Source organism: Pungitius pungitius, chromosome 18 (assembly GCF_949316345.1).
Source record: "Pungitius pungitius chromosome 18, fPunPun2.1, whole genome shotgun sequence".
In the NCBI taxonomy this organism is placed as follows: domain Eukaryota; kingdom Metazoa; phylum Chordata; class Actinopteri; order Perciformes; family Gasterosteidae; genus Pungitius; species Pungitius pungitius.
In genome coordinates this window covers 1,467,592-1,588,691 of record NC_084917.1, presented here as the reverse complement: position 1 = coordinate 1,588,691, position 121,100 = coordinate 1,467,592, and the positions used below count along the sequence as shown (strand labels likewise).

At 47.1% G+C, this 121,100-nt stretch overlaps 12 protein-coding genes across 27 annotated transcripts; 6 read left to right on the top strand and 6 right to left on the bottom strand.

The window, feature by feature from the left end:
• Window positions 1-2,374: 2,374 nt before the first annotated feature.
• On the bottom strand, window positions 2,375-42,192 carry adamts6 (ADAM metallopeptidase with thrombospondin type 1 motif, 6). Of its 2 annotated transcripts, XM_037485510.2 has the most exons (25): window positions 41,745-42,192; window positions 40,433-40,836; window positions 39,948-40,321; window positions 37,773-37,947; window positions 36,959-37,173; window positions 36,738-36,821; window positions 35,922-36,067; window positions 33,134-33,177; window positions 31,056-31,161; window positions 29,138-29,284; window positions 25,199-25,340; window positions 22,664-22,771; window positions 21,042-21,187; window positions 20,008-20,071; window positions 18,657-18,759; window positions 17,686-17,819; window positions 15,589-15,712; window positions 14,954-15,034; window positions 12,759-12,922; window positions 11,535-11,673; window positions 10,009-10,138; window positions 7,797-8,001; window positions 7,544-7,720; window positions 5,610-5,766; window positions 2,375-4,628 (listed from the first exon to the last, which is right to left on the bottom strand). In XM_037485510.2, exons 2-25 carry the CDS (start codon window positions 40,521-40,523, stop codon window positions 4,519-4,521), a joined length of 3,366 nt encoding a protein of 1,121 aa, XP_037341407.2. In that variant the 5' UTR covers window positions 40,524-40,836; window positions 41,745-42,192; the 3' UTR covers window positions 2,375-4,518. The 2 variants fall into 2 exon arrangements, with proteins under 2 accessions (XP_037341407.2, XP_062414886.1); XM_062558902.1 differs by lacking the exon at window positions 41,745-42,192 and having other exon boundaries at window positions 40,433-41,113.
• A 2,967-nt stretch (window positions 42,193-45,159) lies between these two features.
• LOC119226931 (placenta-specific gene 8 protein-like) lies at window positions 45,160-46,743 on the top strand. Of its 2 annotated transcripts, none has more exons than XM_037485324.2 (4): window positions 45,160-45,285; window positions 45,375-45,499; window positions 46,314-46,422; window positions 46,570-46,743. In XM_037485324.2, the coding sequence occupies exons 1-3, from the start codon at window positions 45,201-45,203 to the stop codon at window positions 46,416-46,418; spliced, it is 315 nt and encodes a 104-aa protein (XP_037341221.2). In that variant the 5' UTR covers window positions 45,160-45,200; the 3' UTR covers window positions 46,419-46,422; window positions 46,570-46,743. The 2 variants fall into 2 exon arrangements, with proteins under 2 accessions (XP_037341221.2, XP_037341220.2); XM_037485323.2 differs by having other exon boundaries at window positions 46,566-46,743.
• A 742-nt stretch (window positions 46,744-47,485) lies between these two features.
• Window positions 47,486-51,410, bottom strand: cops4 (COP9 constitutive photomorphogenic homolog subunit 4 (Arabidopsis)). 2 transcript variants are annotated; one of them, XM_037485320.2, is made up of 10 exons: window positions 51,261-51,410; window positions 50,739-50,818; window positions 50,472-50,623; window positions 50,264-50,367; window positions 50,024-50,177; window positions 49,767-49,917; window positions 49,502-49,672; window positions 48,514-48,650; window positions 48,205-48,289; window positions 47,486-47,913 (listed from the first exon to the last, which is right to left on the bottom strand). In XM_037485320.2, the coding sequence occupies exons 1-10, from the start codon at window positions 51,332-51,334 to the stop codon at window positions 47,780-47,782; spliced, it is 1,242 nt and encodes a 413-aa protein (XP_037341217.1). In that variant the 5' UTR covers window positions 51,335-51,410; the 3' UTR covers window positions 47,486-47,779. The 2 variants fall into 2 exon arrangements, with proteins under 2 accessions (XP_037341217.1, XP_037341218.1); XM_037485321.2 differs by having other exon boundaries at window positions 48,514-48,629.
• A 732-nt stretch (window positions 51,411-52,142) lies between these two features.
• lin54 (lin-54 DREAM MuvB core complex component) lies at window positions 52,143-60,085 on the top strand. The gene is made up of 14 exons (XM_037485343.2): window positions 52,143-52,270; window positions 53,888-54,663; window positions 55,474-55,585; window positions 55,677-55,807; window positions 55,882-56,031; window positions 56,143-56,344; window positions 56,440-56,513; window positions 56,645-56,839; window positions 57,169-57,260; window positions 57,346-57,417; window positions 57,506-57,608; window positions 57,711-57,848; window positions 57,930-58,132; window positions 58,423-60,085. The coding sequence occupies exons 2-14, from the start codon at window positions 53,908-53,910 to the stop codon at window positions 58,622-58,624; spliced, it is 2,430 nt and encodes an 809-aa protein (XP_037341240.2). The 5' UTR covers window positions 52,143-52,270; window positions 53,888-53,907; the 3' UTR covers window positions 58,625-60,085.
• Window positions 60,086-62,160: 2,075 nt separating this feature from the next.
• sec31a (SEC31 homolog A, COPII coat complex component) lies at window positions 62,161-73,256 on the top strand. 4 transcript variants are annotated; one of them, XM_037484749.2, is made up of 27 exons: window positions 62,161-62,392; window positions 63,265-63,344; window positions 63,697-64,019; window positions 64,131-64,226; window positions 64,717-64,857; window positions 64,976-65,118; window positions 65,208-65,307; window positions 65,398-65,559; window positions 65,662-65,814; window positions 65,906-66,127; window positions 66,212-66,286; window positions 66,394-66,456; window positions 66,818-67,069; window positions 67,359-67,479; window positions 67,650-67,828; window positions 67,906-68,032; window positions 68,126-68,271; window positions 68,362-68,535; window positions 68,708-68,893; window positions 69,424-69,528; window positions 69,891-69,996; window positions 70,264-70,593; window positions 70,773-70,828; window positions 70,936-71,202; window positions 71,533-71,652; window positions 71,753-71,824; window positions 71,919-73,256. In XM_037484749.2, exons 2-27 carry the CDS (start codon window positions 63,266-63,268, stop codon window positions 72,096-72,098), a joined length of 3,978 nt encoding a protein of 1,325 aa, XP_037340646.2. In that variant the 5' UTR covers window positions 62,161-62,392; window position 63,265; the 3' UTR covers window positions 72,099-73,256. The 4 variants fall into 4 exon arrangements, with proteins under 4 accessions (XP_037340646.2, XP_037340647.2, XP_062414754.1 ...); XM_037484750.2 differs by having other exon boundaries at window positions 62,162-62,392; window positions 66,394-66,435; XM_062558770.1 differs by lacking the exon at window positions 69,424-69,528 and having other exon boundaries at window positions 62,162-62,392.
• Window positions 73,257-73,509: 253 nt separating this feature from the next.
• Window positions 73,510-76,104, top strand: tmem150c (transmembrane protein 150C). Of its 2 annotated transcripts, none has more exons than XM_037484751.2 (8): window positions 73,510-73,682; window positions 74,025-74,100; window positions 74,546-74,599; window positions 74,682-74,717; window positions 74,801-74,868; window positions 74,942-75,069; window positions 75,373-75,550; window positions 75,694-76,104. In XM_037484751.2, the coding sequence occupies exons 1-8, from the start codon at window positions 73,571-73,573 to the stop codon at window positions 75,870-75,872; spliced, it is 831 nt and encodes a 276-aa protein (XP_037340648.2). In that variant the 5' UTR covers window positions 73,510-73,570; the 3' UTR covers window positions 75,873-76,104. The 2 variants fall into 2 exon arrangements, with proteins under 2 accessions (XP_037340648.2, XP_037340649.2); XM_037484752.2 differs by having other exon boundaries at window positions 73,546-73,770; window positions 75,694-76,100.
• Window positions 76,105-76,722: 618 nt separating this feature from the next.
• Window positions 76,723-80,204, bottom strand: enoph1 (enolase-phosphatase 1). The gene is made up of 6 exons (XM_037484362.2): window positions 79,774-80,204; window positions 78,874-78,975; window positions 78,390-78,592; window positions 77,891-78,023; window positions 77,598-77,721; window positions 76,723-77,509 (listed from the first exon to the last, which is right to left on the bottom strand). Exons 1-6 carry the CDS (start codon window positions 79,855-79,857, stop codon window positions 77,370-77,372), a joined length of 786 nt encoding a protein of 261 aa, XP_037340259.1. The 5' UTR covers window positions 79,858-80,204; the 3' UTR covers window positions 76,723-77,369.
• Window positions 80,205-80,498: 294 nt separating this feature from the next.
• Window positions 80,499-84,848, top strand: hnrnpd (heterogeneous nuclear ribonucleoprotein D). Of its 5 annotated transcripts, none has more exons than XR_009942715.1 (8): window positions 80,499-80,665; window positions 81,130-81,298; window positions 81,637-81,798; window positions 81,920-82,051; window positions 82,151-82,253; window positions 82,589-82,762; window positions 82,819-82,930; window positions 84,168-84,848. XR_009942715.1 is itself a non-coding variant. In XM_037484351.2 (8 exons), the coding sequence occupies exons 1-7, from the start codon at window positions 80,499-80,501 to the stop codon at window positions 82,904-82,906; spliced, it is 975 nt and encodes a 324-aa protein (XP_037340248.1). In that variant the 3' UTR covers window positions 82,907-82,930; window positions 84,168-84,848. The 5 variants fall into 5 exon arrangements, 4 of the variants coding, with proteins under 4 accessions (XP_037340248.1, XP_037340245.1, XP_037340246.1 ...); XM_037484351.2 differs by having other exon boundaries at window positions 82,839-82,930; XM_037484348.2 differs by having other exon boundaries at window positions 82,839-82,934.
• On the bottom strand, window positions 84,831-86,612 carry si:ch73-234b20.5 (uncharacterized protein LOC449923 homolog). Of its 2 annotated transcripts, none has more exons than XM_037484385.2 (3): window positions 86,462-86,612; window positions 85,735-85,905; window positions 84,831-85,067 (listed from the first exon to the last, which is right to left on the bottom strand). In XM_037484385.2, the coding sequence occupies exons 1-3, from the start codon at window positions 86,462-86,464 to the stop codon at window positions 84,930-84,932; spliced, it is 312 nt and encodes a 103-aa protein (XP_037340282.1). In that variant the 5' UTR covers window positions 86,465-86,612; the 3' UTR covers window positions 84,831-84,929. The 2 variants fall into 2 exon arrangements, with proteins under 2 accessions (XP_037340282.1, XP_037340281.1); XM_037484384.2 differs by lacking the exon at window positions 86,462-86,612 and adding an exon at window positions 86,165-86,352.
• A 905-nt stretch (window positions 86,613-87,517) lies between these two features.
• On the top strand, window positions 87,518-91,506 carry mat2al (methionine adenosyltransferase II, alpha-like). The gene is made up of 9 exons (XM_037484342.2): window positions 87,518-88,067; window positions 89,021-89,098; window positions 89,322-89,444; window positions 89,521-89,633; window positions 89,848-89,991; window positions 90,069-90,287; window positions 90,376-90,558; window positions 90,791-90,924; window positions 91,002-91,506. Exons 1-9 carry the CDS (start codon window positions 87,992-87,994, stop codon window positions 91,102-91,104), a joined length of 1,173 nt encoding a protein of 390 aa, XP_037340239.1. The 5' UTR covers window positions 87,518-87,991; the 3' UTR covers window positions 91,105-91,506.
• A 134-nt stretch (window positions 91,507-91,640) lies between these two features.
• LOC134107223 (NACHT, LRR and PYD domains-containing protein 3-like) lies at window positions 91,641-112,134 on the bottom strand. Of its 4 annotated transcripts, none has more exons than XM_062558927.1 (8): window positions 111,661-112,134; window positions 110,301-110,582; window positions 110,017-110,052; window positions 95,421-97,218; window positions 95,152-95,325; window positions 94,696-94,869; window positions 93,019-93,065; window positions 91,641-92,899 (listed from the first exon to the last, which is right to left on the bottom strand). In XM_062558927.1, the coding sequence occupies exons 2-8, from the start codon at window positions 110,575-110,577 to the stop codon at window positions 92,352-92,354; spliced, it is 3,054 nt and encodes a 1,017-aa protein (XP_062414911.1). In that variant the 5' UTR covers window positions 110,578-110,582; window positions 111,661-112,134; the 3' UTR covers window positions 91,641-92,351. The 4 variants fall into 4 exon arrangements, with proteins under 4 accessions (XP_062414911.1, XP_062414910.1, XP_062414909.1 ...); XM_062558926.1 differs by having other exon boundaries at window positions 111,665-112,134; XM_062558925.1 differs by having other exon boundaries at window positions 110,301-112,134.
• Window positions 105,508-107,704, bottom strand: LOC119226361 (neoverrucotoxin subunit alpha-like). The gene is made up of 4 exons (XM_062558958.1): window positions 107,277-107,704; window positions 106,746-106,919; window positions 106,415-106,461; window positions 105,508-106,281 (listed from the first exon to the last, which is right to left on the bottom strand). The coding sequence occupies exons 1-4, from the start codon at window positions 107,435-107,437 to the stop codon at window positions 105,689-105,691; spliced, it is 975 nt and encodes a 324-aa protein (XP_062414942.1). The 5' UTR covers window positions 107,438-107,704; the 3' UTR covers window positions 105,508-105,688.
• Window positions 112,135-121,100: the final 8,966 nt, after the last annotated feature.

Below are 121,100 nucleotides of genomic sequence, written 5' to 3'. Positions count from 1 at the left end.
ACCTGGACTCCTTCCAGTTAAAGTTGTTCTGTGGTTCAGATGCAACCTGTTTGCAACCATTTCTTCATTAGGCAGGAAGACAATCCTTTGATTACCCAAACGAGGCCGCCATCACGGCGCAGCTGCACGCACTATAAACAGAATGAATCATTCCCCAATAAAGAACATCGTTACGCTAAAAGAGCCGATCTCGCAGAGGGGCGTCAAGGTGAAACGGCCCGTGTGCCTCGGCCGGACGCCTAGTGCAAAGATTCACTGTCAGCCTGCAGAGTGAAGGACGCGAAGGGCCGTGAAAACGGTCCGAGAGCCTCGCCGCGTCCGGCCCCATCGCCATTCGTCCTCATTAGCTCGCCGCCATCTCGTGCGGCAGAGGAGCCTGAATCAGGACATCACTCATTCCTGATGGATCTCATAATGTCCCACAGTGAGAGCGGCTCCTTAAGTGTGCTCCATCTCCCCAAATGGGGACACACACACACAGCTGAAGCCCTTGGCTTTGCTCCATTGGCCTAAGTGATTGGCTATTGATTTTGGTCATTCACTTAGTCCATTTGTCTGCTGACGGAGGACAGTGGAGGAAGCTAAAGGTGACCCAGTGTTTCTGGAGGAAGGTCTTCCTGCTGGCACAGCTGAAGGCCTGCTCTTCACATCTTTCAAGGTGTGAAGGTAAAAAAGCCCCCGCTTCATGTGACGAGGCGTCTGCTGCCCTCCGGGGGCTTTGATATGGCCCACGGGGGGGGGCGGGGGGGACGGGGAGTTCAATCGGGGCCTCAGCTGTGGGAAAGAGCAGAGAGCTTAACGGGTCGGAGCCCAGTAGATAGCAGGTGCTGGAGCCGTGACCTCCCCATCTCCAGGCCAGCATTCCTGCCTGTCAGAACCCCCCACCTCCCCCCCACCATCTGGTGTTCAGACAGGAGAGGGTCCTACCAGGCGGCTTTGATGAAGGACAGTAAGCCGTTCTCGGTGGAGTATTTGCCGGCCGATAAGCGACGGCTTCGCTGCCCGTCACAAGTTTCCATTTGAGGAGCCGAATGCTGCAGAAGAGGAGAAATCTGTTGGCTGTCTTCTCCACCTCTTATCACTTCAGATGAAGCTCCACAGCCTCTGTCCCTCAGCCTCTGTCTCTCAGCCTCTGTCCCTCAGCCTCTGTCCCACAGCCTCTGTCCCTCAGCCTCTGTCTCTCAGCCTCTGTCCCTCAGCCTCTGTCTCTCAGCCTCTGTCCCACAGCCCACGCTCCCATCAGCCTCTGTCCCTCAGCCTCTGTCTCTCAGCCTCTGTCCCACAGCCTCTGTCCCTCAGCCTCTGTCTCTCAGCCTCTGTCCCACAGCCCACGCTCCCATCAGCCTCTGTCCCTCAGCCTCTGTCCCTCAGCCCACGCTCCCATCAGCCTCTGTCCCTCAGCCTCTGTCCCACAGCCTCTGTCCCACAGCCTCTGTCCCTCAGCCTCTGTCCCTCAGCCTCTGTGCAGATCCTTCGCTTTAAGGTCAATTCTTTTTAAATCACCAATTGGAATAACGTCACGGAACAAGTCACGGAACAAGTCCCGTTACAACGGGTTCCACGAGACTCAAGTCCTCATGAACCACATGCCGCTTTCCAAGTAACGAGCGCAGCGGCCATCTTGGATTACGAGGTCAGGGAATGCGGCTCTTCTGACCTTTCGCCCTCAGCTGGCCAGCAGCGCGTTGGAGCGTCCAAATATATGAGAAACACGCACCGTCACATCACCGCTTTCTTTATTACACACCAGACCGGTCACATGAGCCCAAACGGGCCTCTGGAAGCTTACTGTTTATTTGGAATTAATTACCGAGGAGAGTGGAAACCTCGCCTTCCCAAAGAGGGAATCCAGACACTTAAGGGGCCCCAATGAGAGGAGGGAACGGGAAAGGGGGGGGGGGGGGGGGGGGGACAAACGCTATGGCAACAGAGCGGGGACCGTCCAGAGCAGCGATGATGAGGATGGCAATGATGAAGTGTCGGGAGTTAAGTAGAGGAGGACACAAAAGCTTCCCCCCCCTCCCCCCCCCCCTTCTGAATGGATGTGGTGGTGGGCGTCCTTGGTGTGATGCCATCAGCTGTTCTCACGCCGTGGGTGCGTTCCAAGAGTTGAGAGCGTTTATCTCCTGAGGCCTGTGAGAACAGAGCACCCTGCCTGCCCCCCCCCAACCCACCCCACAGCACGGCATGCAGGGGGGAGAATATAGAATCCACTAACACGGAGTCTCTTTAAAAGCTGCTCTTTTTATTGTATCTACTTTCTTTAAAAAGGGGGGGGGGTGAGGGGGGGTGAAGGGCTGCATCACTGCTTTTTTTTCACTATGCTAAAGTTCAGTTTGCATGCAGTGAAATAAATGTACAAGTGAGACCAACGCAATAAATTAGCATATAATTTACATTTGGAAAAAAGAAGAGTAACAGTGTACCAACATTAATACTGAATATAAAATATACGCAACTGATCACATGATGCTTTTCATTATTCTTGCACAATGTGACATTCAAACATCCAAGTTCACAGCAACGAGTACCGGTTTGAGTGATTTTATGTCTCTGGAGGCGCCGCGTCGGTCCTCAGCACCGCCGTCCTCACTCAGCCGATGAAAGGGTCACATGGTCAAACTCAAGGTGGCTACAAAAAACAATATGAAAGTAGCAGCAGCAAAAAATCAGAAATGAGTTTGTTAACGGCTTGGATGAGATTCTCGCGCACTCCTCAGCGTCTCTCGGGGTTTCTCGGGGACTCCTCCCGCGGCTCCCCCCCCCCCCCCCCCCCGGTGACCCCTGCAGGGAGGGGGGGTCGCCTGGCGGGCCGGCGGCCGTCCACTTTGTTTGCGGCGCCGACGGCGGAAAAACGCGGTTAACAATGAAAAGTTGCCAGTGTGAGGTATAAACCGATATCAAAAACAACAGCATGACCAGCATTCACCAACACAGATAGTAACAAGGGTATTATTTCATATTGTTTGGATCCAGGCTCACTTCTAAGCCCACTGGGGGGGGTTGAATGGAAGCACCCACTTGATAGCACCAGAAACCCTCGGAGCGGGAGGAAGAGGAGGAAGAGGAGAGGTAAACACAGTCCTCCGTGGAAATAACAGGAGGAAAAGCACCGCTGAGGGGAAGGGGGGGTGGGGGGGGGGGGTCTTTAGCCAACGTATTTATATTGTGTGTGTGTATATTTAGCACTTTACTTAAAGGAACAGTTAAGGCATTTTAGAAAATATGAGTATTCATTTTCCCGCTGAGGATTAGAACGATGCTGCTCGTGTTTGTCGTCCAAATGAAAGACTACGCTCAGCATGGTTAGCTTAGCTTAGCTTAGCTTAAACACGTAGCTACTCTGAAAAATGAAAAGTGAATGATGTTTTTCATGCTTGAACACAGCCGTGCTAGCTGTTTCCACCTGTTGCCAGTCTTTATGCTAAGCTAAGCCTGCTGGCTAAAGCTTCGTATTTACAGTTCAGAGGTTTATTCTCGTCAAACTCTCGGACAAGAAAGCAAATGCAGACTATTTACTATTACTTTTAACCCCCATCATCAGCTTTATGAATGCAGGAACTATGAAAACCTCGGACAATATAACCGTGCAGCCTAAAAGACAAAGAAAAAGCGACTGCACTGAGGTTCCAAAGAACACACTGCTGGGTAGAATATGCTCCTTCAAAATAGAATCCTTCAATAGAGTGTTTGGTCGAGTGTCTCATGCTTTTGATTTCAGCGACAGGAGCGAAGGCCCCCGAAGCACCCTCCTGTGACCATCTGCTGGTCCTGGATCTGCATCATATAGAGTATACAAGGGTTCGGCCTATGTTTGTCTATGTAATATTTCATTCCAGCGCAGAGGGGTTGGACATGAATTCACTCACATTATATTGCCCTCCATGACAGCGGGCCACTATCTGACTATACCCCCCTCTGCCTGGAGTTGTACAATAAATATACAGTACAGCGATGGGGTTTCTCTGTCCGACCAGAGCGATAAATTGGCAGTTAAGTAAAGTATTTACACGGGAAAAGTGCACCGAGCCAAAGGTCTGTCTGCCCCAAAGACTGGAGACCCCCCCCCCCCTACACACACACACACACACACACACACACACACGCACACACACGCACACACACTCGTCTTCTAGCGAGGAGTCCTCCCCTCCGTCTCCGGGGGCAACGTCCTGTGCGACGTGTCCAGCACTTTGGATTCATTAAAAACAACAAACACGGAGGAAGACTAACAATGATATTGATAATTATTATTATAATAAAAATAACACCACCGGGGGGAAAATCTTCCAAGTTCCACTTCACAGAAGTGACGAGATAAAATCAGTTTGTCTGTCAGCGTCGGGGGGGGGGGTGATAGACAGGAAGACCAGAGGGTTTTCTTCTTCTTCATCTTCTTCTCTCCTCCTCCTACTCCTCCTCCGCAGCGCTGCGTCAGCTTCCCTCCGTCTGTGTGGGCGGGGCCTGTGCTGGGCGGGGCCTGTGCTGGGCGGGGCCTGTGCTGGGCTCTCGCAGGCGTCAGTGTCCCTGGCAGGTCCTGCAGCACATCTGCCTGAAGTACGCACGGCTGCAGAACTTGAACTTGAGCACCAGCGGGCAGTAGGCCACTTTGTTCACATCTTTGCACTCTGCAGGGGAGAAAGGAGAGAGGTTTTTTTTTTGGGGGGGAAGAGTGAAGAGTTGTGCTGAATTTTAGAGTAGCTGTGTGTTATGAGGCGAGCTGCTTCCACTCGCAGAACGTTCCACATTCTGGTGATATTTAAAAATCCCAGAACATCGCTTAGAACACTTCTGAGCAACAAAAAAAAAACGGTATAAAAACAGTTCCTAAAATTTCAAAGCTGACTCACTCTGGACAGCAGGAAATGACAGAAATGTTATTAAATACCAAATTATTATTCTTATTATTGCAGGGGTTTAACCTTTTATGACCCTTTTGATACCACGTACACTGCCATTTAACAGCAGAGTCGGAGAGTCGGGAACAGCGAGGCACTGCCGTGCCGTTTGTCGTGTTGTCATCGTAAAGCACAACGAGTCTCATAATGACTTTAAATTACCCTTGAATCTCTGCAACTATACTTGGCCGCAGAGGCTGAAGCTGATCCTGGGCTCGTTCGCTAACCGGGCTTCCTGCCATCCCTCCCGTGCACACACACACACACACACACTGAATGCCTTATCACGATCACAGTGTCTTCCCTTATTAGGCTTTGGCCCCCGGCCGCCGCGGAGCCAAATGAGACGAGACGTTGCCTCACTGCTGTCCGTAAAGGAACAATTAGCCTGCCGCTAATCCCATTAGCCGGGCCTGTAAACGCTGCTCACGTTTTCCATCCCGGGCTAATCGAAGGGCCCGTCTCCACGCGGCCCGGCGCCCATCCATCATGTGTGAGCGTGCACGGAGGGGCTGAGCTTCTGACCAGCGGCCAACCTCCCCTGGAAAGATTAACGAGGCTGGCAGAGAGCGCGGAGGAGCGTGTCATCCGAGCGAGGAGGCGCGCGGCTCACAACCTGCCTTTCGCGAGACGCCGCAGGGCGCCCGAGGCAGGTTGAGATGAAACCCCCCCCCAAAAAAAGAGGCCAAACCAAGTCTGGCGTCGTCTTACCGTCGCCGTTGGAGACCGGGGTGGCGTCGCACTTGCTCTCGCACTGCTGCATGGTGGCGGGTCGGAGGGACTCGGCGCAGTCGGCGGAGGGCTGCCCGGTGTAGGACAGGCACGCCACCGTCCTCATCTGCTGGCCGAGGCCGCACTGGGCCGAGCACTGTGGACAGAGAGCGTCACGTCATGTTTGTGTGTTTGGACCAGCTCGGTGGACTCGGCTCAAACAGAACCGAGGCAGAAAGCGTTTGTTGACACATGGAATCCTTTTCTTGAACTGAACCCAGACTGTGCACCTGACTTCCATAAAGCGAGCTGTAATAAAAACGCTTCTATGGGTGGCCGTTAAACTCCTCTAGCAGTAAAAAAATAAAATAAAACAACTACGAAAACAAATGCAGCAGATGCCGACACACCTTTGGCCTCAGATGCATCGTCATGGTTACTGTTCAGCAGAAACAACGCACCTGTCCGACCCCCTTGCTGAGCCGAGCGGCTTCCTGACACCTCCCAAGGTCCTGCGTGGCGGCCTCGGATCAGTGAGCCCTCATGTCATCCCTTGCCAATTAGAGAGTCTTTATTAGGCCCCCGCTGCCGGCCACGACAGATGGCGTACGTCACTGGTGTGACTTAAGTGGGATTTGAACCTTTGGGCCTTGGGAGGACCGGGAGCTCGCTAGCTGGCAGCGATCTCCCCCTTTCTGACGCTTTAAAGGAACCGGAGCGGCGAGGGCTAAGCTCGTAATAACAGCCCCAAAGAATACAGGAGGCGCAGGTTGGACAAACAGCACACACACACACACACACACACACACACACGGCGGCGATGGAGGAGAAAGTGGCGTGGAGGAGCCGACCCCAGCTGCTGCTCTACGAGGCTGTAAGCTGCTCGGCCCTTCGAGGTCATCCTCTCTGCTGTGTGCTCCGCTCCTATTGGCTCTGGTGGGGTCGTTAAAGTGTGTCATTGATGTCCGCCAACGCACAAGTGCCCCTTGCGAGGAGGAGACGACCGGACCCCTAACCTCTGACCTCCGACCTGAGCAGCGCCGGGCCTCGAACCATGACGTCAGCAGAGAGGGACCATCTCCTAAACACCGGAGTCTGTTTAAAATCTTCACTTTGTACCGAGCATCAGCAGGTCCTGGGAAAATAACACACGCAGCTCTTCTGTGACGCACGTTGCTTTGCCCCCCCCCACCCCTCCCACCCCCCCGGGGCGTGAGTCAGCGGAGTGTTATAGAGTGTTGAAGAGCCGCGCCGGGCGCACTAAGTCATGTCAGGTTGAGCCCAAGAATGCTCCTCCTCGGCCTCCCTCTGGAAGCGATGGTCCCGGGCAGATAAACTTCAAACGGCCCACGAGGATATTGGAGCGCTGATCACTGACTCCGGGCCAGCTGGAGCCCTCACACTCACACACACACACACACACACACGTCACAGGCCTGCTGAACGTCTCGTCCAGGTGTAAATTACCAACACATGGAATCCATGGGAGCACCTTTTGTCTTTTAAACATCCAGGCTTTCCTTCTGGAGGATAAACCAGCGCACTGCGCTGTGGGAAACTCACTGAGGTCATGCTTAAAGGAACAGTTTGACCCAAATCAATTCGTCTTCTTACCTGTCGTAACGTTTATCGGCCTAGATTGTTTTTTGATGGGTTGGAGATGGAAAAACTCTTTCCTCACTTTCCATAAATCCCGATCCGGTTATTCAAGAAAATATGAGCAGTTTCACGTAGGAACTATTTCTTTTGTCCAGAACTACTTCCAAAGGCCATATCACCTCCTGGACGAAAGGACCATACGCCATCAAGCAGGGTACGCTGTGGGGCGGGGCTACCCTGTGATTGACAGGTTGCTGTATAAGGCGTCTCCAGGTCCCGATGCATCGGAGGGAAGGCAGATAAGCGGGGTGAAGAGGTTCTGGGGCGCGTCTTACCTGTCCCCATTCACCGGGGATCCAGCGAGGAGGCGGGCAGCGGCCCAGGCTGCAGCGGATCCGGACAGGCGGTTTGTTGTGGCTCGGGCAGTGGGCGGGCGGGAAGGTCTTGGCGAGGTCGCTGCTCTTGCACAGGGCGATGCGGTGCTTGAAGCCGGGGCCGCACTTCGGCGTGCACTACGCGGGCGCAGGAGAAGGTGTCAGGGAGGGGACTCGCCACCAGCCAAAAGGCGCTCTCAGAATGACATCATACCTCGGACCAGTCCAGGGTGACCCACTTGGGGGGGCAGGACTGGTTGTTGCAGGCCTCGCGCTCGATGGGCCGGTGGGTCAGACAGTGGGTGTCCTCCAACGTCTCCTCCTCGGCGGGACCCATCTTCCTGATGCACAGGACCGTCCTCGTCCTCATGCCGCCGTCGCACGTCTTCCCGCACTCCGACCAGTCGCCGATGAACCACCTGGAGGAGGGAGAGGGACGGGGTTGAAGCTTGGAGAAGTGGACCCCCCGTGGTTCACTCATTACAGGCAGGCTTTGATGAGTGTAAAATCGCCTTAAGGTTCTGTACAGCGGGACTTTATTAAAATGGGATTACCCAAACAAACTCAAGCTTGTGGGGACCAACTGAAATACATCCCGTCTCAAAAGGGGTCGAATGAATAATGTTTACTCGGAGCAGACACATCGTGGACTTTGTGTTTAAACATTTATGCATCTGGAGAGGCTTCCACCTAACAAACAGTAGAGTGAGACGCCGCGTGGAACATGTGACTCTGCGAGCCAATCCGATTCCAATTCCCTTCCGATCTGAAGAATCAACAGCGTGTTTACTTGAAATGGCCACATCTGCAAAAGACGCCTTATCCGTGAAATAAGTTTACGTTATTCATTATTTGTGAAGGGGGGGGTGGGGGGGGGGGACTGCTAGCCTTGATCCATCTGAAGTTAAAAAATTCACAAACATATTGCATCGCATTAGTTTAATCTGTACACAAAGAGTTCGGGAAAACATTTGACATCCAATGAAACGTGACGATGGCAATAAACCGAAAGCTCACCGACACGCTGAGTTTAAGTCTTATTCAACCCAGAGTCAACCGACCCCAGAATTAATACCATAAAACTGGCCAGACAACACATCCAGCCGGGGAGATATTACGTCATCTGGAGGAATGTATACAGAATTAACGACGTGTTCAAACATCTGCGCTAGCTTTCATCACCGCGGCCCATAAAACCTCGGCTATTCTAAAACAATCGTGTTTACGCCGTCTCCTTCAGGCCGAGGGGGGGGGGGGGGGGGGGTCACGTGTGCACCGTAACCCAATACACACACACACACTGCACAGCCTTTAAGTACTAATCAAAATAAATTAGCTTGAGAACTCTAAGCTGTGACTATAACTAGGACTGTAGTCTAAATGTACGGATGCAAATGAGCACTTATACAGTAGATTTAAGATTCAGTTTTTCTCTCAGACAGTCTGAAACTAATCACCCTGATGCATTTAATCCCTCTTTTTCCAGTCTGGCTTCATGCTTCATGCTTCCCGCTACAGTTTGGGCTTTACAGACGTTTGGCTATCAAACACCAGTTCATATTCCACCTGTGTACGTGCACGTCACCCCTCGAGGACGGCACCGCGGCCAAAACAATCAAACACAGGTGGTCATTTTTTAGTGCTCTAATTGTTGGCGCGAGGCAAACGCTTAAGATAGTTAACACATGAAGTTATGAATCCCGGCTATTTTCTTTTTATTATTCTGGACAAAACACATTTTTACAAAGTGGGGCTCGAGAAGGGTAATTAATACACACAGCAAGTCTCTTTTCAAGGAGGGGTTTTCTTGTTAAAACATGAAAATAAAGCAATATTTTAATATGTGTAATGCTCAAGGTTTAGCAAACCTACCAGGAACCATCACCTGACATTTCTGCTCAGCTTTACGTAGCATTTTAGCATCTTTAGGCAAATCATTTTGCCAAATAGGAGAGGACGTTAGAGACCAGCCGGTGAACATCGCGGAGCATTTAGCAGCAAAAAGACACAAATGTTGGCCTCTGCAGGTGGTGGAGACCAAAGGCCGGGCTAAAAGACACAAATGTATGTCTTTGGAGGTGGTGGAGACCAAAGGCCGGGCTAAAAGACACAAATGCTGGCCTCTGGAGGTGGTGGAGACCAAAGGCCGGGCTAAAAGACACAAATGTATGTCTTTGGAGGTGGTGGAGACCAAAGGCCGGGCTAAAAGACACAAATGCTGGCCTCTGGAGGTGGTGGAGACCAAAGGCTGAGCAAAAAGAGAGAATGTTTGGCTTACAGTCATTAGCTGGTGATGGTTCTGGCACTTTGAGCTACTCACATGTGACCATTTGCTCCTTCTCTGTATTGTGTGTTGTTTTCAAGTGAACACATTCAGGTGTTACAATGGAATCCGCTGATAATGAGGTAATGAGGACTTTACGTACTCTGGAGGACACGGCTCAGTGTTGCAGTCTCTCTGGTTCTCTGGAGGTTTGCTGTCTGGGTCACAGTAGTTGTTCTGGACCACCGAGTTGTCGTCCAGCCTTTTACACACCACCTCCTGCTTCTGGGAGCCTATCGGTGGGGGTGGGGGACAAAAGACGGATCAATAAGGCAGCACTGAGCTCAGCTGACTTTAAAGAAAACCCATTCAGAAACATGGAAGCCGGCCGCGGTGTCGCTTTCAGTCCGTAGTAAATCCAGACATGTAAATTCCTGATTCTTTGCAGGATATCTTGGCAAATCACTTTTACAGAGCAGAGAGCTCTTTACTTTGGCTTCTAACGGAGAGAGCGAGGGCTACCGTATCGGTGTCACACCTCCCACTGTGTGTGTGTGTGAAAGCGTGCATGGGTTCTCTGCGTGTGTGTGTGTGTGTGTGTGTGTGTGCGCTATACCAACTCAGAAAAAAAGGTTCTGTTTGGGCCCTCGTGGGACATAACCCACAGCAGACTTGTCTGGCAGATGTAATGAGATATGGATGTGTGTGCATGTGTGTGCATGTGTGTTAGAAAATCTACCCATCTGTGCATGAAGTGAAATACCGTTTAGAGGAGCACGGGGGGGAAAAGGGTTTTGGTTGTAAGGTTGTCAAAAGATGTTTTTCATAGATTTTATTACGGTAGTGATATATTAAGCAACTTAGCACGATTAGCTGAGCGAGCTGTATCGAATGGGTGCGTTTGATTTAATGACCTCACTGGTTCAAATGAGACCAACAATGCAAAGAGGCATGTTTACTCCACCGGGAGGAACATGTGTGCTCCCCCCCCCTGAGGAGTAGACCTGGAGATCCCTCCTCAGAAAAAACCCACATGCTTATTCAGTCATGCTTTTACTAAATATTACAAACCCGTCCAGGCCACACTTGACATTCGGAGAAGAAACACACTATTTATTGTTACATGAAACCCATTGCTTTTGGGCTAAAAGGTTTGGTTTAGTCATTCTTGAGGCCGCGGGCAACGTCTCGCTGCGGCCTCAGACTTTGAATGTTTGACTTTGAGGAACCGGCGCGGTGGACGAGCGGCCGTATCTGTCCGCGGCGTTGGTAAACCAGAAGCTATGCAGCGCAGCTCATTCACAGAAATTACAGCATATTCATTACTCTGGCCAAAATATGGAAAATACATATTGAATTTATTAAAGGGCGGAATCTCATGCTATAAAGTCATGATTTTGGAAAGCTATCGCAAATTATGATACTGGGTTTCCACACACTGCTCCTCGGCATTTGTGTAATTACTGGTTGGGGAACATTTGCAGAAGGACACACACACAAAAACGGGATATGAAGTAATAAATATTTGAGAAGGTTAGAAATATGCAAAAGGAATTTAGTCACCCAGAGCGTGTTGTAAAATGCTAAGAGGCTTTTTGCACAAGACAACTGGGCACCAGAGCGGAGCAGAAGGTCGACGCCGAGTTCTTCTCTCATGGAAAAATAACACGGTGGAGAGGATGGACTTACCTCCAGCGCAGGTAGCGGAGCATTCAGACCAGGGCTGGTAGTGCCAGGAGAAGCCCACCTCGTTGTCACCACTTCCTGTGCGCTGGATGGGCACGTTGAACTTGTAGCGTATTCCCAGGTTCTGCTCCTGAAGGAGGACCTGCAGAGGGAGCAGCAAAAGAAGACACGCTCAGGATCAGAAGGTACTCAAAAGTTATGCAACTGCGTACGAGACAACCTGAAGAGCATCCGGTGATGATCATGTGAGGGTTAGTTAGTTATCTACCAGCCCCGCCCCCTTTCTCGTCACACACGGATCGCTGCAACCGATGCAAAAACACTGACTGGTATTTTCTCAGCCCGCCTCGGCGAGGCTCTGGTGGACTTGTATTACTCTGGATGGATGCAGAAGGAGACCGAGGGAGTCGCGCTCTGCGGTCCGGCGGCCCGGTGCTGGTCGGTCCCAGCGGTGCTGTGTGGTCGGGTATTTTCTACCGCCATGTTGAGGCAGAAACCACCGGGCGTTGCGACAGAACATCTGTTGGCTGGCGGTAACGCACGGACAGGCAGAGAAGCCTGTCGTGGAACCGCTTTAATCAAAGCTGTATTTGATATGCACGAGCAAATCGTGGAGCACAGATGCTCTACGAATAAAGAAGAAACTTTAATATCCACATACAAATAGCTTTTTAACCCCGAAACCACAAGCTGACGGTCACCTAAGGTTAGCAGCCAGATGTTTAAGTGGACTTAAAATGAACCAGCTATATATACTAGAAGATATTTTCAGAGTCCAAGTTACCAGGAAATGAAAGTCCCACTCATCTTCTGCATGCCATGGCTAAACTGACCACGGTTTAGATAGTTCAACCCACATTAAATCTTGTTATAATGCAGATGTGAAAACAAGGTGAACGGTGCCTGTTGTACGGATGAGACAAATATTTCCCCCAGGAGGCGGAGGAGGCCAAAAACAGAGCAAAAAGAGAGAGAAATACCACACTTACATTCATCAGCTGGACACAAACAAGAATCCAATTAAATGATGCATGTGTCATGAACACGTCCGTCATATCAACCTGAAAGGTGATCCATCACCATGGTGCAGCCACAGAAACATGAGGCCTTGATGATTCAAATCGTCCAGAGTGCTTCTGAGTCTGAGGACCAGCTGCTGCTCCCCCTCTGACACGCAATGGGTTTTTTTTTTTTTTTTTTTGTGCTTGATCAAATATATTTCGTTACCATGACAACCAGGACTTCAGTGGTAGCGCCCAGCGCCTCCAAAGACTCGGGCTCATCGGAGGGTCTCTTGTAGTGGAAGGCCGTCCCTGCGATGTCGAACTTCCTGGGCCAGTCGATGGTCCACGCTCCGTTGATGTAGTAATCATCCACTTCGGATTTCAGCGCTACGCAGGCACACAGAACCAGACAGACTGTTCAGCGAGAGACGGAGCAGACGGGCAACGGTAGCCCAGGCAACAGGTGACAACCATCAGCTGTGACGTCATCGCCAACGTTCACCACCATCATCGTTTTCGGCCTCTCTGATGTCAGCTTTCCGAGATCAGACGTGCACCGACATGCACATACGTCTAATTTAGGAACACGCTTCAGGTGGGAGCCCAGACCGATCTCATGAATACAACTTCTGTCTGGTTGTCAAAACAAAAGTTGGTCTCCAAGCACAACAGATCTCAAAATATCCACTTTCTCTGCCTCGAAACGGGGCCAAAAGTCCGGGAAAACCGATCCAACCGCCCGCTGTTCTGTCTCTCTGGCTCGTGCTCCAACAGCCCCCCTCTCCCCCCCCCCCCCCCGCCCCCTTTCTCAAGCAATAGTTTACTCCTCTTTAAAATACCACAATCCCCTTCTCAATAAATTAATTTCCAGCACATCTGGCACTGATTGCAAGCATTGTGATTTTGTTCGGTGCAGTTTGGGCTTTAATAAAACATTGCAAAAAACGTTGCTGACCTAAATAGCAAGAACTGCACAATGGTGCAAAAGACAAAATATTATCTTTAACACTGGGGTCGCAGATGAAATTCATCACTAAGGTACAGATTACTTGGAAGGGACAATGTAGTCCGGCACGTCAGCCAAAATTGCACTCTTTAAACTTTGATATATGGACATCATATCCCCCATAATCCTTGTGGAGCAGGCAGCTGTCACCACGGCCCTATAAATCTGACGCAGCTCTCCGGTTCAAAGTGTAACTTAAGCCCTCCATCAACACCATCCGCTGTAAATTCAACACGCTGTCACATGTCTTTTTCTCAATAATGAAAAGACACCGAACGGGCTTAATTGAATCCGGTCGTTTGGGGTCCGACGCTGACGCTGTTGCAAAATACTCTTTTGTTTAGTCTGGAGCGTGGCGGGCGACACGTGTGCAGAGAAGGCCGTCACATGTTAAGATTTCAGGGATGATTTCACAGACCCCAGTTTTTCTAATTTGCTCTGGAGAAAACAACATGAAGCAACTTGATGAGGCGGACGGATCGACAGTGAAACAGAGACTGCTGCCGCCCCACTCCCTCTGAACTAAAGGCACGTGATGTCTACCATCAGCAGATCAGAGAGCAGCTGTCATTAGTTGTGCAGGTATTTGGTCGTAAACTGAAGTGGATGATTCATCCTCGGGGGGGCATGAATGTCTGAACCAAATTTGATGGAAATCCATCCAATGGTTGTCATGACATTTTACATAAAAACTACCAACTGCCACACGGTGGGGCTTTTTGGAAGCAAAATCTGGGAGCTTCATCCTCAGGGGAACATGAACATCTGACCACAATTCCCATTACAATCCAGCAAATGGCTGTTGAAATATTTCACTTAAAATCACAAACTCAAAATCATGTTGGTGCTAGAGGGAATGTCGTGTAATCAAGTCAGTGTGCTTAATCCTCTGGGGAACACGAATGTTAGTAACTGTGTACCAATCCATACAGTAGATTTTGTGATATTCACTGGATAACTGGATCAGTTCGCCCTGCAGATAGAGCTAGAGGAATCCCAGGGGGTCCCAAAAGTCATTAGGAGTCATCATCTGGTGAACATGAATATGTAAACCAAATGTACAACAGTGAATCTCCAAAGTCATTGAGCATCATCCTCTGAGGACCATGACTACCTGCACAACATTGTGTGCCATCAAGCACAGGTTGATATATTTAACTGGATAACTGTTATTTCAGTCTTGCCGGTGGTGCTAGAGGAAAAGCCATGAGATCCCCAAAAACGTGACAATCTATCATCTGGAGAACATGAAAAAAAAAAAATCTAATTTCATTGCAATCTACAGTATTTGATGCTGTTGAGTCATTTCAGACCTTCAGAAGGAATGTCAGAGACACCTTGGATGTTTGCACCAAATTGATTGAATTGAATCGCTGAGACAGTTTTGACATCACCGTGGCAACGCGACTCACCAATGTAATTCTTCGACATGGCGACTTCTTTGATCTCGATGTGAACGGATCCTTTTGGGATCTGAACCACCTCCATGTAGCCTGGAGAAAAAGAGCACCGCCATCAGCAAGAGGGAGTACATATAGAATAAATTCATGAATCCCCCAAAAAAGGACAAAGCAGGAGGACAAAATCCCCTCCTCTTCCTTTACAGTCACACACACACACACACACACACACATGGACACACAGTATTTTTAGATGGTTTACTAGCCATACCATAGAAGGAGAAATATGTTTTCTCTCTCTGGAACTCTCTATAGACAACCTGAGGCTAAAGCCGAGCCCATTGCTACCTCTGCTGCTGATTCCTCCGCTCCATGGCGGAATTAATGGGAAGAAATATGATGTTTTGATCTATATTCTCACAACATAATTCTAAAGAGCCCCCAAACACATCGCTCAGCGGGTAAGCGCACGCTTCCATGAAGGATCATATTCCCGGCTCCGTGGAGGTTTTTAACCCAAAAGCTTTGCCAAAAAGGGTCGAAGAGTTACTTTGCTTTACTTTCTGCCTGAAAGCAGCAGCTCAGTAAACAGATGGAGATCTACGAGGCGGCGGGAGATGTAAACAGGTCTTTAGTGCTTTCTGTACCTCCTCTGGGCAGCGAGTCGTTGAAGAGGCCCTCGGTGGCCTCGCAGGTGCTGCCGTCGCCGCCGCACACGCGGCATCGATCCTCCTTGGCGTCCGAGCTCAGGACGTTGTCGCAGCCCACGTGCTTCAAGGTCGGAGACGGAGTGTGAATTAGAAGGAGCGTTGAAGGATTTAGGGGAATGTTACATTTCAGTCATTTAGTCTGATGTCGTCACCCTAAATGTTAAATGAATTAAATGAGTTAAATTGGATGTTAGCTTAGCGCTAAGACTGGTAACAGCGTTGAAGCTAATCAACAAGTTACATTACATCGACATATGAATCATCTTCTGAAAGTAGTCCCTGTTTTATCCACTTTCTTTTATTCCAAAGAAGCTTTATACGTGTGAACAGTTTCCAAAGTGTAATATCTTCAGTAGGAACCGATGTCTTTGGACCTCAGGAAGGTCAGGAAGGTCAGGCAGAGGTAAACTAAACGGTTGTTTTTGGTCTTCTTTGTCCACAAACACAGCCTCACTGATCACAGCACTAATTGCTGTTAACTCGGCAGGTCGCTGCATGTAAAACATAAAACATGGCGGGTTTAAACTAGCCGTCGTAACAGATGAAACACTGTTAGCCTTATATGTATCTTAAGTGTGCATGGAGCCCATTAAAAATTCAGTTTGCAGCTTGGCAGAGTATGGCCTCGCGGCTTTCGGAGCGGCGCTGTGAAGCAGATTCTGATTGCAGGTTGTTCCTTATTTTTCCCCTTTTAAGGTTCCGTAGACTCATTTTGACCAATTAGCAATGTGGCAAATGTTATATTTTTTATTCCATTTCCCAGGTCCCTTCAACACAGCATATCTCCAATCATCTGTGATATGAACATTTAGAGAGTAACTGTATTAAAGCTGAGAGTAGCTGGTTAACAGTAATAATTGTTTATATTCTGTAAGGTGGCCATCGCCATGCTTCCTCTCCGTATCTGCAGACACCTGCCAACGGCTCGCTGAAAGCGCTCCAAGAAGACGGCGTTCTGGAGATTTATCACCATCGACGCGCTGGACGCGGCCCGGGAATAAACCTGCTACGCTCCTTTGGTGGGCAATATTCCACCTCTTAGCCATTAAAGAACACGCACCATGTTGTGTTTTTGCATTAAAATCAAAGTAATGTTCTTGGCACGGGGCGCCGCGTGTTGGCTCCCAGCGGCGCGGTCGGGCGTAAGTCAAAGCAAATACTCGAGGAGCGAGGAACCAAAAAGTTATTTCAGCTGCATCTCGGAGAAGAAAACGCAACCTCGTCTCCACACAGGGCGAACAAAGTGATTTATGCTCATGGAAACAAAGACAGCATCCACCGCCAGCTCCTTTCAATGACATGTTGTTAAATCAGCCTTTTTTAAATATACATGAAATCATTATTCAATCACGACAATGATTTTTTTTCTGTTTTATTTACGGCAAAAGAATAGTGTCGGCGGCTGCAGAGGCCCGATAAGAGTGGGAGAACGCACAATGAGCCGCAAACAGCAGCTCAGGGGCCCGATTGTTGGTCACCGGAGAATCGACTTTTTGTGCCTCTCTGGAAGTCGTGTTCACGCCATCATTAATCCGTTCATCAAGGAGGCTCGGGTCAGATAACACGTCACTCCAGACGTGATTATATGAAAGGATCCCAGGAGTCCACTGAGGACCAAGACCTGGTGTGGTGTCTCAATTTGTTCTTTAAGGGTCACATGTAAAAAACATTCAATAATAATGCAGGATTGACACATGGCCAGTTACTGCAGCAAGGTGTCACTTCATGTTCTGTAGACTCCCCTGATTTAAAAAAAAATTATATTTGATTTTATTCTATTTTTAGGAAGCAAAAATAAAAAATAAAACAAATAATTTAAGCCATTTATGAAAAGAACTAAAGAGTCCTCTTAATCTTACGTCTTGCGTGTGTTTGCTCATCATGTGACCTGCCACATGGATCCTTTGGTCACATGACAGCAGGCGGGTGAACGCGCCACAACAAAGGCAGAAAGTTTGTCCGATGTGAAGCGGGGCCGATCGCCATCGAGATCCCGGTTAGCGGTGGGTCAGAGGAGGATGGGGGGGCCCTTACCTTGCACTCTCCGTTGATGCAGATGTCCAGCGAGTCGGCCTGGCATCGGGTGCCGTCCACGACGGCCGGGGAGCGCTCCGTGTAGAAGTTGTAGCCCTCGGCCAAGCAGTTCAGCGCGCAGGGCTTAACGCCACCTGGGGGTTTCCACACAGACGAGACGGAGTCATCCAGAGTTCAGACAACACGACTCCTGACCGCCAGTGGCACGGCTCCAGGGATCTCCTTTCGGATCTCCTCGCCACTCGTTGGCGATAACGATCGCGCGCACAGATCTGAAACAAAAAAAAAAAAAACCCTGCGGCCTGCGGCGGCGTGAACCCGGGAGGCGACGGATTCCACGAGACGATAAAAGCGATCCGACTTAAGCTCTTCCCTCGCCTGAAGGAAGATAAAAGCCATGTTTACATGCTTCAGCCTCTTTATCACTTGTTCTCCTGTGTTTGAAGTGGATATTTTCCATGACCCGCGGACACGGGGGGGGAGGGGAGGGGGGGGGGGGGGGAGGACACAAGGCACAAACTGCTAAACTCCCGCCAGGAGATTCTGGACATGAAGTGCGTCGGGACGGTTGTCAGAAGTGTGAGAATCTCCCGGCCACGCAGGGTCCCCGAACGCAGCGCGGCGTGCAGGAATCCGAGGAATTCTGCTCGGCGTTGAGTGGGAACACGAGACGGGCCCACAGTGGGGACGCAGAGAGGGACGACTGTCCAGCTCGGCACTGATGGGGGGACTAAAGGTACCGAAGCATCGGGTAGACGATAGCATTTACACGGATACTGGTTCCGAGGCAGGTTCCTGAACCAGAGGAAGGCTCCTCTGTAACCCAAAGTACCCTGGGATATTTTTATGCTACAACATGCTAGTTTCAAATTCGTATTTACTTGAAACTTGGACTTTAAAACCCGTTCCCTCAATCAATCAGTCAAGTCTCTTCAAAGGATTTATGGGTGTAACCCGGACCCTGAACTCACCGCCGGTGTACGGCTTCCAGTTGTAGTACTTCCCTCTGAAAGGCATGAGGTCAAAGTCGGCGCACTGCTTCTCACGGAAATCACGCGACCCTGCTGCACAGGCCTGGAAGAGAAACAGATTCATGTCATGCTCTCCATCAGGAGACCCTCGGCGTCCTTCTCCAGTTGCTAATAATGAACACGGCGTTGAGCATTAGAAGGGTTCTTTCTTTGTTTCGATGAGTGGATGTTGCTTCAGGTAAGAAGGAAAAACTTTATTGGTGTGAAAAGGTCCTCAGAAACCCCAAAACGCCCCCCCCCCCCCCCCCCCGGGCCTAATGAAAGCTCTCGGGTCAACGCCGTATTTCAAATGCTGAAATCCACACTCCCACTCGAGGTCGGCAGCTTCAAACCTGCACATCGAGTCACACGAGACGGAATAATATCGTCACGAGAAGACGCCATGTGGCCAAATGTGATTTACAGCGAGGATCATCCATCTACCTGCCGCTTGTGTTTGGATTCATCCTTTCATCCCTAAAATGTCAGAAAACAAATAAAGCGTTGGTGTGTGTGTCACGTGGACCTGGACACGCGTGTCTTCAGGTCCTCCCGACCAAAATGTAGACTCTTTGTTTCTGATAAATCAGCGTGGTGTGGAGGAATTCTCTCTTTTCTTTTGGAAGTGGATCTTCAGCAAGTAAAAATGCACTTACGTCGTGTTAAAGTGTTCCCCAGGAAGTATAAAAGTAGATTGCCCTCTAATGTCGGCCATAAGCTGCCTGATGGGCCAATCAGAGGTGAGTCCAGGCAGCGTGGTGCTGATGGAGGCATCTTTACGGAATACTGTGACCTCCCACCGAGGCACAGATCCCATCTGAATTAGTATTTGTGCATGTACCTGTGTGTGTGTGTGTGTGTGTGTGCGTCTGGGACTCACACACACACACACACACACACACACTTCCCATGAGCAAGGTGTGGTCAGCGTGATGAAAGAGCGGTTGGGGATGTTGTTTTGTTATTTCTAGGACTTTGCGGCTAAATGTCCACCAGGGCCCCAACTATGTCAAATTTCACCTTTGGAAATAAAAAAAAAACAGCTAGAAATAGTTGAGCCGAGATCTCACCCTGCTGCCATGTTAAATATTTGTTTAGAGCTTTGCTCCAGACGTGAAATGTGCTCTGAAACTTTCATCATCGGGGGACTGGAAGTGAAAATGTGAACTACGAAATGACGAAGTGACTCATGTCCCTGGGGGGGGGGGGTGTTGGATCTGGGCAGTGTTTTCAGGTCTGAATTATCTCCATCCCCAAACACAGCATCCATCAGCCACTTGTGTACTTTGTAAAACAAAAAAAAGAAACTCACGTCGGTGTTACAGGATCTGTAACGTTTCCTCTCGCCGAGGCAGTACTTCCCTCCTCCGGACGGGCTGAGGGACACAGGAGAATCACATGAGGAAAAGACACGTGGAGGGGACACACGGCGCATCGGGGACGTGGAAGTGAGCGCAGAGTGTGTTGTTTTTAGTCGGTGACCCTGTTGTCTCCCCCCCCCCCCCCCCCCGGGTGTCTCCCCGTGACCTTTCTGACGTAATATCCGGCTCCCAAAACGAAACGAAAGGAGGACGAATGAGGGTGTGCCGAACGTCTCTTGAGAGAAGACACTTATCGAAGCACACTTCCGGCCCCGTGGTTACGTGGGGACATGTCCAGGTCGACCTCGAACGAACCCTCATCGCCTGTCTCTTTTTGGGAAAAAAGGAAAAAAAAAACACAACCTTCTCCCTCGGGCCGTCCTCCACCAAAGGAACCGCTCGGCGGCCAACACTCACACGGCTCTGACGGCTCGTTGATTGGTTGACTTTAAGCGACGAAGATTTTTACGGAGGGAGCTTTGGACATGTCTTTGTATCACTCCATAAATCACCACATAAAAATGGAATTTTCTCCATATTTCTGGTGATAGAATGTCGTATAAACGAGGCTCTGGGTGATGTGTGAACAAACCCCTCAGACTCCAGAGGGGGATGAAGCTGTAACGTTTGGTGGACGGAGGAGCTGAAGGAGATCTCTGGATCTCAGTGTGAGAACAAACTCATTTTAAAGAGAAGTTTAGTCACATGATGAAGGTCCACCAACGCATTACTGACATCAAGACCATTCATTTGTACTACACCTTTTGAGAAATTGGAAATGATCTCCTGGTAACTTTTGTTGAATTTTTATAAGAAGAATAAATCTTAAGCCTTAACGAAAGAACCACTAAGGCGTTTTTTACCTTAAAAGGAGGAATATCTGCGTCAGAGACGTATTAGCTCCACACACACACACACACACACACCTGTAGGCAGCTCCTGGATGTGTGTGTTCAGCTTGCTGTGGCTTACTTTGCCTACTTACGCTGGGCTGTCACAGTGCCTCATGGAGGAGGACACACCGCCCCCACAGGTCCTGCTGCACTCCCCCCACGTCGACCAGGGCCCCCAGCCCCCGTCCTCGCTCTGAGGCCAGGTACCGAACGCCACACAATCCCCCTGGTAGCACCACTGGGGGGGAGAGAGAGAGGGAGAGAGGGGAGCTCAGTCCTCACAACAAAGACACTGAGACCACTTCCTCTTTTCACAGCTAAAATCCACTTGAATGTTGGAATGAACCGAGTTGAACCTACATGGTGTTGTTATGATTATAATGAACACACTGTGAGCTTAGCAAAGCTTAATTGAGCTTCTCCAAAGGCTTCTGCGTGTTTTCGTGATGTTAATGTTGCGTGAGCAGAATACAGAGACAGGTGAGGGGTGGAAACCGGCGCGCCTGCTTCAGGAGGGCATTAAGCCTCGTGCTAAGCTGCCCCCAGCTCCAGGGAGGGGAGGGGATCAGAGTCGGCTCCTTTGTCTCTCCACCGGTGTCACTAGGACCGGGACGGGTCAAGGTGAGCCGCCCTCCTCCTCCTCCTCGACGACGCTTGTTCACGTCGTTAGACGCTGCCTAAACCAGATTAGCTGTGGGAGGAGGGAGGGGGGAAGGGGGGGGGGGGGGGGACTGGTGGAGACACAAAGGTCGCGATCACATAGTAAAACTCCTCTCTCCCTGCTGCTGTTGGAAGGGCCTCTCTCCATTACACGCCGGGTGAGAAATGGCTGACGTTCGTATTCCTTTGAAGCTGAATCCCTCCCCCCCCCCCCCAGCAAGGGCAGAGAGGGTATGCCGCTGGCTCTCCTAGAGCTGTTCCAAAGCCCCCCGGGGCTCAACCTGGGGCCCCCTGTGTTGTCCAGGACCATGTCCGTGGGCCCCGGCCCTCAAAGGCTCCACTGAGCTAATGGTAATGACGGGTGACAGCTCGTGACACTCTGCTATTCTTTCCTTTTAGACCACGGTCCATCCGGTGACAATGGCTGTCTTAATCCGTGTTAAAACTGTCTCCCCTAACCTGGCTGCCATCAATGGCGGGCCGATGACCTAAAGCCTGGCCTGCATGTCTGTCAGTGTGTGTGTGTGTGTGTTGTGTGTGTGCATTGTATGAGCGCACACTCAGGGAATAGTGGCCCACTCAGAGAGGAACAGTTGCAAGTGGAGGCAGTGAGCTAACATTAGCCGCTAAAGCTAATATCCACTAACAGAGACGCTTTTTTAATACAGCTCTGTGATAACATGTTTTATTCCTTGATACCTGAATTTAATGAGGTGTCATCGTATTGTAGTCATCGTACTGGTACGATATTACTCGTATAACCACGAGATATCGTACCGATACAATGTATTGTACCAATACGATATCACGTACCGATACAATGTATCGTACCAATACGATATCTCGTACCGATACAATGTATCGTACCAATACGATATCACGTACCGATACAATGTATCGTACCAATAGGATATCTCGTACCGATACAATGTATCGTACCAATACGATATCACGTACCGATACAATGTATCGGGCGGATACAGAAACGCATATCAGGGCAAGAACCGGTAGAAACTCTGCACTATTGTTGGATTTTCCAGACGTGACGACTTACCCCTTTCTCGATGCTGCCGGTCTGGCACAGAGTCCCCTCGGCTGCAGGGATACTGTTGGTTACACAGCGGTTGCTTTTGCTAAGGCACCAGAGCTCTCTACACACTTCCTGGGAAAGAAGGCAAAAGCAAGTTGGTCAGAAAAAGTCAATTCAAGGTAAAGGCGGGGGGCGGTTTCTCTGTGGCACTCGGGGTTTCCCTTCTCCCAACACGTTGATGTTCACCCCTAAAGGTCAGATCGCGGGAGTTGATGAGACAACATTGGGAAACTCTCCCAGGCAATGCGCTACGGATCACGGCGCATGTTGAGCAACGCGCCAGGGGTCACCGTTGTTGTTGACTTATGAGAAATGAAGAGTCAGCTGGATCAACATCCTGACTAGCGCTCGCTCACGTTCACCTCAGGACCACACGGGACCGCGACATGAGTTCAAGAAATCAAATTTCTGCTTCTTCGGGGAAATAAAGAGTGAGCAACAGGCCTCCCAAGCCCTAGATAAAGATGACTTGTGGGCCTTCCAAATATGTTTTGTATTACTGAGTGGTCTGAATAAACATCTCTGCAGCGTAAGGAGCATCCATTTGGATGGCTAAAGGAAGGGAGTGTGTGTGAGGGAGATAGCGAGAAGACAGCACTAAGTTGCCCCCAAATAAATCAAACCATGAAGTGAACACACGTTACGAGGACGGCGCTGCACAACCTCGCATCGGATTTCCCATTAAACCGAGCCGGGTCTCCACTTCAAAGGCTTTTTACAGGACAATTGTCTACAGCAGAAGAGCGGGCCCATGAAAAAGAGTTATGATCCGCCGCGTAGATCCTTACCCCCCCCCTCCCACGGGGTCAGCGAATAGGCCGCGGTCACGCCGCTCCCCGACCCTGCCCAGATTAAACAGAGTGGCGAGCTGGCGCTCTGCGGTCGCAGCGCTTGCCCTCTGCCAGCTGCTTCCAATCAGCCGCCTTCGTCCAAGAGGTCAGCGGCCCGGCTTTAACGCGGAAGAGGGCCCCGATGGATTTACACATCGGGAGAACGAGCCGGTGATAAAAACTGAAAGAAGGGGGTAAAGTTCCTCGCTAATACCGCCGTCAAAGGTTGTTTCATCACGTTGAGCCTAAGAAATATGAAGTGGCCACTTAAACCAAATTATTGCTATGAATCACAATTAACTTCCTCTCTCAAAGTCTGTGTTACTTTTCCCACGGTGCGATAAGTGTGTATGCCCCCCCTCCCCGTGGTTTAGTTCAGTGAAATATCACTGTTGTGTTGCTCTACATCAGCGCTTCACAAGCTCTTTCGGTCATGACTCCTAAATACAAAGCAGTATTCTATATACTTAATTATTTATTCCCCTTTTTTTAGATTGTTTGATGTGGTTCCAAAGAGGCCAGATTTGATTCACTCGGAGCCTCTGACCCACAAAAATCATCAGGAAAGTTAGAATCCCAAAGATGAGTTGAGTTTCGCCCTCCTTGGCGACACCTGTGTCAGAATGCAGTAACTGCAGGTAGTGTTTTTGGACCTCACTCCTCGGACAGCGCAATGGGACTGTGGCTAAAGACACTTCATCATACTTCATTCAGAGGGCTGTTGGCTCATCTCCATTCAGTCAAAATAATAAATCAGCCAGACTGTCCTTAGGTTAATGTGCAGGAATGCCGACATATGCTAATCTATCGAGTCTAAAATACACCTGGGGCTGATGGGAATTAAGTCTGCCCCTCCCCCACCCTCGCTGTTCCCAGTTTAAACCAGTTGAACAGCACATGTTTGATGGTAAAATTCCATCCTCAAATTTCTATGTGCTTTGGCTAAACTTCTTTTGTTCATCGGGCCGGGCTTCAGAAACCAGCCTCCTTGACTCATTGGACCTTTTATCCCTTCCTGTGGTCACGCCTGTCCTGTAAGTCGGCGCAGAGGGCATCTCTTTCCCAAATGGCTGCATGCAATAGATCTGTTTGTCAGAAGAACACCCCCCCCCCCCCCCCTCCCCCTCTGGTCCAAGGTCCGTGGAATCCAATCCGCTCACAAATGTGTGTCTTTCATGCCGATCTAAAACCACAATTATGAGCTTAGGAGGCAAAATAACAGGCCTTGATTTTGGGGCCTGTCGTAATCTGCTGTCTTTCAATGAAATGAAATAACTCTGTGATCTCAGCTAATCTCCGTCCTCCGATTTCTTCCCGATATTTACCAAATGCAAAACAATATCGCGTTGTTGTTCGAGGATTCTTTCATTTTTACAGAGCGGTTGTTCCTCGTTGCCTTTGTCACATTATTCCGTTGACTTCAATCCGTCACATCATCATTTGGGACATTTTTATTCTGGAAAGGCCCCGCGAGGAAAGACGCCTCCAGTCGTTGGACAATAATGAGACAATTGTCTTCCCACCTGTGAACCCACCTTTGATCTGAACAAGGAAACGTCAACGGCTCATCTTATTAAAAGGGAGAGAAAGGAGCTTCTGTTTATCTTCTAAGGTCCTCACATGATCCATTTGTTGGTCCCTGTGGTGGTGAAAGATGCTGCTTTCTTACCCCATACTTGCACTGGCGTGAGGAGGTTCCGTACTGGAAGCGACACTGCTCGTCCGCGTCGTACACCTGCCCCGGGGCCACTGTTGGGTACAGGAAGTCTCGTTTCATAGGTTCATTGTCCAGACACGTCCCCCGACCTGAGCTGTCAAAAAAACAAACCTACAATAGGATTGTTTCTTACACAAAGAAAGCTTTCTGCACTCGGCCGATGGAACAGAGACAAGTGAGGAGATTAGAGGCCTCTGTGCGGCTGGTGCTGTTTGACTCGTTTAATTTGACCACCAAACCGCCGCGGTGGGGAAGCGCTGTGGGACGTCTCAGATGACATGTGGTTAATGTTGATATCACACATCAACACCTGCTCATCAAAAGGAAGGGGGGCGGGGGAAGAGGGGGAGATCCATCCATCCACCAGGAAAGCAACAGAAAGGAGAGGAAGAGGCGATGGGGAGAGAGCTGAGGCTCATGGGTGCAGGCCGCCCGATGATGTTTGGTCTGTTTTGTCAGATGTGCACTCTCAAAGAACTCACACTCGGGGTTGTTTTGTATTCTAGTAGCTTTAAAATAAAAAACATTCTTTGGTTCTGGGTCGAGACGCTGAGCTTGTTTAAAAGTCAAACGCTTTTCTCGCCCCAGACACAAAATAAAAATGAAGTATTATTCTTTATTTGGTCTTTCTTTTGCCAATTTGCAAGGCCTAAGATCATACCAAAGACCAGTGCCAATAAACAAACAGAGATGTATTTCAGTCAGAGGACTCTCTCAAGGCAAAATACCAGGTCGACTATTTACTATAACTCTGTGTTCTTTCCAGATGTGGCAGCTGCAACATGCAGGGGAATGCCTGCCATCCCTCGAAAGGAAAAGTGGGCCTGCTGACAATAACAACTCAGAGCCAGGCTTCATGTCCATCCGCAACTGGGGCCCAGAATACAGCAGAGAAGAAGATTCAATTTAACATTAAACAGCCGGCTCACCCAACGCATATATTCTCATTTACCTCTGGAGATATCCAGCCGAGCAGATAGACACGGAGCCTTACATTTAAAGAGGTCCCAGCAGCTCTGCTATTACTTTGACTCAAGGTTGTTCTTCTGCTGCCAGGGTTCATGGAAAAGAAATGTGGTTTCTTGTTAAAATGAAAGAAAAAAAAACTAAATTTCACTTGGAACTTAATTCTAACAAACAAATGGATAATGTGTTCTTAAATAAATGTAACTTTGAATGGCTCCGAGCATCGCAAACAAACATCCAATGACTTCTGCTGTCCTAACTAGGGTTCTACTCCACAAGACTGTACTATTAAAGCAACAGGACTGCATTTTGGGGGGAATGCTTGTGCACTTTCTTGCTGACAGTTAGATGAGAAGTTGATACCACTCTCACGTTGAATAAGAAGTATACTGTATATATGAAGTATAAATGCTCTTTTCATGGTTGAGTTTATATTTCTTTTAGAACAAGTTTACCTGCTTGAATGTTTAAAACACACATTATTTATGTCATACTTGTCTAAATATATCTGTATTTACGATCCATTTGACGCACTCCGTTGAGGCGCCTGTCTCTTTAGGAGCCCCCTCCAGTAAAAGGCTGGTCTGCAGTGATTGGCCGGTGAGAAAGACATGGTGCACCTTTGCAAAGGTATCTGTATTGTGATACACTTCCAGGGCTACATTAACATTATTTGGGTTTGTGGATGCACTAAAATGTGTTTAAACATTACAGGTTTTTGTATGTTCCTCCCATTCTTCATCCCCTGTTCTCAGATAATCTCTCCTGCTCCTCGGAGAGAGAGACAGACGGACTGTTCTTCCCTCAGACTGAGTGCAAACATCACTATTTATTAGCTTGGAGAGAGACAAAATAGTCAAAAATTAAACACAGCGGTTATTATGTGACATGGTTGCAAATGCTTCCTGCCCGGTGGAGTCAGCCAACTTCATTTGTCTGAAGGAACCTCTAACGAGCCCAAACAGCAGCAGACCGGCCAGAGGTCCATGCAGATATTAACCAGGCAACAGCATGATCAAAGCAGACTAACCATTACCACGAGCCTAATCATCATTAATAGATTATATGTGGCTCTGACAGATTAATATTACATAAGAGCCGTCCTTTAAAGCCTTTACAACAAACCGCCGTGCGGACTTGGGAGCGTAAACTATGACTGAACTGTGAGTGCTTTCATAAACCATCGCTTAAAATCCCAAACAAAGCGCCACATATTGCTGAAGCAAAGGGGGGGGTGAATCTAGGCCAACGCCGCAGCCACGGTTGTTTACTTGGCTGGAAGAAGCTTGCGCGAAATCCAAAAAGCTGTGATGGAGGGAGAGGGAGGGAGGATAATTGGAGTCTACAGGCACAAAACCTTTTGTAGAACAAATAAAAGCTAAAGGCAATAAAAGCCACAACGAAAGCGCAACAGTCTGATACTAATGGGGGTTGTTTCGAGTTGAGTTGATTCTACTCGTGAAACAAGCAACACAACTCTGTGTCTTTGTCGGCGAGAGCACAGCTCTGGTCATCCTCGGGGCGCCAGGACCGGACAGGGGGGGGGCGGAGCGGCGCAGAAGCGGCTCCTTGTGTCTCGGGCGGAGGCTGGCGCACCACGCCGGGCCCTCCTCTCGCGGCCTTCAGCCACAAGCATCCTGCGCGCCGTTACCAGGTCCAGTCTGCGGCGCCGAAGGAGCCCCTCGCAAGGACTGAAATAGGAAGCTGACCCTGGAGCAGCTGCCTATTCACAGGCCCAAATGATTAATAGCAGAGTCGGCTCGCTTGTGGAGTTGTGGGTCTGGCCTCCAGTATTCCAGGTTCTCTTTTAGCTCTGTGTTTGGTCTCCACCAAAGGGTGAGGGAAGTCTCTGCTACGCTGGTAATTGCTCCACCGGCTACTTGCTGGACGGGAAGTAGACTCATCAGAAGGGTTATTTTGCTTTTAACAGCTGCCTGCCTCAGAGCTTTCATCCAGCATGTGTTCCGTTTCTATTTGTAAAGTTTGTCCTTGTGGCAGCGTCTCACAGCCGGCCAGCCCCTTTGCACAGAGAACAAGCTATTTCTCGCTCATTTTTTGGCGGTGCCTCTAACGTTAAGGACAAATAGTGAGAGGACCCTTTTGGTCCGTCGTATGTTACAAAGAAAAGGAGTCCTTGACCTCATTCTGTGACCATTGAAGAATGGCAGCATGTTTCTCGTCCGCAGGAAACAATCCAGTCCAGACTTTTTGATTGTTATTCCAACACAATGAAAAAAAGCCCAGCACGAAGCGGAGAAATATCCGGCTTCAATCCACTACCAGCAGTCGCCAAAGGGAAATCTGAGGGTCAGTTTGAGAGCAGGAACCAGACCTCTGCTCATCCCTGTGCTACTAGCATAGCACACACCTGTCTGCAGTTGAGTTGCATCGTGGGTAAACTGGCCACTAGGCTTTGACCAGGAAGTATGCATGGACATGCATGTGTGTCTCCTAAGATTCAGAGTCCTGGAAATAAAGGATTCTCCTCATTAGTTTGAATCCTAAAGTAAAGAATCCAACACAGGGAACATCTTGAGGGGACTATAATGAATACAAAAATGAAACCTCATTTAAATCAAACTGAGTTGAGATCGAACACTGTGACTAAGCTATGAACACAATGGAGTTATGAAGCTATGGAGCTATGGAGACGTGTCCCCCTCGATGTCCCCGTGAGGACAGCTTCTCACACGTGTGCTGATCACAGGTGTCTCCGCGCGGTTGTCCAGCCCTCTCTAAGCCTGGCCAGGCGAGCTCTGACATCGCCCGCCTCGCGGTGGGAGGGCGACGGGGCGGAGGGCCCCCGGTTAGCGTGCACGGCCACAATGGGGGAGGGCGGGGAAATAAGCGGGGAAGGAGGGGGAAAACAGGCGAGAACCTCTTCCACACACACACACACACACACACAGAGAAGCGTCCACTTACTCGAGGAAGCTGGTGATGTAGTCCTTGCTGCAGGCCGACCAGGAGAACGGGTTGGTGTTGGCCGTGATGTGGGCGGCCATCAGCTTGGCCGTCTCGTGGCCTTTTGTGCCGCAGGAGTTCCCGATGCCATCGTGGTTCATCCCGAAACTGAAACACACACACACACACACGCACACAGAGAGTAGAGATGAGCCGAAAAAAACAAAGAAAAGGACGTCTCCCCCCGTGCCCCCGGGGGGGGGGGGGGGTGAAAGATGGAGCTCTGTGGCGCTGAAACAGCTGTGTGGAGGTGGAGGGGAGCCATGGGGTCAAGGGTTACACCCTGTCTGGAGCTCGGCAGGGAGGTTCTAATCACCACTCTTGATGCCTGCCTGTCAATCAGCGGCTGCAGGTCTGAGCAGGCTGGGGGGGAGGAAGCGTCCCCTCCCCCCTTTAGAACAGACCTCGTGGTCTGTAACGGTAGCTGCTTATTTATTTTCCACTGTTAGCTGAAAACAAATTATTTTAACAATGATTTTTTTTCTTATTCAAACCGTATCTGTCTGGATATCATGTGACGGGAAGAAATAAACAATCTCAGGTTGCAGCAGGATGTCAAAGCTTACTTTTCCTCACAGACCGGGAGCACAAATCAGGCCTAATGTATATAACAACCCCGACCACATCGCACGGCCTCAACCTGTTTTTCTAAGGCGGGCGTTTATGACATTTTACTCTACTCTGGAAATAAATCAAGCCGCTGCAGTGTGTGTGTTTTTTATACATCCTCTCGGAGCACAGACTATTTTTACAACTGCCCCACAACAGAAGCAGACACGAGACATAATAAAGGAAATCGCCATCTTGCTGAACTCTCTCTCTCGGGTTAGGGATACGTAGACTAATACATCATCATTATTTTGCTTTATATTCAGGAAGAGAGAGAGCCAGAGCTTTGTGGACACACTGACATTTGCATGAGGAAAAATCGTCTGCATGGGGGGGGGGGGGAAGAGAGGGCCACATGTCTGGTGAACTCGAGAAGCAAGTGATGTTTGTTTAAGAGCAATTGTTAGAGAGAAAAAGGTTGTTTCAATTACAAAAACCTTGTTTCGCTCCAGATCAACTTTTTAGATACTTTTTCATCACATCACGACTCATGAAACATGGCAACGAGATGCTTTCTTTGTTTCCCCCCTGTGTCTGTGATGACATCACGCAGGTTCACCAGAACCTCCTTCAGCTCAGACTCCAGCAGAGACCAGTCCACTGTGGACAGACCCAGGTCCTCCAGCAGAGACCAGTCCATTGTGGACAGACCCAGGTCCTCCAGCAGAGACCAGTCCATTGTGGACAGACCCAGGTCATCCAACAGAGACCAGTCCATTGTGGACAGACCCAGGTCCTCCAGCAGAGACCAGTCCATTGTGGACAGACCCAGGTCCTCCAGCAGAGACCAGTCCATTGTGGACAGACCCAGGTCCTCCAGCAGAGACCAGTCCATTGTGGACAGACCCAGGTCATCCAACAGAGACCAGTCCATTGTGGACAGACCCAGGTCATCCAACAGAGACCAGTCCAGATCTGCTGCCGGCAGCAGCTCCTCATCCTCCTCCAGGAGCAGAGCTTCTCCTCTATGGAGACCGAGGACGTGGAATGGACCCTCTGGGGGAAGGGAGGCGCGCAAGAACCAGAACCAGGCCTGAGAGCAGACCGTTAGACCCTGCTGCAGTGAAGCCGTCCACTTACAGACATGATGTGTGTCACAACTCGATTGGAGGCAGATTTTGGTTGAAAAACTTTGATTGTTCAAAGCATTCTAACTATCTAAGACTAAGACATTTTTGAGCCTTGCAGCCCTCCAGGTGACTTCGTCCCGCCGTCAGCACGCAAAGTCACATTTTACGGTTCACGTTTCGGATCAGTGTTAAAAACTCACTTGTGGCCAATCTCATGCGCGATGGTGAAGGCAGAACCGAGGCCGATGTCTTCGTTGATGCTGCAACTCCTCTCCGGCTCGCACATCCCAGCCACTGAGGCCAAACCTACACACACACACACACACACACACACACACACAGGGTCAAGACCAAGCGTCCTTAGGATCCACGGCTCAAAATCTGAGATTCCACACATGTGACCTCCTGTTCACTGGGAGGGGGCACGGGGGGACGGGGGGGTTTGAGTTTAGAATCAGCGGCCAGACTGAAAATGTCTAGACCAGAGCTGGATTCATACATTTCAGTTCATGTAACAAGGGGTCTCCTAAAGGCAAGGAGGGAATATAAGAAGCCCTTCACCAACACCACACCAGAAAGCTGTTAGGAAGTATAGATGTTTTCCTCACAGCGAGGGAGGGGGGAGGGGGGGGGTGTTCAGAGTTGAAACTGCTCCATAATCCAGGTGTCGCAGGTCCTTCTTTCCTAAAGCCTGACAGGTCAGATAAGGGGACAGGAGGCAATTCTTCACAGATTAAATCTACAGGTGACTGCAGAGAGGATCGTATGGCAGCACAAAGCAGGTGTGTGTGTGTTGGGGGGGGGGGGGGGGGGCGGGGGTAGGGTTGCTCTCCATTGTGCCTTCATTGCACTCTAATGCGAATCATTTATGCGCAAATTGCAATTGGACACAAAGACAGGTGGATTGAAGCCGTCTGTCCAAACAAAGCTGCTGAAACGAAACCCAAATAATACGCAGCCTCCTCACAAAGGGTTCAACAACTGGACGGGCTGCACAAACTGCCTCCGTGCTTAAAGTGGCGTGGCTCTCGTCTTCTCCTCGTCGCTAAGAGGCTAAACAAGAATAGACTCGCAAATCAGGAGGCCGCTGAAACCATTACAGCCGGCGCAGAGGCAGCCTGAAGGTGAAGAGAGAAGCACGAGAGGGAGGGAAAGGAAAGAGGGTGGCTACTCTGCGATTAGTTTAAGAATGTGTGTGTGTGAGAGAGAGAGTAAAGTGTGTGTGTGTGTGGGGGGGGGGGGGTCGAGGGTGAGCGCAGACACACACAGACCCTGCATTGCTTGTTGTTTTCTCAACACTGGGGTGGACTGTGCATTATCTCCAGCCCCGTGATTACTCAGCGACCCCGAAGGCCAGCGATCTGACCCCGGGATCGTGATCCCCGCGAGGAAGAGAGGGGAGGGAGGGGGTCAAGGAGGGGGAGGGGGGGGGGGGGGGGGTTGAGACAACGAGGAAGCCGAGCAGATGCCAGTGCAATTAAAGCGACCGGGGAATGTGACGAATGCGGTCAATCTGTCAAACCAGCCCTGAAGTCACAATATTACCTCCAAGATATACTGTGGTGCCTGCAGGGCCTGTGCAGAGATAAGATGGGGAGAGATGGAGGAGGGAGAGAGAGAGAGAGAGAGAGAGAGGGGGGGGGGGGGGGGGGTCTCTGCCACAGCTCGCCGTCCTCCTTCCCACCACCCGATACCATCGCGACCGGCATATCACCCACTCTATCTCCCTCCTGCATACTCCAACACTCCCTGTAATAGTCCTTCATCCCTTCTAGATCCCTTTCAACTCCTCCCCCCTGTCACTACTCTCCTCTTTATCCCCTCAAGTCGTCCTGACACATACCTTTTCCTTCCTCCCCCCCCCCCCCCTCCGCCCCCCGGTGGGAGTGTAAACACGGCGGACAAGGCCGAGGCTTAGCGGGCTTTTGCAAAGCGGAGGCCGCGCGAGGAGGTGACCACGGCCGCCCAGGTCCGCGGGTCGCGCCGAGGAGCTATAATAACACAAGTGGAGACATCCTTCTCATTATGTCTCACAGGAGCCGTCTGGTGTTCTTCTAAAAGGAGACGGCGAAGGTTGCTAAATAAGGTTTGTCTGAGGACACGTTGAGGGGCCGAACGTGAAAACGGAAACCTCTCCAGGGGAGGGAGGGAGGGAGGGAGGGAGGGAGAGAGAAGAATGAACTCCCAACCCAGAGAGTCACAGTCAACACCGGCTGAGATTACCAATTTGGCAAGAAAACACGTGTTAAAATGCACCGAGCTGCCTTAGTCCACTCACCTAAGGTACCACAGGGCTTGTTCTTGTAGGTGCAGATGTCGTACCTGAGGACGGGCAGAAAAAAAGACAACACAAGTAATTAAATGGACCCTTTTTTTTTTTCTTTCTTTTGAAACATGCACAGTGGTTTCTTCCACTGGCTGCTTGCCATTCCATTCTTTCCACGTTTAATCACGCGTTCAGATCTCATCTCAACCTCAGCGCATCACGCAGTCGTGACAGGTGGTGGTTCTGGAGAACACCTGGCTCCATCCTCAAAGGCCTCACTCAATGCTGCGTCCCGACCGTTAACCCCCGTAACTCACGTCCAGGTAATCCAATAGAGTGGGAGGAGTGGGAGGGGGGGGGGGGGACACTGATGTGCCACATCATGCATTTCAAATGAATGATCCAATCATTCCCAAAGCTTTTAATCTATTAAAACCAAGGGCACAGCAAATTTAATTTCATTCTTCTTCCCCCCCTCTCTGGCTCCCTCGCTCTCCTCATGAACTGCTCTCCCCCGTTTCTCCCCCCTCTTGCCTCCCATTCCTCCCAGTGGAGGCGGCTCCAACCCGCCGAGGCACAACCGTGACCTCGTTTAAGGACGTCTTATTTGTTTGGATTTATTTCCCTTCATTTCCTTCGGTGTCTTGTCTTTTTTTTTAACGATACCAAACAAGGCGGCTTCCGACGCCGGGGGGGTGGGGGGGGGGGGGGGGGAAAGAAGCCCCAGGCTTGGAAAGGGGTGCCCCCCCCCCCGTCCCCCGTCCCCCGCCGGAGATGCACATTGATGGGGGACGTATTTGTAGTATAATACACTGGCTACGAAAACAGACCGTGATATGTGTCAAATACGTATTGAGTGCTGACGCGTCAACTGTATTTAACTAATAGTCGGTACATTTTTTAAACATTTTTATACACTGAAAAGCGGAGGTTTCCCTTCAGTAAAAACATGTAGCTGTCAAAGATATATAAATGATCAACTATTAAGTAAACAAAATACTGCTAACATACTTGCATTGCTTGGATCAGGGGCTTCAACTTAAAGATTATTTTCATTATAAACGGTGGAGTTTTAAAACCCAAAGATGACACAAAACATCTGCAAACTCTTACATTAGAGAAGCAGCCCGATTTATGGACTAATCGCTTACATTTTGACCACTGATCCAAAAACAAGAACGCTCCAAAAATATAAATTAAATTAAGTGTCCTCTGAGTTAAATTCCCGCATTGACCAGCTTAAAATCACACTGAACTTTTTTCAGTGCATTCCACCATTGCCTGGAATGTCTCCTCCAGACTTGGTGGTTAATGAGGGCTACCTGGTGTCTACCATCAGCTATTTTTACTATCTCCAACGTTAGCATCTGTGAGCTCAGCCGCCTCCTCCCGGCAGCTTTTTATCTCATCAACTCGCCTGCTTTTACCCCGCGACGCCGACTCCACATTCACCCATATTTAATCAGAAGTGATCTACTAAATATGAGGGACACGCCCTCTCGTTTTTTTCATCTATATTAAAGCGCACCAGGACATCCATAGATCGATGAACTAATAGTAATTAAAGGCCATTGTTTGCACGCTTATTAAGCTAGTTAGCGTGGTTAGCATCTTAACTTGGAGAGGTTTTTCTTGATATATGTTGGATTTTGCTGAGACTGAAGTCCTCCACACAGTTAAATACATATCCGACATCTTTCTTCTTGCGTTTTTCTTTTCTTGTTCGACAAAGAAAACCCGCCGTGGGACTTTGGGTTTTTATAACAGAGCTTGACAGGCCTCATTGCACCTAGCTACGGTTGCTATGGAACGATTGGTCAGCTGCTGCTCGAGGGGAGGGGCCTAGCGGAAGTCAACTCGATAGGAACGTTTTCTTTTCCGAGTATTCATATAATCTGCTTTTTTTTCATTTTTGAAAAGCCCTGAACTCAACGTCTTTAAGGCTAGCATATAGCTAGCTGGTGAGGAGAGGAGACCAAAAACGGAGCTAAAAGTAAAATGCTAAACTTAAACTGCAGGTCTGAAAGGCTGTTTTGTTCAAAATAATAAAATGCAAGTTGCTATTTGAGACAACTGAACGTAGTCTGCCTTCGCATCCTTGTGTTTGTACTCAGCCCAAACCGGTTCCTGCCAGTTACAAGCCGGTTTTGCGTGTGTCTATCGATGAGAAAAGACGATCAGATTTGTCTTCTATGTGCAACCCTCTGACCGGTTGCATCTCGACTCCACTCAGGAGCCTTTTTTGTTGCCGGTTCTTAGTGAAGCTTAAACCACCAATAAAAAGAGGAGCCAACGGAGCTGGAGAACATCAACTGAGAGACAACAAGCAAGATCGGCGTGATGATAGAAAGGCAGGGAGTCAAAGCGCTCTGCTTTAGCCCGCTTCAATCACAATACGCCATCCTTTCTCTAGTGGGGGGGGACACATGTAGGGTAGTTGCTAGGTAATGGGGCCAAAACAGTTCTCGCAACAATGAAGTCAGGTAATGACAGAGTTTTGCTGTTTTATAGAGACACCCCCCAACATAACTTTATAGTGTGAAAAGTACAGTCCTTCTGTAAGAAACAGGACGTTTATCTCACACACACACACACACACACACACACACACACACACACACACACACACACACACAGCTTCAGTCAGGATGCTCCACAGCTTTTATATAGCAAAATGAGAAGATAAGTGCTACTTGCAGCGAGCTACTGAAACTCTCTCTCTTAGAAGCACAGGAATCCGAGCTGGATCATCACCTGACGTGCGAGCGAGATTGAAGTCGGCGCTCGTTCCAACACTCACCGGGTGATCAGGACGGCGTTGTCATGGTGAGCCATCCCGTTTTCAGGAATGCTGTTTCCGTCGCCGTGATGAGACCGGATGGACTTCTGCCACTTGCAAAAACTGTCCAGAGACTTGTCGGCATGGTGGTTGATCTCAAGGTTAGGCTGCAAAAAGAACGGTGGAACTTGATGCCGTTACAAGACAACGGCCTGCGACGCACGGCGAGGGGATGAGTTACAGCGCCACGTCGAGCAGAGCAGCATATCACTTCACGTGGTGTTGTTGTTTGGTATGGTAGCATTTCGTTTTGTGTTGTGGCGCATCGTTTAATTCTTGGTGGAGAACCTCAGGTTCACAGAACTCAGAACTCAAAGTGTCTTTGTGCAAGGACGAGCAGGCGAGTAGAGTCTGTAAAATACTAAGTACTGATTGATCACAACAAGTCTACTGCCCCTCAGTGACTCTTTATGGATCAAAGTGCGGTTCCATAATACAGGGAGACTTGTTTGATGCTACAAGAAGAGCCGCTGGGACCCCTTTAGAAGAAAAAAAAAAACAGATGGTAGGAAGCGCTCTGTTTCTCCCATCACGCGGACCCACACATGTACAGTGCATGTAGGAACCCTCCATCCAGGCTCCCAGAGGGAAGAAGTGCATCTTTCATCTAAAGTGGTGACCATATGGTGGATAGTCTGTCTCTCCCCTTGAACCACATGAAACACCGCGGCTCGCTCACGCCAAGCGGCTATACACTCGCTGCAGGTGAAGCTGCAGATGTGACAAAAATAAGAAGACGACGGAGTGGAACGAATGAGACAAACAGGTCTTTCTTACCTGATCCTCAGTGAGAACAATCAGCCGGGTCACAATAATGTTCACAACATTCCCTAGACTGGCATCACGGTAAAGTTTGGCAACCTGACCTCCAGAAAAGAAGAAAAGACACAAAGTCAGACAAATTGTGTCCAGATGTCACCAACTTGTAATCAAATCAACCATTAAAACCTGCACGTTTCACGTTGTCGAGGTGACCAATGAAGCAGCATCAAACTTACAATGTTCATCACGGACAGGATGTAGTGCTCGATGTCCTTGCGTCCGTGGTAACCGACCATCATTTTGTCCGCCACCACCAGCGTCTCCACGAAGCGCTCCGAGCTGACGGAGCGCCTCTGGCGCCGGGTGCCGTTGGCGTGCTCGCCGTCGTTTTGGGGCGCCGCCGGGGGGGTCGGCGAGCTGAACTGGCAGGGCGAGCTGCTTTTGATGAGGTCTGCGGGGTGAAGGGGGGGGGGGGAGGGGGGGGGTGTAGAGTGAAGTTACAGAAGCCGATTAGGAAACCAAGTGATGATGCCTGATCTGTTGGGGGGGGGTGGGGGGGGGGTCTGCCCCTTTGAACCTGGCTGCTGAAGCATTTGCTTTATGACCCAGACCTGGGAAGAAGCTATAAGACGGTACATGTCGGGGCATGCGAGCTTCCAGGTGATCACAGCCTTTGCTGTCTCTTATAAGAGCTTGGCCCAAATACCTACACATCCACCTGGTCCTCTGTCCACATGCGTCAAGTCTCTTCGGTTTGGAGTTTCTTTGAAACTGAACATGATTCTATTAATAGACTTGTGCTTCTATAAAAGTCATGAGCCAAGAGCTCTTGGTGCACAGAGGGGCCTTTTTTTTAATGAAAGCTTTCTCTTAGGGGTTGAAAGGTGTCCCGGGCCGGGAGCAAATATAGCACACAAGCGGCCCGGTCATGTCCACCAGAACCTGGGCCTACAACCAAACCAGCACTTCCCCCTGACCTGCTATGTGAAGTTATTCCTCTACGTCAGCTCTACCCACACAAAGCCCGGCCCAGACGGGGGCTTAACCAACCTGAAATGCCACAGCTGAGCTCCTGGCTACGCTCTTGTGGTGAGGGAATGGCAGACATTTTATAAATAACATGTTGCTGTGCTTCTTCCAGGTTCCATTCACTGGAGGCGGTGGAGGAGATGTTCCTTAATGGCTCGATCAAATACTGCTCCTCCTCTGTTGTTATGACACCGTGCTTGTTGGGGAGGAAATCGGGGAAACAGACAGGTTACAAACACAAGCAGCCAGTGCTGCTAAAAGCAGAAATTACACCGAAAGTTCTCCCGAAAACACATGTTTTGCATTTTTTTCATCATTTTCATTCTATTGAAGGTGCAATCACCCTTTTCCCCCCCTTTGTTCCACAATGCAGATGCGTTTACCTTGAACTGTCGGCTAAGACAGCACAGGAGTTTAATTTAGCGACTAAATGCAAAGTCAAAGGCGAGGTGCGTTTAGACTGTAGACTTCCACCAGTTTGTGGACTGACGCCACGAGGGCTCAAATTTGGCAAATTTTGCCTTCGCCACCTTGAAGTTTGGCTGTTTATTTTGCAACCAATGAATGAAAGTTAGGATTTTTTAAATGCAGAGGAGTGATTTGTCAATCAGAGTGTAGCCCCGCCCTAAAGCATCCCCTGCTTCGTAGGTCTGTTTGACTCTACATAAACGATAATTCACTAAATGAACATCATGCTCTGTTTAAGAAGACTTCAAACTAGAGACCGAGACCATAAACTCATGTTTACAATGTTTACTGAGGGAATAAATCAAGAGAGAAGTAGAGTCATTTCCTCATAGACGTCTATGGGAGCAGAGGAGTCGCCCCCTGCTGGTCACTACACAGAAGTAGAGTCATTTTCTCATAGACGTCTATGGGACCAGAGGAGTCGCCCCTGCTGGTCACTTCACAGAAGTAGAGTCATTTCCTCATTGACGTCTATGGGAGAAGAGGAGTCGCCCCCTGCTGGTCACTACAGAGAAGTAGAGTCATTTCCTCATTGACGTCTATGGGAGCAGAGGAGTCGCCCCCTGCTGGTCACTACAGAGAATGCAGGTAAGCGGACTGGCGAAAAGGCCACCTGCACGAGTTGATCGGGTTTCAAACCTTACACAAAGTTTTAGAGATCTGCTTCATAATCGCACAGAGACATTAGTCTCTATAGTGTCTATAGTAGACAATAGTAAATAGTAGACGGAAACCTAAATACCTGATCAGGTTATTAATGAAGGTTTGCATCAGACCCACATGACTGCAGGTAAGGGTTCCCTCGGCCTTATGTCCACATGGGCCACATGCAGGAGTTATTCTGTGTCTCTGAAGGAAAGCCTGAAACTGAGATGCCTCCCAAAAACTGTGAAGTATTCCTTTAAATAACCAATACCTTCCCGATGACACATACAACACGTTAGGTACTAGTGTGCAGTCAGATCCAAGAACCATCAGTCCAATCAGAACCTCTTCAGCACCTCCTGCTCGCAGAAAACACCACCTCAACTCTGTACAAACCTACAACACAAACAAGTGACCACAAATCCCTCAAAGCGCAGACAGAAACACACTCGATGAGTGCGTGACGTCAGCGGCCTCAGACCGTCCAGACAGCTGATTACATTAAAAGCGCAGACACAGTTTTGTCCATTTTTGGTGCTGTTAGTAAAAAAAAAAAAAAAGCGAATGCTAATTCAATTCATGACACTCGGTGGGGGTCTTGCCAACACATTTGGCTTCACGTTTTCTCCACAACGATTACGTTTGCCAAGAAGAAGCAGGGCCTATTTCTTTCCTTCTTTAGAGTTATTCTGCAGCACAGCAGCCATTAAAACGTCTTCCAGCGTCTCGATTGGTGCCGAGGAGCCGGAGGGTCACGCAGCCTGTGGACAGGAGCCCGAGGACCGAAAGCTAAGGCGGGATAATCGGACGATTGTTTAACACTAAAAGGATCAAAGAGAGTCTCCTCCTACGAGGACAAAGCGTGATACTCGAATGCTCTCCTTCCTCCACCGGCATCACCTCGCTGCCCCCCTGCCAGGTGGAGGCAAGCCAAGATCCTGCTAAGCGGCTGCCATGAGGGCACCACCAGCTCCCTCCCAGTTATCGGGGGAGGGGGGGGGGGGGGGGGGTAGGGGTGAGGTCACCAGGGGCAAAGAGGAAAAAAGTTAAGAGAGAATAGTGAAAGTGCTGTTTTCGTCTCACCAGGCCCTTGCAGTTGCTGAGCGCCACCCTGGTGGCGCCGCCCTGGTTCTGCAAGGATCCGACGTAGTGACAGTTATCCACCGCGCCGTGGCGCCACTCCAGGCCGTCCCTCCCCCAGAACTCCACCGCGAAGTGCTTGGACACCAGGTGGGGGTTGAGCGTCAGGTTGAGGTGAAAGTGCATCCCGTAGGCCGACAGTCTGTAGAAGAGCCGGGGGTTGTGGTGGGGGGGCTCCGGGTCCAGGGGGTCCGGCGCCCCGCGTCTCCGCCGGCCCGGCCGGTGGTGCTTCACAGTGTAGCTCAGGAAGTCCCCGCTCTCGTCCACCCGCACCGGGACAGTCACCTGGTAGTGCTGCAGGTAGGACAGGAACTCCTCTTTGGACAGCAGGGGGAGAAGGAGAGAGAAGAACGGGACGGTGAGCATGCAGCACTGAGAAAAGGGGCCACCCCGGGCCACCCCGGGCCACCCCGGGCCACGCGCCGTACCTTGAGAGTTGTGCGAAAGTCCTTGAAATTCAGAAGCCGCCATCACCACCAGGCTCAGAGTCCAAGTCAGCGTCTTCCACAAAATTTCCATAATTCGGCGGTGAGGTGTGACATGGGGTGGAGGGTAAGAGGGCGCTACAACGGGGCGAGGAGGAGGAGGCGCTGGGTCCGACGCCGCACCATAACGAGTCCACGGGGTGGCGTCCTTGGCTTGTGGTCGACGAGGCTGGCTCTCAGATCCCTCCCGATGGCGAGCGCCTCGGCGTCTCAGTGGCCCCTGGGTTCATGTCAGCAGCTCGCAGGAAACGCCGAGGTCCATCAGGCGCACCGAGTCGCTCTCAGCCGTAAGCCCACAACAGGAAGCTCTATGCGGGAAGCCTGTCCGGAACGATCCATCGGCGTTCCTGCAGGGCGGATCAATCACAGGGTTAAATGATCCGTCAGCTCCATGGCTCAGTGAGATTCTTACTTGTCCAACAGCTGAAAAGACTAATCAATTCATTTCAGGGTGAACTATTGAAAACCACCTTCTTAAGGTGCCACTTTGCACTGTGGTCATCATTTCCAACTATTTTATAATTGATTTTGAAACCACAAACAGAAACAATGACTTGATTGACACATGAAAAGAATTATGACGATGCTGATTAATGCATCTGTCAAACCATTTTATCTGTGTCGAAACACCCGAAGAGGTTCAATGTAAAATGAAACAAACCAACAACAATCAGCACTTTCACACATTCATCAGGAAACTGTTGCACTGCTCATTGAGTTTTTCCTTTTAAACAAATTCAGACCTCTGAATGCTGGTTGGACTTCAATGTTGCCAATTTGAACTCAGGTCGTCATTTTCCACCATTTTATGCCAATTCATGAACCAATTAATAAAGATGATTCTCATTCTTAAGGATTTACTCTCAAACGGTAATCAATTTAAGATGAAATGAACTGAAATAATCCATCGGGGTTTTTTTTTCTTTCTCTCTCCCGATCGATAAATGTTGGTTTCAATCAAACGCGTCGTTTAACTTCGAATCACCGGAAACAAACTCGGACCTCGGACACATTTGTCGCAACGTGCGCGCATTCATCCAACACGCATCTGACAGTTTAACGACCTCAAGCCGGGATTCAACCGCAATAACTCAGCACGCGGGGATCTCTCTCTCGTGCACGTCGTGGGGTGTTGCGCCTTCGTGCATGTGTATCCATGAGTGTGTGCGTGTATGTGTGTGTGTGTGTGTGTGTAGTGTAGTGCGCGTGTGTGCGTGCGTTGTCCCTCGGGCTCCACGCACACAGCGCTACTTACTTGGCCACTCTGACCCAGACAGTTGGCAGCCGGCCCGCGTGCATTATTACACACACACGCGCACACACACAAACCCCTCGAGGAGAATTAAAAAAATAATAATAATAATAAAAAAATAAAGTATTAAAAAAATGTTTTAAAAAAAAAAAAGCCTCAGAAAGTTGCGGTGGTTCCGAGCTGCAAGGCACGTGGATCCAGCGCGTAAATGTCTCCGATACGGCAACTTGTCCACGCGAATCCCTCCATGTATGTAAATATAAACAGATATTTATGGAGAAATATATATACATATATGTGTATATATATATATTTAGCTAAAGTCTGCTCCCCTGAGACTTGGTTGTAACGCGCTCACTCAGGAACCTGCGGGAACAGAAGCGGAGCCGAACGATATCGTCCCGCACCGGACGCGGAGTGTTAACAGGATAGTTACCACGCGCATCTTCATCGTCAGCTCCGGCTCCAACGGCCCGGGGGGGGGGGGCGCCGGGGGGGAGGGGGGAGGGGGGAAGCAGAGAGGGAGAGAGAGAGAGAGAGAGAGAGAGAGAGAGAGAGAGAGAGAGAGAGGAACACAGAGACACACACACACAGAGAAGCAGAGTGAGAGAGAGAGGGGGGGGGAAGAAGGAGAGAGAGAGAGAGAGGGGGGGAGAGAGAGAGAAAGAGAAAGAGAGAGCGCGCTCAGGACAACAAAAAGCTGCTCTTAAGTTCCGCTGTTCTCCTCCTTTCATCTCCTCTCGAGCTTTGCCATCCTGAGCGCCCCCCCCCCTTCCTCCCCCTTTCTCTCTCACACACACACACACGCACACAGACAACCAAGCAGAAGTGGCGAAGCAGAGCGGGGGGAGGGGAAGGAGGGGGAGGAGGGGGGGGGGGGGGGGGGGGTTATAATCTTTGCGCTCTTCCGCTCTTCTTCTTCAAAGAAAAGTGAGGTGAGGTTTGCAGTGGGTGTCCTGCCACCTCAGAGAGGGAGGGGGGAGTGTGTGTGTGGAGGGGGGGTGGGTGCTGCTCCTCCTCTCTACGTGCACACCGGGTCTGTGTCTCCCTGTCAGGTCATCTGCAGCTTTTTTTATTTCGGGGGGGGGGGGGGGGGTCAATGCAGATGTGCCGTTCCGCCATCAGCAGTGCTGATACAGGTTAGAATTCCAGAGACAACAACATTATTAAAGTAAAACTTTGACTACTTCATTAAAAGTAGTAGGAACAAGTACTACTGTTTACATGTTATTGCTGATGTAGTGTGTTACTTTGTCATATAACATATCTAAACAAATCGTCATGTGTTTTCTGTGCCACATCCTGATTCGCTGGAAGTTTAACAACATTTTGCCCTGATGAGCAGTGAAAGTGAAGCTCCTTTAACTCAGGAAACATCTTTATTATAGTACGGCTTTAAGTCATTTACTTCATCTCCAGCAGGTAATAAACGCTTAGAAGGTCCTTTATGATTCCTCAGCATGAAAGCACGTGCGCAGTGGAGGTAGAAACCTCAGAAGATCCACCACTGTCATCAAGGACCACAACGAGCAGCCAGAACATCTGGAGCCCTCCGTGTGGAGGTTTTACCTCCAAGGGTTACTTCCAGCTATTCGCGGCGCGCTCGGCTTGTAGCTCCGGTCTGCAGGAAGCGGAACATCGCGCCTGTCGGTGAGTGCCGGTCCCTCGTTACGTCATTACGTCATCGCCTCGCTCCGTGGGGGAGCAGCGCCACCGTGTGTCCATAGATATGTATATATATACGTATGTATATGTAATATATACGTATATATATACATATATGTATATATATATACTGTACATATATATATATATATATGTATACGTATATATATATATATATGTATATATACATATATGTAAACAGATATATCTATCTATATATATATACATATATATATATATATAGATATATTTATATGTACATACGTATATGTATATATATATATATATGTATATATACGTTTACATTACAGGAGAAGACAGGACAAGGCAGGAAGTGAAGTTACCCAGGAACACAGGAGACATGAAACTACAAAATAAAACAAGACCCCAAACCCTGACACACACACACACACACACACACACACACATATACATATATATATATATTTATATATATGTATAGGAGACTGCGCTCCTCATCCCTCGTCTCCTCATGACCCAAAATCATCGGACCCTTCTGTGAGTATTAAAGCTCTACAGCTAGTTGCGGTTGGAGCACTTTTTTTTGTCCCGATCAAAGCGATTAAAGTTACTTCTTCTTTGAACTTACGTCACACCCAGAGGTGGAGGAAGTCCTTTACTTACGTGAGAGCACTATTAGGACCGTGTTCCAATACTGCATCGTGCAAGTAATTCACTCAGAATAAGTCTTATCAGAAGGGTCAGCGGAGAGAAACGAGGCTCTAATTGCCTTTGTGGGGAACATCAGGTCTTTGTTGTTTCCTTGTTGTTTAAAGGAGGGTCGATGCCTCTTATATATATTTTTATATATATACACGCGTTTCAGAATCCCTCTGTGTTGATATGTAATCATCACTTTATTTAGGACGCTGTGTTGTGCTGATTCTAGTCACCGAAGGCCTTCACCAGGGGATCATTCACTTGGGAAGTGCGTTGAAAGGGAACGTTCTCCTCTGCAGGTGACCTTTGTTCTTTGAGGCTCGGAGGAGGAATCACGAGGAGCAGCTTTACAACCACAGATTAGAGCAGAGAAGGTGCGGGACTCCCCAGAAACACCCCTCCATAAATACACTAACCATAGTGGGGCGACGCATCGCGGAGCAGGACACGCATGGATCCACGCTGGGATGGAGCTTGTTTAAGAGGTTTTCATTTTATACTCATTGTTGGTAAAGTCAACAGCTGCTCTGAAGGTCGGGACTTAATGTTAATGTGAATCAGAGCATTTGTTCATGAATATGTGAACTTAATAAATGTCTATTTGTAATGACATTTCACTCCACACAATTCAGCATATTTGAAAAGAGTCTAAAAATAGGTGCGCTGTGTCTATATTATTTATTAGCCGACCTTTGACCCGCCTGCTGTCAATGAGCAACAAACTGCCGACAGCTTTATTAATTGTAAACAACATTTCCATCTTTTAGGGTCGGACGTAAATGAGATTAAACGTTGGAGTTTTATCTTCCTCATTCGGCCCTGAAGCCGCGACGTGACTCAGAGGAGCTTTACTGAAGGAAGGGGGAGTGTTTAGTGTTTACTGACCCCCCACCGCCTATAAAGCCTCCGCTCTGAACCGTCCTCCACCTTCACCTCCACCCGCCTGCTCCGGTAAGACTCACCTCCGCGCCGCCGCTTTGCTGCGTCTCCTTTTTTTTCCTCTACGTTTCTCTGGGGGGGGGGGGGGAAACGAGCAGAAGTTGTGATATTTAAAAACCTTTTTCCTCCACAGAGACGCCAACCCCCACCTCCACCGCCTCCATCACCTCCACCATGGCTGTGACCCGCCAACCCGGCAGCTTCGCGCCCTCAGACTTCCAGACCGGCCTGTGCGACTTCTGCGACGACTGTGGAACCTGTGAGAGCCCCCCCCCCAAAGAGACACGGGACGCATTCCGTGTGTTTTAACGTGTTTTTTAACGTGTTCCCTCGGCTTCGTCCCCACAGGCTTCTACGGGCTGTGCTGCTACACCTGCCTGGGCTGCTCCATCGCCAGCGACATGGACGAGTGCTGCCTGTGCGGCCTGAGCATGGCCATCCGCAGCGTGTACAGGACCAAGTACAACATCCAGGTGAGCTCCTCGTGACCCGGATCATCGGACCCGGATCATCGGACCCTTCTGCGAGCGTTAAAGCTCTACAGCTAGTTGTGGTTGGAGCACTTTTTTTTTGTCCCGATCAAAGCGATTAAAGTTACTTCTTCTTTGAACTTACGTCACACCCAGAGGTGGAGGAAGTCCTTTACTTACGTGAGAGCACTATTAGGACCGCGTTCCAATACTGCATCGTGCAAGTAATTCACTCAGAATAAGTCTTATCAGAAGGGTCAGCGGGGAGAAACGAGGCTCTAACTGCCTTTGTGGGGAACATCAGGTCTTTGTTGTTGAGGGTCGATGGCTCTTATTAGCAGGAAACATGACAAAGGGCCACACCTGCTTCCCAGAAAGATTTATTAGCCTCAAAAGGATGTTACAGTTTAATCTTTCACGTGTCTGTTAAAGATTAAACCAGAGCAATAAAACTGTGGCGTTTAGAGGATTATCCATTTTAGCATTTTGGGGGAACTATTGGTGCACATCTAGTATGATAATAATTAAGTGTATAATCAACAAGAAAAAATATTCCATGTTTGATAAATACAAAATAAATTTAATTAGCATTAATGTAAAAGCTTATTTGGAGTAATGCATGGAAACATAAAGACATCGGTTCTATATTGGGAGATTAGTGTTACTGTAATCTTCAAAGGGGACTTTTCTCCCAAACAAAACTTTTTCTTAAGTGTGTGGTACTAATATTAATCTGGGTGCACATGCTCTGTATGTACCCATGTTTATGTGTGTATATGTATATATGTTTACTCTTAACCCCCCCCCCCGTGTGCAGGGCTCGCTGTGTGGCGACTTCGTGGCGGTCGGCTGCTGTCCGCTCTGCGCCACGTGCCAGCTGAAGAGAGACATCGACCGCAGGAAGGAGCAAGGCATCTTCTGATTGGGTCAGAAAGTACCTCCTACACGCATATACACACACACACACACACACACACACACACACACACACACATATATATATATATATATTCTGATACCTTTGTGGAGGCGCCGTTCCTTAGCATCCCTTGTGTATGTGTTCCTTCAGGCAGGCGCCCCCCCGGAGGCGGTTCTTCGGTGACCTTTGGGCTCCAGCCCGACCTTTCTCCTGTGAAGACGGTTATTCGCTGCTTTTCGGGGCCTCGGGTCCTCCGGGGGAAATGACATTTTGGGTGAAACGTTGTCCGCGGCGCTCCCCAGAGGGCAGACCAGCGTCGAGATTTACCGCCAAAAAATAAAAAGCTTATCTGATTGAATGTTCTAAGTGTTATTGCAATAAAAATGAACTCTTAACTTTTAATTTGAATTAGTGGAGGTTGTCCTTTGTTTATGTTTCTTTTATTTGTTTGTTCACTTTGGGATATTTAAGTCCAGGTTGTCAGCTTCTAAAGGATCCATCAATCCGTCAAAGACTGTTTTATTAGGTCCATAAATCAAACATTCCTATCTTGAGTTAGTAAGAAAGCTGGAATTATTGAGATTTTATCCTAATTTAAATAAAATTCTATTTCAGTTTACAAATAAGTTTGCAGAGTCTAGAGGAATAAACCATTTATCACAGCAGAATGATTGCTGCTCCATTCAGCATCAAAATGAGAGACAATTCAAATGTGGCCGATTCTTCCACATCATCGTGTACATGAATGTTCACTCGTCTCAAACATCGTCAGATGGTCGGGCAGAAACTTCAATTAAATGTACCAAAAACACCATAAGAAATGTTGGTATTAAAGGCATTAATGAAATAATTAATATTTGTATTTATTTACATCTTCTCTTCTACTTAATTTTCATTAAGAATTATTGTTGCATTTGTAATGTACCAGTAAATATCTGGTTTTTATGCATATAAAACCTATTGTATTATATTACCTAGTGCCTTTCAAGATCTTATCACATGAATGTTGATTCAAATTGTAAAACATTGCAACGACTTCTGACTAAAGTAGAAACTAAAACGACAAGGAGTGGTTTCTTTCTCGCTTTCATTTTAATTCTGAATTTCACAAGAGCGGACCGAGGACGTTTTTACACAAAGGACCACTTGACAGATGTTGTTGCGTCATTGTGTAGAAACTACGCCGCAGGTCGTCGCCACGTACGCAGCACGGCGTAATAAAGTAATAAAGAGTTTTATGAATATTCAAACAAGTGACAGGACACCAGAGGCCGGGACGCCAGTGTTTGTTGACCAGGAAGACAACACTTCAAGCCAGGAGGGGACAGTGTGTGTGTGTGTGTGTGTGTGTGGGGGGGGGGGGGTTACTGGGTCATCTGGCTTTCCATCGCCTGCGCCGCCCACTCGGGAGCGGCCGCGCGGATCTTTTCTAGGAGGTTGTTGACCTGGAAACACAGAGACTGGATCTGTTTGTCCCAGGTGGGAAGGGCCTCGCGGGCTAAAAGAAGAAGGAAAACAAAAAGGGCATCAAATGTGCTGTTGGGTTCAAAGTGGACAGAGACACAAGCGCTGGGACGAAGAGCCGAGCAATCATTCTCAAAAGATCTCTCAAGGGGGAGAAACAATGAATGCAGGTTGTTGGTTCTCAGCCCAATGGGATGAATCACTTCATTTAAATGAGAACGTGCTGACATTTCGAGTTTCAAGGATTAAAGCTGGTGTTCCGTGTGTTTAATGTATTAAACTTTTTGGTGTTGCGGCTCCTTCTGCCTTTGAAATGCCGACTCACTCTCAAAGTGGACGATGCTGTCGATCTGGTCGATGAAGCCGTTCATGCGTCCTTCGGTGATCATCTGAGAAGCGATCTTCTCCGCCTGGAGACAAACAAAGCCACAAAACCCTCTCAGGATCAGCAACACAAGGAGTAGTTGTGAAGTACAAGCATATTTGGCAATAAGCAAACAGTTTTTTTATATAATAAAGATGTTCATAGTGGGAACATGTGATTACTTAAAGGTCTACAGCGTAACATACATTTACATACAGGGAAGTTATTTCAAAAAGATATTTAAAGATATTGATCCGAGTGCCGTCTCACCTTGGCGGGGGGGATTTCTAAAAGTGCTCCTAGTTCTTCAAAGGTGATGTTGTTATAGAGTTTGCTAGCGGACAAAAGGTTGTGTTCAATCACGGCTCGGTCGAGGATGCTGGATCCTGTAAGAGAAACCTCACAGACTGAGGGGTCAGATTGAATCATTCAGCATTACTTACACTCAACAGTATGCATTTCATCATCACTGATCACACAATTCAAAAAAACTATCAGGGTGCCTACTAATAACAATCCAGGGATCGGCAAGTACACCGCGATTTATGTCATTTATTACTACGGCACATTCTGTAATTTTGATGGAATTGAACAAACCAAAATCTGTTCACCTAAGCTGCCTGCATTCATTCACTGGCCGTGTTAATGCCTCTAAAATGCAGTGATGCAGAGCGCGAAGAAATGGTCAGCAGCAGGTTCCTTTTCATATGAACGACCTGCCTGTCATACGATGGGATGGGAAGGTGCCTTCAATCGTATGATGCAATGGGAACATGGCGATATTCAGAGGCACCGCTAAAACAACGGAGGGACATATGTCTGTATGACCTAAACTAATAAAACGAGGAGCCATTATGCAGCGACGGCTTTATGACACGAGTCAGAGGACGTACACACACCCCCCTGTGATAATGATGGAAACACTGAACTGGCCAAATGAGCCGGCTTCAGGCTCCATGAGCAAATACAGAATCCCTTTGTGTTCATTTCTAAAGCCTTGCATTAAGACATACATCACTTTATTTAGGACACAACGCGACTCACATGTTGTGCCAGATTCTCAATAAAGTTAGAAAAAAAACGTTTACGGCAAACCAACAAAGATCGCCTTGTGCCGTTCTGAAAAGGGAACCTGCCACCGACCACATTCACGCTTCTGCTAAACAACATGAAACATCCTCATTATGGCGTGGTTGAATGTTACATTATCTCCAGAGAAGTACGTAGCAGCTGTGGTAAACCAATCATCCCCTCTCACCATCTGCTGTGGTGGCTTTCTGGTGAGGCATCAGCATGGCAGCAAACTCCTGCAGCTGGTTTCCTCTGATGATGCGGTCCAGGTACATCTTCTCCAGAATACCGTAGGCAGCCAGCTGCTGACAGCGCTCATCTTTAAAAAGAGTGGCCAACATACGGGAACGCTGCTGGCCTAAAAGAAAGAAGAACCATTTCATATTTTCAGTCTGAGACACTAAATTTGTAATGTAGATAATCGGTGAAAACGTAAACCTAAGCGGTGGTACCTGCAGAAGCCAGGATGGTGCAGTTTAGGGCGTGTTTTAGTGCCTCCAGGCGTTCGGTCTCGTGGACAATCGACTTATAGGACAGCTCGTTGTATCTTTGTGCAGCTTCAATGAACTTCCTCCTGAAGTCCAGGACTCTGGCATAGCACACCTGACAAGTACAACGCCATCAAACACTGATCCAAGCAGCCACAGTCTGGTTAGAGCCAAGACATGTTTAATATAGGCACCAAGTCACAGCAACGCAGGCGCTGTACCTTATAGTGTATCTGCAGCTGTTCATTAGAGGACTCATTCTGAAGCAATGAGGCTCTGTTGATGTATGCCTCCGCCTGCACTGGATCATCATCCTCTAAGTAGAGACGGGCAATTTTCAGGTACGTATCCAACTTATAGTCAACATTGTATTGCCTAGGGGAGAAAATGAAAAGGCCATTTAAAGACTTGGACAGCCAACAATACAATGACAGCAATACATCTGTTAGTAGCTTACTTACTTCTGTCCTGTTTCCAGGGGAATACCCACTAAAACCTGAGCAGCGTTCCTCCAGTCTCCCTCCTTTTCATAAATGGTTGCTAAGTGCTGTCTGATTGAAGCTACCTGAGGGCACGTAAGAACGTTATTTAATTGCACATTTCAATAAGAAAAAGGGTGTTTAATCCACAGCCAATACCCAGTGGAGTTAAGCGTCGGAGTGCATTGACCTGTTCCTCAAAGGAGATGACCCTGGGCTGAATCTTCTCCAAAGTGAAGTGATACACTGCTTTAGCTGTGGCGTCGGGCAGGTTGGGAAGATGTGTGCAGAAATCTGTGAGCAGCTGTCTCGATATGACGAGACTGACGTTTTCATTAACCACTGTGAAAGATAAAATATAAAAACAAATGAGGTGACATTTCCTGCGGACATCCGAACGTGTTACGGAGATTTTAGAGAACTGATGACGTAGTAGAAGAAAAGAGGCATTGCATACTTGCTTCAACAAAGGCCTTCAAGGACTCCAGCTGCTCTGCATCTGTAAACTGAATGGCCTTCTCCAAAATTTGTCGATATCTGCAAAGGATTTTACAGGTGACAAACAACACCGCTGTTTAGAGGAGACCTATACATCCGATAAGTAGAACGTAAACACGTAACATGTGATTTATTACTGTGCACCAACGTTAGCTAATTGTGTTGTTAGTAAACAGCAGCTGCGAGCGATCCGAGTAACGTCAGTGTTAGACTCGCCGCTTGAAGGGGGTGTTGGGGGTCGAACCACGAACTGTCAAATTGCTTTAACAGACAGCAGCAAACAATCAACGTTTAAAACCTAGCTAACGTTAGTTGAATGTGTTGCTAATGTAGCCGGATAGCTAACGTTATTTTAGCTAACGTTAGGTCCATTGCTAGCTAACTTACTTGGGCGCTTACTTTCTCAATGTGGAAAAGCACACAGCGGCTATTAACGCGTAATATATTTGCTTTCTTAAAATATAGAATTGGCGATACGTACTTGGCCGCAAGATCTTTATGAGATCCAGTGGAGTTCATTAGCTGTGCAAGCTCCTGCCTCACATCGGTCGCCATTGTCGCCAGTCGAAGTGTCAACCACGGCGGCTTCCGCTGCCAAGAGCCTTGCGTCACTTCCGGCTTGAGTCCGGCAGCGAAAGCGGTCCTTCGACAGACACCGGTCCACAAGACAGGAAACACATCCAAAATATTACTCCTGTGACAGGACAAACGTATTAACGCCAGGAATTACAAACCTTGTATCAATTCCGTGCACACGATTATGAGGCATATTTTTGTGTTCAATCGAATTGATAAATTAACTAGTGTCTGGGATTGCAGGTAAAAAAGCGGATTGTTTTTGTCTGACTAGAAGTGTAAAACTGAACAAAAACATGTGTGTTTAGGCACCCTCAGCTAGAGAGGATCTCTTAAATTAATTAGATTTTCATTCATTCTTTATCTGTTTTAGATTTTTTTAATTTAAGTTTGGAAATATAGAATATTGATTTTGTAATATTGTTATCCTTCAACGTTAGCATAATGGATTATCATACTGTTTATTAAAGTGGGGAAGCTAAACTGTGTACATCATTATGGGAATCTTTCCTTTCCCCTGTCGACGCTTTGAGCTAACAATATAGAGTAAAGTCGTTGGTATACAATTGTATGTAAATGAGCTTTTGACATGAAAAATAGGAAAGGACTGTTTGTCGTAAGGTTTATGGCTTCTTCTTGTGATTGTTTGTATGAGTGTTTTAAATAACATGCCTTTTTTAAATTGACTTAATAATGAATAATATTAAATGCTTTCATATTTCATGTGAATACTGTTCTGGGAGAGTTTTTGTACTGCACCTTTAAGCGTTACGTAGCAGTGACGTGGGGCGCGGAGGGCGTGGCTTACTTGTGAAATGTCAGGGAGGAATGGCGCTCGGCGCGGTATTTTGAACAATCGCCTTTTTCCCATTACTCGTTTCATCTGAAAACGTCGCCCAGCGTGAACATCTGCGGGTGAGCGGGACTTATTTTGTCGACCCATTCCGCGGTCCGCCGCCCCGCGTCCGGCAGCGGGCCGCGCACTTGTTTTCCACCGAGTGTGTTGAATGTTTGAGATATAATGTTGTGCTAGCTAGCTGCGGCTAGCGAGCTCCGAGAGTTTGCTAGTACAGTTTTCCCTGCCCGCCGGGCTGCCTCGAAGGGGCTCGTATTGAGGGTGACGATGGGGGTTACACGGGGGATTGAATGTGGAGGTCCTCTGGTACTGACTCGTTACACAAACCTGTGAGCTGACACAAAGTTCGACGTGTACAAACAGGCGTTTTAGTGGCATTTCGGAGGCTTATTATTATGCTAAGTGACAGTGTTAGCAAATTAAAAGTTAGAAGCAAATAGCGCAACGGCGTATTGAGAGTTGTTTTATTGAGGTTTCTTATGTGTGTGTCTGTGTGCTGTCAAAACACAACGAGCACAAGTTAACGTTAGCTGCTTTGTGCGTGTAGCCGCTTCAGCATAAACCTCCTAATCACTCCAATCTCCCTCTGTTGTTTTGTTTAGAAAGTGATCTCGTAAGTGTATTTTGACTTGGTCAAAAATAACAGTTGTCTATAACCGTCAGGCCATTCTAAGTGGACCAGGAGCCCCTCAAAGCACAGGCCAGACGTGCCGTAAGTTGCACGTACAGGCGCAGCTGGTTTGAAGTGCATTGTTGGAGCTCAAGTGTTTTAATCCCGACGGATGTCTCAAGTGACAGCCGGAATTATTGAAAGCTAGCATTGTTTACGTTGTCTGCTCAAAGAGTTTATGGCTCGCTATTAGCGCGCTGTGGCCACCGGATATTTATTTCAGCTCCCATGTGTGCCAGCGTTCCTCTTTCCCTGTGGAGAAGTGTATTTCATTGTATTTATTTTAGCTCAATGCAAGTCATACAAAGTGGCATTCAGTGCTCGGTGTTAGCCGGGGAGCTAACAGAGTTGATGACGAGGTAAAAATGGCGGATCTTTCGAAATCCAACCCCGGCCTGAAATAGTAACGCAGCCAGCGAGCAGCATGTCGCGTTTTTTCTCCTCCTCACTCTTTGCAACAACTGGAGTCACTTTGGATTTTTGTTATTTAAAGAAAAAGTGTGTGTGTGTGTGTGTGTTGATAATGTCCGTTTCGGTGGATTGATATCAAGTGTGGTGATGTCTGGCCTTGCTGACCCAGCATCAGCTGTCATTCTGTGGCAAACATTAGTGGACCTCAAACGTCACTCATTGATAAAATATCACGTGGTAACCGATTAATAATGCGCCTGCGTACATGTGAATAGGGCCAAAGCAACAGTCATTTTCCAGTGGTACATATTTATTAACGTTAGCTATGTAGAACAAATTGAAAGCAATACACAGTAATACAGTTTTTATTGTACATTGTGTTTAAAATGTGAAATATGCATGTTGTCTTTGTCGCATTGTGTGTATCGGGCCCCTTGATGCATGTGGTCCACTGAATGCATATTTCTCCCACATCTGGTTGAAATGAGTGCATTTACTTTTTTCAAAATAAAGCCCGTGCTTTTTTTCCCTGTGTTCAGCTAAAGAACAAAAACGTTTTCACCAGATCATTTTCTTACTCGTTTGTGATCGACAGAGAGCCGAGACTTTGCCAGCATGGATGTGGTGTCGCCGGAGCTCAACAGCCTCCTTCCTGATGAGATCATGGACACCGAGGCCATAGAGGACCTCCCTCACTCCCAGCCAGGCGGCGGCGGCGGCGCGGCCCAGTCGCAGCCCAGCGATGACGCGCCGGTCCCTATGGAAACGGATACTCCCGCTGCCTCGGAACATTTGAGCCTCTGTTCGAATGCCGCTTCGGCGGAGCACACGAAGGCTCCCCCCCCCACCTCCTCAGGAGCCACACTCAGCATCAGCTCCGGAAGTCAGCTTCCCATCTCAATTTCCAGCACGTCGTCGTCCTCCCTTCTCACCCTCAAGCCAGCCATGGTTACTTCCCTAGCCGCGACTAAAACCACGGATAGTTTGAGCGGGACTAGTATCTCTACGACGGGGCTGCAGAGGCTCACGCCTCCGTTCACCATCTCCGCCGCCAACCACCAGATCATTCTCAACAAGGTGGCCTCGTCTCAAGCCACAGAAGCAGCGAAGTCCATCGGTACCCAGCCGCAGGTCTTCAAGCAGGAGGGACAGAAACTTTTGGTGACGACCATAGGAAAGTCGGGGCAACCGATAATGTTGCAGGTAGCCGGCAGCAAGCCGGGCGTCTCACAGACTTTAGGAGACAACAAGTCTCCAGCGCCGCAGTTCAAAGTGGTGACTATTGGTGGGAGGTCGGAGCTGAAGCAGGTGGTGGGGAGCGCTGGGAACCAGTTGACCACGTTACAGGGCCAGCAGCTGAAGGCCGTACAGGTAACCTTGGTTGTTTTGTTTTACAGTGCATTTATTTTATTGTTTATTGAAAGTGTTTGTCATGCTGGCGTTAAGACATGACGACATGTCGAATAAGATGAAAACAAAAGAAACTACTGTTTGATAAACAGGAGCTTTATCCAAAAAAAGCAATACTGATAAACCTAAGAATGTGTACCCTTGATTAAAGTAAAGGTGACACGTAATAAGAGTTAATAACTCAAGGTGATTGTGTTTTATAGTGAGTACTGCATTATGAGGTGGTCAAAGGAGTTCTGCTAGGATGTTAATATCAAAAGAAGAATAAATCTTAGAGGACAAGTCGGTTGTTAATGAAGTCATCGACTCCATAAATCTCTTTCTCGGATGTCAGTGAAAATTCTAAATTTGTTTTTGTAATATTTGGGTATATAGGTATTTTAAATAAATATGCACGTTATTTTGGGTATCAGTTTGCTTTCTTATCGACAAAGTGGGACAAAAGTACATATTTAAATAGCTCAAAACCTTTGAATGTTTTCTTTTTTTGAAAGGAACAATCACCCATGTTGTTCTTCTAAATGCTTACAGTTCTTGGCAGATTGATGAACTAGTGAATCACAGTATTTTCTGACAGGGATCAGTTTTTATTTGTCAGATGTTTAAGTCACTACAGTTTAAAACCCGTGTTTGTGTTTAAAATTGTGGTTCCAGCCTGACGTTGCATCACACCCTCGATGGCAATCATCTTCGGGTCGATCATTCCCAGCAATGTTTGTTTGAATCATTTGCACATGAACCTTAATGAATCCTTAATGAATCCCTCCACAGATTGCTACAAAGACCCCCGTATCCTCAGCTGCACCATTCAAGTATATCATCACCAAAACGGTCAACAGCAAAGGCCTCAGTCCTCAGACCTCGGTGTCCCCCGTGATCACCGGTGAGTTTGTTTTGCTGTGGTGGCACTTTTGCTCTCTGGCAGCGGTCTGGAATCAGCTGATCTATGAGCGTCTTGCCTCCTGTGCTCTCAGGTCGGGTCCTGACTCAGACCTCCCCGGGGATCCCCTCAAGGACCATCACGCTGTCTGAGCCGCTCAACTCCAACATGCAAAGTATCTCCGGCAAAAAGATCGCCATTTCCCCCCTGAAGAGTCCCAGCAAGGTGACGCTCCACACACGTGCTGGAAGGATCCTTGTGTGGAGCAGTGTTGTCATTTAAGTATTTTCATTTCCCAGGTGACGGTGGTGTCCGTGGCGTCCCCGACCTCCAACGCCACTCAGAGATCGATGACGCTTCCCGTCAACGTGGCGCTCGGTCAGCAGATCCTCACGGTCCAGCAGTCTGGATCCCCGGTCAAGCTGGCCACCGGCCAAAACACGGCCCAGGTGGGACGTCCTGCTTCCGTTCCCAGTGCATGGAGTAACCCTTTCATCATGAAGAAGGCTCAAAGTACTTTTTAGATGTGGAGATTTAACTTCCCCATCCAACGTTTTCAGAACATCAAACCAGTGCAGTCTGTGACCATGGGAGGAGTCACCGGCTCCCAGTTCAAGACCATCATCCCGCTGGGCTCCCAGCCCAACGTGCAGCAGATCCAGGTCCCGGGCAGCAGGTTCCACTACGTCCGCCTGGTCACGTCGACCACGGCCAGCAGCTTGGGGCATCCCAGCGGTCCCAGTACCAGCTCCTTGCAGACAGGTGACCTGATGATGCTTTTATACCGACAGGGGGGGGGGGGGGGGGGGGGGGTGGTGTCTTATGCTGCAGCTCAATGCGTCTCAATGTCTCCACAGCCAAACCCATGGTGGTCAGCACCGGAGCGGCCCGCATGTCTGTCCCCATCGTCCCTGCGCAGCCCGTCAAACAGGTAGCAGCAGCCTTCGTGTCTCACCTGGGGGGTCGCGGCGTTAAACGTGTTTAAAACGCGTTTTTATTGCGGCAAATTAAGCCACCGTGCTTCATCTGTTTTTGACCGATGAGCTCATTTAATTCCCGCAGATGGCGCCGAAGCCCTTGGCCTCCGGCGCGGTGGTGACCACGGCTCAGACGCAGCAGCGCCTCATCATGCCGGCGACGCCGCTCCCGCAGATCCAGCCCAACTTCACCAACCTCCCCCCGGGTACCGTCCTGGCCCCGGCGCCGGGAGGAGGCAACGTGGGCTACGCGGTCGTCCCGGCGCAGTACGTCACTCAGGTTCGTAGCCGCTGCTCATCGCCACATGAGACCAACCGGCAGAACGTGTTCAAGCTGTGAGTGGGGCAGCAGGTAACCATGGCGATCATCGATTAGGGGAGGATGGACTTTAAAGAACTTAGGACATTCAAGAAATTATTTTTGTTTAAATCAATAATTATAATAAAGTGATTCTTTTCTTGTCTTTTTTCTCCTCGCAAAATGTATCAAAAAGAACCAATAAGAGTATCAATAAGGAATCAAACCGATAAGCAGTATTGATAAGGGTACTAGTAACCATATACAGGCTATCAAGCTTTCACTGTGTTCTGATGCCTTTCTCTCCGTAGCTCCAGCAGACGCCTTTCGTCACCCTCGCCAGCAGCTCCTCGTTCCCAGCGCCCGCCGGCGTCCAGACGCAGGCCCGACTGCCGCTCAACGGGTAACGTGGGCCCTTCACTTTGCGATTGGTTGAACGTGCACTGGCTTGACCTTTTAACCTCAGTAACGCATTCATTGGCTCGCAGCTTGTCACCAGCAGAGACGACCTCCAGGCCGAGGAAGCCGTGCAACTGCACCAAGTCGCAGTGTCTCAAGCTGTAAGTACGGCCTTTGATCGCGTCGGTTTGTGTTGGAGGGTCCGCCCGGTGGGGGCCGCTGACCCATCCTCTTCCCCCCCCCCTGCAGATACTGCGACTGCTTCGCAAACGGCGAGTTCTGCAATAACTGCAACTGCAACAACTGCTTCAACAACCTGGAGCACGAGACGGAGCGACTCAAAGCCATCAAGGTGAGGGAGGGAGGGAGGGAGGGAGGGAGACGCCGCGTTGCCCCCCCCCCCCCCCCCCACACCGACGGGTCGATGTTACAGCGGCTCCTCTTCTCTTCACAGACGTGTCTGGACCGAAACCCGGAGGCCTTCAAACCGAAGATCGGCAAAGGCAAGCAGGGCGAGTCGGACCGCCGGCACAGCAAAGGGTGCAACTGCAAGCGGTCGGGCTGCCTGAAGAACTACTGCGAGTGCTACGAGGTGGGTCCTCCCTTCACGCCGCCCGGATGCCCTCCCCCCCCTGCCTTTTTAACACGTTTCCTCTGTCTCACCTGGGCGAAGGCGAAGATCATGTGCTCGTCCATCTGCAAGTGCATCGGCTGCAAGAACTTCGAGGAGAGCCCCGAGCGGAAGACGCTGATGCACCTGGCGGACGCGGCGGAGGTGAGGGTCCAGCAGCAGACCGCCGCCAAGACCAAGCTGTCGTCGCAGATCTCCGACCTGCTGATGAGGACGACGCCCGTCATCTCCAGCGGGGGCGGCAGGTACGGCGACTCTTTGCTCTACGGTACAGGAGGATTCGAGTTGATCTCAGGGAGTTTCCCACTGGACAGGAAACCTTCATTCTGTCGGGGGGGGGGGGGGGGGGGGGGGGGACTCTTCTGTAGCTCCTGCTCTGATCTGATCAGCAGTGATGGAAACATGAGGCCTTTGTACCACAAACTATTTGTTAATACTTCACCTCTTTACAGGGTTGTATAACGGCAATAAAGTATTCTGAATATGAGATATCAGCTGATAACGTTCTGCTTTGCCCCCCCCCCCCCCCCTGCAGGTTGCCGTACACGTTCGTAACAAAGGAGGTGCTGGAGGCGACGTGCGAGTGTCTGCTGGAGCAGGCCAAGAAGGCGGAGCAGGCTCACCAGCCTCAGGTGGATGCGGAGAGGATGATCCTGGAGGAGTTCGGACACTGCCTCATGAGGATAATCAACTCGGCGGGGAAAGCCAAAGCCGACTGTGCCTCCATCAACTGCTAGCTCCACGCCCGCCCTGGAACTTAACCCCGCTGTGGGGGGTGTGGGGGGGGGGGGGGGTGGACGGACGGGCAACCTGCGGCGTCTCGGACCTGCAGGAAGACATCAACAAACGGCAGAACAATGGCCTGAAAGTCGATTCTCACCCTCAGAGAAAAAAAACAAACATGGAACAGATGTCAAACGGACGGAGCTGGTCGCCTCTGACGGACCTTCAGAAGCTGAAGGCCCCCCCCCCCCCCATCCCCAAATCACCTGGCTGTGATGGACAGGGATCACTTTTTTTCCTCACAGGGCTTTTTCAAATCTGTAAATCTGTTTGTGTTCTTCCATTTTATTCTATTTTCTTTTAGCTCCCCCCCCCTTCCTCACAAAGACACATGTGTGACTTTCATGTAACCATTTCAGCTTAATGTAGACAAAAAGGATTTTTTTTAATATTTATTTTGTCACATATCAATATGCAGCGTATAGTGCTGCAAGCTCTTAATTATTAACCAAGGCCGGGCTGAATTGAATGAATGAAAATGAGAAACACACGTAATTTATTACTCACGCGCACTCTGCACTGCTCACAGTTGTCAGGGTAACGCGCGCCTCCTTTCAGCCGCCCGCTTGCTGTACGCTAAGAACCCAACAACGGGGGAACCAATGAAGACCCGTACGACTCGTCCTCCGATGTCCCCCCCCCCCCTGCAGCAGGTTTCACACGCTCATGAGTTCCATTCTGACGCTTCACAGCAGGAAAAGCACAAGACGGGTTAATAACCTTTTACACTTTTATTCTGTGCAGCCTGAGGTCCTGGTGAACAGCTGGCTTTTCTGGTTCCAACGTGAAACGCACTCACATCATCCTGAGATGTTTGAAATGATAACGTTGTCTTTTGCTATTTGACTCCAAACAAGTGAGAAGCAGAGAAGTTCAGACAAAACGCGAACACATCTGTGACCTGAAAGCAACAAAATCTATATCAAAGCCTTCAGAGTCAGAGGGGGATTTAGAACATAACTGTGTATCGTTCAGCAATCCAAACCCAGCAGTCATTGTTGAGGTCGTTCGCATTGGTGCTTTTCCTTCTATGACGTTTCAGAATACCTGCTGAGACAAGTGCATCTTGTCAGGAACCAGTGTGAATTTAAAATGTCCAAGTATGCAAGAAAAGGAGCATTCGGGGTCGGACTTTTCTGAGGATGTCACATGAGGATGGATTTGTGGTGGGACTAACATTTGGATTTCCAAACAAATTTAACATTAATATGTAAAATAATGATTATATAAAAAGGCACAACTATCCCATTAAGTTGTTTCTGTTTGTCGTATGTTTAATGTTCACCCATGTAGTTAATTTTGTTTACACAAATTCATTTATAGTTTCTGCTCCTGTACTTTGAACCAACCATGCCAGCAGTGTTGGTTTAACCCCCCGAACCCCCCCCCCCCCCACACACACACACACACAACTCTGGATCAGTGATTAAACTATGTAATTGTTATAAGCTGAAACGCTGTCTGTTTTCCTTTTTAACATCAGCTTTATAATGGCTTACGGGCTTGTTCTAAATTGACCCAGACGTTTTTAAGGAGTCTACATGCTACTTGATCTGTGAGGCACGACTCTACCTGCTGAAACAGCACAAAGTTCACCCATTATATAACATGCAAGTAATCAATAGGTTATAATATGTACATTTAAATGGTAGCGTGTGTGCGCGTGACCCGCCCGCCAGGTGGCGGTAATGCGCATAGTGAGCCTTGTGAGACCTTAAAACTACACCAAAGAAGAAGAAGAAGGCAGTTCCAAATGAGAAGAAGTAGCACGCGGAGGTCCTCTCCCAAACGTAAGCTGATATGATCACTTATTCTGTTTTAAAGTGTTGCTTGATTACTATTGATTACTATTTTGTTTGCAGAGGTTTCTTATCTTATGAGCGCAACTTTTAATGAGATTACGCTGATATGTGCACCTCGGTTAAGTTTAGTTAAATACGTTAATCAACGTAATTAAGTTCTTCATTGCGGTATTATAGTGGTGAATTAGGTGGTAGTTAGCTTCAGACGTCACGTGTCAGCCCGCTCCGAGCCGCCCGACCACGTGGCCGCGCTTTGCGGAGCTCGAGACGCGTCGCACCAAACCCCAGATAAAATGTGGCTGTTCAAGTGTAAAATTGCTAATTGATCAGTATTTAATTACCAATAAAACGACTCAAATATTTTCTGAAGCCCAATCAGCATCTCTTACATTCCGCATACACTGTAATCCGAATGGTTGTATTTTTCTACAGTAACTGTACTCACCATATCACTTTATTTACTTTATTCTGTTTAACATGTTTTCACAGATCAGCCGAAGAACCTTGGTTCCATGGTTCCAGTGAAACGGGCGGTGTGGACCTGACACGCAGGTATGTGCTGCAGCTCTCTGATTTAGTGACGTGAAGCCATCCCAATGATTATACCAATCACTACCCATCTGACCCATTCATACGTGTGGGGAAGATTATTCATGAGATGTTAAATGAGGGTTTTGGCATTAACTTTCCATCTGGAGATGATGATGATGATGCTGTTGTGACTTACACATCTGCATTCTTCTTTCAGGGTCGCCCTGCTGAAGTAAACGGCGTTCTGCACGCGGCTACATCAACAAAAACGGATTTTGTCTTTCTATTTGAAGTCATTCATCACCAAATAAATACAAATTGAAGAGAAGTTGCATACAATGTTTGTAACCTCAGTTACAAACATTGTATGCAAAAATAGAGTATAATAGAGTAAGAGTTTTTTGTATTGTTATCTCCATTAAAGCCAATAAACACTAACATTTCAGAAGCAAATATTGTACTGTGTTCTTTTTTCCTGCAAGATGAGCTCTTATAAAACTATTTACCACATTTAAAGTTCATTATTTTATTGTCCTAGAATTTAATTTTTTTTTCTTATTGTGGACTTGTTTTACTGTGTTATTAATGCTTGAACTTCTTCTTTCTTTGTCAGTTAAGTATGCATGAATGCACTGGTTTTATATCGACACAATAAGCATCAACCTTTGGGATTGTTGATCATATATGTAAGTAAAGTACATGTTGAATTTAGGAAATAAAGTGATATCCACTTATTTATACATTTGATTAGGAAAACTTGAATATAAAATATGAATTAAGTTGTCTTCTTCCAGTTGATCTGGATTTGCTTGGGAATAAGGTTTGATTTAACACTACTATACAAATGAAAAGTTTGGATACTTAGCATGCTAGCAGGGAACACTATAGCTAGCTTGCTAGCAGTTGAGACCATGTTAAATAAGTTGGCATGCTAGCAGTGTAGCTGTAAAGCTAGTCTGCATGCTAGCGGGGGAAGACTATTGCTAACATTGCTAGCAGCGCGCGCAGTTTTAACCGTGAACATAAAAACAGCCTGTCGTTAATTAGTTATTATATGTATATGTTTATGAGTATTGTATACGAGCGTTGGTGTATACCACGTACAACTATCAGCTAGCATGCTAGCAGAGTTAGCTGCGCGTACGTCCCCCGGAAGCTGTTCTTCTTCTTCGTGGCAGGAGGAGATGGTTCCTAGTGCCACGTTGATGGAGACCAGTGGGGACGTGGAGATCTGTCTGGAGCCTTTAGCCGGTACCCGGTAGCCTCCTTCTTCTCGTGTTTCTCTACGGACGACGATCACGACGCAGAACCGAAAAGGGAAGCTGCTCGGGCGGAGGAGTGTTCGCCACTTGGTGCATGTTGATGTGAGACGGAGCGAAAGAAGGGCAGGTAAGCGGCTTTAGTGAAGGAATCGGACCCGTGTGTAACTGCCCCCCCCCCCCTCCTGTCACGTCTTCAGCAGGCAACTAGCGGACCAGAACGACCCCCCCACACCTCCGCAGCTGTAGGACACTTCGTACATTTCCCTAGTGAAGCATTTACAGATGAAGTGACAGAACTGCAGCCACTTTTCCGCCCGTTTGTCGCTGTTAAATGTGGCCGCGGGGCTTCTGGTCGTTGGGTCAGCTGTTAGCTGTTAGCTCGCCGCTAGCTGCGACTCTACTTTTAGTAGAGTCTCTACTTTCTCTTCTCTCCAGAGCTGCACGATGTCATTTACAAATAATAATGTCGTAGCTGTAAACAAAGCGACGCGGGCGGGATTCTGAGTGGCAGGTCAAAGGGACGTTGGGCCCGTTTGTGTCCTCATCACAGCCGCGGGGCTCAGTGGTGATAAAGCACCACACAAGGGTGAGAATACGGCCTTAAAGTAGTGGTTTAAAGCCCTGTCACAAGCAGGGAGCACCACACGCACTGGCTGGTTACACCGTATTTATTCGCACCCAGTTTCCAGTTTTATATCCGCGGTGGTGGATTCAGTCGCTGCAGACCAGAAGCACCACAACATTGAACTTTAACCTTTGTGAATGTAGGATTCATGCTGGCGTTGTTGTATTGGGCTCAGTGTACATGCACACATCTGTATTGAAGGTCTGTCCCTTTTGTCCCTTCTTTTACAATCAAAGACCCAACTGAAGTGGATTTGTTGGAATCACTTTTAGGACGTTGAACTACTGACAGCAGGAAGATTATCGCGTGCTGTCGTCTGATTCCTGCAGAAGCCACAAAGTAAATGCTCCCCTTTCTTCTTTTTTCTTCTCCAGGATGAAACTTAAAGAGATCAACCGCACAGCCATCCAGAGCTGGAGCCCTGCGCAGCAACACCCCATCTACCTTGCGACAGGTAAGAGCCTCACCTGCTCGCTGGTGTTCTCACGGGACGTCGAGTAACTCGGGAACAATGATGTTTTTATTTGACCCTAATAGTAGGAGGAACTTCAATATCACACACAACAACAAAGTATTTTTTTTTTGTAAAGGTGCAACAGTTTAACTTTACATCTACTCACTAATTATTAAGGGTTTCTGTCAAATAAAATGGACCCTTTCAAACATTATAATCTCATGTTTCTGCAGAGGGGCGTCTTAAAAAGATGTCTTTAGTTTTCTTGCTGTTGTGCCTTTAGTTACACCTCAGGCCAGCGTTACCATGTGTGACATTTAGAAGTTGCGCTTCCTGTGTTCTGCCTCTACAGGAACATCAGCCCAGCAGCTGGATGCCTCCTTCAGCACCAACGCCTCCTTGGAGTTTTTCGAGCTGGACCTGACGGAGCCGTCCCTGGACATGAAGTCATGTGGCAGCCTCTCCTCCTCTCACAGGTACCACAAGCTGGTGTGGGGCCCCTATGGGATGGACACGGAAGGCCACCCGTCCGGGGTGCTGATCGCCGGGGGGGAGAACGGCAACGTGATCCTGTACGACCCCGCCAAGATCATGGCGGGGGAGAGCGACGTGATCATCGCCGAGAGCGAGAAGCACACGGGGCCGGTGAGGGCGCTCGACGTCAACCCGTTCCAGGTGAGATCCCTTCGACCCTCCCTCCCCCCTCACCTCGCCTTTAACACCGTGTGCGTGTGCGGCTGAAGAAATGCTCGGGCTCATTTGGTCGTTTTCTTCTCCGTGCTGCAGAACAACCTGTTTGCATCCGGTGGGAACGAGTCTGAAATCTACATCTGGGACATGAACAACTTCGGCTCTCCGATGACTCCGGGGCCGAAGACTCAGGTCGGTTTCTCTCATTCTGTTATCAAAATACCGTATTATTTACTACTACAATGAAATAACTGGATAACGTTTTGGGGATTTTCTGCATAATAACATTTTTACAATTAACACATGAAACAATGAAGACACTTGACATGATAGAACAAAAGGTAAATAATACTTTAATCTTTACTTCAGATTCAATCTGCTTCTTTTTACAAAACTAACCAAAACACTGACGAATGAGGAAGATCTTTGGCAGATAATAATCACAAGAAATATGAAAGGAAATAAAATCATACTCTCTGACCTGAAGAGAAATCAGGGTAATCAATAAATGGATCCTTTCATCTGTCAAAACATGACGTTCTATTTTCTTTTTCTAAATCATTGGAATGCGTTTTTTTTTGATCAATGGTTCGTTTCAAAGCACAATGTGCATCGTCCCACGCATGCATCCACATGTCTGCCTGCGTTGTGATGAGAAACGCTCGTGTTCTCTGTCCCGCAGCCTCTGGAGGACATCGGCTGCGTCTCGTGGAACCGGCAGGTGCAGCACATCCTGGCGTCGGCCAGCCCGAGCGGCCGCGCCGCCGTGTGGGACCTCCGCAAGAACGACCTCATCATCAAAGTCAGCGACCACAGCAACCGGGTACGTCGCTGCCTCTGCCCTCGGGTTCGGGTCGACTCCTCCTCCGCTGCTGTCCGCCCGCTCACACCGCCCCCTCTGTGTTGTCGTCATTGTTGTTTTTGTTGTTGTTGTTGTTTAGATGCATTGCTCCGGTCTGGCCTGGAACCCGGAAGTCGCCACTCAGCTGGTCTTGTCGTCGGAGGACGACCGCATGCCGGTCATCCAGATGTGGGACTTGCGTTTCGCCACCTCTCCTTTCAAGATTTTGGAGAACCACACTCGGTAAACACGCGCGATCCACTCGGCGCCGGCGCGGCGTCAGTCTTTTAGCCGTCTTTTGAAGACGTAACCGCCCCGTTGTGTGCAAACAGCGGCGTCCTCGCCATCGACTGGAGCCTGGCGGATCCCGAGCTGCTGCTGAGCTGCGGGAAGGACAACCGGATTCTGTGCTGGAACCCCAACACGGCAGAGGTACCGGTGCAGCCTTCGTCATCTTCCTCCCGATGGGGTTCTTGTACATATCAGTGTATATCGGTGTAACCCCCCCCTCTCCCCCCACAGGTGCTGTACGAGTTGCCCACCAGCAGCCAGTGGTGCTTTGACATCCAGTGGTGCCCCAGGAACCCCGCGGTGCTGTCGGCCGCCAGCTTCGACGGACACATTGACATCTATTCCATCATGGGAGGAACCAACCAGGCGCAGAGCCAGAGGCACGCCGACCAGGTGAGAGGATCGGGGGGGGGGGGGGCGATGTCAACATGCGTTACAACAGAATGCTTCCTTTGTCTTTCTCTCCATCCTGAGCTTTGTCTCTTTTTGTTGCAGATCAGCAACTCGTTCGGCAACATGGATCCCTTCGGCACCGGGCAGACTCTGCCCCCGCTGCAGCTGCCCCAGACGACCCCCCCGCCGCTGACCGTCAACCCGCTGAAGAAGCCCCCCAAGTGGATCCGCCGACCCGTCGGAGCCTCGTTCGCCGTGAGTCCCGCGTCTTTTAAAAAATGTATTTATTACTTTTCCTGCCATTTAATTAATTAATTAATTAATTATCCCCCCCAATCTGGTGCAGTTTGGCGGGAAGCTGGTGTCTTTGGAGAACACCAAGCCGAACCCGCAGCAGCCCCCGTCGCACGTGGTGCACGTCAGCCAGGTCGTCACGGAGACGGCCTTCCTGGCGCGCTCGGCGCGGCTGCAGGACACGCTGAGCGCCGGCAGCTTCGTGGCCTTCTGCCAGGAGAAGATGGACGTGGCCGAGAACGAGTTCCAGAAGACTCTCTGGTCCTTCCTCAAGGTGCCGAAACCCACAAAAAGACCCCGAATTCCCCCCGAAGTGTAAAACATTTCAGTGAGTCATGTTATTTTGTGGTGTTTTCAGGCCAATTTTGAAAGCGATGTTCGCAGCAAATATCTGGAACTTTTGGGGTACAACAAAGAGGATCTCGCTTTAAAGGTGAGTGACTGTATCACATGTATGTGTATTAATGTATGTATATAGATCTCACTGTTTTTGGTTTAATATTTCAAATCTCATGACGCTCATTTTCATTTTGTGGTCAGATTTCAGCAGCTCTGGAGGAAAAACCCGCTGACCCTCCCCAGGTGAGAGAGTTTAATCTCACGGTGGGTTTTTAAAGGAATAGTTTAACATTTTTGGAGTTTCTTGTATCCGTCCGTTAATTATGAATCTAAAGTCTGAATATGTTAGTAAAGAGACAGCTGGTGTGTGTGAGGTCATTTGATGTAAAACCGAGAAAAGCAGAAAATTGACTTTATTTAAGCACCTAAAAATTAATTTCTCCGTGAAAAACTACTTTTTATTATTATTATTAAACTAGTTTCTGAACATTTCTCCGTTGATCGACTTGTTAGCTGCCAGTTAACTTCAGATGGTTCCGTAGCTGCAGAGAAGATGAGGACAGGCACCACTTCACTGTCACTATGTTCCTTTCTCCTTTGACCCAAATCTCCCCCCAACATTCAGGCGGAGGTTCCCGCTGCCATCTGCCTGCAGGGGTCACCTGACCTCAGCATCGCGCCGCCCGCCGACTCCCCCGAGGCCGCCTTCGACGTGATCGCCGCTGCGAACCTTCAGCCGGCGGCCGCGGTGGGGGGGGACGCCGCCCCCGGGCCGGAGGCTGAAGGCCCAGCAGCGAGCGGACCGGAGGAGAAGGTGGACCAGGTTCTACCAGAGGAGGAGGAGGAGGAGGAGGAGGAGATCCCCTTGGAGGAAGAGGTACACCTTCATCACTGAAACTGTTAAAAGTAAACACACAGGTTTTTTTAAATGATCATTTGAGGCCGAAGCGACGAGTACACAACGAGTATTTCATGCTCAACGTGTCGTTCGTTATTCTCAAAAAAGTTTAAAGAGTAAAAAAGCAAACCTCAATAACTGTAAACTCCTATTTCTGGAATACTTAGTCATCCAGTGACCCTGTGAATAAGTCAATATTCCAAACCTAATGGAACAAACTGTTGAATGTCCTGCAAAACCTTTGTTTTGGCTCAAATTGTGTTTCCAGGAGGCTCCGGCGGCGCCAGTGGAGGAGGAGCACAGCCCTCCCGATGACGCCGTGGACCCGGCTCCGGCTCCGGCGCCGACTCCGGCGCAGACGGAAGGCGTCAGTCTCAGCGTCGGTCAAGGTAACGCCGTCGCATCCCGTTGTTCCCGCACTAAGCGGCTAGCAGCATAACGGAGCTAACTGCTAACGTCGCATCGAACTTACATGGTGATGCCGTTCACTTTTACTCAGTAAAAATGTGTGTGTAACGGTGTTTTTAATGGTAATCCGTGGTTTGACTATTTCCTCCAGATGTGGACGGGCTCATCACGCAGGCCCTGCTGACCGGAGACTTCGAGGGAGCAGTGGAGCTCTGTCTCCATGACAACCGCATGGCAGACAGCATCATCCTGGCCATCGCCGGCGGGTCCGAGCTGCTGGAGAAAACCCAGAAGAAGTATTTTACAAAGACGCACAGCAAGATCACCAAGGTGAGTCGTCGCTTTGTTTTTTTTTTTGATGAAGTTCTTCTCGGGCGGCGCCGTGACGGAGCGTTTCGCCCCTGCAGCTGATCAGTGCGGTGGTGATGAAAGACTGGCACGACATCCTCAAGACGTGTGACCTGCAGAACTGGAAGGAGGCTCTGGCGGCTGTCATGACCTACGCTCGGCCCGAGGAGTTCTCCGCCCTCTGCGGTCAGTCCAGGGGGGGGCAAAGTTCCATTCGACCCGTTCCAGCGTCTCGTCTGTGCATTCGTTCAGTCTAACCGATCTCGTCCTGCTCGTTAGACGTCCTCGGGGGCCGGCTGGAGGCCGCGCAGGACGCCCACCTGCGGGCCCAGGCCTGTCTGAGTTACATCTGTGCCGGAAACGTGGAGAAACTTGTGTCCTGCTGGACCACAGCCCAGGACGCACACTGTCCGCTCTCCCTCCAGGTGTGTCTCCTGGAAGGCATCGCCTCTGTCCAATCCGTGTGCTACTCATTGCTAATGTGACCCCCCCCCCCCCTGTCCCCACCTCGCCAGGACCTGGTGGAGAAGGTGGTGGTGCTGCGGCGTGCGGTGGAGCAGACGCAGCGCTCCGGTCCCGCTGCTCTCGGCGTCCTGCTGGCTGAGAAGATGAGTCAGTACGCCGACCTGCTGGCCTCGCAGGGCAGCCTGTCCACCGCCATCACCTACCTGCCCGACAACGCCGCCCAGGTACGTGACACACCTGGACTCGTGTGTGTGTCTTTAACACAGCTTCCAAATAACCTGTGCTTTACATTTGCAGGCTGAGACTTCCTCTCAGCTTTGATGTTGTAGCGTTGTCTGCTCGCCATTGAAGTGAACAGTGAACTAATCTTTTATATTCTCCCTTTGACCTTGACAGGCTACCGTACAGCAGCTTCGCGACCGCCTCGGCCGGGCCCTCGGGCAGCAAGCGGCGCCGGCTCCGGTTCCGGCACAAACCCAGCGAGCTCAGACTCAGCCCCGGCATCAGTTCTCCCCCGTCCAGCCCGCCGCGGTGGCTCCGCCCGCTGCCTCCGCCCCGGCACAGCCGCAGTATTACCAGCCGGTATGTTCCTCTCGCCTCCACACCAGCTTTTATCTCCTTCCGTAGATGTTTCGGTCCATTAACCAACATCTACAGGTCACTCTCCATCCATTGGGTTCCCACATCTTGGTGTTATGAAAACATACAGGAAGCAGCTGACTGTCGCTGGTTAGAATAACAAAGCTTCCTTTTAAACTTAAGACTCTCTCTGCTGCACATCTTCATTCAATGTGTCACAACTTGTTAGCCTTTGTAGTTGATGTAAATGTGATGAAATGTTCCCCCTTCTCATACTTAACCAACCACCTGGTTGCTGTCGTGTGCCTCTCTCTGATTGGATCGCCCCTCCGGCTCGGGTTCAAATCACATGCTGATTCCTGATTGAATTATTCCTGAATGGCGGGAAAAATCTCACTATCCAAACTTTTGTGTAATTTGAACCCGGGCTCTGGCCCAACGTGTGTGTGTGTGTGCGCATTGTATTTGGTCCCCCCCCCCCTCCATGCGGGCGGCCATCATTGGTTTGTGCCGTGTGTCTCTATGTGCTTCAGGTGAGGGCTGCGTCCACTGTCACCTCCTGGAGTAACCAGACTCCCACAGCCCTCCCCAATGTCCCTCCTCCTCCTCTTCAAGGAGGCAGAGCCTCAGAGCAGCAGGTACACTGACCTCCCACCCAGACCCCCCCCCCCATGCACGCACGTGCACGCCGCCTCTAGCAACGGCCGTCTTCATGGATGATCCGTCACAGGTGGCGTCCTCTGTGGCCGCGACGCTTCCTGTTGATTCTCTTGTTGCTCTTAGTCGGTGCAGATTGCTGCATTCACTCACTCGGGATACGCTGCTTACTCGTGCCTTTGACCCCCCCGCCCCCCCACTCACTCTTATAACTGCTGCACAAAGGATTGTGGGTAATAAAAGCATGCTGGTTCTACACTGCAGACGTCCTCGATGCTTCTTCACGGACGGTTAAAACTTGTTCTCCATCTTTATTCCTGTGTGCTGTTGTTTTTTTTAAAAGGCGGAGCCTCCAAACTCTGCGTACGGGATGATGGCGCCGTCCTCCACAGCCGCCGCACCTCCCGCCTCCTCCGCCCCTGCCTACATGTACTCCCACCAGTACCAGCGTAAGTGCAGCTCGCGCCGCGTTTTGGACCATCTTCAATACTCGTTTCATTCTGCTTTAAAGCGCTGACGGCGTTCCTCGTGGAGATGTTTGACTCCTCCGTGCTTCTGAGCTCCGTCACTAACGGAAGACGAGAATGAATAACTTGAGTCTGTATCTTCGTATCAAGCTAAACTTAAATCTCCAGCATGATCTTCACTGTTCTGTGAGGCTGCATGACGCCGCCATGCAACTGTGACTAACGGCATGTAACCTGTGTGACTCCCAGCGTACCCCCAGGTCAGTCAGTACCCACCTGGAGCTGGGGGGGGTCCTGCCTATCAGCCTCTTCAGTCCTCCTCCTCCTCTGCTCCTCCTCCTGCAGAGCCGCCCGGCTTTCTCTCTCAGTACACGCAGCCAACATCTCCGGTCTATCCCGGACATCCTCCCCTCAGCCAGTGCCCGTCCTCCTCCCCTCCCTCCCATCCTCCCTTCCTCCCCTCTTCCTCCTCCTCCTTCTCCTTTTCCGCTCCTCCGTCCTCCGGAGCGTCTTTCCAGCATGGCGGGCCGGGGTCTCCTGTGTCCTACATGCCTCCTCCTCCACCGGTGGGATTCTCAGGTACAAAAATTAAAAAAGGAGTCGCAAACTCTTAGAGGACAACCGTGGTATTTAAGCTGCATTTCAGGTTATATATATATATATATATATATATATATATATATATATTAGAACTTCCTATCATAATGGACCTCAGCGTGGTGGAGTGAGAATGAGTGAAAGGACTTTGTTTCCTTCAGGGCCTCAGAATGGCTGGAATGACCCTCCGGCCCTGAACAGAGCCTCAAAGAAGAAGGTGAGTTGGCTGCAGCCGCCTGTCACTGTGAACACAACACAGTTTATATATATATATATATATATATATATATATATATATATAGGTATTAACGGGGCGTCTTTCAGTCGGCAGCGGTGAGCTACACCCCTCCGACCCCCATCACCGCTCCCATCATGGCTCCGCTGGGCGCCGCCCCCCAGGCCCAGCAGGGTCCCTCTGGGGCTCCTCAGGCGATGGGCCAGGGGCCACACGGAGCCCAGGTCCCCTACTCCGGCATGCACCAACAGCACCACCACCAGCAGCAGCAGCTCTCTCCTCCACCCATGAACCCTGCAATGCCCAACACCAGCATGGAGGGGGCACCAGGAGCTCCCACTGGAGACGTCATACAGGTAGGATTAGGATCGTAGGACTAAGAATCAAACAGCGACAAAGATGCAAGCAAAGGTCGGGAATACCACGTAGTTCCTTATTCACGTTGAATTATCTCTGAAATGAAGGCTGTAGCTTCTATATCTTCTGTAGAAGCATCACGTGATGGGGGTGTGGCCTAAGGACCACGATTTAAATGGTTAAGACTTGAAACTAGCGTTGAGAAAACGCAGGAGCTTTCAAAGCAGCGATTTGTGTAGAAAACTAGCCGCTAATATACAATTATTTTTAATGAAAGTGTGTTAAAGTGGATGCAGCCTTCATCTTCTCGCCCTGGTTAACGCTTCTAGCCTCTGCAGTCCATCCCCGCGGAGAAGATCATGAAGAAGCCCATCCCCGAGGAGCACCTGGTGCTGAAGAGCACGTTCGAGGGGCTCATCCAGAAGTGCTTGGCCGTGGCCACAGACCCCGTGAGTCCGCTCGCTGCTTCTTCTTCTCTCTCCAGTCCGCCGACGCCGCGCATTCCACGTGTGATCGTCGTGTTTCTTCTTCTTCTTCTTCTCCTCGCAGCAAACTAAGAGGAAGCTCGACGACGCCAACAAACGTCTGGAGGCGCTGTACGACAAACTCCGAGAGCAGACGGTGAGGAAATAACGGCTTCCTCGGTGGTTTTCAGATCCTCAGCTTGATTCGGGGCGACCAGGCAGTGAACTTAACGGCTGTTTGCTCCCTGCAGCTCTCCCCCGCCATCGTGGGAGGCCTCCACAGCATCGCCCGCAGCGTGGAGTCCCGCTCCTACGCCGAGGGCCTCGGCATCCACACGCACATTGTCAGCAGCAGCAACTTCAGCGAGACGTCGGCCTTCATGCCCGTCCTCAAGGTGGTGCTGACGCAGGCCAACAAGCTCGGGGTGTGAGCGTATCCCCGGGAGCCACTTCCTGTTTTTTTTTTATTCTATTTTTCTCTTCATTTTGGACAAAGTATTCTGAGATGTATGAAAAGCCTCTCGAATTCTTTTCTCGTGCCATTTTCCTCCTGTCGGTCAATGGTGGAAGTGACTTCTGAGAACATAATTGAATTATTGAATTGGAGTACCGCCTTGGTCACACTGATCGAATATGCAATGCATGTTTTGAAGCGTAATCAAATTTAAGTGATCAAAGATTCAACTCATCAAATTTAAAATCTGCAAAATGCAAGGAAGGCAATGCTTAAGTGTATTTTATACGCAGAGAAAAATGGAATTTAGAGAACAACTTAAGTCATAAAAGTAACAGGAGATTCAGGAATTAAAGGGCATTTCTATTTACTCGTGTTGAGACGATCAAAATATATAAAAGAATAACGCTCATCTTAAATCATTTGGCATTAAGCAGCAGGGCGTCGTGCAAACAGTCCCTTAGGAAATGTTTTATAGTCTTTTAATGTTTGTGTGCTACATTGATGCTCCGCTACCTTTTTATCATCCATGATTACAGGGACTTCCCTTTTTAAAAGTACAAAAACATGCTTTATTGTCACATTACACAACAGATCTGCAAATGATGCAGTTTAGAGAAGATGGAGCCCCCCCCCCCAGGCAATTACAGCAGAAAGGAGGCTTTTAAAAAAAAAAAAGAAGAAAGCACCATGTGTGTCTTTTGTTGGTACTTTGTTGCCTCTCTGCCGTTCCCGGCTTACTTTCACCACCGGCGTCACTCCGTACGCCTCAAAGGACCAAGGTGTGATCAGCGTGAGGGACGATGACGCTTCATGTCTTATTTCAATTTTGTATCTTTGATTTTTTTTTTTTTTTTTTGTGTAATCATAAGGCTCAGCAAAGTGCAATGGATTTAAAGAAAAGACTGCTTTTTATGGATTATAAAGTATGCATGTTTAAACAGACGTCTTTGACGCATTGGAGGTAATTAACGGCTAATTAATCTGACCTCAGAAGCAAACAGGAAGTAGACTTGTACTTGATTTCCATTCCAACTATGATGAGGGCTGTAGTTTGTTGTTAATAAAAGGAAAACAAGTCTTTGTTTAAGATTGACTACATGCAATATTTTCAATAAATAGTATTTATTTACAACATGATGTTGCAGCGTTTTGATTACTTTTCATTATAAAGTGATCCACACATTCATGCATTAACAATCCTGCAATTTAGGATTCTGAAATTCACCATTCTGTATAATTGTAATTCTTATACTTTTTTAAGAAACATTTTAAATGCATGACTTTTACTTGTAACAGATTAAGTTCACACTGTAGTGTTTTTACTTACACTAATGTGAGAATACATTTATTTATTTTATTTGGTTAAAATTCCGCGCTTTTATTTTGAAGGGCAGTCAACCGGAAAACCTGTCTCGGCAGAATTGAAAGTAGTCTCTCAACTGCCGAATGAAACGACGACGTCGTTACACTCTGAACAGCTGTTACCGTCCAGCTGTCGCAGGTGACGCGTTGATTTACGGCGTTTACGTCCCGCGGACCGGAAACACGCTGAAAGACGGTGAGGCTTGTTTTACCGACACTTTGCGACAGTTCTGACGTGTTTACGCACCAGCAGGAATGACCTGTTCCCTACCTGTGTTATAAAGGTGAGTTCAGCGGTGCCAAGTTTCGTTCTTAAATACGTAGAAACGCACGCGGCTCTTCTGTGGAGTTTAAAGGAGGAAAAGATGTTAAATACAAATAAATTTTAAAAAAGCCTAAACCATCTCATGTTCTTTAAAGGAGACCAAATATTAAATCCTGATAATAAAAACCCACCAGGTTGTGAAGCTAAAGCTCGTGTTCATCGTGGCATGTTTCTTTAAATGAGCAATGACTCTTCTTCTGTGGTGTTTTAAAGGAGGCAGGATGTGGAGTCCCTGGGCCCTTCTACCTCCCGTCTACTCTGTTCTCACCGCTGCTGGTCTGTGGGCCGTGTGAGTTCCATCGTGACAACAGCAGTCTGTCAATGAAGCCCCCACGTCCAAAGCTTCCTGTGATATTCTGAGCAGTTTAATCTCAGAGGTTCATCAGTGTGGACGTGTTGTTGACAGGAAGCTTTGGACGGGAGTCGAACCCATAGTGTTTACCACAAAGAGACATAAATGTACCACAAAGAGACATGAATGTACCATAAAGAGACATAAATGTACCACAAAGAGACATCAATGTACCACACAGAGACATAAATGTACCACAAAGAGACACAAATGTACCACACAGAGACATAAATGTACCACACAGAGACATCAATGTACCATAAAGAGACATAAATGTACCACAAAGAGACATAAAGTATCTTATAGCGACAACCAGATGTTAAACAACTACAGAGAGAAGGCGTCAGTAAATGATTTCTCATGTTTTGGTGCATTTGAACAGATACTTTTTAGCTGTGAATGAGGAGAAGATCGCACCGCTGGGCTCAACATACAGGTAATGATTAAACAATATGAAATATTGCAAATAATGACTTTTTATCCTTTTATTTTTGGATTAATAATCTTTCATTTTTCAGGAGGAGCAATGGATCCCTTTACCCTCCGTACATCAGGTACACACACACAAAAAAACATAGCTTTGCTTTATTTTGGAGGAGCCAAATTTAAAATGTCTTCCTGTTTCCTTCCTCTCCAGCATCGCAGGAAACTTTGCACCGGCCAGCTGCATCTTCAGCGAGGTCATGAACCTGGCGGCCTTCGTGGGTGAGGTTACGATCCAGGTGTGTTGACTTCGGCCAGATGTTTGTTGTTGTTTCATCTTCCGTCCACATTCCAGGGTTCGCCATCGCCGCCCTCAGGTTCCTGCAGCTGAGGCACCGGACGGACCAACGCTGGCTGAACGTCGGCAGCTTGGCGGCTTTCTCCGTCGGCTGCTTCGGGATGACGCTCGTGGGGAACTTCCAGGTCGCCGTGCACGCACACATGCACACACGCATTCATGCACACATGCATTCACACATTCACACACACACTCACACAAGCACATGCATTCACAGACACATGCACACACGCACACACACATTCATGCACACATGCATTCACACATTCACGCACACACTCACACAAGCACATGCATTCACAGACACATGCACACACACATTCATGCACACATGCATTCATGCACACATGCATTCACGCACACACACATTCACGCACACACACACACACACTCGCACACAGCTGTTTGACGGCTGGTTTTGGTTCCAGCTTTTCAACGAGGAACCGATGCACAACTTCGGCACGTTCCTGACGTTCGGCCTGGGGACGCTGTTCTGCTGGGTCCAGTCCTACGTCACCCTGAGGGTCAACCTGAGGAACGAGGGCAGGAAGGCCGCCGTCCTCCGCTTCCTGTTGTCCGGCTCCATCACGCTCTGCATGATCCTCTGTATCCTTTGAGGGGGATGGCTTTAAAAAAAAAAAAAGCATGCTGGGAGTTTTCTTCCGGCCCTTTTTAGTGGCGGCGTTGTGTTGTCGTGCATCCGTCGTCCCTCCTGCGCAGGATGCCGGACCTTAACCCTCCGGCTGCAGACTTCTCGCTGATGGCTCAGCGGCTCCACGTGCCCGCGGCGCAGTGCCAGTGGGCGCTGGTCATGTTCTTCCTCGCCTTCCTCGCCACCTTCGCCATCGAGTTCCGTCACTGCCGCTTCCAGGTGGTGTGCACGGAGGGCCTCTCCGACGCGTCCCGGTACCAACCGGACGGGCTGTAGGGACCACGGAGACCCTGTTTATTTACTGTCACCGTGGTTACCGCTTCACGACGCATGTTTGACACATGTTTTTTTATCTACGGGCAGAACATCAGCTGGGTTCATGTCTTTTTCCTCAAGTTTCTATAAATCTAAATGAAAATTTGCTGTACAATCAGCGTGAATAAAACTTCATTCCTTGTGTTTTAATCTTCGTGTTCTCACATCAACTGATGTTTCATTAAAGCAGGTTTTCTAATGATTTTTTTCTAGTGATCATTAAAGATCGGATCATTCAACTGACATTTATTTTAAAGGAATACTTGAAGGCGATTTACTCACTTTAAATTCTTTTGTTTTTTAGGATTCATAAATGGAGGAAAGTCTTAAAGTAAACGGACAAGTCCTTAGAAGAGAAGACTCTTATATTTGAGCATAAAACGGATGAATCCAAATATTTGTGTTTGTAGTTTCACCTCCACGATTAGTTTAGATTAGGTTTTGTTTTTTATTTTGCTAAAACTTAAGCTTTGTTTCCACATGAGTTTTCCTTGAATTAACTCTATAGGACAAATATTTGCTTTCTCACCAAGAGTAAAAGGAGTAACTATGAAGTAGCTTAGCATAAAGAGTATAAACGGGTGGAAACAGCTAGCCTAGCCTCCACGTTTCAAGAGCTGCCTTCCAACATCTCTAAAGCCCACTGATTAAAGATCTATTAATAGAACAGACCACTGGGGATGATTGAGAAAAGTAATTCAGGATTTGGACCCTTTAAGCGTTTTAGATTTAAAGGCTAAAGTATTAAACATTCATTATTTTAAGACCTTTGACAGTTGTCCAAACATTTGGACTGAAGGAGAAAACAGACTTCTGTGTGAGACAAGGCATTTATTGGAAGCTTTCATATCATCGTTTCCTGAATAACACCAATTATGTTTCACAAACACACCAATCATCAATTTGGCAATTTGTTGCATTAACTTTCCAACACCAACATGACGAGGATGGCACATTTAAATAGACACCATTAACCGAGCAAACTAGTTAAGACAGTTTGAAATGACAACTTCCTGCCAGCATCTAGTGCTACTTCCTAAACCACTACAACAGGTAAACGGTCGAGTCACTGGATTAAACGTGTGTGTGTGAGTGTGTGTGTGTGTGTGTGTGTGTGTGTGTGTGTGTGAGGGGGGGAGAAAACAGCACATGGATGGGAAAAAAAAACTGTTTACACAAGTACAACACATCCAGGCGGAAAGTGTCAACAGTGGAGAGGTTTGGGCAGAAGATCACAGGTTTAGTTTTTTTTCTGTTCTCTTCCCAGCCAATCGAGTGGTTCAGTGAGTGACGTGGCTCCGCCCCCAGGGGGCACCCCGGGCGGGGCCCCGTCCGATGGTTAGCCGTAGCCGCGATAGCATCTCCTACACTTCTTCGACTGCCACAAGCAAACACATGAAGAGTTGCAAAAAGGAGGGAGGAGGGCAAAAAGAGGGGAAGGACCGGGTGGTTCGGGCCTTAAACACGTCCCGTCACTTCCAGCTGGCTAAAGGAGGCCACCAGGCTGTAGTGGGACCGCTCGTCATCCGTCAGCTCCATGTTGCCGGGCCGGACCACCACCACCACGTTCACGCCGGCTTCTTCCGCCGCCTTCGCCTCTGCAAGCGAGAACGTCACACGGCCCGGTCACGTGAAACCGCCACAGCCGGCCCAAGATCAATGATCAACACACGAGTGGTTCTTTACCCCGGGTGATGTCGGTCAGGAAGGTGATCTCCTCGGTCGGACAGCCAATCCGCTCGGCAATCCTCTCGTAGCTTTTGCTGTCCACTTTGGCTCCTATACTGGTGTCAAAGTGACCATCTAATAACTGAGAGGATTTTAATCTCATTAGAAACAACATTTAAAACATTAACAGCACAAACCAAAAGTCTCAGTTTGCAGGAAAAAGACCTATAAGCCATAGAAACATAAATAAAGGCAATATAATGAAGTGATTGTCTAATAAATGTGTGTCTTTGGGGAGAATAAACACTTACATCTAAAACATCTCCCTCCACTGAGTATCCAAACAGAAGTTTCTGTGCCTCCACGCTTCCAGACGAGTAAATGAACACCTTTAAGCCCTGACTTCTCCACCTTCTGATGGACGGAGTCACGTCCTGGTAGACCCTGTTAGCAACGAGACGTCGTTCACAAGATCAACATCAATTCACTACTTTGTAAAACTTATCAACTCAGATTTTAAATCCAAAAAAGTATCTCAGAAATCAAAACTTTTTTAAATTGCGTTTTTAAAGACTAACGCAATACTGTGATCGGATATATTTCAGGAACAATAAAGCACTTTCTTACAATGGAGGTCAATGATGTTTGACATTTTTCCAACTAAAAAAAAAAGAAACCATGAATAACTTAATACTTGATTGCATGAGCTCTAATTGGGCAGCAGACGGCCGTAATGTCTTCTCGTCACGTCGTCGCTGCGGTTTGAACAGAGCAGCATTTCGAAGCGAGGAAGAGGTGCAGTGTACTTACTCGCCTTTGATTCTCCCAGAAGCATACGCCGCCCGCCACATGTGACCCTGGATCTGTTTGAGTGCTGTGGACTTCCTGTCGGCTGCCATCTGCCACAGCACATTATCCACCACCTCCCTGATGGCCTTCTCCTCGTCCGTGTGCACAGTCTGGTCCACGGTGTGGACGGGGCACGACCGGTGCTGCCTCATGTCCTCTTCAATCTGCAACGTCAAATCAAAGCTCAGCTATCAGGAGAGTACGAGATTATATTTATTTAATACTGTTGAGAAAACAAGCTAACTGAACATGCCAACACATTAAAGAACATATCATTGATTGGTTTATCAAGTAAATAAGGTATGGATAACTGATTCATAGTAGGAGCACTGTTACAACAACATGCAGCGCCTCCCCCCCTTCACACTCCAGGATGTGGGCCATTAGAGGTTAGCGGGAAGAAATTTGCTCTTGATTCAATCTCGAGAGCTCGACATCCTTTTACCTGTTTCTTGAGCAGATGAACATCTTGTTTGCACTCGTCTTCCTCCCAGTGATTAGACAAATACTCCTCCAGATGCTCCCGGATGTATGGAAATAAGATATCCTGAAAAACACGCAGTCATTAGACGGCTCTGGCTCTTTACAGGATGAAAATTAATAATTCAGATATGAAATATGCAGGTTTGTATCTATTAAAAAGCAGGCCATGGTTAATTGACTTTTATTCACATTTCCTTTATTATTTCGTTGTTTTGGTGCATAAAATTGTGTTGAATATTTGCACTTCATAAATATTATGTTGCGTTCATGACAAATGGGATTAAGTAACATCTGGATGGATATACTAGTTACAGCTGTACCCAATTGGTTGTGTAAAAACGGTAAAATAGCATTAAATCTACTCATGTTAAACATTAGCGAGTTACATTACTTGTGTGTATATATGCGTGTGTGTATATATATATATATATATATATATATATATATAAGGGTTACATCCTGGTCAGTTGTCTCTCAACCGATGAAAATAGTCATAAAGAAATTCACTTGTAAAATTACGACAACTCCCATATGACGTGAACGCGGCACATGGTCTGTTTTTGTCGGAGTGACAAATTAAATATTCTGGACATAATGGTTTCATTTTAAAAGAGTTTGCTGCGCAAAGCAGTTAATGAAGAAAAGGAGCAGGACAACACACCATAATATAATGAAAACTACGGTTGTATTAGGCCAAAATGGTCACACACCATCCAGCTAAAGCTGGTGTGTCGCTCGCCGCTGACAGTCATCTGTTAGCATGGCCTTTGCAAGCCGTTGCACAGCGTTAGCTACGTAGTTAGCTCACAATCAGTTTGAATTAGTACGATGACGAACTACTGCCCCGTCTAATATAACTTACCTTGACAAATGTGATTGGCGTTGTTGTTCCTTCGATATCCAGCAAGAGTGCACTGGTACAAGCAGGAATTGAAACAGTGGCCATTTTTGTTTAGAAGAGTCTGCAGCTGGTTAGCTGACGTTAGCTTGTAATTAGCAGCACCCACAGCGGTGAAGTAGGTAAGCGCTCCTCGCTGGTTCTCGGACCCCCGGGACAGGGTGAAGCGGAGCGCGGCTTATCCGAGCGCTGGGAGACGTGCCACCGGGTTAGCTGTTGTTGGCCGCTAGCTATCTAGCTGTGCTTTGCCATTACAGTCGCAGCTAACACACAACTGACTTGAGTAAAAGAGGGCAGTGAGCACACATGTTTTCAGAGCTGTCAGCTCGCGCTACCGCCCAACGGGGGCGCTACTGACCGCCTCTCTGCCGCAAACACGCGAAGAAGAAGAAGACCGGAAACAGGCGGCGATGAAAACAAAACGACGCTCACAAATCATCCATCAAACTGTAGCAACTGAAAATTAGTTTTTCCTTTATGAAACATAAGTTGTCTGAATTTAGACTAAGATAACGATCTAATTAACTTAGGAAAGTTAGACAAATCGAACTGATAAACTCCGTGAGTTAAATCTTACGATATATGACACCAACATATTAGCTTAGCACTAGCTGCTAGCAAGCAAACTAGCTTAACTGCTGCAGACGGAACAGCTTAGGTTTACCGACAACTTAAAAATAAAAAAAATAATGTCGGACGATTATGAATTCAGCGAAGACCAGACCATGATGCGAATGGAGGAGGACGGGGAGGCGACCAGTGATGACCCGATGTCTGCGGCGGGGGACTGTGGCCTGATGGGGGGCGAGGCCGAAGGGTCCAAAATAGACGCCAGTAAAAACGAGGAGGATGAGGGGTATGGTTACATCACACAAGTCCTTCGGTTTAACGACCGTTAGTTCCACTAATTCGACACGTCTAACCCGCGAGGGGTTAACAGCGACAGAATACAACTTGTGATGTAAACACCACAACATGAGTCTGGTTTTCCAGAGGTGGAATGCTAATGATCACATTTACTCCATTACTGTACTTAAGTACAACATTGAGGTATTTGTACGTTAGCATTTCCGTTTTATACAGAATCATACTTCGCCTCCACTACATTTCCGAGGTAAATAAATAATATTTTACCTTACTACACTAAACCGAACCCTGGTTTGAACCCTGCTGCTCCATGTCCCATGCCGTAGTGTCCCTGAGCATTACCCCCGTAACCCCCAACTGCTCCCCAGGCGAAATGTGAAAACCATGGGTTTAAAATGCAATGTAAGTCGCTTTGGATAAAAAGGTAACGTAAACCTGCTGCTTTGTCAACAGGAAGATGTTTGTTGGAGGCCTCAGCTGGGACACGACTAAGAAGGACCTGAAAGATTACTTTTCCAAGTACGGAGACGTTGTAGACTGCACCCTGAAACTGGACCCCATGACCGGCCGCTCACGGGGCTTCGGCTTCGTGCTCTTCAAAGAACCTGAAAGTGTAGATAAGGTACAGCAGTGCTCCCAGAAAACCAGTGTTTACAGGATAGTGCTGCATAATTAGAACGTGTCTGATACTTAACTCTACAACTTGATGTCATTTTAATAGAGGAGAGGAACAAACTCTGCTCTCGCTATTCTCTTAAATCCTTCTTTTCTAACATTTAATATAGAAGCAGGATAATGATAATGAACATAGTTAAAGACGTGGCATCCCAGTCTGATAATTGGGTTGATTGCAATGAGGTTGAACATCTTTACTACAAACTATCACCTACGAGTTGTAAATGACCACCTAATATTTATCATTGCATGTGGCCTCGTTTGGGCCGTTGTGTTTTTTTGCAGGTTGTCACACACAAGGAACATAAACTCAACGGAAAGGTCATTGACCCCAAAAAAGCCAAAGCCATGAAGAACAAAGAGCCTGTGAAGAAGATCTTTGTCGGTGGTCTGTCTCCAGACACTCCTGAGGAGAAAGTCAGAGAGTACTTCAGTACCTTTGGAGAGGTATATTTATCTCTGCCAGCTTTAGCTATCATCTGGAGCTGTGCCTCATTGGTACATAATAATAATACATAATAACATGACAACATAATCAAACACATTATTTCCTGCCTTCGTTGAACAGTTGGAGTCAGTTGAACTTCCCATGGAGAACAAAACAAACAAGAGAAGAGGCTTCTGCTTCATCACATTCAAAGAGGAGGAACCAGTTAAAGGGATCATGGAGAAAAAGTACCACAACATTGGACTAAGCAAGGTGCACACAACCCCCCCCCCTCGAATAAAACACTGAAATGTTTGTAGTTGATGACGTCATGACAGCATGAAAGCTAAATCTTTACTGGTTTTTGTTTAGTGTGAAATAAAAGTGGCCATGTCCAAGGAGCAGTACCAGCAGCAGCAGTACTGGGGGGGAAGAGGCGGATACTCGTCCAGCAGGTCTCGAGGACGAGGCGGCGGTGAGTGGAGGGAACTTTCCTGAGACATTTAATAAAAGAAAGAATAGGTTAAAAATTTACCCTTTTACTCCCGTCAAAGTCCAAAGTCGAGAGAATTCATGAAACCGTCAGAATTTCTTAAAATAAGTTCTAATGCCACCAGATGTTAGTTTAGCACTCTCGTTGTCATTCTCAGCCTGCAATAAAAGCCCTAAAAATACCGTAACATAAAGTAAACGTGGCTCAGTTAAGATCAAATGAACTTTATCTTCTTGTTCTGTTACTTCAAACAAGTCAAGTAGAGGCTGAAGATCCCGGGGACACCAGTGACAAACAGTGGATCTGCTTCCCCCCAGGTCCCAATCAGAACTGGAACCAGGGCTACGGCAACTACTGGAATCAAGACTACGGCAACTATGGCAACTACGGCAACTACGGCTACGGCAACCAGGGGTACGGAGGCTACGGCGGCTACAGCGGCTACGACTACCCTGGTTACAACAACTACTACGGATACGGCGACTACAACAGTGAGTGGCGGCGACTCGCCCCCTCAGTTTGAAGCGATTAATACACCTGTAATCAGACGTTGTGCCACGCGTGTAGATCAACCCGGCGGATACGGCAAGTCGCCGCGGCGGGGCGCTCACGCCAACAGTTACAAGCCGTATTAACGGAGGAGAAGCGCTCGTCCCCAAGTAGGTACGTAGAGACAGAAATACGCCCTCCTGCTTTGAATTGAGCCTAGTTACGTTTACTTTGCTGTTATGTAACGTTATGTTTCATTGTTTCTCTTGTAAATTCCTTTTTCTCAGCACCGTCACGTGCTTTTCAGTAGTGGTAACATAGAGGCTGCACACTTGTGCCGATTATTTTAACAGCCGGCCTTCTGCTGCCTCCTTTTGCACCTTCTTTCTTTTTGTTTTCCTTCTCTTTTTTTTGTTTTTTTTGTTTAACTGTAACGTTAACAGGTAAAGTACTACTACAGTAAATGGATGTTCAAGGAAACAGAAAAGGAAGTTTGTTGTCTCCTAACTCTGACATACCTTGTTTGTACCTGCCAGCGGAGCTTCCTTGCAGGCCATGAGCTGACTCCCAGATACTCTCAGGGCCGCTCAATGCGGACCGGGTACGAGAAGCATACGCTCTCGAATGCTGCCATTTGGTATGGTCTTCCAACATCCTGTATCCGCATTTCTAAACTAAACTATATGGGACACGTCCAGCTTTGTCATCTTTCTTTCCATTTTTTAATTTCTTTGCAACTGTTTGTAATGTAAAACCTTAAAATATACACATGTAATTGTCATTTTTTACAGGCCCTTCCCCCCCACAAGTAATGATTATACATATGACAAAATAACTATTTGCTTTTCAAAGGATATGTACAGCATTCTCTGGACTTTCCAGTTCCCATTGTTAACATATGCATTCCTAATCGTATCTAAATGCTTGTTCTTTATTGATCTCTTGTAGCCAGTAGTCCATGAGCTAAAACCTGGTGGTATTTGGACGAGCCTGTGTTTGGGGGAGATAAAGTGCTTTACTTTGTCTACATGTACTGCTCTGTTTTGTGTTACTCACAGCGATGGAAAAGACTCCTCTATTTGTTAATCCTCCTGTAACACATTTTCCTCTTTATAACCTTTTGTAAATCAAGAAGTTTCCAGAAAATTTGCATGTAATGCTTTCTGTAATGTGTACTTTTTTTGACCAATCAAAGGTTTTTTCTTCCATTTAGTATTTTGACACTTCAGGATTTCTAGCTTATGGACTAACTTTTTAAAATGTAAAATTAATTCTTCTCAGTTTGTTTTTTTCACATTGGACATTTTAAACACGGGGGACTCCTGTTTGTTTTAGCGTGGACGAGGTCTTCGTTTCCCCCCCCCCCCCTCCTCCAGCTGATCCGGGTCTGTTTGTTCTTTTTCGCAGGTTTCACAGCGATGAGAGAACGCCGCGGAGCGATGGAGCGATGCCCAGAGAGATGATGATGATGATGGTGCAAAGATCACTGAGCTGATCGTAAGAAAATGACGAAGAGCGCTCTGACCTACAGTACATTTCCTCCCCGTTTACCGGTGTACTCGTGTTGTATCTCGTGTCCTGTGTTCTGCGTTTATTTAGATTTATAAAGTTTTAGCGGTTTGCGTTTCTCATCCGTTTTCATTTAATGTTCTTGGATTCCATTTGTGAATTTTTCTTCATTTATTAAACAAATGAAATGTTAGATCCAGTGTATTTATATATTTCATGTCAGCAAAGAATCCATACAAATGCGTTGTTACATTTCCTTTATCATCAGTCATATAATACATGTAATTACAGTTGAACAAACACAGTATATATGTAAATATAGACATATATACAGAAACAGGTAATTGGACATTTAGAAATGCAATGTAATAAAAATATACATTTAAATTTTGTGATCCTTTGTGAAATGTTAACATTACGTCCCACGTTAGTGGAGTGTTTCAAGGAAGTATTTCAGCCGAGTTTCTAACAATTTACGTCCTCGTCTTCAGCTTTTGTCGCAGCCTAATCAATAAACTTTCACTTGTTACAAAATCATGCACCGTTTGGATTTAAATAAATATTTTGCTCTTGAAATGACCAGACTCTCTCTCTCTCTCTCTCCAGTGGGGGGGCTTTTCAATGCTTGGTGAAAGAGGCCCGGGGCTCACAGAGGACTCTTTAGATTACGTTAGTGGCAAAGAGGATGATGAGGATGACTATGATCAGCACAACCACGCCGATGATGATCATCATTTTAACGTTTTTCCACCAGTATTTCCGGGCCACCCGCGTGGACGTCCTTTGGAAGGAGTCCGCCTGAGAGGAAGCAAAGAGAAACCAAATGAAACACCAGCCATCTGACACCTCGGAGCGCTCAGTGTCTCCGCAGGAGGTCTGAGGGAAACTGTCCTGCAGGTGCGACTTTAGGACGAAGTGAGACAGCAGGCGGGTCCCTCTGACGGGTCACCACATGAATCTGAGGAGCCGTCAGATGATTAATGGGGCAGAAGAAGCTCTGAAACCCAAATTAGAATCATTTTGTTCCACGTTTCTCTATTTTAGGCCTTTTTGTAAATACTGTGTAATTCTAGCTCAAACGTTTGTTAAAATCAGGTGTTAAAGCTCAACATAATCAGTAATTAAGAAGATGAATACAACAAGTATCATTTAAATGGAGCCTGTAACGTGCTTTTCTTCATCTTTTGGGTTGGTGGTCCTCAACAACATGGCTGATCATCAGAAGGCTCTTAAGAAGCAACATGTTAACATAAAAATGAAGGTTTGGGAAATTTAGAGGGGAATCGTCTCCTATATGGCTCTCATTGCGGGACAAAAGTAAACCAATGTCGTTGTCAAGAATACAAATAAATGGTTTGATAACACTTATAAACTCATAAAAGCAACTAAAAAGTACACAGTTTCCTTGTGAAGACACGTCCTCGCTCAGCGAGTCCCACTCAGAGCCTTCACTGCAGCTACTCACAGACGCCTGCAGGTCATCGGTCTTCCCGATCAGGTCGTCCAGGCGCTCCCCGCGCTCCAGCACCTTGCTGATGTTGTCTTTCAGGATGACTTTGACCTCGTTCACCTGACTCTGCACCTGGTCCAGCTTGGCCGTGGAGCCGGGCCCGGGGGCCTGAGGGTGTGCGTCAGCCTGAGGGCACATTTGGGGGAAAGGAGGGGCCTTTAGAGGCAGGAAGTCAAAGTGCAGCAAGTTCTGCGGTTTTATAACGGGGCCGACCTGACTTCCTGTTACAGCGGCGAGCTGTTCACCTGAGGCCCGTGTGAGCGTCACATGAAAAACCTCAAGCGCCGTGTTTACCGGGCAGATTAAGGCGGACGGACAGAACCTCTTAGAAAGATACACGAGCAACATGTAACTGAACTAAAGGTACTAAAAGTACACAACCTACCATCACAGACGACTCATACGGAACAAAAACCGAGTCCACAGCGCTATCGGGTCTCCGGCGAGGTCCGAGCTCTTGAGTCACTCCGTCAGAGCTGAACTAACGTCTGCTGAAGGTCGCACCTCGCGCGTTACTCATTAACCGCCTCGCCCCGAGGCCCCGTTTCCTCGGGAAGAACTCGGCTTGATCAGCACTTTCACTTCCTGCGTCTCGTGGAACGTGTTGCCAGTCGCTCACCTACCGCCTTCAACTTTAAAACCATAAAAGGAGCCTTTTCAGTGTGTGTGTGCGTCTACCCACCATCAGCTGTGAGGGGCCGCAGGTCGGGTGGAGCTGGTGTCCGTGGGCAAAGGGCTCTGCTCTCAGCACACAGATATTTGCATGGCCATAAAGAGGTGAAGTTGCTTCACTTCCTCGTCCTGTGTTGTGCAGCTTGTCATTGTTTCAACAAGCGGCTCAGGAAAGCAAACGTAGTTCAGTCATCACACAACTATGAACAGTGGACAAACAAAGGGACTGAGAACAGGCTGATAATGTTTATATATATGTATTGTAATATTGTTTTGTGACTAAAGATATCTGATAAATGCAGACAAGAAAACACAAAGTGCAACATTTGACTCTGAGATGTAGAGATATCGAGCTCTAGTACGTCAGAATTGTACATTACTTACAAGTCAAGAGATAATGTCACTTTTATATCAATCTCAACCACATGTTGATGTAAAAATAGAATATCCTCGAGGGAACAAATAAAGAACTGTTAAATCAACATTGAAACAAGATGTACTTCCTTGATGAGGAGGATCTGGATGAGTCATACAAACTCAACGTTGGGAGTGTGCTGCGTGTTGGTGAATGCTTACTGTGGGTATTAAAAATACATCTATTCTCTATTATCGTGGGTAGTTAGGACCAATACTAAAGATTGAGCAGTATGTGAGCAGGAAAGTAATATATTGTTTTTTACTATTTTGATCTTAGACTTTGTTTAGTTGAGACGTTTGAAGATATTCAAAGTCAAATGCACAAGAACACAATGCATGAGCACAGCTCTCCGGTACCTCAGGGGTTAAATACTCAACAACACCGTCACGTGGGCACACTGCATGTCGTCATGGGTCCCTGCAATAAATCTCACCAAGTTTATGATGGTGTTTTTTTGTTCCGTTATCAGCCACACGGTCGTACACTGTGGGAAGCAGCTTCTTTGACTGTTGTTTAAATAATGAGAAATAACACTATAATGTTATAACTAAAAATGAAACAGGATAGAAATCTCAATCTCAAGACAGCACCTATATATTTATTTTGATTTTTTGTATTCTGTTGTTAAAAATAATGATTTTGTATTGTGTGTGTGTTTTAAAATACTTAACATATTTGTATTATTCATGTTTATTTTACAGAATCCTTACGTATTATTTAATTCCCGCGGCGCGTCACCGCCATCTTGAGGCTGCCCGCGCTGCTGCCTGAAGGACCTTCAGCCACAAGCACCTCCTGCAGCGAGCCACGCCGACCAGAACCTACGACCCGGTTCTGTTAGCACGTTGCTTTTTGTCCTTATTGGGTGTTGTTAATATTGACCGCGAACCGCTGAAACGTCACGTCGGGTAGTTTTTAACCGCGAACCCGCCTGTCGTAAATCTGCTTTACTGCCGTTGGGTTAATCTGTGAGAACATGCTGCTAATCTGCAGCGTCGGAGTTGATTTTTGTTTCTTATAAACCGGTGTCAGCGAGAACTCAGCAGCTACTTTCACTCGGACCCGCGACGGTTCCGTTAATTCCGGTAAATTGAGGGTTTTCCCCCCGCCAGCGAACCGAAGATGAACCCGAGAGGAGGCCCCGGCAGCGGGAAGACTTTCCTCTTCACCTCCGAGTCTGTGGGAGAAGGACACTCCGGTACTACTGCGTGTACTACTACCTGTACTACTGCGTGTACTACTACCTGTACTACTACGTGTACTACTACCTGTACCACTGCGTGTACTACTGCGTGTACTACTACCTGTACCACTGCCTGTACTACTGCGTGTACTACTGCGTGTACCACTCCGGTACTACTGCGTGTACTACTGCGTGTACTACTGTCTGTACTACTGCGTGTACTACTGCCTGTACTACTACCTGTACAACTGTCTGTACCACTGTCTGTACTACTGTCTGTACTACTGCGTGTACTACTGTCTGTACTACATGTATTACTGCAGTAGTACACTGATCTGGACACGTCTAGTTGTGCCACTTATTGTTGATCACGTGGAGTTTTTTTTGCATAAGTATTTCTACTTTATTTACTTAACTGCTTTATTTTCTTTCATTTTACCTGAAATATGCCTTATAGATTAAACCACCCAGAAGTATATAAAGTAGTTAAATCCACATCTACCAGCTGCAACATTTAAGTGAGGAGGAATGATTTATATTACAATGTCATCGTTTGTATTCTAAAATAAGCCTTTTACTCTACTTTGGTATTTTTAATTTTATTGATATTTTTTCTTTAGCACCTTTCTCCACACTTTACTATACTATACTCCTAGAATAGAATAGTAATAACACCAGATAGTAATTATCAATGAATGAATGTGTCACTTTGATGTTGCAGCTGCTTAATGTGGAGCTAACATTTATATACTGTAGTTTAATTTATTATGATCATTTATCAGTTTAATATTGATATTAATAATCTTATGTGTTATCAAACAGATGTACAAACCTTTAATAGGACAGATAGTGGAAATACTCCAAGAGAACAGTTGTTAATTAACTTTCATACGTTTTCTTAACTGTATAAAAGTTACTTCCTTTAGGATTTATTTAAACAAAAAATCTTTTGATCTTATTTTGTGCAGATAAAATGTGCGATCAGATCAGCGACGCTGTGCTCGATGCGTATCTGACCCAAGACCCCGACTCCAAAGTGGCCTGTGGTGAGTTAATAGTTAATAATAATAATAAAGTCTTTATCTTGACGCGCCCAACTGATGATAATGAAATCCTTCAACCCGCCAGCTCTCTGAAATTGAGATTTAAAATGGTCGCATACATCTGATAATCCAGAGTTTAATCCAAGGAGTTCTCTGTAAGGAAGAAAAGTGTCTGTTTTAAGTAACTATGATCAAGTAAAAACAGAACCTTGATGTGTTGATCCAGAATGCGTGACGAAGACCGGCATGGTCTTACTGGTCGGAGAGGTGACGTCCAAAGCCATCGTGGACCTCCAGACGGTGGTCCGAGATACCGTCAAGAAGATCGGCTACGACGACTCTGCGAAAGGTGAGACGGTTCTCATCCGATGGCGCCTCGGTCCTCAAAGGTTTCAGCGACTGAGCCCCAACTGTGCGATCTGCAGGCTTCGACTACAAGACCTGCAACGTGCTGGTGGCGCTGGAGCCGCAGTGTGAGGAGATCTCGGACTGCGTGTTTGAAGGAAGGGACCAGGAGGACATCGGTGCCGGAGACCAGGTTCAGTATTTCACCTCCAAACCTCGACTTCATCCAAAGTAACGCGTTTTCAGGGAGAAGAGTAACCAGGACCGACAGGGTCAGACTGCAGTAGAAAGAGAGGTTTCTAAAGGGACCCTGGTGGGAGGAGACACTACCGCTGCCGTCCACAGGGGGCGACAAAGATCTCCTCCAGTTTAAACCGTTTCATGACATCTCTGACTTCGATCCTCAGGGTCTGATGTTCGGCTACGCCACAGACGAGACCGAGGAGTGCATGCCGCTCACCATCCTCTTGGCCCACAAGCTCAACTACCGCATCAGGGAGCTGTCGCTCAGCGGAGAGTGTCCTTGGATACGACCGGACTCCAAATCCCAAGTGAGCACCGACCCCGTTCGACTCGTCTCTTCAACGCGTCTTTAATGTCTGGAGCGTAAGAAGAGCTTTCCCTGCAGGTCACCGTGGAGTACCGAGACGACTCGGGGGCCATGGAGCCCCTGCGGGTCCACACGGTGGTCATCTCCGTGCAGCACATCCCCGACATCACCCTGGAGGAGATCCGGCTCAGCCTGATGGAGAAGGTGGTGAAGGTCGTCATTCCCTCCAAGTACCTGGACGACAGGACCATCTACCATCTGCTGCCGAGTGGGAAGTTCCTCAAGGGGGGGCCGCAGGTGAGCGGAGGAAAAAAGCGTGGATGTGCTGGTGGTGGGGGGGGGGGGGGGGGGGGAGCGGAGGCTGATGTTGTCGTTGTGCCTTCAGAGTGACGCGGGGCTCACGGGCCGTAAAATCATCGTGGACACGTACGGGGGATGGGGGGGCCACGGAGGCGGGGCTTTCTCCGGGAAGGACTACTCCAAAGTGGACCGGTCGGGGGCGTACGCGGCGCGCTGGGTCGCCAAGTCTTTGGTCAAAGCCGGCCTGTGCAGGAGGGTCCTGGTCCAGGTGAGGGGGTCGGCACGCGTTGGAAGATTCTTCTGAATCCTTCATTGTTGTTTCATAAATAAAGTCCCTCAAGAATAACTACAAAGAAAAAGATGATGTTGTTTAGTGCAGAAGAGCATTTTGAGGATCAGGGTTAAACTGTTTTTAACAGTTCATTTGGAAGCAGAACTTTTATTGTTAGTTGCTGGTTGAATGATCAGAAGGGAACACGTCGCGTTGCTTCCATCCACAGATCTCGTACGCCATCGGCGTGAGCCGCCCGCTCTCCATCTCCGTGTTCCACTACGGCTCCTCGCGCCGCCACGAAGACGAGCTGCTGCACATCGTGCAGAAGAACTTCGACCTGAGGCCCGGGGTCATCGTGAAGTACGCGTGTCACCGGTTGATAACAGTCAGTGTGTGAATCTTAAGGCGTGTGCTAAGCGTGACCTTTGGCCCCACAGGGAGCTGGGTTTGAAGAGGCCCATCTACCAGGCCACGGCCTGCTACGGACACTTTGGCCGAGAGGAGTTCCCCTGGGAGAAACCAAAGGCTCTGCTGTTTTAAAGGGGGGGTTTTGGGGCTGGGGGGTCGATCCCTTTCCAGTCGCGTCCTTCTGACAGTCAAGTGGAATCCTGAAAACAGAAAGTCTTCTTCTCTCTGACCTCGAGCTGTTTGGGCCTTTGAAGAATTCATTTTGATTTTAACAAAATCATGATTTATGCTGTTTTTCCTGTACGAGAAGCTGTAGTTTAAGAAATGGATGCAAAGAATGTCATTTTCATTCTTTTGAATATGTTGGAAGATTCATACTGTTGAATTTCTTTTAAAAAAAAAAGAAATCATGTATTTTGGTAAAAATATCTGGTGATTAAAACGCTACATAAAACTTTACTTCATTTTACTTTCCATCATTAAGAGCAAGAAAATGATGATTCAGAGAATCTGTTCAGTTACAAATTTGTTTATTTTCGTGCAAAAAAAATACTCAAACTTTTCACTTCTTTTCTCAACATGCTGTACCACATTTTCTAGATAGAAACAGGGCTGTAGAATAAATGCATGTAATTGAAAAATATTACAGTAAATAGTACAGCATGTTTAAGAAGGATCAAAGTATTTCATGTCAAAAAGAAATAATACAGCATGTTGAAAGCATGTTTATATGAGACATGTTTAAAAATGTACAGTTCCAATAAAAGTCATTTATTAACATTAGAAACATACAATTAGATTCCTTTTAACCCAAAGTAATATACGGAGTAGATGTTGTATTATAGTGAATAAAAACATAGGTACCTGATATTATCTGTCAGGATATAAAATATTTTCTTCAGGAGTTTGTTGAAGCTTTCAAATGTTTTGTTCAGAACAAACCTGATTATGTAAAATTATATTTTATTTCAGAACAGATTCTGAAAGATAAAAGTAAAAATCAGCTCAAAATATTTCTATTAACTATTTTTTTATTAGCGTGAGTGGAAATGAAGCGCACACACCTATTAATCTGGGTGCAGATGTCCTTTATATAAAATGTCCTCTTGAACATATAAAGATTAAGATTAAACCCTAATTAGGAGCCAACATCTAAATGATCATCTATTGATTCAAGGAGCACAGCAGCATTAAGCTGAGCTCTTTCACACTTCCATCTGAGTCCCAGAGAGCTGTGGACCCCCAGAGTCCAGACCAGCTCAGGTACCCCTCACCTGCTCCACCTGCACCTACATCCACATGAACCACCATCAGCTGTACACACTGAACTATGTGGTGAGCAGAGAGGAAGGTTCTCCACCAGGAGGAGACTCTCCCTCCTAAAGAGGACACAAAGACACTGAGGAACCAGAACCTGAACTGAACCACAGCCCAAACCCAGGATAAAGAGGTTCAGTGAATGTGGTGCTGAAGGTGTGGAGGTGGATCAGTGAGTCAGAGGAGACTCTGTAGAAGGACAGAGAGCCAGCAGGCCAGTCCACATACACTGCTACTCTACCAGAGGAGGAGGAGGAGGAGGAGGAGGTGATGCGTGTTTTTATCTTATTGTGCCAGACAGAGTAACCTTCATCAGAGCACATCAGACTCCAGGACTGATCATTGTTTGCAAACACACAGTCACTGTGTCCTTTCCTCTTGATTCCTCTGTAACTCACTGATACTTCAACGTCTCCTCTCCACTCGACCTCCCAGTAACAGCGACCAGTCAGACCAGTTCTACACAGCAGCTGAGACCAGATGTCAAATCTGTCTGGATGATCAAGATATGACTGAACCTCCTCCCACACACGTGTCACCTTCCTGTTGTTGTCAGACAGTTTGAGGTTTCTGTTTACTGTGTTTGTGTCGATTGTGAGTTCACAGGAATCTGATGAGAGAACAAGACACAATACAGCTGCAGGTATTAATCATGTGTTCATCTAGTGACATCACAGAGGTGAATGAGTGATGTCACAGTGTGATGAATCCAACTCAAAGCTCACTTACACTTCCTCACACCTGGTGTCATCCATCGGACTCCAGCAGGCTCCACCCTGAAAGGAGGAGGGGGGTCAGAGCAGCATGGAGACGTGGACATGACATCACTCTCATACACACAGCTTGGTCCTTCATGTCCACATGGACCACCTCTTCTTCTTCTACCACAGACTGTCAGTCAGCTCCTTCAGCACCGACAAGGTGGTGGAATATATTCATGAAATAAAGCAGATGAATGTAGAATAAATAATAAATGTACCTGTCACTGTACTTTCATCAAATGTGAATTAAAGTGTGAAAAATGACGTCATGCTGCAGATCAAGCTTCATGGGACGTGTGCAAAGGAACATTAACATTAAACTGTTTAATAACCAAATATTTAATATATATAAAATAAAGCAGATAAGGACCATTCAGGATGTCATGTCCAGGAAAATATGTTAGTCAAGTTGTCCTGTGTCTGTCTTGCGAGTTCCTGTTTTATTTTGAAAATGAACCTTCCTCTTGTGTCGGTCTGCTTGTCTGCCCCTGATTGTTTCCACCTGTGCCCCCACCCTGTGTGTGTATATATTGTCTGAGTCTCCCTTTGTGTTTGTCTTGTCCCAAGCCGTGGAACCACTGTTTGACTCCTCGTCTCAGCCAGTGTTTATATTATAGATCTGTTTTTGTTCTTTGATTTAGTGAAGGTTTTTTCCTCTCTGAAATTTTCATTTCATCGGCTCTTGCCCCTTTTTTGTTAATAAACTTTGATTTTTTTGGTGAACCTCATCGTGCGAGTTGTGCATTTGGGTTCGGGACCATTGTCCGGTCGTGACATGGTATTTACCCAATGTGCATGTTTTCATGTTTCAAAATGAACAAACACATGAACTATGAACACAAACCAACAGAAGAAACACACTAGTTAGTTTATTTATTCACTGGTTTTTCACACCACAGAGGCACCGACTGCTGACGTCACCTTCTGCACTATTACTGTGATATTACACAACATCATTATGTGAATACACTCATCCATCTTCAAATGGACCCCTGTGGTTTCATCCTCCTCTTCATCATATGAATCTAATCCATGAAGCTCTGGAGCTCCGTGATCTTCATCGCTGCTCTCACAACTCGCTCAAAGTGTGTCGCAGAATGTCGACTTTCTCTCTGCTGTTTTCTCTCTCTGAGCAGCTGTGAACCAACGAGTGACGACTGACACCAAGGTGCCACCAAGGTCCAACCAAGGTCCCACCAATGTGACACCAAGGTTTCACTAAGTGGTGTTGTGATGGAAGTTGTGACGTTAACTTGGACAATGTTAGCTTGATTTTCACAGATGAGGTAACGTTCCCTAAGAGCTAGCCTAGCTAAGATTAGCTAGCTAAATGTCCAACCTTGAGACCGTAGTGAGCTGGTCAAATATGAAGCCGGAGCTGTCGTCATGGAGATGATCCAGTTCAACATGTGTTGGAAAAACTGCAATAATGCACTGTTTGTCTTTTAATAAGAAAGTCTGGACTAAAGAACAACACACACCGGAAGCAGATGACCAGCATCTAAACAACACAAGTGTTGTTGGATAAGAGCCCAAGCTTGGTGTCTCAGGGTCACATGACCAGACTGACAGTGGGACAGAGAAAAGGTTTCCAGCTCTACCTCCTCTAACAGACTGATGGTCTGTGGCTGAAGCCTCTTCATACCTGAGAGTCTCCAGTCTCCAGTGTGGATCCTTCAGTCCATCAGACAGAAGCTTCACTCCTAAGTCTCCTGGATGGTTGTAGCTCAGGTCCAGCTCTCTCAGATGAGAGGGGTTGGAGCTCAGAGCTGAGACCAGAGAAGCACAGCCTTTATCTGTGATCATACAGCCTGACAGCCTGCAGACACACAAAACAACACACGTCACATGATCTGAGGGAGCTGTGAGGGCTGGAAGGTCACTGCAGTACAGAGATACTGTCGGCTACTATCTCCTGCCAATATTTGAATTTGTAAAATGATATTATTATTATTATAAAATATACTCTAAAACATGTTCATGGAAGTAATTTGAAAATACATTTGATTTAATACATGTAAGCAGAAAGAATCTTATGAAAGTCAGAAATGTACCATGGATGTAAATAAATGCACCAAGTGGACATTAGTTGAATCCTGACCTGAGAGTCTCCAGTTCACAGCGTGGATTTCCCAGTCCATCACACAGCAGCTTCACTCCTGAATCCTGCAGGTTGTTGTTACTCAGATCCAGTTCTCTCAGACTAGAGAACGGGGAGCTGAGGACTGAGGACAGAACTCCACAGCTTCTCTTTGAGAGGTGACAGTCACTCAGTCTTAAGAAAAAACAATGAAGCAAACAAGAACAATAAGTAGAAAACATGGCAACATATTTAAGTCATGATGTATGAATTTAACTCTCTGTACTTACAGAGCTTTGTTGGAGGCTTTGACCACTGGCAGCAGCCTCAGAAGAGCCTCCTCTGAAGCAGAGTATTTCTTCAGGTCAAACACCTCCAGATCTTGTTGTGATGACAGTAAGATGAAGACCAGAGCTGACCACTGAGCAGGAGACAGTTCATCTGTGGAGAGACGTCCTGATCTAAGGGACTCCTGGATCTCCTCCACTAGAGAATCATCATTCAGTTCATTCAGACAGTGGAACAGATTGATGCTTTTCTCTGGAGACACATTTTCACTGATCTTCTTCTTGATGTACTGGACTGTCTCCTGATTGGTCTGTGAGCGACTTCCTGTCTGTGTCAGCAGACCTCGTAGGAGACTCTGATTGGTCTCCAGGGAAAGACCCAGGAGGAAGCGGAGGACAAGGTCCAGGTGTCCATTAGGACTCTGTAAGGCTTTGTCCACAGCACTCTGGTAGAGACACTTTGGTTTAGTTTTGTTTCCAAAGACTTTAGACAACAGGGATGTGGTTTGTTCTTCTGACAGCAGAATAACACCAGAGCTGATGAAGGTCAGATGAACATAAAGAGCAGCCAGAAACTCTTGAACACTCAGATGGACGAAGCAGAACACCGTGCTCTTGTACAGTCCTCTCTCCTGTCTAAAGATCTGAGTGAACACTCCTGAGCACACTGAGGCTGCTCTGATATCGATGCCACACTCTGTCAGGTCGGATTCATAGAAGATCAGGTTTCCTTTCTGCAGCTGATCAAAGGCCAGTTTTCCCAGAGACTCGATCATCTTCCTGCTCTTTAGAATCCAGTGTGGATCCGTCTCAGCTCCTCCATCGTACTTGACCTTCTTCACTTTGGACTGAACCACCAGGAAGTGGATGTAAATCTCAGTCAGGGTCTTGGGCAGCTCTCCTCCCTCTCTGGTCTTCAACTCCTCCTCCAGAACTCCAGCAGTGATCCAGCAGAAGACTGGGATGTGGCACATGATGTGGAGGCTTCGTGAGGTCTTGATGTGAGAGATGATCCTGCTGGCCTGCTCCTCATCTCTGAACCTCTTCCTGAAGTACTCCTCCTTCTGGGGGTCAGTGAACCCTCTGACCTCCGTCACCATGCCAACATACTCAGTAGGGATCTGATTGGCTGCTGCAGGTCGTGTGGTTATCCAGAGGCGAGCAGAGGGAAGCAGCTTCCCCCTGATGAGGTTTGTGAGGAGCACATCCACTGAGGAGGTCTCTGTGACATCAGTCAGGATCTCATTGTTGTGGAAGTCCAGAGGAAGTCGACACTCATCCAGACCGTCAAAGATGAACACAACCTGGAACTCTTCAAACCTGCAGATTCCTGCTGCTTTGGTTTCACTGAAGAAATGATCAAGAAGTCCCACCAAGCTGAACTTCTTCTTCAGCACATTCAGCTCTCTGAAGGTGAATGGAAATGTGAACTGTATGTCCTGGTGGTCTTTGTCTTCAGCCCAGTCCAGAGTGAACTTCTGTGTTAAGACTGTTTTCCCAATGCCAGCCACTCCCTTAGTCATCACTGTTCTGATTGGTTCTTCTCCTCCAGCTGAGGCTTTGAAGAGGTCTTCTTGTCTGATGGTTGTTTCTGGTCTGTCTGGTTTCCAGGTTGCTGTTTCAATCTTTCTGACCTCATGTTCTTTATTGACCTCTGCAGTCCCTCCCTCTGTGATGTAGAGCTCTGTGTAGATCTCATTCAGAAGGGTTGTATTCCCTGCTTCAGCGATGCCCTCAAACACAGACTGGAACCTCTTCTTCAGGTTGGATTTGAGTTCACGTTGACAGTTGGTGAAAATCTCTGAATGAATAAAAAAAAGAGATAAAAACCAGATAGTGCTTTACTTTAATGGTTTAATATCCTGTAATAATCCTAATCCTGTAATAACCCTTGATTAAGCTATTGTTTTTTTTTGCTGCATTCCTATCTGAAACTACCTAAATATTGACTATGACCATGGAAATAATTGAAGTGTGCAATAATTAGACAGTGGTGCAAAAAAAGTCTCTTCACCTTGACCTCTATCTCCTCCCACAGTATTTGTTTCGTCTGAAAGTAGATGTTTTCCGTGATTATTTTGTACATTTGTAGAGTGATAATAGCTGCTATAAACAGTCTGTGCACAAATCAAAATCTACACTTAATGTGGAATAGTTCCTCTTATTGAGTGAACACCAATTATGAGACTCAATGTATACTTTGTATGTATACTTAATCCAAGCAGGGGGGGTAATAGTCAGGCAAACGGTTGGCCGACCGGGGAGGGGGGGGGGTACAGGAAACACTGCCAAGGGTGGTGTCCTGCTATTATTAACATTAGTTAAGAATGCTATTAACATGAATAATCTGTTGTATCTTTATTTTACGCATCTGATGTCTTTGTTCCTCTTTTTAACAACTTACCTGTTGGGTTAAAGTTCATTTTGGATAATTTCTTGGCCAGATCGTTCATTTTCATCTCTTCCAAAACCTTCATGGTCACTTGAACCAAGTCTGTGTCGTAGCATCGTACGATCAGGTCCACCGTGTTCATTCTGTTTGCTTTCTCCAGGTCACAGGGTGGGATTGATCGGGGGTCTTCTGGGCTTGGATGGTTCTCCAGGTACCATTTGAACTGTTGGAAGTCCTCCTCCTTGAGCTCCTCTAAAATTTTGAAGAGATCCTTCTTGACTTTCTCCATCTGTCCTTTTTAAAGAGACCCAGATAAATATCAACCAAAGAGAATAATTACTGCTCTGCATTTAAAAAACAGCTTGTTTTAAAGATGGAGTTCAATCGGTTCATTGGTTTTGTTTCACAACAAAATATTTCTTTATAAGCACCTCTGATGAAGTCAGTGTCCTCTTTGTGGACACAAGTTGGATTTCAACAGGCAGATTTTTCTTGATGTATATTTGTAAATGAAAATCTTGTCCTTATATTAGAACATTATTCTATTTTTTATACTATAACATAATTATTCCTAGTATGTATGCAGTGTCATAACTACATCTCTTACGTTTATAACAATCCAAACCGTTTAAAAATTGGTTGAAAGTTATGGGTATTTAAAAAGTACATTCATCACTACCAACATAATGTTATGAGTGAGCGAGCGCACTGTGGCAAGAAGCCCGCCATGTGTGGACGTTCGACTCCGTAGTCTTTTTATATATCTATGTGCGGAACATCTAGTATTTATATATATGTACGGAACATCTAGTATTTATATATATATATATATATATATATATCTATGGACGGGACATCTAGTCTTTATATATCTATGGACGGGACATCTAGTCTTTATATATCTATGGACGGGACATCTAGTCTTTATATATCTATGGACGGGACATCTAGTCTTTATATATCTATGGACGGGACATCTAGTCTTTATATATCTATGGACGGGACATCTAGTCTTTATTAGGGCTGTCAAAAATAGCGCGTTAACGGCGTTAATTAGCTGTTTGTTGTTAATTACGTCAATTTTTTTGACGCATTTCACGCATGCGCAGTGTGACAAATTATTCAGGTCCGGAAAGAACCTCTTCTTCTAGGGAATGCACTTCATCCTATACAACACATTACTGCCACCTGCAGGCATACGTCAGGCCGTCAGGTTCAGCAAGTTGTTTGCGCCAGAGACCCGCTCCCCCCCCCCCCCCGTTCTCGCGCAGCAGAACAGAGAAGAAGAAAAGCTCCGCCCAGCAGAGCAAGAGCAGCGCTGTTCTGAAACATGCGGAGGAAGAGAAACCAATGCGATCTAAATCCTCCCAGGTATGGGAATATTTCACACTGAAATGGGGGTGGTAGCGGATTTCTTTGCAGCGCCAGTCGTTCTAATCGCCGCGCTCGACTTCAAGGTGTAACCTTTATTATTGTTCGGTCTGAAACGGCGCGCCCAGTGACGGGTGGTGCAGCAATATTGTTGTTCGGGTGGAAATCGGGAGAAAGGTCGGTCCGGGAGATTTTCGGGGGGGGGCTTTGAAACATCGGGAGGGTTGACATGTCTGGTCATGTCTGGTCATCGCAGGAGCACAAACTCACAGCAGAGTGGGATAAACTGCAGAGGCTCGAGACCCTTCTAGAGCCATGCAGGGAAATCAGTCTGTAACTTATCAAATAACATTGATTTGATTATTTTCTGGAATGAATTAAAAAATCAAATATCAATAACATATATTTATGTAAAAAATAATAATTATGATAATAATAATGATAATTATGTATCTGTGTCCTGTTATTTATCTTTAGTATGCATTTCAGAAAGAAAAAATGGTTAGGATTCAGGTGTGATTAATCATGATTAATCCACTGAAAATTCTGATTAATTTGATTAAAATTTTTAATCATTTGACACCCCTAGTCTTTATATATCTATGGACGGGACATCTAGTATTTATATATCTATGGACGGGACATCTAGTCTTTATATATCTATGGACGGGACATCTAGTCTTTGTATATATCTATGGACGGGACATCTAGTCTTTGTATATATCTATGGACGGGACATCTAGTCTTTGTATATATCTATGGACGGGACATCTAGTCTTTGTATACACTCACCGGCCACTTTATTAGGTACACCTGTCCAACTGCTCGTTAACACTTAATTTCTAAGCAGCCAATCACATGGCGGCAACTCAGTGCATTTAGGCATGTAGACATTGTCAAGACAATCTCCTGCAGTTCAAACCGAGCATCAGTATGGGGAAGAAAGGTGATTTGAGTGACTTTGAACGTGGCATGATTGTTGGTGCCAGAAGGGCTGGTCTGAGTATTTCAGAAACTGCTAATCTACTGGGATTTTCACGCACAACCATCTCTAGGGTTTACAGAGAATGGTCCGAAAAAGAAAAAACATCCAGTGAGCGGCAGTTCTGTGGGCGGAAATGCCTTGTTGATGCCAGAGGTCAGAGGAGAATGGCCAGACTGGTTCGAGCTGATAGAAGGGCAACAGTGACTCAAATAACCACCCGTTACAACCAAGGTGGGCATAAGAGCATCTCTGAACGCACAGTACGTCGAACTTTGAGGCAGATGGGCTACAGCAGCAGAAGACCACACCGGGTGCCACTCCTTTCAGCTAAGAACAGGAAACTGAGGCTACAATTTGCACAAGCTCATCGAAATTGGACAATAGAAGATTGGAAAAACGTTGCCTGGTCTGATGAGTCTCGATTTCTGCTGCGACATTCGGATGGTAGGGTCAGAATTTGGCATCTACAACATGAAAGCATGGATCCATCCTGCCTTGTATCAACGGTTCAGGCTGGTGGTGGTGGTGTCATGGTGTGGGGAATATTTTCTTGGCACTCTTTGGGCCCCTTGGTACCAATTGAGCATCGTTGCAACGCCACAGCCTACCTGAGTATTGTTGCTGACCATGTCCATCCCTTTATGACCACAATGTACCCAACTTCTGATGGCTACTTTCAGCAGGATAAAGCGCCATGTTATAAAGCTGGAATCATCTCAGACTGGTTTCTTGAACATGACAATGAGTTCGCTGTACTCAAATGGCCTCCACAATCACCAGATCTCAATCCAATAGAGCATCTTTGGGATGTGGTGGAACGGGAGATTCGCATCATGGATGTGCAGCCGACAAATCTGCGCCAACTGTGTGATGCCATCATGTCAATATGGACCAAACTCCCTGAGGAATGCTTCCAGCACCTTGTTGAATCTATGCCACGAAGAATTGAGGCAGTTCTGAAGGCAAAAGGGGGTCCAACCCGTTACTAGCATGGGGTACCTAACAGTGGCGGCTGGTGATGGAAAAAGTAGGGGGGGCTGAGGGAGATTTCTGCTGTTTATTTATTACATTAACACCAAAGTAACGATTTAAAAACAAATAGCATCTAATGTAATTATTAAACTATGAATTTAGAATGTCCTTGTAGATTTCAAATATTGTTCTTTCAAAGACAAGGTCATACCAAGTCATACACATCATATTAGGAAACCAAGTCATACAAGGTGAACTTAGTGGCTGGTCCGGTCCCATTTCTTTTATTTTTTGTTTTTCAGCCAGTGGTCTTCTTTCAAACGGAGTTTGAAGAAGAGATTGCACGGTTTCTTTCTCGTGTGACGCCGGCGCCATTGTCAACTCGAATCTCACTGCCGCGTGACCACACAAAACTCATGTTATTCTCCGATGGGCGCAGAGGCAAAGCGCCCATCGGAGAATTATTACTGCGCGTCACTGATTGGTTGAATTGATCATATTTAGTGACGTGTTATAGCATATCAGAGCTCCATTGGTTAGATAGTGAGGGCGCCCTTTCTCGGCGCCCCGAGCATAAAACTACCATAGACTGTAAAAAGAAAACTACACATTTATGATGTTATGCGGCACATGATGAAGCTGGCAAACAAAAAGACCCCCCCCCACCCCCTCTCCCTCATTCTAGTGTGAAAAACACGTACAGAAGAAAGTCATGTTTTTTTTTTTTCAAACTTAATTTCTTTTTTTTTTTCTTTTTTTTTTTACTTGGTAGGAGGGGCGGCGCCCCAGCGCCCATAATAGATCAGCCGCCCCTGGTACCTAATAAAGTGGCCGGTGAGTGTATATCTAGCCTGGGCGTACACGTGCGCGCACAAACATGAGCACGCGCCCACCCGCGGACAGAGAGCGCGCTCAGAGCACAAAAAAATGACGGTGCACCCCCCACTCCAGGATTATAGCTTCATATTGATTAATCAACGTTTCTTCTAATGTTATACTGGTAGATGCTGCATCACAGACCAATTTATAGCATACAAACGTTTTATTGCGTTGACTCTTACTGTGAAAGTGTGCTCTTCCGGTTTAGCTGCTGCGCTTCTATTTGGTTTTAGAGGAAAACCCCAAAAAGGAATTTACGAGTGTCGGACCAGGTGAGATAATTCCGTTTTGAGATTTGAGCAAGAGCACGAGAAACAGGCATTTCCGTTTTAAAACGGTGGTATTTCCGTATTTTTGTTCAATTTCCGTATTTATCGTCTAATCGGTAAAAGGAACTTTGAGAAGAGTCACGGAGCGTTAACACTAAACACACTAAACACACACAGTGTATCACGGGACTACTCACTTGTTAGAAGACTTCCTCTTCCTCAATGTATCCTCTTCTTCTCCCTCTTCCTTCTTAGTTTCTTTTCTTCTTTTGTTTCTTCTTCTTCTAACAGAACGTTTGTATGCTAGAAACTGGTCTGTGATGAGAGCATCGACCATTAGAACCATCAGCCTAAGTACTGACTCTAAAGACACAGGTACGTGCACAGAAGACCCCTTTATTTAAGAATAAAAATTGCACGACCTCTTTGTCATCGATTCCCCCCAAAGTGCTTTTGGTATCTGGCGGGGTTTTTATTTGACTGTGGCGCTCACGAGCCCCTCCTCCTCCTCCTCCTCATCTTCCTCCTCCTCCTTCCTCTTCCTCTTCCTCCTCTTCGAGCGCCAAACGGCTGCAGCATCAGACACGCAGGTGATCACGCAGTTTGCGGAACCCCCCCCCCCCCCGCGACGCTGTTTGTTGATAAATAAACACATTAGCGAAAACATTACGTCACAACTGGTCCGACGTTTCCAACAAAAAACTCGTAAATCCGTGATTTCAAAGCTTTTCCAGCTGTTTACTGACGTTTGTCATGTTGAATGAAGAAAGAGATGCAGGTTACTGTTCTAAAAATTAGACAAGTTCACTAGTCATTTAAATATTGAAATGAAAGGTGTTAAGTTGACAGTAAAAGTCTTAAAAGCCAAAAAAACTTCTTATTGTATTTAATTTGATTTAGGAAGAAAAGCTTCTCCTCATGATACGATATTTAAATCAGTTATACTCTAGCCTTTATGTATATGTGTGTGATGGTAAAATATGTTGTAACACAGTCTTATGCTTAAAGAGTGATAATTGTCCGTGTTGAAGTGAAACGTGTGAAAAGCAGACTCTTGGTTTCAGTTTGTCGCTGCGTGTGAAGAACAGAGGACGAAACTTCACCCGCTAAACGCTGTGAAACAAGAGGAACTGCCTGCTACCACATATTCAACTTGGGTCATGACAGCGAGTTCACATGTATTTGACGTCTTGTGTGTGTATAAATGCTCAGTGTGACTCCTCTGTAGTACGTGCTTGTATTTGACTTCCTGCTTGCCAGCAATAAACTGACTTTTGCAACTTTGATCATTCATCAAGACTCTGTTTTATTAGTTAAACATAGAAACAAATCATTCTCTTCTCCCGAACTAGTTACAATGAAATATTCCACGCCACTGCTCATTAGATTAATGGGGCAGCAAAAATGAATGTTTGACTGTAATGTCTGGTTCAGGGTCCCTTGAGTCAGTGTTACTGGTCATAGGTGTCGTGAATCTCTCTACCACAGTCATCCCTGATGCTCCTTGTGAGAAAACCTGTCTGCCACTCAATATGTGACCTGGAGAACGCTTTTCTTATTTTACAGCTTAATGTGGAGCCTCTGAATCGACCAAAGATGATACAAGTTTCCCTTGAACTCCACTATCGAGGTGGGAATATTTACAAATTATTTTTTATATACATGTGTATACGAGGGAAATCTTTTGTTGTGCTTCCAACTGCTCTGTGATGTTCATGAGATGTGTGTGAGTGTGTGTGTGTGTGAGTGTGTGTGTGTGTGTGTGTGTGTGTGTGTGTGTGTGCATGCAGTTAGTGCAGAAAGCGTTTCTTCCGCTGCAGGCTGCGGTGTGTGTGTGCGTGTGTTTCCCCACGTCTCAGCGTGGTTACCGTCTCCCCCTCACATGCAGCCTCCTCCTCCCCCCCCCCCCCCCGCTTCACGTCAATCAGGTTGTGCGCCTCGTCTGGCTGGTTCACGCCCCCCGTCCTCTACGGGGGGGGGGAGCTTCTGTGAACCAATGCGCTTGTTCGCCACAGTGGAAACTCGTGTCATTGTCGGTGGGGGGAAACGGCTGAGCTCCACCCTGGTTACGCAGGGTACGGTGGGCGGGGGCCATGTGTTGAGCAGAGGGCCCCCAGCATCTGAGAGACTCGGATACATGGGACATCGGTCATGTTGCCCAGTAACAATGTGTCCCTCTGAAGGACTCATTTCCTTCGACCTGAGGCCCGGGGTCATCGTGAAGTACGCGTGTCACCGGTTGATAACAGTCAGTGTGTGAATCTTAAGGCGTGTGCTAAGCGTGACCTTTGGCCCCACAGGGAGCTGGGTTTGAAGAGGCCCATCTACCAGGCCACGGCCTGCTACGGACACTTTGGCCGAGAGGAGTTCCCCTGGGAGAAACCAAAGGCTCTGCTGTTTTAAAGGGGGGGTTTGGGGGCTGGGGGGTCGATCCCTTTCCAGTCGCGTCCTTCCGACAGTCAAGTGGAATCCTGAAAACAGAAAGTCTTCTTCTCTCTGACCTCGAGCTGTTCGGGCCTTTGAAGAATTCATTTTGATTTTAACAAAATCATGATTTATGCTGTTTTTCCTGTACGAGAAGCTGTAGTTTAAGGGTGAATCTCATTTCTCTGTCTTACCCCTTCCCCTTCCCCTACCCCTTCGTCTGTGTCTTCCCCTTGCCCCTCGATACCGAGAGAAAGGGGGTAGGGGTGAGAACGTTCCTTTAAGAAATGAGACACCACTCGATAACTGGTTGCGTCATCATCCCTTGCCGCTAGCTGGCTGCTACGTCAACAGAGGCGACAAGTGTTGACATAAACGAAGATGCCGTCGTCTCAGGTTGTGATATCGATTGCCTGGGATCATAAAACATGAGTGTCATAATTATAATATCAATTAAACTGCTGAAAATACTTACATTTGTGCGACTCCTTCACAGTTCGACGTTCAGCCATAAAAAAAACTTGATGCCGGCACTTTTGAGAAATTCCTACGTTGTTAACTGTTACCCCTCTGTTTCAAGTGTGGTCCTCCGCAAACTTCGTTTCAAGGGCTATGTAGCCCTACGCCTTGGCCCTAGCCCTTAATCAAAATGAGAATTGAGACACCACTTCCCCTCACATGAACGCGCAAAACCGAGGGGGAGGGGTAAGGGGAAGGGGTAAGACAGAGAAATGAGACGCAGCCTAAGAAATGGATGCAATGAATGTCATTTTCATTCATTTGAATATGTTGGAAGATTCAAAGTATTTCATGTCAAAAAGAAATAATACAGCATGTTGAAAGCATGTTTATATGAGACATGTTTAAAAATGTACAGTTAATTCCAATAAAAGTAATTTATTAACATTAGAAACATACAATTAGATTCCTTTTAACCTAAAGTCATCCACATGAACCACCATCAGCTGTACACACTGAACTATGTGGTGAGCAGAGAGGAAGGTTCTCCACCAGGAGGAGACTCTCCGTCCTGAAGAGAACACAGAGACGCTGAGGAAACAGACCTGGACCCAAACCAGAACCCAGGATGAAGAGGTTCAGTGAATGTGGTGCTGAAGGTGTGGAGGTGGATCAGTGAGTCAGAGGAGACTCTGTAGAAGGACAGAGATCCAGCAGGACAGTCCACATACACTGCTACTCTACCAGAGGAGGAGGAGGAGGAGGAGGTGATGCGTGTTACTGTCTCGTTGTGACGGACAGAGTAACCTTCATCAGAGCACATCAGACTCCAGGACTGATCATTGTTTCCAAACACACAGTCTCTACTGCGTCCTTTCCTCCTGATTCCTCTGTAACTCACTGATACATCAACTCTTCCGCTCCACTCGACCTCCCAGTAACAGCGACCAGTCAGACCAGTTCTACACAGCAGCTGATGATAGAAGTCGAATCTGTCTGGATGACGAGGATATGACTTATCCTTCTCCTCCACGCGTGTCACCTTCCTGTTGTTGTCAGACAGTTTGAATCGTCTGTTTACTGTGTTTGTGTCGATTGTGAGTTCACAGGAATCTGATGAGAGAACAAGACACAATACAGCTGCAGTTATTAATCATGTGTTCATCTAGTGACACTTTGATGATGACATCACAGAGGTGAATGAGTGATGTCACAGTGTGATGAATCCAACTCAAAGCTCACTTACACTTCCTCAGACCTGGTGTCATCCATCGGACTCCAGCAGGCTCCACCCTGAAAGGAGGAGGGGGGTCAGAGCAGCATGGAGACATGGACATGACATCACTCTCATACACACAGCTTGGTCCTTCATGTCACTGTACCTTAAACAAATGTGAATTAATTAGTGAGAAATTGCTTCATGCTGCAGATCAAGCTTCACAGATAACAAGCCTCTAACCTTTCTCCCTGTTCATGTTCATCCTGGCTACTGTTCAGTCTTTTTCTGTCTGTATTGATGGTTTCCAGCTCTACCTCCTCTACCAGACTGATGATCTGTGGCTGAAGCCTTCTCATACCTGAGAGTCTCCAGTCTCCACTGTGGATCCTTAAATCCAGCAGACAGCAGCTTCACTCCTGAGTCTCCTGGATGGTTGTAGCTCAAGTCCAGCTCTCTCAGATGGGACGGGTTGGAGCTCAGAGCTGAGGCCAGAGAAGCACATCCTTCCTCTGTGATCAGACAACCTGACAGCCTGCAGACCACAAAACAACACACATGTCACGTGATCTGTAATGGCTGGAAGGTCACTGGAGTACTGACATACTGTTGGCTACTGAGTGGGTCACATTGAATGGTTTTCAGTCGCAATCAAACATCGACTAATGTCCATCAACAATCTGATATTACTGATAACTCTATAAGTAATCTCCAATATTCCAACGTGTAACATCATATGGGAAATAAACACTATTACATGTTTATGTAAATACTAGAAATTACTCTTTCAAATCTTTGATTTGAATCATGCAAGCAGAAAGTTTCTTAAGAAGGTCTGAAATGTTGCATGGATGTAAATAAAGAAAGCAAGTGGATGTTGTTGAATCCTGACTTCAGGGTCTCCAGGTCACAGTGTGGATTCTTCAGTCCCTCAGACAGCAGCTTCACTCCTGAATCCCGCAGGTCGTTGTTACTCAGGTCCAGCTCTCTCAGATGGGAGGGGGTGGAGCTCAGAGCTGAGGGTAGAGAAGCACAGCCTTCCTCTGTGATCATACAGCTTGACAGCCTGCAAACACACAAAAAAACACATGTCACATGATCTGAGGGAGCTGTGAGGGCTGGAAGGTCACTGCAGTACTGAGGTACTGAGGGGTCACATAGACTGGTTTCCAGTCACAACCAAACACCCACTAATGTCCATTAACAATCTGATAACATAACTAATATCTCATCAATCATTAATCTCCAATATTTCAATTTGTAACATTATATTATTATTTTTGTAAGCACATGTAAGCAGAAAGAATCTTATGAAAGTCAGAAATGTACCATGGATGTAAATAAATGCACCAAGTGGACATTAGTTGAATCCTGACCTGAGAGTCTGCAGTTCACAGCATGAATTTCCCAGTCCCTCAGACAGCAGCTTCACTCCTGAATCCTGCAGGTTGTTGTTACTCAGATCCAGTTCTCTCAGACTAGAGGGCTGGGAGCTGAGGACTGAGGATAGAGCTTTACAGCTTCTCTCTGAAAGGTGACAGTCACTCAGTCTGAAGAAACAACAACGAAGAAAATAAGATTAATAATTAGAAAAGATGGCAACATAGTCATGATGTATGAATCTAACCCTCTGTACTTACTGAGCTTTGTTGGAGGCTTTGACCACTGCCAGCAGCCTCAGAAGAGCCTCCTCTGAGGTTGAGTAGTTCTTCAGTTCAAACACCTCCAGATCTTCTTGTGATGACAGTAAGATGAAGACCAGAGCTGACCACTGAGCAGGAGACAGTTCATCTGTAGAGAGACATCCTGATCTAAGGGACTCCTGGATCTCCTCCACTAGAGAACCATCATTCAGTTCATTCAGACAGTGGAACAGATTGATGCTTTTCTCTGGAGACACATTCTCATTGATCTTGATCTTGATGTACTGGACTGTTTTCTGATTGGTCTGTGAGGTACTTCCTGTCTGTGTTAGGAGACCTCGTAGGAGAGTCTGATTGGTCTCCAGGGAAAGACCCAGGAGGAAGCGGAGGAACAAGTCCAGGTGTCCATTAGGACTCTGTAAGGCCTGGTCCACAGCACTCTGGTAGAGACGTTTTGGTTTAGGTTTGATTCTAAAGACTTTAAACCACAGGGATGTTGTTTGTTCTTCTGAAAGCAGATTGACACCGGAGCTGATGAAGGTCAGAAGGACATGAAGAGCAGCCAGAAACTCTTGAACACTCAGATGGACGAAGCAGAACACCGTGCTCTTGTACAGTCCTCTCTCCTGTCTAAAGATCTGAGTGAACACTCCTGAGCACACTGAGGCTGCTCTGATATCGATGCCACACTCTGTCAGGTCGGATTCATAGAAGATCAGGTGGCCTTTCTGCAGCTGATCAAAGGCCAGTTTTCCCAGAGACTCGATTATCTTCCTGCTCTCTGGACTCCAGTGTGGATCCGTCTCAGCTACTCCATCGTACTTGACCTTTTTCACTTTGGACTGAACCAGCAGGAAGTGGATGTACATCTCAGTCAGGGTCTTGGGCAGCTCTCCTCTCTTTCTGGTCTTCAACTCCTCCTCCAGAACTCCAGCAGTGATCCAGCAGAAGACTGGGATGTGGCACATGATGTGGAGGCTTTGTGAGGTCTTGATGTGAGAGATGATCCTGCTGGCCTGCTCCTCATCCCTGAACCTCTTCCTAAAGTACTCCTCCTTCTGGGGGTCAGTGAACCCTCTGACCTCTGTATCCATGCCAACACACTCAGCAGGGATCTGATTGGCTGCTGCAGATCGTGTGGTTATCCAGAGGCGAGCAGAGGGAAGCAGCTTCCCCCTGATGAGGTTTGTGAGGAGCACATCCACTGAGGAGGTCTCTGTGACATCAGTCAGGATCTCATTGTTGTGGAAGTCCAGAGGAAGTCGACACTCATCCAGACCATCAAAGATGAACACAACCTGGAACTCTTCAAACCTGCAGATTCCTGCTGCTCTGGTTTCACTAAAGAAGTGATGAACAAGTTCTACCAAGCTGAATGTCTTCTTCAGCACATTTAGTTCTCTGAAGGTGAATGGAAATGTGAACTGTATGTCCTGGTGGTCTTTGTCTTCAGCCCAGTCCAGAGTGAACTTCTGTGTTAAGACGGTTTTCCCAATGCCAGCCACTCCCTTAGTCATCAATGTTCTGGTTGGTTCTTCTCCTCCAGCTGAGGCTTTGAAGAGGTCTTCTTGTCTGATGGTTGTTTCTGGTCTGTCTGGTTTACAGGATGCTGCTTCAATCTTTCTGACCTCATGTTCTTTATTGACCTCTGCAGTCCCTCCCTCTGTGATGTAGAGCTCTGTGTAGATCTCATTCAGAAGGGTTGAGTTCCCTGCTTTAGCGATGCCCTCAAACACAGACTGGAACCTCTTCTTCAGGTTGGATTTGAGTTCACGTTGACAGTTTGTGAAAATCTCTGAATGTATACCAAAAAAAAGAGATGACACAAACCAGATAGTGCTTTACTTTAATGGTATAATATTTCCCCTGGATTAAGTTATTGGTTGTTTTTTGCTGCATTCCTATCTGAAACTACCTAAATATTGACTATGACCACAGAAATAATAGAAGTGTGCAATAATTAGATGGTGGTACAAAAGTTCTCTTCACCTTGACCTCTATCTCCTCCTGCAGGATTCGGTTCGCCTGAAACAAGATGTTTTTGTGATTACTTTGTGCATTTGTAGAGTGATAATAGCTGCTATAAACAGTCTGTGCTCCAATTAAAACCAACATTTAATGTGGAATAGTTCCTCTTATTGAGTGAACACCAGTTATGAGACTCAATTTATAGTTTGGTTTTCAATCCCAAATCCATTGTTAAGAATGGTATTGACGTTAAGTATCTTTATTAAACGCATCTGATGTCTTTGTTCCTCTTTTTAACAACTTACCCGTTGGGTTAAAGTTCATTTTGGATAATTTTTCGGCCAAATCGCTCATTTTCATCTCTTCCAAAACCTTCATGGTCACCTGAACCGAGTCTGTGTCGTAGCATCGTACGATCAGGTCCACCGTGTCCATCCTGTCTGCGTTCTGCAGGTCACAGGGTGGGATTGATTGGTGGTCTTTTGGGCTTGGATGGTTCTCCAGGTACCATTTGAACTCTTTGAAGTCCTCCTCCTTGAGTTCCTTTAAAATGTTGAGGATGTCCTTCTTGACTTTCTCCATTTGTCCTTTTTAAAGACACACAAATAAATATCAAACGTAGAGAATAATTACTGCTCTGCATTTAAGCAACAAAAGCAGGGTGTTTTAAAGATGCTTATTTGTCCCTTAACTGTCCCCTCTTCTTCTCTGTGTACACAAACTGTCTGGAATAATTTGTACTTGGTTCTTGTTCTGGTTCTGAACCCTCTTGATTCAAAGCACTCATTGTATTTCGCTTTTGATAAAAGCCTCAGCTAAAAGGTAAGTTTAATGTCTCGCCCACCAGCGCCAGAGAGCGCGCTGAACACAGAATGTCTTTATATTCATTCATTCACGTTTCTTGTTACCCTGGTAGATGTTTGTAACCTGTTAGACACCACTTTGTTTTAATTATACAGTATTTTTTTAGAGTTTTGTATCTGTATGCTTTTACTTTTTATTGTTTGCATGTTTTTGATTGTGTGTGGTGGTTAATGTTTTATTGCAGATGCGGTTTTATTTGTTTATCTACCTTATGTTTTATCAAGTGAGTGTCTATTGGTGCGTCTCATTAGGTTCTACAGGTGCGTCCTGGAATTGACTGCAGGTGTGCCACTCTGCACCTGTAAAGGGCAGGTGTGATAAGGTGGAGGTGGACTTTGACATGAAGAATTATGACTAGTGGTTTTGAAAGAGCTTTTAGAAATCCGTCCACCACTCTGCGTTTAATACATTGTTTTTGTGGTGTAATTACCCACTTTGTCCGTAATGACCCAATCTGCTGTCCTTTTTAATTTGTCATTTCAGATCGAGGTCCATCTTTTACTGGGCTTTTACGGTGTTGCAATATCTGAGACTACTTTTAGATTCAGTCATTTTAGACAAACGTTCTAATACGTTGACTCTGTGAAAAAAGTGTGCGTACTCGTATTTACGAATATCAGCATCTGTCATATTTTCCTTTTTTTTAATTTGAGCAAGAACGGAGGGAAACAGGCATTTTCGTTTTTAAGCTGGTACTTTCGTTTAATTTCCGTTTTATCGTCTAAAAGGTAAAAGGAACTTTGCGAAGGTTCATGGACCGTTAACACGACTAAACACACACTAAACACGCACAGGACATACTCACAGGATCTTCTTCCTCCTCTTCTTTCTAAAGCCTTTTCTTAATATGCCTTCTTATGTGGACTCGTGACACGTCATCAGTCTCCGCCTCCTGAGTGGCTACTGTTCAAATTCTAAAGTCCAAAGGCCGATAACGGTCATAATACCATTTTACGGGTGTCACGGTTTGGTCTCTCTTCCTGTTTTAGTTTGAAGTTTCATGTTCCTTGTGGTCTTGGGTTAACTTCACTTCCTGCCTTGTCCTGGGATTGCTTGAGTGTTTCCACCTGTGTCCAATCACCTGCACCTCCCTTGTGTATTTAAGCCCCGTGTGCCTGTTGTCCCTTGTCGCGTCATTGTCCATGTCAGTCCTGGTTTGTGCACGTCCGTTCTTTGGCTTCGGTTGGATTTTGTTTGGTGAATAAAGAGCACCTTCGGTAAACGTGAATCCTGCGTTTGAGTCCTGCCTTCTTCGACCTGCACCAGCCCGACCTTCTGACAACGGGCATGCATCGGAGCGGGCTCGTCTGTTCTTGGGGGAGCTAAATATCCCAGAATGCATTTCACCTCAGCAGCAGGCAACAAGGACACAGGGGAAAAAACAACTGTATGTCGAAGTTCATAAGTACAACTCTATTTAAGCCTTGTTAACTTAAATTGGATGAAAATTAAGAATCCATACATTTCTTTGTTCTAAGACCAATAACCAGTTGTTTCAGACCCACCAGAAGGTTGCCTCCATTCTGATCTACGTCAACGTTATTGATAAATTATACAAACCGAAACCATCTCGTTAGTTTGAACCAGACATCAATCATCAGGATAATTGCATTAAAGGGCGGCACAGATCTCTGTCTGACTGACATCTGTCAGTGGAAGTCCACTCACCACCTGAAGATCAACCCTGACAAGACTGAACTACTTCTCTTCCCCGGAAAAGACTCTCGACGGGACGTGACTGTTTAACTTTGGCAACTTTGTGTTAACGCCCACTCTGACTGTTAGAAACCTCCGTGTGACACCTGACTCCAACTCTCCGTCACTCCCAACATCACAGCGACAGCACGATCCTGTAGGTCCACGCTCTACAACATCAGGAGAACACGACCCCTTCTCACTCAGAAGGCGGCGCAGGTACTGATTCAGGCTCTTGTCATCTCCCGCCTTGACATTGTAACTGGGTAACTGGTCCTTCCTAAAATCTCCCACACTACTCCACTCCTCGCTCTTCACTGGTTACCAGTGGAGGCCCGCAACCAGTTCAAATCACTGGTGCTCACGTAGCATGCTGTGAATGGATGGGGTCCAGTCTCCATCCAGGACCTGGTCAAACCCTCCATCCCAACATCAAGCTGCTTGTTCCTCCCTCACTGAGAGCAAAACACACTCGACTAGATCTCCACTCTTTGCTGTCCTGGCTCCTTCGTCACGTGGAGATGAAGGGTGGAGGTGATATTGAAGGTGGAGGTGATATTAAAGATGCTCTCAACTGGGACGTTTTGATACGAGGAGCTTTTCAGTGGTCCGCTGGTGTGACATCCTTTTAGTTTAATGAGAACAAAACGTGCAACACATTACTGCTGTAGATGCTCCAAAGTGCAGTTGGGTTGAACTTGTTCGGTCCTGCAGAGTTTCGTCCTTATTTTGATTGAAGGTTGGTGCTCGTCCTGCAGGTTCCTGGAGGTGGCGCTGCTGCCCTACGAGAGGGACATGATTTCAGAAAAACTGATTTAACATCATAGAGACAACGCATTGCTGTGTATAAAATACTTTGTACATTTACTTTTTAAACTAAGCTAGTATTTCTATTGTCTGCTTCTTTCTATTTCCACTACTTTTCTACACGTATCCGAAAACTTTAGAGATGAAAGTTCCGGTTAGAACCAGATCCACTTTCCACTGATGGAAGGATATTAATAATTAATCAAATATACTATGAAAAGATTTTTGTTTCATAAAAGAGCCCTTTAGATGATTTAAAGGGACACAGCAGATGACTGAAAACATCATTTGATATTATTCTATTGCAATGTTGTTTTTACTTTTTCTTATTTTTTTGTGGCATCAAAGGAGAAACCTTTAAAAATAGTGCAAAAATATAATAACGCTACTGTTCTAAAAGAAGCACTGGAGTATTTATTCAGCAGCTTTATGGACAAAACCCACTCGGCCGATTCTTTGTGTCTTTTTACAAATAAAATGTACAATTACAAATTTTAATCTTCCGTTCATATAAATACGTTTTATATTGACGAGCTGTCAAGCTGCGGTTAAATTTCCCTTCTTTTGTTCCCACATTTCACCTCTCAGGCCTTCTTACTCTGCCAGGGAAATTATTCATAATTTTCAATCAGCAATTTGTCAGTGTTTAAAAGTAATTGAATTTTGATATGGGGCAATTATTCATCATTTATGGTTATTTGCATTAATTTGAAATATTAATGGGTTCTTTTGGGTGTTGGAAGAGATGAGTATTTGGTCACAGAGGAGCTCCACCACTCCAGGCATAAATATCCGTTACCCAGCAAGCTTTGCACCGCGGCCGCATGGCTCTGGATGAAAGAGGCACAGTTCAGACCATATAAATAAAAATAAATAAGGGATTATTTTGAACCTAAAATCTTAGTAAAATACTTAATTTTGATGGAATCCACTGCTCATTTGATCTCGTCTATATTCCCTTCTACGGCCATCACACGTTGTCATGGCAACTCTTTGTTTTTCATTAAACTTGTACAGGAGAATACGTGTGATTTGACATCACGCACCACTTTGAGATCTGAAATAAAGGATGAAATAGATTTAAATGGCGTGCTGCGCGGTCATACCCAACATGGCTCCTTCTCAAACATTTCACACTTTGTTACACGACCAAATAGCTGTAAAACCAGAGGACAATCTCCTCCGCCTCATTTGTTCATTCTGTTTTAGCGCTACTTAGAAAATGCTAAGATGTAGAGTAAAGTGGTAAGCATGGTACCTGCTGAACATCAACGCTTTAGCACGCCGCCGCTAGCACGTCGCCGCTAGCACGCCGCCGCTAGCACGTCGCCACAGCTCAACAGAACTGCTAGCGTGACTTTTTTGGGGGGGGTTCTTTTAAAATTGCCTCCAAAAACCAGATGATAATAGTCATTTCGGTTGTGTTACATTCCAACCCCCCCCCCCATCATCACATTTCAGGCCTGACGCCATTGTTCTTTCTCTTTGCTGCTGGACTCAGAGGTGAGCGGTGAGCACGTATTGGTTAGTTAACGTCCAAGTGATTTTCTGATTCAGCGCTCAGTCAGACGTCGTCCTCGGGATTGTTTTGACGCCACGTTAAGAAATACAGGAGGCGGAGGGGCAGCTCATGAAATTTGCAGATCCTGATTGAATTTAGGATATTTCATAGTGTGTGTGTGTGTGTGTGTGAGAGGCGGTGGGGGAGGACGAGGATGTCTCGGCTCTCCTCCTCGGTGGGATTGGAGGGAGGAGGAGGCTGACTCCTCCACCCATCAATGGAGGTGCTCCACTACATCAAGCAGACAGATATTGGATCTTCTCTTCTCTCCGTCTGGTCACGCTCGACTTGGCTCAGTCTTTGCACATTCTGACGGACCTCAAAGGCTTCAAAGAGTCCAAGTTCCTGGAAAACCGGCGACCATCACCACAGGAAACTCACCACACTCCACAAGGAAAGTCTCAAATTCTGCGGTTTTCATGTTTTTTTTTTCATTTATAATTTCTGTGAAATGTATTTCCCAACACGATGATTTGAATTTGGTTTCAAAGCCAGGAAGCGAGTTTTTTTTTAAGCATCATCCATAAAGGAATCATCCAAATACCTCGCCATGTGTCATTTAAATAAAGTAACCTGCATTATTCTATTTTTTGGCCTCAACCGGCTGTAAAAGTGACTCATGTTAGGATCCATCCTCTGGGGAACATGATTATGCACAACTTTCTGGGGAGATATTTAAGTCTGGATTAAAGCTGTGGATCAAAGTTGCTCTAAAAGTGAATGAACTCACTGCTACAAATCGAATGTTGACCTCCAAAAGGTCGCCAAAGTTCCCGAATTCCCAGAAAGTGGCGACCTTCCAGTGACCCTAAAGGGAGGCACTGAGTCCGTGACTTTGTGGAGTCCGACCGATGGATTTTCACATCCTAAATGAAGGCAGCGACCCCCCCCCCCCCGGCCCCCCGAAAGACGCCTGCTGAGATGCAGATTGGTGTCCGGAGCCGATGCTTTCTCCTCCTCCCACTTCCCACTTTAATGTCTCACCTTGAAATCCACAGGGCTCCCTCCCAGGGGTCCCTTTGTCTATGAATGCTAATGGGATCTCTGTGTGTTAATAATAAATAGCTGCTGATAAAATTATAAATTTGTAATGTCCCCCCTCTCGGACCTTTCCTCGTCTCCTCCGTCTCAGATTAGTTTATCAGGGCTCCGCCGCCCCCAAACACTTTGGGCTTAATTATTTAAAATGACTGAAAAATTCATATGCTTCTTTTTTTGGGTGCAAAAGCCATCGTTCAGACTGTGGAAATTTGGAAGAAGAAGAAAAAAAGGGGGATGAAATATTCAGCAGCGCTCAGGCCCTTCAATTATCTTTCAGATGCTTGAATGTTAAAGAACACATGCACAGTGAAATGAGCATTTTAAGGCAGAATAATTCCTGCAGCACTATAATACAGCTTTGTCAATTATTCAGGGCTCAATCCCCCCCCCCCCCCCCCTGACATTTTACACATTAATCACATTCAGGGAATTTGAATACAATCACACGGCTGTCATTTGTTTTTTTTCCACCCTGAAGCAACACAATTAAGCTAAAAGAAGAAGAAGATATGCTGACAACGACGCCCAGCGCTGCTCCTCACTTCCTGTTCCTCTTTTCTTGGGGAAGGGGGGGGGGATGGTCGAGCAGCGTCTCCACTGGTTTGGCCCCCCAGCAACAAAAGATGGAGAAAGGGGAGACGGCGCTCACAGGAACGCTCTCTTCTTCTGGCCCGGGAGCCCCGCCCCCCTCAGGCCTGTCAGGGGATCCATCATGGGGCGCCCTCGCCGTCTTTATCTCTGGTGGGCACGGCCCCTCTGAGGAGCCTCTTTGAGGGGGGGTCGGGGGGGGGGCTTCTGATTGGGAGAACTCTTTTTGAAACTTTCTGATTACGTTTCGTGAGAAGAGGGTGCAGTTTAATAATCGTTTAAAACTCCTTGATGTAATTGAGAGGAACATGAATGATGATGAGGGTTAAATGATGGGCTCAGAGACGTATTTGAATCTCAAATTAATTTAAATTGCGGCATGACATGCCCACAGGTTCTGGGTCAGTTTCTTTTTTCTCTCCCTCCGTCTCGTCGTCTGTCCCCGTTTAACCGACTGTTTAAACTACAGATACATCTTTGAGATGTCATTTTTCTCTACCAAAGATGCCTAAATTTGATAGTTGAAATGATAAGCTTGATAAGCTCTTTTGATTTAAAAGAGATATTGTGTGAATAAATAATAAGGCTCTCAGGGGGAAATACTTAAAGACTTATTCTCTACAGTCAAATGAAGAGAATGTTTTAGAAGATTCTGTCTTTGGAAATAACAAAGGCTCAAACTGGTTCCAAAAATAACAACAGAGGCATCAGCTTCTGGTGGAGTTCTGGTGAAGTTTTTTGAGTAATTAAGAAAGAGTTACATCCAGTCTGCCTTGTGATGGATGCTACTCAATAAATGAGATACAAAGATGAGTAAAAGTACCTGTAAGAAGATGTGAAAATGTTACACTAACAGATCTTGAAAGCGTTCAGATGATTGAAACATTCATTAAGCAGCCTCTACATGAATTATTCAGATGGACAGCTCGTTTTTAAAATCATGTCTGGTACATAGATTACATTATGATTGTATTAATAATGTTATATTAGCATCACGGCATGAATTATTGACGATTATGGTCACTTTGAATGTCTGAGGCTGATTGTGGGCACGAAGCCGCATTAATATTTGGCAGAAGAGGCCGGTGTTTTATTGAAAGTCGGCAACATGGCGCATCTCCGTGATCAGATCTTCAAAGCGTCGGAACCAAAGCGATCGATCGGCTGGTGTTGATTTATTTGATTGACACATTGGTTAGTGGTGAAGGGTTTGCATGCAGGTTTAATTTTTGCACTGAAGGACACTTATGCTCCAGAGACGCCACCCGGTCAACACTGTAATATGTCTCATATGTTTGTTTATGGCCAAAATAAAAACACCTGTGTTTTGGTAATTAGCAAATATTAGCACACTAATAACAAAGTGTGGTTCTAAGTGAAGCTAATACGTAAACATTTTAAGCCTAAATGTAGTTGCTAACATACTCTGATTGTATAGAAGTCTACTTCTGTGTAGTGACCAGCAGGGGGCGACTCCTCTGCTCCCATAGACGTCTATGAGGAAATGACTCTACTTCTGTGTAGTGACCAGCAGGGGGCGGCTCCTCTGCTCCCATAGACGTCTATGAGGAAATGACTCTACTTCTGTGTAGTGACCAGCAGGGGGCGGCTCCTCTGCTCCCATAGACGTCTATGAGGAAATGACTCTACTTCTGTGTAGTGACCAGCAGGGGGCGACTCCTCTGCTCCCATAGACGTCTATGAGGAAATGACTCTACTTCTGTGTAGTGACCAGCAGGGGGCGACTCCTCTGCTCCCATAGACGTCTATGAGGAAATGACTCTACTTCTGTGTAGTGACCAGCAGGGGGCGACTCCTCTGCTCCCATAGACGTCTATGAGGAAATGACTCTACTTCTGTGTAGTGACCAGCAGGGGGCGGCTCCTCTGCTCCCATAGACGTCTATGAGGAAATGACTCTACTTCTGTGTAGTGACCAGCAGGGGGCGACTCCTCTGCTCCCATAGACGTCTATGAGGAAATGACTCTACTTCTGTGTAGTGACCAGCAGGGGGCGACTCCTCTGCTCCCATAGACGTCTATGAGGAAATGACTCTACTTCTGTGTAGTGACCAGCAGGGGGCGACTCCTCTGCTCCCATAGACGTCTATGAGGAAATGACTCTACTTCTGTGTAGTGACCAGCAGGGGGCGACTCCTCTGCTCCCATAGACGTCTATGAGGAAATGACTCTACTTGTGTTCACTGGTTGCGAAATAACAAGATGGCGACATCCATGTGTTTGTCGTACAACCAGGACCAAACAAATTACAGAAACATTTAAGTTGTTTTTGTTCATATTTCCATTGTTTCTCTATATTTGTTTTGTCAGCTGATTGTGTGCACATGAACCCGTGTGTCTTTGCTTTTAGCCGCATGTTTCTTGATCTCTTCCTGTAAATTGTTAATTATGTGAGAACAACGATAGCAACATAAAACCAGAGTCAGATCCCTAGTATGTCTCCTCATGCTCAGGCAATAAGTTACGTCTTTATTTAAATATATTCTGTAGATATTAAGGCTAGAGGTGCATGAAGAAGTGGGCAGCAGAGTTCTGCATGACAGGAAAGGAGACTCAGAATATGAGAAAAGGGGCTATATGTTTTAAACATTAAGTGCATGCAGGGCCTGCGATGAGTTGTGGGCACGGTTACAGAAACACACACAAACACACACACACACAAACATAGTGAGAGACTTTCTTATAATCCCTACAGGCCCCGGGGCCCCACTCTCGGGCCCCTCAACTGGGTGACAACAAACCTGCCTCTCTGATTTATGGAAATGCAGAAGGGTTTTTTATTAAGACTCCTGCTGACACACACACACACACACACACACACCCTTCTCAGTTTGTCTAAAGGGAGGACAAAGGAGGTCAAACACTAAGAAATGTGTCAACTCTGCAAGGAAAATGGGGATTTGATTATGGGCTGTGTGTGTGTGTGTGTGTGTGTGTGTGTGTGTGTGTGTGTGTGTGTGTGTGTGTGTGTGTGTGTGTGTGTGTGTGTGTGTGTGTGTGTTGTGTGTGTGTTTGTGCATGTGCAGGAAGACGTCTTGATATTTAATTGCTGTTATTAACATGTTAAAGAACACATCATTAATACTGTATTTTAAGCAGGAAATGATTCATATTCCGCTCCGTTTATTGGCTGCATGTGAATATTTATTTCTGCAGATGTCTTTAGATGAGTCACATCAATAAAACCATAATCATTTCTGCAGAAACATTCCGTTTTAGCTTCTATTGATTAATGGTTGCCATCCATCTCGGTTTCCCCTTTGTGTTTAATTCATTATTTCCTATGGCCAAGCCATTATCAACAGTATATTGCCTTGGTCAACATATTTATATATATATTTTTACTCCTTCATATGTTATATTTGTATACCCCTTTTTATCTAGTCATCAACTCGTGTTGCCTCGTTGCCTCGCTGCTTTGTCCCTAAAACAATAACTACTATACTTCACAGAGTAGATCTACATGTTAAAGCTGCACTCTCTCCAATGTCCACCAGGGGGGCGGGGACTCCTCATGCTTTAGGGCGGGGCTACACTGTGATTGACGGGTCACTGGTTGCTAAAATCCAAGATGGCGATGGAGGAAAGACGAACTCCGGGCTTCAAAACGCAGGAACCCGATGAGCGACGCGCGGACGACTCTTTGTCCTCTTTGTACCTGCAGCAAACATCAATAACCTCTTTGACACCTGCGTCACTCGCCATCAAGGAGACTTCTTTTGATCTGAAGAAAAGCTCTGAATGCAGAGCGATCAGAGGAGAGAATTAGATTTACATGTGAGCTCCATATTGCTTTCTAGGGTCTGAGATATCTAAATGAGATCCTACGTGCATTGTTTCTGTGAGCTGAATATTCATAACTTCCAAATCATGTGTGTCAAAGAGGAGGGGGGGGGGGCACAGGGTGGGGCTTAAAAACTGTTTGATTGCTATTATCATACATGACATAATCCCCTCCTGTTGGTCTTTGAGAGAGGAACAAAGGAAGAGAAATAAAAAGCAAAACAGGAAGAGCTCGTCCACACACATCCTCCATCTCTCCACCACTTGGATTGGAGAGCCCCCCCCCCCTCAATGCTCCCCCTTTTGGGGGTGGATGCTCTCTTCCTTTTCCCACTTCAGTTTCTTTTCTCACCCCCCTTCCCCCCCCCCTCTCTCGCTCTCATCTCATCCCCACATCCCGCCCCTCAGTGTTCAGTGATTAATGCAAGTTTTAATTGTCATGCTCACTTTTATGCTCATTAAAGTGTATTATGCAGCAGTTAGGGTATTAAAGTTCAGCGAGAAATTTCATGCATACTGATGAGAATGTAAATGAGCCCAGCGTGAAAGGATACTCTGGTTTGTGGTGTGTGTTTGTGTGTGTGTGTGTGTGAGATTATCCCCAGGAGTGAGCCGGAGTGTCATTATCACCCTGCTCTAGCCTTCTTAGTCCATCCATGGAAATCATTAATGTGAGTCTTAAAGCATTCTTCATGCCTGAATACCTGAATAGTGTTTTTTTTCACAATAAACTCGGGTGGCCTTAC

Coding starts and splice junctions, on each gene's coding strand:
- hnrnpd (XM_037484351.2), top strand. CDS start 80,499: ATGTCGGACGATTATGAATTCAGCGAAGACCAGACCATGATGCGAATG. Junction 81,799..81,919: donor ACTTCAGTACCTTTGGAGAG/GTATATTTATCT, acceptor TTCGTTGAACAG/TTGGAGTCAGTTGAACTTCC. Junction 82,052..82,150: donor ACAACATTGGACTAAGCAAG/GTGCACACAACC, acceptor GTTTTTGTTTAG/TGTGAAATAAAAGTGGCCAT.
- mat2al (XM_037484342.2), top strand. CDS start 87,992: ATGAACCCGAGAGGAGGCCCCGGCAGCGGGAAGACTTTCCTCTTCACC. Junction 89,445..89,520: donor CTACGACGACTCTGCGAAAG/GTGAGACGGTTC, acceptor TGCGATCTGCAG/GCTTCGACTACAAGACCTGC. Junction 89,634..89,847: donor ACATCGGTGCCGGAGACCAG/GTTCAGTATTTC, acceptor TTCGATCCTCAG/GGTCTGATGTTCGGCTACGC.
- si:ch73-234b20.5 (XM_037484385.2), bottom strand. Junction 85,068..85,734: donor CCGATGACCTGCAGGCGTCT/GTGAGTAGCTGC, acceptor GCTTCCTCTCAG/GCGGACTCCTTCCAAAGGAC.
- sec31a (XM_037484749.2), top strand. CDS start 63,266: ATGAAACTTAAAGAGATCAACCGCACAGCCATCCAGAGCTGGAGCCCT. Junction 66,287..66,393: donor AAGAGGATCTCGCTTTAAAG/GTGAGTGACTGT, acceptor TTTTGTGGTCAG/ATTTCAGCAGCTCTGGAGGA. Junction 71,653..71,752: donor TGGCCGTGGCCACAGACCCC/GTGAGTCCGCTC, acceptor TTCTCCTCGCAG/CAAACTAAGAGGAAGCTCGA.
- LOC119226931 (XM_037485324.2), top strand. CDS start 45,201: ATGGCTGTGACCCGCCAACCCGGCAGCTTCGCGCCCTCAGACTTCCAG. Junction 45,286..45,374: donor CTGCGACGACTGTGGAACCT/GTGAGAGCCCCC, acceptor TCGTCCCCACAG/GCTTCTACGGGCTGTGCTGC. Junction 45,500..46,313: donor GGACCAAGTACAACATCCAG/GTGAGCTCCTCG, acceptor CCCCGTGTGCAG/GGCTCGCTGTGTGGCGACTT.
- adamts6 (XM_037485510.2), bottom strand. CDS start 40,523: ATGGAAATTTTGTGGAAGACGCTGACTTGGACTCTGAGCCTGGTGGTG. Junction 5,767..7,543: donor TCCCCGGTGAATGGGGACAG/GTAAGACGCGCC, acceptor CTCTGTCCACAG/TGCTCGGCCCAGTGCGGCCT. Junction 4,629..5,609: donor CCCGGTCTCCAACGGCGACG/GTAAGACGACGC, acceptor TCTCCCCTGCAG/AGTGCAAAGATGTGAACAAA.
- LOC119226361 (XM_062558958.1), bottom strand. CDS start 107,437: ATGATCACAGAGGAAGGCTGTGCTTCTCTACCCTCAGCTCTGAGCTCC. Junction 106,920..107,276: donor TGTGACCTGGAGACCCTGAA/GTCAGGATTCAA, acceptor TGTGGTCTGCAG/GCTGTCAGGTTGTCTGATCA. Junction 106,462..106,745: donor TGGAGACTGGAGACTCTCAG/GTATGAGAAGGC, acceptor TCCTCCTTTCAG/GGTGGAGCCTGCTGGAGTCC.
- tmem150c (XM_037484751.2), top strand. CDS start 73,571: ATGAAACGACGACGTCGTTACACTCTGAACAGCTGTTACCGTCCAGCT. Junction 74,101..74,545: donor GCTGCTGGTCTGTGGGCCGT/GTGAGTTCCATC, acceptor GCATTTGAACAG/ATACTTTTTAGCTGTGAATG. Junction 74,718..74,800: donor CTTTACCCTCCGTACATCAG/GTACACACACAC, acceptor CTTCCTCTCCAG/CATCGCAGGAAACTTTGCAC.
- cops4 (XM_037485320.2), bottom strand. CDS start 51,334: ATGGCGACCGATGTGAGGCAGGAGCTTGCACAGCTAATGAACTCCACT. Junction 49,918..50,023: donor AGCTGCAGATACACTATAAG/GTACAGCGCCTG, acceptor TGTACTTGTCAG/GTGTGCTATGCCAGAGTCCT. Junction 49,673..49,766: donor CACCATCCTGGCTTCTGCAG/GTACCACCGCTT, acceptor TCTTTCTTTTAG/GCCAGCAGCGTTCCCGTATG.
- enoph1 (XM_037484362.2), bottom strand. CDS start 79,857: ATGGCCACTGTTTCAATTCCTGCTTGTACCAGTGCACTCTTGCTGGAT. Junction 78,976..79,773: donor CGCCAATCACATTTGTCAAG/GTAAGTTATATT, acceptor CGTGTTTTTCAG/GATATCTTATTTCCATACAT. Junction 77,722..77,890: donor TGGAGGGAGATGTTTTAGAT/GTAAGTGTTTAT, acceptor AAATCCTCTCAG/TTATTAGATGGTCACTTTGA.
- lin54 (XM_037485343.2), top strand. CDS start 53,908: ATGGATGTGGTGTCGCCGGAGCTCAACAGCCTCCTTCCTGATGAGATC. Junction 55,586..55,676: donor GGTGTCCCCCGTGATCACCG/GTGAGTTTGTTT, acceptor CTGTGCTCTCAG/GTCGGGTCCTGACTCAGACC. Junction 57,609..57,710: donor AGCGACTCAAAGCCATCAAG/GTGAGGGAGGGA, acceptor TTCTCTTCACAG/ACGTGTCTGGACCGAAACCC.
- LOC134107223 (XM_062558925.1), bottom strand. CDS start 110,577: ATGGAGAAAGTCAAGAAGGACATCCTCAACATTTTAAAGGAACTCAAG. Junction 97,219..110,016: donor AGGAGGAGATAGAGGTCAAG/GTGAAGAGAACT, acceptor TTATTCATTCAG/AGATTTTCACCAACTGTCAA. Junction 95,326..95,420: donor AAAGCCTCCAACAAAGCTCT/GTAAGTACAGAG, acceptor TTTTTTCTTAAG/ACTGAGTGACTGTCACCTCT.